The sequence below is a fragment of the Bombina bombina genome, chromosome 1, assembly GCF_027579735.1.
Source record: "Bombina bombina isolate aBomBom1 chromosome 1, aBomBom1.pri, whole genome shotgun sequence".
NCBI lineage: Eukaryota > Metazoa > Chordata > Amphibia > Anura > Bombinatoridae > Bombina > Bombina bombina.
This window is the reverse complement of record NC_069499.1, coordinates 1150025652-1150169830: the sequence shown is the minus strand read 5'-3', so window position 1 is coordinate 1150169830 and position 144179 is coordinate 1150025652. Positions and strand designations below refer to the sequence as shown.

The 144179-nt window shown below is 40.6% G+C and overlaps 1 protein-coding gene across 1 annotated transcript; it reads right to left on the bottom strand.

Moving 5' to 3' along the window:
* Nucleotides 1-31561: 31561 nt before the first annotated feature.
* On the bottom strand, nucleotides 31562-116365 carry PSME3 (proteasome activator subunit 3). Its single transcript, XM_053699503.1, has 11 exons — nucleotides 116235-116365; nucleotides 99118-99150; nucleotides 92349-92411; nucleotides 92136-92240; nucleotides 90476-90524; nucleotides 83560-83672; nucleotides 78569-78637; nucleotides 77540-77607; nucleotides 67663-67717; nucleotides 67457-67543; nucleotides 31562-34801 (listed from the first exon to the last, which is right to left on the bottom strand). The coding sequence occupies exons 1-11, from the start codon at nucleotides 116274-116276 to the stop codon at nucleotides 34721-34723; spliced, it is 765 nt and encodes a 254-aa protein (XP_053555478.1). The 5' UTR covers nucleotides 116277-116365; the 3' UTR covers nucleotides 31562-34720.
* Between the last annotated feature and the right edge of the window lie 27814 nt (nucleotides 116366-144179).

Genomic DNA, 144179 nt, shown 5'->3' with positions numbered 1-144179 from the left:
TTGAAGAAGAAGGTCCATCGCCAGCGGAAAACTATCACTGAGGGGAGGACGAATCTTCACCAGATCTGCGACCAATGCCTGCAAGGCCAAGATGGAGTGATTAGGGGCAGAGGGGTACGCACCTGAATGATGCAGTCGCTGACTCTGTGAAGGTTAAAAACGGAGGAAACATATGTTCAACTTAACTCCCCCGAATCTGGGCAGCTAGGAAATGAGGCAAGACATCATGAGGTCTATGTCTGGAACACCCTACCTGAAAGGCTAAAATGTGACAATTGAGAGACTCCACCCACTGAAGGATGCAAAAAACTGTTTATCGCTAGGGAACTTCTTGTCACTCCCAATGAGTGAAGAAAGCCACAGAAGTTATGTCTGATTGAAATCTAAGAACCTCAGATAAAGACACGCTACTAGAGTATAGAGCAGTGCTTTCCAAACTGTGTGTCGGGACACACTAGTGTGTCGGCGGCAATGTGTAGGTGTGTCCCAGCTTCAGGACAATTTTTTAAATTTTTTTATTTTTGGGTTTCTGACTTTCCGCCTGCCTGCTACGCATATCACATGGTTGACATGTGATTTATACCTAGGGGGACACAGATCATCTTAACCTATTGGCGCAGCTCAGTGGGAACTGAAACTATTTCCATTGGCGGCACATTGGCTCCTGACTGCACGTGTAGTCTCCTTAATTGGCTCGTGATTGCATGTGTACTCAGTGAGTGGGACAGCAGTGTGATTGCAGCGCGGGCAGTAGTCAGTCGGACTCAGAGCTCTGAGGGCGGCAGCTTAAATGCTGAGCTGAAGTCAGTGGGGGTTTTTTTTGCAGCTAGCTCCCAGTAGTGCATTGCTGCTCCTGCTCTTGATATATGGATAGTAAGTGGAAGTTTAAAAATGCTTGATGATGAAATGCGAGTGTATTTATCTAATATTCCATTAAATATTCAGAAACTGTGTTCAACCCATCAACCTCATACATCCCATTAAAATAGTAAGTAGCTATTGGTGTTATTAAACTTTTGTTTAATTCTTGCAGATACATACTGTTACTTGTAAATACATTTCATTATTATATAATTTATGTATGTGTCCGTATCTCTTAAAACAAGTTAGTTTAAACTCCTGTTTGCCAGTACAACTGAATTACTGTGTCGCGAAATTATGTAGGTCTAAAAAGTGTGTCACCAACATAACAAGTTTGGAAAGCTCTGGTATAGAGGATAGCTTTCAGCTCCAGAATACACAAGGTCTTAAGGGACCCCAAACAGCTACCCAGCTTGAGAGGCTGGTATCTGTAGACACAAACACCCACAATGGTGCCAAAACGCCTTGGGACAGATTATCCAGACAGAGGCACCAGGAGAGATTCTCTTGTGTGGTTGTCTAAGACGAATCGCTGAGAAACATCCACAGGATCACCGTTCCGTGACTGAGCAAACATAGTTGGAAAGGTCTTAGATGGAAGCGGTACAAGTAATGTCCAAGCAGGTCACCATGAGACCAATGCCTTCAACGCACGGCACCACTGAGGGGCGTGCTGAAGAGAGACAGTTAAAACAGCTTGCGAACACACATTCAAGGCAAGTAGCTTGTTTCAAACTGCAAACCTTTTGCTTGCTAGGCAGCTAAGCATCGGGCTACTACAGCTAGTTGGAAACTAGGTAACTTGTCCTTGCAAGTAAAAAAACTCTCTAAATAAGAGATTTATAAAAAAAAAAAAAAAACATACCTTGATATTAGTCTACACAAAAAAAAAATCATGCTGAGAAAAACAGGTCCAAGACCGAGAACTCATCAAAAAAGTATAATTACCCACTGGTAAATATGCACAAATTGTAAATAAGGATGAGCCCTCCTTGACCTAAAAATAGATAGAGCAAAGACCGACAGGGTGTTAAAAACATCAATGACCCCAGATGTCAGCAAGAACACATAGAACAGGAAACAAACCTGAACTATTCAGTGAAAATAAAAGTTCACAGCTCCAAATAATAATAATAATAATAATAATAATAATAATAATAATAATAATAGCAGAATAAAGGAACAATTATTAGTCCTAAGAAATAATAAGAAAAATATGATTCAAATATGAGAGCATGAAAATATTAAAGACTTAAAATCATTAAGAAAAATATTTTTTCTAGGACAAAAACATGATGCAATAGTCTTTAGCAGAAAAACTTCTAAATATTAGAAAGATTAACTTATTGAATATATCTAAAATATGTAAGCAATAAAACAAACATTAGTGTCCTAAGATCACTAAAAAAAATTTTTTTTTACATAGGACAATACCAGACATTGGCAGAAATCTCCTCCAATATAAGAAAGATTATTATTATTGTGTCCATATACATAAAATAATGTGAAACAAAAACATTAGTGTTTTAATATCGCTATTTCACATAGGACAATGCAACAGACATTAGCAGGAAATCTCTTCAACAAGAGGAAGATTATAGAATTGAGCTCATAAAATATATCAACATGAAAAAACAGGGACTAAAAATTCCCCAGAGAATTATACATGTTGCATAAAAAAATGCAATCCAGAAAATAAACACACTAGGGTCATAAAAATTATCCATAAATATATCTATATATATCTATCTATATATCTATCTATATATCTATATAGGGAATGAAAGTATCATATTGAAAACTCTTATGATTTCATTTAAATCCCCTAAAGAGAATAAACAATGACAATCCTAGAAAAGGAAAATCTTATCCAAATAAATATATGTAGTACACTAAATATGAGATAACTAGATAAAAAAAAAAAAATCCTTGATAAAAGAAAAAAAATATATGCAGTAGTGTAACTACATTGAATTGCCACTAGATGGCAGTGAATACCAAGAAATCCCTGTAATTTCGTAGAAGTCTCTTAAAAGCTCAAACTTTACGTAACAGAAATAAAGATTTAAAACTCCTAAAAGTGCATAATAATAGATAAGCACATCATTTGAGAGCCCCTCAAACATGAGTTTAAATAACAATCCCCAGATATATCCTCAGTAGATGGGAGGTTAACATCGCAAAAGAGAGCGTGCCAAAATTACATATATCAGTTAGAAGCGCAGACCACATTGAAAATAAAACAGAATACCATAGGTTCTGAGGAGATGCAATATGTATAACAATACGGTCATACACTTAAAAATAAAAGATTTACAAGACAGCCTTCCCCATCCTAAGTAAGGGACCAAAACTATGCTCTCATACAACTGCGGCGTGAAACATTCACCGCCGACCTAGGCATTAAAATCCCTGCATGGTTTAACATATGTAAAACAGTATCTCTACCTCTTAACTTTGAGCATAGAGTACTGTCCCGTATAAGATATTAGCCCCGAGAAGATTAAGAGAGGCGTAAGAGCAAGCTACATGGTGTCACAGTGCATTAGCACAGCAATAAAAGCACATGGTGCTATATACATTTATATTTAGTGTATTGGGTACTTACAGAAGCCCTCTCTACATCAATCGCAGCCCTAGTGCTTTGGTGAATGCTTCTGCCACCAGTCTCGCAATTTCTGCTTATGACTTATATGCAATTAGAGCTCCTCTAAATGAGCTACCAGCCCATGATAGGTATCGCCCCATAAGCTAGCCTGAGGGACATTAATTAAAATGTAGCAGTGAAGCTCCCCCTAATCACACAGGAGAAAAAACTAAATTTATGCTTACCTGATAAATTGGTTTCTTTTTAGACACAATGAGTCCACGGATCATCATCCTTACTTATGGGATATTCACCTCCTGGTCAGCAGGAGGCAAAGAGCACCACAGCAGAGCTGTTAAATAGCTCCTCCCTTCCGTCACACTCCAGTCATTCGACCGAAGTTAGGAAGAGCAAAGAAAAGCCAAGGTGCAGAGGTGTCTGAAGTTTATAATAAAAAACAACCTGTCTAAAAGAACAGGGCGGGCCGTGGATTCATTGTGTCTAAAAAGAAACAGATTTATCAGGTAAGCAGAAATTTTCCTTTCTTTTTAAAGACACGAGTCCACAGATCATCATCCTTACTTATGGGATACAATACCCAAGCTAGAGTACACGGATGATAAGGGAGGGACAAGACAGGGAACCTAATTGGAAGGCACCACTGCTTGAAGAACCTTTCTCCCAAAAGCTGCCTCAGCCAAGGCAAAAGTATCAAATTTACAAAAAGTGTGAAGAGAAGACCAAGTTGCAGGCTTGCAAAACTGTTCTAAAGAAGCTTCATTTTTGAATGCCCATGAGGAAGCAACAGCCCTAGTGGAATGAGCCGTAACTCTTTCAGGAGGCTGCTGTCCAGCAGTCTCATATGCAAAACGGATGATACTCTTCAGCCAAAAAGAAAGGTAGCCGTAGCTTTCTGACCCTTACGTTTTCCATGGAAAATTAAAAACAGAGAAGAAGACTGACGAAAGTCCTTAGTCGCTTGTAAGTAAAAAAATTTAAAGCACAGACTACATCCAAATTGTGCAGAAGACATTCCTTCTGAGAAGGAGGATTAGGACACAAGGAAGGAACAACAATCTCCTGATTAATGTTCCTGTCTGAAACAACCTTAGGAAGAAACCCTAGTTTAGTACGTAAAATAAGGTAAGGAAAATTGTATTGCAACGCCGAGAGCTCAGACACTCTTCGAGCTGAAGAAATAGCAACAAGAAATAAAACTTTCCAAGATAACTTAATATCTAAGGAATGCATAGGCTCAAACAGAGCCCCTTGAAGAACTTTAAGAACTAAATTCAGACTCCATGGAGGAGTAACTGGTTTGAACACAGGCCTGACCCTAACCAAGGCCTGACAAAAAGATTGTACATCTGGGACATCTGCCAGACGTTTGTGTAACAAAAAGTAAATTTATGCTTACCTTATAAATTAATTTCTTCTATGGTACGACGAGTCCACGGATTCATCCTTTACTTGTGGGATATTATCCTCCTGCTAACAGGAAGTGGCAAAGAGCACCACTGCAGAGCTGTCTATATAGCTCATCCCTTAGCTCCACCCCCCAGTCATTCGACCAAAGGTACAGGAAGAAAAAGGAGAAACTAAAAGGTGCAGAGGTGACTGAAGTTTAAAATAAAAAAATATAATCTGTCTTAAAATGCCAAACCGGGCCGTGGATTCGTCGTACCATAGAAGAAATTAATTTATCAGGTAAGCATAAATTTACTTTTCTTCTATAAGGTACGACGAGTCCACGGATTCATCCTTTACTTGTGGGATACAATACCAAAGCTACAGGACACGGATGAACGTGAGGGACAAGACAGATGGCTAAACAGAAGGCACCACTGCTTGAAGAACTTTTCTCCCAAAAATAGCCTCCAAAGAAGCAAAAGTATCAAATTTGTAAAATTTGGAAAAGGTATGAAGTGAAGACCAAGTCGCAGCCTTACAAATCTGTTCAACAGAAGCATCATTTTTAAAAGCCCATGTGGAAGCCACCGCACCAGTAGAGTTAGCTGTAATTCTTTCAGGAGGCTGCTGTCCAGCAGTCTCGTATGCCAAACGGATGATGCTTTTCAGCCAGAAAGAGGTAGCCGTAGCTTTTTGACCTCTACGTTTTCCAGAATAGACAACAAACAAAGAAGAGGTTTGACGGAAATCTTTGGTCGCTTGCAAGTAAAATTTTAAAGCACGAACCACATCCAGGTTGTGCAACAGACGCTCCTTCTTAGAGGAAGGATTAGGACACAGAGAAGGAACCACAATTTCCTGATTAATATTCTTATTGGTAACAACCTTAGGAAGGAATCCAGGTTTGGTACGCAAAACCACCTTATCAGCATGGAAAACAAGATAAGGCGAGTCGCATTGCAATGCAGATAGTTCAGAAACTCTTCGACCCGAAGAGATAGCAACTAAAAACAGAACTTTCCAAGATTGAACCTATGCATTCCATAGATATTAAGCTTCTAACGGAAGCCCTTGAAGAACTTTAAAAACTAAATTCAAACTCCATGGCGGAGCAACAAGTTTAAACACAGGCTTGATTCTAACCAAAGCCTGACAGAACGACTGAACGTCTGGAACATCTGCCAGACGCTTGTGTAGTAAAATTGATAAAGCAGATATTTGTCCCTTTAGGGAACTAGCTGATAGCCCCTTCTCCAATCCTTCTTGGAGAAAGGACAAAATCCTAGCAATCCTGATCTTACTCCATGAGTAGCCTTTGGATTCGCACCAATAAAGATATTTACGCCATATCTTATGATAAATTTTCCTAGTGACAGGCTTTCGAGCCTGAATCAAGGTATCTATGACCGACTCAGAGAATCCCCGCTTGGATAAAATCAAGCGTTCAATCTCCAGGCAGTCAGCCGCAGAGAAACTAGATTTGGATGCTGGAACGGACCTTGAATCAGAAGGTCCTGTCTCAGTGGCAGAGACCATGGTGGAAGAGATGACATGTCCACCAGGTCTGCATACCAAGTCTTGCGTGGCCACGCGGGTGCTATCAAAATCACTGACGCTCTCTCCTGTTTGATTCTGGCAATCAAACGAGGAAGGAGAGGAAATGGTGGAAACACATAAGCCAGGTTGAACGACCAGGGTACTGCTAGAGCATCTATCAGTACTGCTTAAGGATCCCTTGATCTGGACCTGTAACAAGGAAGTTTGGCGTTCTGACGAGACGCCATCAGATCCAATTCTGGTGTGCCACATTGATGAATCAATTGTGCAAACACCTCCGGATGGAGTCCCCACTCCCCCGGATGAAAAGTCTGAAGACTTAGAAAATCCGCTTCCCAGTTCTCCACTCCTGGGATATAGATTGCTGATAGATGGCAAGAGTGAGTCTCTGCCCATTGAATTATTTTATCACCTCTTTCACTTTACCCTTCCTAGTACTTAGAGTTGGCAAAGAGAATGACTGGGGGTGGAGCTATATAGACAGCTCTGCTGTGGTGCTCTTTGCCACTTCCTCTTAGCAGGAGGATAATATCCCACAAGTAAAGGATGAATCCGTGGACTTGTCGTACCTTATAGAAGAAATAGGTAAAGCAGAGATCTGACCTTTTAGGGAACTTGTTGATAAACCCTTCTCCAAACCTTCTTGGAGAAAAGACAAAATTCTTGGAATCCTAACTCTGCTCCATGAGTAGCCCCATGGATTCACACTAATAGATATTTATGCCATATCTTATGGTAAATCTTTCTAGTTAGTCTCCAAGGTGGCAGGGATGACATGTCCACCAGATCGGCATACCAAATCCTGCGAGGCCAAGCAGGGGCAATGAGGATCACCAATGCCTTCTCCTGTTTGATTCGTGCAATGACCCGAAGAAGAAGTGCAAACGGGGGAAATAGATATGCTAGGCTGAAGTACCAAGAAACTGCCAAAGCATCTATCAGTTCCGCCTGGGGATCCCTGGACCTCAACCCGTATCTCGGGAGCTTGGCATTCTGAGGAGATGCCATGAGATCCAACTCTGGCCGACCCCATTTGAGAATCAGGTTGGAGAATACTTCCGGATGAAGTTCCCACTCTCCCGTATGAAAAGTCTGCCTGCTCAGAAAGTCCGCATCACAGTTGTCCACCCCTGGGATGTGGATTGCTGACAGATGGCAAGAATGGGCCTCCGCCCACCGGATTATCTTGACTACCTCGGTCATCACTAAGGAACTCCTCGTTCCTCCCTGATGATTGATGTAAGCCACTGTCGTTATGTTGTCCGACTGGAATCTGATGAACTGGGCCGAAGCCAACAGAGGCCAGGCCAGAAGAGCATTGAAGATCGCTCTTAGTTCCAGGATGTTTATAGGAAGAACAGACTCTGCCTGAGTCCATACTCCCTGAGCCTTTAGGGAACCCGACAGCTCCCCATCCTAAAAGGCTGGCGTCTGTTGTCACAATCACCCAGGAAGGTCTGCGAAAACAGGTTCCTTGGTATAGATGATCCAGAGACAACCACCATTGGAGAGTCCCTCGTCTCCTGTTCCAGGGTTATTCGAGGAGACAAATATGCATAATCTCCATTCCACTTCCTGAGCATGTTTAACTGCAGAGGCCTGAGGTGAAACCGAGCAAACGGTATGATGTCCATTGCCGCCACCATCGGTCCGATTACTTCCATGCACTGAGCCACTGATAGCCGAGGATTGGACTAAAGGGCTTGACAGGTATCTAGAATCTTCGATTTTCTGACCTCGGTCACAAAAAATCCTCATAGATATAGAATCGATTAGAGTTTCCAAGAAAGTCACTCTTGTCTTTGGGATGAAGGAACTCTTTTCCAGATTTACCTTCCATCCCTGAGTTCTCAGGAAGGATAGCACAACGTCTGTATGGGACCTTGCTTGTTGACAAGATGGTGCCTGGATTACAATATCGTCCAGATAAGGCGCCACCGCAATACCCCGCGGTCTTAGAACCACCAGCAGTGACCCCAGAACCTTTGTGAAAATTCTGGGTGCCGTGGCCAGACCAAAATGAAGAGCCACAAACTGAAAGTGTTTGTCCAGAAAGGCAAGTCTTAGGAACTTGCGATCTCTGTGGATAGGAACATGAAGATATGCATCCTTTAAATCCACTGTCGTCATAAATAGACCCTCCTGGATCAATGGAAGAATGGTACGAATAGTTTCCATCTTGAATGAGGGAACTCTGAGAAACTTGTTTAGACCCTTGAGGTCTAGGATAGGTCTGAAAGTTCCCTCCTTTTTGGGAACTACAAACAGATTTGAATAAAAACCCTGCCCGTGTTTCCTGTACAGGAACAGGAAAAATTACTCCCAGGGAGGTCTCTTACACAATGTAAGAACACTTCTCTTTTTTATCTGGTCTGCAGATAATCTTGAAAGAAGTAATCTTCCTCGGGGAGGAAAATTTTTTAACTCCAGTTTGTATCCCTGAGACACTATTTCTATAGCCCAGGGATCCTAAACTTCCCGCACCCAGGCCTGAACGAAGAAAGTCTGCACCCTACCAGATCTGGTCCCGGATTGGAGGCAAGCCCTTCATGCTGACTTGGATTCAGCAGCAGGCTTCTTGGATTGTTTACCTGTGTTCGAAGACTGGATGGGTCTCCAAGTAGGCTTAGATTGTGAACACATTACTTCCTGTTTAGAGGAAGAGAAGGAATTGCCCTTGAAATTTCAAAAGGAACAAAAAATTACTTTGTTGTCCTTTTTGTTTACTTCTCTTATCTTGAGGAAGGAGATGACCCTTAACTCCCGTGATATCCGAGATAATTTCCTTCAGACCAGGTCCAAACAAGGTCTTTCCCTTGTAAGGAATTGCTAGAAGCTTAGATGATACGTCGGCAGACCAAGGTTTTAACCATAAGGAACTGCGGGCTTGGATAGAGAACACTGAACTCTTAGCTGCCAATTTAGTAATTTGCAGAGAAGCATCCGTAATAAAAGCATTGGCTAACTTCAGAGCTTTAATCCTATCTTGGATCTCTTCTAAAGAAGTCTCAGTCTTGAGACTCGGACAGAGCATCAATCCAATAAGCTGCCGCACTGGTGACAGTAGCAATGCACGCAGCTGGTTGCAACAGCAGACCTTGGTGAACATAAATCTTTTTAAGTAGACCCTCCAACTTCTTGTCCATGGGGTCTTTAAAAGCACAACTATCGTCAATAGGAATAGTAGTATGCTTGGCCAAGGTGGAAATTGCCCCTTCCATCTTAGGAACAGTTTGCCAAGCTTCCCTGACAGCGTCAGCTATAGGAAACATCTTTTTGAAAATAGGAGAAGGAGAGAAGGGAATACCTGGTCTCTCCCATTCCTTAGAAACAAACAATCTTTGAAGCTTGCTTCACTTTACCTCTTCCCATCACCAACGTAGGCAAAGAGAATGATAGGAGTGGGAGGGAAGGGAGGAGCTATTTAACAGCTCTGCTATGGTGCTCTTTGCCTCCTCGTGTGTTTAAAAAGCAACATCACAATGAACCTAGTTCCTTTACATAAAAGGCACTAGCCAGAATAAAGGGATCCGTCCTGTATAGTCTCAGGAAATTGAATGGCTAGAAAGCACGCAAAATTGCACTGCTAAAAAAAAAACAGCCAGGGAAAAGAGAAATATAATTAAAAATAAAAACCTGACCAAAATTCACACTAATATATATATATATATATATATATATATAAAATCAGGACTGACCTGGCCTATAACTAAATAGGACTGGGACATGGAAGCAGCGAGGTTCCGGGCTCTGGCTGAAGACCAGGAAGCCGCTCAGGCCGCAAGATATTCCAAACATGAGAATATATCTTAAATAAGCATACAGACCTCTCTGAGGGATAGCAGGCCCCACCAGGTCCCTGAATAAGCTTGCAGTCCTTGTCCAGTAAATAAAAAGGACTGCTGTGGAGCAGTCACAGCACTTTCATCCAGATTTCTGATAGGAACCTAGAGTAGAAAGGAAAGCAGAGTAACTAACCATGGTTGCCGGGAGGGGGTTAGCATAGATTGCTGGAGAACAGACTCCCCTGCAACCTCCAACAGCTATCAATACTCTTACTAAAGAGAATTACATGGACACAGCATTGCCCCAGTCCTACTTGAGGGGAAGCTACCCATTAAAGGACTTAGATTAATATTCATTCAGAGCACTATCTTCACTTCCTCCTTGTTAAAGAGGCAAAGAATGCCTGGGGGAGTATTGGTAGTGGGAGGATACTTAAGCTTTGCTGGGGTGTCTTTGCCTCCTCCTGGTAGCCAGGAGTTAAATTCCCAACAGTAATTTAATGGAATTGTGGACTCTCCATGCCATTGGAAAGAAATAGAATTCTACTATTTATGTGCTGATTATAGTGGTAGGTGGTTCTGTGGTCTGCTTTTATAAATTAAAAAGTCCTAAAGCTTGTTCACACGGGCCATTTTTCTTTCATGTAATTAGCAAGAGTCCATGAGCTAGTGACGTATGGGATATACATTCCTACCAGGAGGGGCAAAGTTTCCCAAACCTCAAAATGCCTATAAATACACCCCTCACCACACCCACAATTCAGTTTTACAAACTTTGCCTCCTATGGAGGTGGTGAAGTAAGTTTGTGCTAGATTCTATGTTGATATGCGCTCCGCAGCAGGTTGGAGCCCGGTTTTCCTCTCAGCGTGCAGTGAATGTCAGAGGGATGTGAGGAGAGTATTGCCTATTTTGAATGCAGTGATCTCCTTCTACGGGTTCTATTTCATAGGTTCTCTGTTATCGGTCGTAGAGATTCATCTCTTACCTCCCTTTTCAGATCGACGATATACTCTTATTTATATACCATTACCTCTGCTGATTTTCGTTTCAGTACTGGTTTGGCTTTCTACAAACATGTAGATGAGTGTCCTGGGGTAAGTAAGTCTTATTTTCTGTGACACTCTAAGCTATGGTTGGGCACTTTTATATAAAGTTCTAAATATATGTGTTCAAACATTTATTTGCCTTGACTCAGGATGTTCAACATTCCTTATTTTCAGACAGTCAGTTTCATATTTGGGATAATGCACTTGAATCAATTATTTTTTCTTACCTTAAAAATTTGACTTTTTTTTTCCCTGTGGGCTGTTAGGCTCGCGGGGGCTGAAAATGCTTCATTTTATTGCGTCATTCTTGGCGCAGACTTTTTTGGCGCAAAAAATCTTTTCTGTTTCCGGCGTCATACGTGTCGCCGGAAGTTGCGTCATTTTTGACGTTCTTTGCGCCAAAGATGTCGGCGTTCCGGATGTGGCGTCATTTTTGGCGCCAAAAAGCATTTAGGCGCCAAATAATGTGGGCGTCTTATTTGGCGCTAAAAAATATGGGCGTCGCTTTTGTCTCCACATTATTTCAGTCTCATTTTTTCTTTGCTTCTGGTTGCTAGAAGCTTGTTCATTGGCATTTTTTCCCATTCCTGAAACTGTCATTTAACCCCTTAATGACCGCAGCACTTTTCCATTTTCTGTCCGTTTGGGACCAAGGCTATTTTTACATTTCTGCGGTGTTTGTGTTTAGCTGTAATTTTCCTCTTACTCATTTACTGTACCCACACATATTATATACTGTTTTTCTCGCCATTAAATGGACTTTCTAAAGATACCATTATTTTCATCATATCTTATAATTTACTATAAAAAATTTTATAAAATATGAGGAAAAAATTGAAAAAAACACACTTTTTCTAACTTTGACCCTCAAAATCTCCTACACTTCAACAACTACCAAAAAACTCCCATGCTAAATAGTTTCTAAATTTTGTCCTGAGTTTAGAAATACTCAATGTTTACATGTTCTTTGCTTTTTTTGCAAGTTATAGGGCAATAAGTACAAGTAGCACTTTGCTATTTCCAAAAAAATTTAAAAAAAATTAGCGATAGTTACATTGGAACACTGATATCTGTCAGGAATCCCTGATTAACCCTTCACATATATATATATTTTTAAAAGAACACAACCTAAGGTATTAAACATGGGGTATTTTGACTCTTTCCATGCAACTATTTTACCACCAATCTATGCCAAAGTTTGAAAAAAAAAAAAAAGTGGTGATTTTTTGACAAAATAGCAATTCAAGAATACATTTACTGAGAACGTTAAGGGTTACTGCCAAATAACACCCCAATATGTCTTCAGCAGCATCTCCTGAGTACAGTGATACCACCCATGTATAGGTCTGTTGGGTTCTCTGGGGGCTAAAAGGCCTTATTTTTAGGGGGCGCATTCCAGTTTTTTAATTTGGAATTTTCACATCTGTCGTCATGCACCCATGTCCTATTTGGGACATTTCTGAAGCCGGACAATGCAAATTACCCCCATCAAACCATATATTTTTAAAAAGTAGACACCCTAGGGTATTTCAAATGCTGGTATTTTAACACTTTGCATGCACTAATTCAACCACCAGTCTTTGTCAAACTTTTGGGTAGTCATTTTGGTGTGTTATTTTTCACACGCATTGTACTTTAGGCATGGATTCTCAGTTCCTGTTATATGTTACTGACCAAAAACACCTCAATATGTGTTCAACAACAACTTCTGAGTACAGTGATACCACCCATGTATAGGTGTGTCGGGTTCTCTGGGGGCTAAAAGGCCTTAATTTTAGGGGGCGCATTCCAGTTTTTCAACTTGGAATTTTCACATCTGTCATCATGCACCCATGTCCTATTTGGGACATTTCTGAAGCCGGCCAATGTAAATTACCCCCATCAAACCATATATTTTTGAAAAGTAGACACCCTAGGGTATTTCAAATGCTGGTATTTTAACACTTTCCATGCACTAATTCAACCACTAGTCTTTGTCAAACTTTTAGGTAGTCATTTTTTTGCATTATTTTTCACACACATTGTACTTTAGGCATATATTCTCAGTCCCTGTTATGTGTTACTGCCAAAAAAAAACTCAATATGTATTCAACAACATCTCCTGAGTACAGTGATACCACCCATGTATAGGTGTGTCGGGTTCTCTGGGGGCTAAAAGGCCTTAATTTTAGGGGGCGCATTCCAGTTTTTCAACTTGGAATTTTCACATCTGTCATCATGCACCCATGTCCTATTTGGGACATTTCTGAAGCCGGCCAATGTAAATTACCCCCATCAAACCATATATTTTTGAAAAGTAGACACCCTAGGGTATTTCAAATGCTGGTATTTTAACACTTTCCATGCACTAATTCAACCACTAGTCTTTGTCAAACTTTTAGGTAGTCATTTTTTTGCATTATTTTTCACACACATTGTACTTTAGGCATATATTCTCAGTCCCTGTTATGTGTTACTGCCAAAAAAAACCTCAATATGTATTCAACAACATCTCCTGAGTACAGTGATACCACCCATGTATAGGTGTGTCGGGTTCTCTGGGGGCTAAAAGGCCTTAATTTTAGGGGGCGCATTCCAGTTTTTCAACTTGGAATTTTCACATCTGTCATCATGCACCCATGTCCTATTTGGGACATTTCTGAAGCCGGCCAATGTAAATTACCCCCATCAAACCATATATTTTTGAAAAGTAGACACCCTAGGGTATTTCAAATGCTGGTATTTTAACACTTTCCATGCACTAATTCAACCACTAGTCTTTGTCAAACTTTTAGGTAGTCATTTTTTTGCATTATTTTTCACACACATTGTACTTTAGGCATATATTCTCAGTCCCTGTTATGTGTTACTGCCAAAAAAAAACTTAATATGTATTCAACAACATCTCCTGAGTACAGTGATACCACCCATGTATAGGTGTGTCGGGTTCTCTGGGGGCTAAAAGGCCTTAATTTTAGGGGGCGCATTCCAGTTTTTCAACTTGGAATTTTCACATCTGTCATCATGCACCCATGTCCTATTTGGGACATTTCTGAAGCCGGCCAATGTAAATTACCCCCATCAAACCATATATTTTTGAAAAGTAGACACCCTAGGGTATTTCAAATGCTGGTATTTTAACACTTTCCATGCACTAATTCAACCACTAGTCTTTGTCAAACTTTTAGGTAGTCATTTTTTTGCATTATTTTTCACACACATTGTACTTTAGGCATATATTCTCAGTCCCTGTTATGTGTTACTGCCAAAAAAAAACTCAATATGTATTCAACAACATCTCCTGAGTACAGTGATACCACCCATGTATAGGTGTGTCGGGTTCTCTGGGGGCTAAAAGGCCTTAATTTTAGGGGGCGCATTCCAGTTTTTCAACTTGGAATTTTCACATCTGTCATCATGCACCCATGTCCTATTTGGGACATTTCTGAAGCCGGCCAATGTAAATTACCCCCATCAAACCATATATTTTTGAAAAGTAGACACCCTAGGGCAGGGATGTCCAAACTTTGCTCTCCAGAGGTTTTGGAACTACATTTCCGATGATGCTCAGCCAGCATTTTATCTAGCTGAGCATCATGGGAAATGTAGTTCCAAAACCTCTGGAGAGCAAAGTTTGGACACCCCTGCCCTAGGGTATTTCAAATGCTGGTATTTTAACACTTTCCATGCACTAATTCTTTGTCAAACTATTAGGCATTTTTTGTGTGTTATTTTTCACACACATTGTACTTTAGACATGAATTCTCAGCTCCTGTTATGTGTTACTGTCAAAGAAGACCCCAATATGTGTTCACCAACATCTCCTGAGTACAGTGATACCACCTATGCATAAGTTTCTTGGCTTGTTCGGGGGGTGTAATGCCAAATGTCCAACATGCGTTTCACATTTAACATATTTTCTTTGTCTATTGTCTTTTTGGGGGTATTTTAACATACCCCAATTTATTTGTTTCCATGAATGTGCATATTTTTGAAATGTTGACACTCCAAGGTATTGTATATGGTGTGCTTTGATGCATTTGAAGTAACTGTTTTAGCTAAAAAAATTGGAGAAAGTGTATGGTGGCATTTTTTCAATTTTCATTTTTACACACACATTGCTTTTTGACTATGATTTAGGAGAGACTGTTGTAAGTTAGTGCAAAAAAATACTTCAGGTTGTTTTCTGCTAGGCACCCTGAGTACACCTATGCCCCCCATGCATAGGTTTGCCAGGATTTTGGGAAGGTTATGTTACAATTTTATGACTTGTGATTTTAGTTATTAAGTGAGAGTATTTCTTCTGATAGGCCTATCTTTAGTTTGGGGCCTATTGTAAACCCCACTTTTATTTATTGCCATGAATGTGCATATTTTTGAAATGTTGACACCCCAAGGTATTGTATATTGTGTGCTTTGATGCATTTGAAGTAACTGTTTTAGCTAAAAAAATTGGAGAAAGTGTATGGTGGCATTTTTTCAATTTTCATTTTTACACACACATTGCATTTTGACTATGATTTAGGAGAGACTGTTGTAAGTTAGTGCAAAAAAATACTTCAGGTTGTTTTCTGCTAGGCACCCCGAGTACACCTATGCCCCCCATGCATAGGTTTGCCAGGATTTTGGGAAGGTTATGTTACAATTTTATGACTTGTGATTTTAGTTATTAAGTGAGAGTATTTCTTCTGATAGGCCTATCTTTAATTTGGGGCCTATTGTAAACCCCACTTTTATTTATTGCCATGAATGTGCATATTTTTGAAATGTTGACACCCCAAGGTATTGTATATGGTGTGCTTTGATGGCTTTTTAGCCAAAAAAATTGGAGAAAGTGTATGGTGGCAATTTTTCAATTTTAATTTTTACACACACATTGCTTTTTGACTATGATTTAGGAGAGACTGTTGTAAGTTAGTGCAAAAAAAATACTACAGGTTGTTTTCTGCAAGGCACCTTGAGAACACCTATGTCCCCCATGCATAGGTTTGACAGGGGTTTTTATAAAAAAAAAAAAAAAAAAAAAAAAAAAAAAAAAGAACAGCCCCATTTTAGAAAAAAAAATATATTAGTGAAATGTAAAAATCTGGCACATTAAAAGTAAAAAAATAACAACAAAAAAATTAACAGTAAACATAACAAAATTTTTTTTACAGCAAATGTATTTATTTTTTAAAAATTGACCATTGTATGGTACCGCTTGAAGCAGTCCCCAATGCAGAGTCCAGGCTGTCCAGGGCAATCAGGACAGTGATATACAGTGTCCCTTCTCTGCCCCCTCTTGGTACAGACTCTGCATTTTTTTTGTGGTCTCTGCTTTGCGGCACTAGGGGGGATTTTAAAAATAAAATGAGTAGCCCCAACTCTGCTCTCTCCCATCACCGCCCGGGGAGCAGGTGCATCATGGTACAAAATCCCCGAAATGATCTGGAGCTGAAATTGTAAAAAAGTCTGTTTCATTCCGGGGTTTGCTTTTTTGAACAACAAAAAAGCGTTGTGGGTTGCAATCTGCATTAGGTAAATTGCAACCTTTTTGTACCAGGCCCTTGTCTTCCGCATAATTAGGTAGGGCTGCAGCAGCTGATCTGCCAGATCAACCCCACCCATATGTCGGTTATAAGACTTGATGCACACTGGCTTCCTTATGATCTCAGCTCTGCCACGTACAGAGACCGCCACCGTCCTCTCTGTGTGGATGGTGGTAAGAAGGCATACATCCTTCTTGTCTCTGTACTTCAGTGCCAACAGCTCCTCTTGGCGCAGAGCAGAGGTCTCCCCCCTTCGTAGCCGGGTGCGTACAAGTTGTCCTGGGAAACCTTTGCGGTTCTTTTTAATAGTACCGCAAGCTACTGTATCAAAGCAATACAGTAGCTTGAACAAAAGGACACTTGTATAAAAATTGTCTAAGTAGAAGTGATACCCTTTGTTCATTAGGGGTAATATCAGGTCCCAGACAATCTTGCCAGTGGTTCCCATATGTTCTGGGCAACCTGGAGGGTCAAGGTGGCTATCCTTTCCCTCATACACCCGGAAGGCCTGAGTATACCCAGTCTCGCTCTCACAGAGCTTATACACCTTTACCCCATACCTGGAGCGCTTGGAAGGAATATACTGCTTGAATCCCAGCCTTCCCTTATACTTCATCAGGGATTCATCAACGCATATATTCCTTCCAGGTGTATAAGCCTCTGCAAACCTGGCAGAAAAGTGGGTAATCAGGGGGCGGATTTTATACAGCCTGTCAAATTGGGGATGCTCCCTAGGGGGGCACAGGCTGTTGTCGCTGAAGCGCATGAAATGAAGAATCATTTCATATCTCTGCCTCGACATACTCTGGGAGAAAATGGGGGTAGAGCAGATGGGGCTACTGCTCCAGTAGGAGCGAACGGAGGGTTTCTTTATGATGCCCATCAGCATAGTCAATGCCCAGAATTTTTTAAATTCTGGCACATTGATGGGGGCCCATTGCTGCTTTGCCAAATATGTTTCAGGCTTTGCAGCACGGTACTGATGGGCATATAAATTAGTTTGGGCGACAATGTTCCCCAATACATCATCACCCAGAAACACCTCCAGAAACTGTTGGGGGCTAAAACCTGCCACATCTATATTTATGCCAGCATTTGCTGTGAAGGGTGGGATATCTGGCCTCTGGAGATGAGGCGTTACCCACTCTTCAGCGGCAATGGCAGCAACACGCCTCCTTCTAGCAGGGGGGCTGGCAGGGGGGCTAGCAGGGGGGCTGGCAGCCACAGATATCAGTTGAGACTGCATCTAATGATGTATCTGAGCATATGGCAGGGTCAAAATTGGGGTCTGAGTCAGACATAGAGGCATCTGACTCTGACGCAAGGATGGCATATGCCTCCTCAGCACTATATGTTTTCTTTGACATTATTGTATCTGTCACAGAAAACCAAAATTAATTAATTAATTAAATGGCCTTTGGGTTTTTTTAAAAAAAAGTACAGCTATGCTAATGCCAGTGATTTATAGCGATCACTGGCAAGCTAGGGGTTAAATACTCTTTAAATTAAATTAACTAAATGGCCTTTGTTTTTTTTTTAAAAAAAGTACAGCTATGCTAATGCCAGTGATTTATAGCGATCACTGGCAAGCTAGGGGTTAAATACTCTTTAAATTAAATTAAATTAGCTAAATGGCTCTGAAAGGAGCCTTTGAGTTTTTAAAAAATTACAACAACAAAAATTAACCCCTAAAAAAATGCACAGACAGCAAAAAAGTACAGCTATGCTAATGCCAGTGATTTATAGCGATCACTGGCAAGCTAGGGGTTAAATACTCTTTAAATTAAATTAGCTAAATGGCTCTGAAAGGAGCCTTTGAGTTTTTAAAAAATTACAACAACAAAAATTAACCCCTAAAAAAATGCACAGACAGCAAAAAAGTACAGCTATGCTAATGCCAGTGATTTATAGCGATCACTGGCAAGCTAGGGGTTAAATACTATTTAAATTAAATTAGCTAAATGGCTCTGAAAGGAGCGTTTGGGTTTTTAAAAAATTACAACAAAAATTAACCCCTAAAAAATGCACAGACAGCAAAAAAGTACAGCTATGCTAATGCCAGTGATGTATAGCGATCACTGGCAAGCTAGGGGTTAAATAGTCTTTAAATTAAATTAGCTAAATGGCTCTGAAAGGAGCCTTTAAGTTTTTTAAAAAAAATACAACAAAAATTAACCCCTAAAAAAATGCACAGACAGCAAAAAAAAGTGCAGCTGTGCTACTGCCAGTGATTTATAGTGATCACTGGCAAGCTAGGGGTTAATGGCTCTGAAAAGAGCCTTTGGATTTTAAATTTTTAAACAAATAAAAGAAATAAATCTCTCTCTGCTAAAATACAGGTCTCTCTCTCTCTCCAACAAAATAGCAAGTGAGGAGAGGGAGGGAGATCCACACTGATCAGAGTCAATATTTACAAATATTGACCTGATCAGACAAATGGGAGATTTTATTATTATTTTTTTTTTTTCTAAGAAGGCTCAGATTGGGTGACCCTAGCTTGCCCCTATGGTGAGACAGGCTAGGGACACCCCCAGAGGCCCCATGATGCACTGGGCATCGCCATTTTGGAAGCCTCATGGGGGAGGGGGGGGGGCTATATGTGGGGGCTTTTTTATTTAATATTTTATTTTTTACCCCCAATTTTTATTCAAATTTATATACTAACTAAGTGCCTCGACCCACCGAGGCACTTAGCACACTAGCAGAGCATCGGAAGCGTGTCCGATCGCTTCCGATGCTCTGCTGCACTGCCGGGCTCCACGTGGAGCAAAACCGGAAGTGATCACTCAAGGGGGAGTGATCGCTCCGGTCCCGGCACTCCGTAACAGCACTGCAGGGATGCCCAGACATCGAGGCATCCCTGCAGTACTGTAATAGTGCCTGGAAGCGATCTTGATCGCTTCCAGCACTCACTTTAGCCGAGGACGTGCAGGGTACGTCGTCAGGCGTTAACTGCCTTTTTTTTTCAGACGTACCCTGCACGTCCTCGGTCACTAAGGGGTTAAGGAATTTGATCAATTTTGCTTTATATTTCTCTTACATATTGCAAGATGTCTCACGTTGCATCTGAGTCAGAAGATACTTCAGGAAAATCGCTGTCTAGTGCTGGAACTACCAAAGCTAAGTGTATCTGCTGTAAACTTTTGGTAGCTATTCCTCCAGCTGTTGTTTGTATTAATTGTCATGACAAACTTGTTCCATCAACATCTAAGGTTCAGAATGTTCCTGATAACATAAGAGATTTTGTTTCTGAATCCATCAAGAAGGCTATGTCTGTTATTCCTCCTTCTAGTAAACATAAAAAATCTTTTAAAACTTCTCTTTATACAGATGAATTTTTAAATGAACATCATTCTGATGACTCTTCTGGTTCAGAGGATTCTGTCTCAGAGATTGATGCTGATAAATCTTCATATTTATTTAAATTGGAATTTATTCGTTCTTTACTTAAAGAAGTACTAATTGCTTTAGAAATTGAGGATTCTGGTCCTCTTGATACTAATTCTAAATGTTTAGATAAGTTCTTTAAATCTCCTGTGGTTATTCCAGAAGTTTTTCCTGTTCCTAGTGCTATTTCTGAAGTAATTTCCAGAGAATGGGATAAATTGGGTAATTCATTTACTCCTTCTAAACGTTTTAAGCAATTATATCCTGTGCCGTCTGACAGATTAGAATTTTGGGACAAAATCCCTAGAGTTGATGGGGCTATTTCTACCCTTGCTAAACGTACTACTATTCCTACGTCAGATGGTACTTCGTTTAAGGATCCTTTAGATAGGAAAATTGAATCCTTTCTAAGAAAAGCTTATCTGTGTTCAGGTAATCTTCTTAGACCTGCTATATAATTGGCTGATGTTGCTGCAGCTTCAACTTTTTGGTTGGAAACTTTAGCGCAACAAGTAACAGATCATGATTCTCATAATATTATTCTTCTTCTTCAACATGCTAATAATTTTATCTGTGATGCCATTTTTGATATTATCAGAGTTGATGTCAGGTTTATGTCTCTAGCTATTTTAGCTAGAAGAGCTTTATGGCTTAAAACTTGGAATGCTGATATGGCTTCTAAATCAACTCTACTTTCCATTTCTTTCCAGGGTAACAAATTATTTGGTTCTCAGTTGGATTCTATTATCTCAACAGTTACTGGTGGGAAAGGAACTTTTTTACCACAGGATAAAAAAATCTAAGGGTAAACACAGGGCTAATAATCGTTTTCGTTCCTTTCGTTTCAACAAAGAACAAAAGCCTGATCCTTCATCCTCAGGAGCAGTTTCAGTTTGGAAACCATCTCCAGTCTGGAATAAATCCAAGCCTTCTAGAAAAACATAATTTATGTAAGAACTTACCTGATAAATTCATTTCTTTCATATTAGCAAGAGTCCATGAGCTAGTGACGTATGGGATATACATTCCTACCAGGAGGGGCAAAGTTTCCCAAACCTTAAAATGCCTATAAATACACCCCTCACCACACCCACAATTCAGTTTAACGAATAGCCAAGAAGTGGGGTGATAAGAAAAAAGTGCGAAAGCATATAAAATAAGGAATTGGAATAATTGTGCTTTATACAAAAAAATCATAACCACCACAAAAAAGGGCGGGCCTCATGGACTCTTGCTAATATGAAAGAAATGAATTTATCAGGTAAGTTCTTACATAAATTATGTTTTCTTTCATGTAATTAGCAAGAGTCCATGAGCTAGTGACGTATGGGATAATGACTACCCAAGATGTGGATCTTTCCACACAAGAGTCACTAGAGAGGGAGGGATAAAATAAAGACAGCCAATTCCTGCTGAAAATAATCCACACCCAAAATAAAGTTTAATGAAAAACATAAGCAGAAGATTCAAACTGAAACCGCTGCCTGAAGTACTTTTCTACCAAAAACTGCTTCAGAAGAAGAAAATACAACAAAATGGTAGAATTTGGTAAAAGTATGCAAAGAGGACCAAGTTGCCGCTTTGCAAATCTGATCAACCGAAGCTTCATTCCTAAACGCCCAGGAAGTAGAAACTGACCTAGTAGAATGAGCTGTAATCCTATGAGGCGGAGTCTTACCCGACTCAACATAGGCAAGATGAAATAAAGATTTCAACCAAGATGCCAAAGAAATGGCAGAAGTTTTCTGGCCTTTCTAAAACCGGAAAAGATAACAAATAAACTAGAAGTCTTTCGGAAAGACTTAGTAGCTTCAACATAATATTTCAAAGCTCTAATAACATCCAAAGAATGCAACGATTTCTCCTTAGAATTCTTAGGATTAGGACATAATGAAGGAACCACAATGTCTCTACTAATGTTGTTGGAATTCACAACTTAGGTAAAAATTCAAAAGAAGTTCGCAACACCGCCTTATCCTGATGAAAAATCAGAAAAGGAGACTCACAAGAAAGAGCAGATAATTCAGAAACTCTTCTGGCAGAAGAGATGGCCAAAAGGAACAAAACTTTCCAAGAAAGTAATTTAATATCCAATGAATGCATAGGTTCAAATGGAGGAGCTTGAAGAGCCCCCAGAACCAAATTCAAACTCCAAGGAGGAGAAATTGACTTAATGACAGGCTTTATACGAACCAAAGCTTGTACAAAACAATGAATATCAGGAAGAATAGCAATCTTCCTGTGAAAAAGAACAGAAAGAGCAGAGATTTGACCTTTCAAGGAACTTGCGGACAAACCCTTATCTAAACCATCCTGAAGAAACTGTAATATTCTCGGTATTCTAAAAGAATGCCAAGAAAAATGATGAGAAAGACACCAAGAAATATAAGTCTTCCAGACTCTATAATATATCTCTCTGGATACAGATTTACGAGCCTGTAACATAGTATTAATCACAGAGTCAGAGAAACCTCTTTGACCAAGAATCAAGCGTTCAATCTCCATACCTTTAAATTTAAGGATTTCAGATCCTGATGGAAAAAAGGACCTTGAGACAAAAGGTCTGGTCTTAACGGAAGAGTCCACGGTTGGCAAGAGGCCATCCGGACAAGATCCGCATACCAAAACCTGTGAGGCCATGCCGGAGCTACCAGCAGAACAAACGAGCATTCCTTCAGAATCTTGGAGATTACTCTTGGAAGAAGAACTAGAGGCGGAAAGATATAGGCAGGATGATACTTCCAAGGAAGTGATAATGCATCCACTGCCTCCGCCTGAGGATCCCGGGATCTGGACAGATACCTGGGAAGTTTCTTGTTTAGATGAGAAGCCATCAGATCTATTTCTGGAAGTTCCCACATTTGAATAATCTGAAGAAATACCTCTGGGTGAAGAGACCATTCGCCCGGATGCAACGTTTGGCGACTTAGATAATCCGCTTTCCAATTGTCCATACCTGGGATATGAACCGCAGAGATTAGACAGGAGCTGGATTCCGCCCAAACCAAAATTCGAGATACTTCTTTCATAGCCAGAGGACTGTGAGTCCCTCCTTGATGATTGATGTATGCCACAGTTGTGACATTGTCTATCTGAAAACAAATGAACAACTCTCTCTTGAGAAGAGGCCAAGACTGAAGAGCTCTGAAAATTGCACGGAGTTCCAAAATATTGATCGGAAATCTCACCTCCTGAGATTCCCAAACCCCTTGTGCCGTCAGATACCCCCACACAGCTCCCCAACCTGTAAGACTTGCATCTGTTGAGATTATAGTCCAGGTCGGAAGAACAAAGAAGCCCCCTGAACTAAACGATGGTGATCTGTCCACCATGTCAGAGAGTGTTGTAAAATCGGTTTAAAGATATTAATTGAGATATCTTTGAGTAATCCCTGCACCATTGGGTCAGCATTCAGAGCTGAAGAGGTCGCATGTGAAAACGAGCAAAGGAGATCGCATCTGATGCGGCAGTCCTAAGACCCAACATTTCCATGCATAAGGCTACCAAAGGGAATGATTGTGACTCAAGGTTTTGACAAGCTGATATCAATGTTAAACTTCTCTTGTCTGACAAGGACAGAGTCATAGACACTGAATTTATCTAGAAACCTAAAAAGGTTACCCTTGTCTGAGGAATCAATGAACTGAATGGTAAATTGATCCTCCAACCATGAAATTGAAGAAACAACACAAGTCGATTCGTATGAGATTCTTCGAAAATGAGAAGACTGAGCAAGTACCAAGATATCGTCCAAATAAGGAAATACCAAAACCCTATTCTCTGATTACAGAAAAAAGGGGCACCGAGAACCTTTGAAAAAAATTCTTGGAACTGAGGCTAGGCCAAACGGTAGAGCCACAAAACTGGTAATGCTTGTCTAAAAAGAGAATCTCAGACACTAAAAGTGATCTGGATGAATCGGAATATGCAGATACACATCCTGTAAATCTATTGTAGACATATAATGCCCTTGCTAAACAAAAGGCAGGATAGTCCTACAGTAACCCTCTTGAATGTTGGTATCCTAACATAACGATTCAATAATGACAGATCCGGAACTGGTCTGAAGGAATTGACCTTCTTTGGTACAAATGAAGAGATAAAATAAAACCCCAGCCCCTGTTCCAGAACTGGAACTGGCATAAATACTCCAGCCAACTCTAGATCTGAAACACATTACAGAAATGCTGAGCCTTTGCTGTGTTAACTGGGACACGGGAAAGAAAATAATCTCTTAGCAGGAGGCCTTAACTTGAAGCCAATTCTGTACCTTTCTGAAACAATGTTTCTGAAACCAGAGATTAAGAACGGAATTGATCCAAATTTCTTTGAAGAAAACGTAATCTGCCCCATACCAGCTGAGCTGGAATAAGGGCCGCACCTTCATAGGTACTTAGGAGCTGGCTATAGGTTTCTATAAGGCTTGGATATATTCCAAACTGGAAATAGTTTCCAAACTGATACCGCTCCTGAGGATGAAGGATCAGGCTTTTGTTCCTTGTAAGGAAAGGAACTAAAATGATTATTTACCCTGGAAAGAAAGGGAAAGCAAAGATGACTTAGAAGACATGTCAGCATTCCAAGTTTAATCCATAAAGCTTCTCTAGCTAAAATAGCTAGAGACATATACCTGACATCAACTCTAATGATATCAAAAGATGGTATCACCAATAAAATTATTAGCATGTTATAGAATAATAATAATGCTATAAAATTATGATCTGTTACTTGTTGCTCTAAAGCTTCTAATCAAAAAGTTGAAGCTGCAGCAACATCCGCTAAAAATATAGCAGGTCTAAGAAGATTACCTGAACATAAGTAAGCTTTTCTTAGAAAGGATTCAATTTTCCTATCTAAAGGATCCTTAAATGAAGTACTATCTGCCGTAGGAATAGTAGTACATTAGCAGGAGTAGAGATAGCCCCATAACCTTAGGGATTTTTGTCTCAAAAAACTCTAATCTGTCAGATGGCACAGGATATAATTTGCTTAAACGTCTAGAAGGAGTAAATAAATTACCCAAATTATTCCATTCCCTGGAAATTACTTCAGAAATAGCATCAGGGAGATAAAACACTTCTGGAATAACTACAGGAGATTTAAAAACCTTATTTAAACGTTTACATTTAGAATCAAGAGGACCAGAATCCTCTATTTCTAATGCAAATAACACTTCTTTAAGTAAAGAACGAATAAATTCCATCTTGAACAAATACAAAGATTTATCAGCATCAACCTCTGAGACAGAAACCTCTGAACCAGAAGAACCATTATCAGTATCAGAATGATGATGTTCATTTAAAAATTCATCTGAAAAAAGAGAAGTTTTAAAAGACTTTTATGTATACTAGAAGGAGAAATAACAGACATAGCCTTCTTAATGGATTTAAAAAATAAAATCTCTTATGTTATCAGGAACACTCTGAAAATTAGATGTTGACGGAACAGCAACAGGTAATGTAACAGTACTAAAGGAAATTTTATCTGCATTAATAAGTTTGACATGACATGCAATACAAATAACAGCTGGAGAAACAGATACCAAAAGTTTATAGCAGATACACTTAGCTTGGTAGCTCCAGCACTGTGCAGTGATTTTCCTGAAGTAACTTCTGACTCAGTTGCAACGTGGAACATCTTGCAATATGTAAAAGAAAAAAACAACATATAAAGCAAAATTGATCAAATTCCTTAAATGACAGTTTCAGGAATGGGAAAAAATGCCAAAGAACAAGCTTCTAGCAACCAGAAGCAATAAAAAATGAGACTTAAATAATGTGGAGACAAAAGTGACGCCCATATTTTTTCGCGCCAAATAAGACGCCCACATTATTTGGCGCCTAAATGCTTTTTGGCGCCAAAAATGACGCCACATCCGGAACGCCGACATTTTTGGCGCAAAATAACGTCAAAGAATGACGCAACTTCCGGCGACACGTATGACGCCGGAAACGGAAATAGAATTTTTGCGCCAAAAAAGTCCGCGCCAAGAATGACGCAATAAAATGAAGCATTTTCAGCCCCCGCGAGCCTAACAGCCCACAGGGAAAAAGTCAAATTTTAAGGTAAAAAATGTTAAATTAAAATGCATTATCCCAAATATGAAACTGACTGTCTGAAAAATAAGGAAAGTTGAACATTCTGAGTCAAGGCAAATAAATGTTTGAATACATATATTTAGAACTTTATAAACAAAGTGCCCAACCATAGCTAGGAGTGTCACAGAAAATAAGACTTACTTACCCCAGGACACTCATCTACATATAGCAGATAGCCAAACCAGTACTGAAACGAGAATCAGCAGAGGTAATGGTATATATAAGAGTATATCGTCGATCTGAAAAGGGAGGTAAGAGATGAATCTCTACGACCGATAACAGAGAACCTATGAAATAGACCCCTTAGAAGGAGATCACTGCATTCAAATAGGCAATACTCTCCTCACATCCCTCTGACATTCACTGCACGCTGAGAGGAAAACCGGGCTCCAACTTGCTGCGGAGCGCATATCAACGTAGAATCTAGCACAAACTTACTTCACCACCTCCATCGGAGGCAAAGTTTGTAAAACTGAATTGTGGGTGTGGTGAGGGGTGTATTTATAGGCATTTTAAGGTTTGGGAAACTTTGCCCCTCCTGGTAGGAATGTATATCCCATACGTCACTAGCTCATGGACTCTTGCTAATTACATGAAAGAAAGCAAAGCCAGCTTCTAAGTCCACATGAAGGTGCGGCCCTCATTCCAGCTCAGCTGGTAGGGGGCAGGTTACGTTTTTTCAAAGAAATTTGGATCAATTCTGTTCACAATCTTTGGATTCAGAACATTGTTTCAGAAGGGTACAGAATTGGTTTCAAGATGAGACCTCCTGCAAAGAGATTTTTTCTTTCCCGTGTCCCAGTAAATCCAGTGAAAGCTCAAGCATTTCTGAATTGTGTTTCAGATCTAGAGTTGGCTGGAGTAATTATGCCAGTTCCAGTTCTGGAACAGGGGATGGGGTTTTATTCAAATCTCTTCATTGTACCAAAGAAGGAGAATTCCTTCAGACCAGTTCTGGATCTAAAAATATTGAATCGTTATGTAAGGATACCAACGTTCAAAATGGTAACTGTAAGGACTATCTTGCCTTTTGTTCAGCAAGGGCATTATATGTCCACAATAGATTTACAGGATGCATATCTGCATATTCCGATTCATCCAGATCATTATCAGTTCCTGAGATTCTCTTTTCTGGACAAGCATTACCAGTTTGTGGCTCTGCCGTTTGGCCTAGCTACAGCTCCAAGAATTTTTACAAAGGTTCTCGGTGCCCTTCTGTCTGTAATCAGAGAACAGGGTATTGTGGTATTTCCTTATTTGGACGATATCTTGGTACTTGCTCAGTCTTTACATTTAGCAGAATCTCATACGAATCGACATGTGTTGTTTCTTCAAGATCATGGTTGGAGGATCAATTCACCAAAAAGTTCATTGATTCCTCAGACAAGGGTAACCTTTCTGGGTTTCCAGATAGATTCAGTGTCCATGACTCTGTCTTTGACAGACAAGAGACGTCTAAAATTGATTTCAGCTTGTCGAAACCTTCAGTCACAATCATTCCCTTCGGTAGCCTTATGCATGGAAATTCTAGGTCTTATGACTGCTGCATCGGACGCGATCCCCTTTGCTCGTTTTCACATGCAACCTCTTCAGCTCTGTATGCTGAATCAATGGTGCAGGGATTACACAAAGATATCTCAATTAATATCTTTAAAACCGATTGTACGACACTCTCTAACGTGGTGGACAGATCACCATCGTTTAATTCAGGGGGCTTCTTTTGTGCTTCCGACCTGGACTGTAATTTCAACAGATGCAAGTCTCACAGGTTGGGGAGCTGTGTGGGGATCTCTGACGGCACAAGGAGTTTGGGAATCTCAGGAGGTGAGATTACCGATCAATATTTTGGAACTCCGTGCAATTTTCAGAGCTCTTCAGTCTTGGCCTCTTCTGAAGAGAGAATCGTTCATTTGTTTTCAGACAGACAATGTCACAACTGTGGCATACATCAATCATCAAGGAGGGACTCACAGTCCTCTGGCTATGAAAGAAGTATCTCGAATTTTGGTTTGGGCGGAATCCAGCTCCTGTCTAATCTCTGCGGTTCATACCCCAGGTATAGACAATTGGAAAGCGGATTATCTCAGTTGCCAAACGTTGCATCCGGGCGAATGGTCTCTTCACCCAGAGGTATTTCTTCAGATTGTTCAAATGTGGGAGCTTCCAGAAATAGATCTGATGGCGTCTCATCTAAACAAGAAACTTCCCAGGTATCTGTCCAGATCCCGGGATCCTCAGGCGGAAGCAGTGGATGCATTATCACTTCCTTGGAAGTATCATCCTGCCTATATCTTTCCGCCTCTAGTTCTTCTTCCAAGAGTAATCTCCAAGATTCTGAAGGAATGCTCGTTTGTTCTGCTGGTAGCTCCGGCATGGCCTCTCAGGTTTTGGCATGCGGATCTTGTCCGGATGGCCTCTTGCCATCCGTGGACTCTTCCGCTAAGACCAGACCTTCTGTCGCAAGGTCCTTTTTTCCATCAGGATCTCAAATCCTTAAATTTAAAGGTATGGAGATTGAACGCTTGATTCTTGGTCAAAGAGGTTTCTCTGACTCTGTGATTAATACTATGTTACAGGCTCGTAAATCTGTATCCAGAGAGATATATTATAGAGTCTGGAAGACTTATATTTCTTGGTGTCTCTCATCATTTTTCTTGGCATTCTTTTAGAATTCCGAGAATTTTACAGTTTCTTCAGGATGGTTTAGATAAAGGTTTATCCGCAAGTTCTTTGAAAGGACAAATCTCTGCTCTTTCTGTTCTTTTTCACAGAAATATTGCTAATCTTCCTGATATTCATTGTTTTGTACAAGCTTTGGTTCGTATAAAACCTGTCATTAAGTCAATTTCTCCTCCTTGGAGTTTGAATTTGGTTCTGGGGGCTCTTCAAGCTCCTCCGTTTGAACCTATGCATTCATTGGACATTAAATTACTTTCTTGGAAAGTTTTGTTCCTTTTGGCGATCTCTTCTGCCAGAAGAGTCTCTGAATTATCTGCTCTTTCTTGTGAGTCTCCTTTTCTGATTTTTCATCAGGATAAGGCGGTGTTGCGAACTTCTTTTGAATTTTTACCTAAAGTTGTGAATTCCAACATTAGTAGAGAAATTGTGGTTCCTTCATTATGTCCTAATCCTAAGGAGAAATCATTGCATTCTTTGGATGTTGTTAGAGCTTTGAAATATTATGTTGAAGCTACTAAGTCTTTCCGAAAGACTTCTAGTCTATTTGTTATCTTTTCCGGTTCTAGAAAAGGCCAGAAAGCTTCTGCCATTTCTTTGGCATCTTGGTTGAAATCTTTAATTCATCATGCCTATGTCGAGTGGGGTAAAACTCCGCCTCAAAGGATTACAGCTCATTCTACTAGGTCAGTTTCTACTTCCTGGGCGTTTAGGAATGAAGCTTCGATTGATCAGATTTGCAAAGCAGCAACTTGGTCCTCTTTGCATACTTTTACTAAATTCTACCATTTTGATGTATTTTCTTCTTCTGAAGCAGTTTTTGGTAGAAAAGTACTTCAGGCAGCGGTTTCAGTTTTAATCTTCTGTTTATGTTTTTCATTAAACTTTATTTTGGGTGTGGATTATTTTCAGCAGGAATTGGCTGTCTTTATTTTATCCCTCCCTCTCTAGTGACTCTTGCGTGGAAAGATCCACATCTTGGGTAATCATTATCCCATACGTCACTAGCTCATGGACTCTTGCTAATTACATGAAAGAAAACATAATTTATGTAAGAACTTACCTGATAAATTCATTTCTTTCATATTAGCAAGAGTCCATGAGGCCCGCCCTTTTTGTGGTGGTTATGATTTTTTTGTATAAAGCACAATTATTCCAATTCCTTATTTTATATGCTTTCGCACTTTTTTCTTATCACCCCACTTCTTGGCTATTCGTTAAACTGAATTGTGGGTGTGGTGAGGGGTGTATTTATAGGCATTTTGAGGTTTGGGAAACTTTGCCCCTCCTGGTAGGAATGTATATCCCATACGTCACTAGCTCATGGACTCTTGCTAATATGAAAGAAATGAATTTATCAGGTAAGTTCTTACATAAATTATGTTTTTGCAGTACAGCGATCCTACCCCTTGCCCTCTCTCCAATAAAATGAGTAATGGTTTAAAAGAATTAACTATGTTATCATTAATGCATGTTCAAACATATAGAAAGGTAACACGGGAGGCCTCTGATTACTGTACTCACTATGCGCACATGAGCGAGGTACACCCTGTATTGGAAAGGGAGATCTAATGTAGATTAGTTAACACTGAGGTAACAGGAGGCATAAGACTGACATAAATGGAACAAAGGTCAGAGAAATCAATGAGCTGGCAGAATCCATCTAGTAGTAATGAAAGGGAGAAAGAGCAGAGCTACAAAAAGGAAAACAATTTTCTTGAAAAGAGTGAATTGGTAGGATTTCCGGTTTAATGTACGTATATGCCCATCTCTACATGTATGCCTTAAAAGGGACATTAAATTCAAAATTAAAATGCACATATGAAATTACATATTTCCATAGAAATATATTTGCAATATACATGTATTGGTAAAAATGCTTCTAATAAAAGTAATCACTGTTTTATTGTTAACATTGGTCTCTGCACGTGCATGTGAAGCATAGCCAAGATATTCTCAGTGCACCAGCATTTTAAATACTGCAGCAACTCAGAAAGTGGGGCTTGTATCATGTCAACAATAATTTGAGTAATTACCAGATGGTACCTTAGGATCTCCGAGCAAGTCCAGTTTTTAAAATGCTGGTACATACTTAAAACTCTTAAAACACCTATAGCTATTATTAGAAGCATCTTTGTTTGTATATTGCAAAAATGGTTTTATTCAAAAGTGAAATGCACCTGTGTGTGAATCCCAAGATTGGCTGGAATGTCCCTTTAATGCTAACACAATTACCTAGAATCCTCGCCTGCTTCATGTTCAGTACATGATGCTATTAAACATTCTTGCAAAAAGGAAAAAAAAATCGCAACTTTTTTTTTTTTTTTTTAAGGTTAATCCTTATGGATTCAATTGAATATAATGTCCTGGGTGTTATAAATAGTTGTTGGAAAGATTTAAACGTTTTTTGCCTTTAATAAGTATATTTAATTGATCAGTAGAAGGAACAATTTGGATATGACAGGGAGAGCTATTAAAACTGTTTAATGTGTGAGATGCTGTTATAAACTTGACAACAGTACTAAAATGTTACTGAATGAGGTTGACTGTCTTTTGGATAAACTTGGAGTAGTCAAGTGGTTTGCACATACCAAATTTCACAAATTAGTTTTTTTTTTTTTGAAATAAAATAAATACAAGACACCATTTACAAGACATTCAATTGACATTTTTAATGTGTTGACAATTTAAAAATTTTACATGTCATTTTGGCAGGGGAAAAAAAGATACATTTGTTTTACAATAAAGAAAAGCCAAAATGACAATGATAAAAAATAAAATATACAATTTAAGGCTGGGATACCACCAACTGGAAGGGAAGAGAAACATGTTCTTGGATGGAGATGTTGAACCTTGTAATATATTTCTGAAAACTGTGCTGTCAGCAGAAGACACAGAGCTTCCTCGTGCTTAAAGTCTACTTGAAAATGTAGATTGTTTAAAAAAAGATAATCCCTTTAGTACCCATTCCCCAGTTTTGCATAACCTACACTGGTATATTAATATACTTTTTACCTCTATGATTACCTGTATCTAAGCCTCTGCAGACTGCCCCTTATCTCAGTGCATTTTAGCAAATCAGTGCTGGTTCTTTCATAACCATTGTCATTCTCCATGGGAGTGAGCACAATGTTATCAATATGGCACACATGAACTAGCACTGTCTAGCTTGTGTGCACGATTTAAGATTTACTGAGACAAGGGGCGATCTGCTGGGGCTTAGAAACAGAGAAACTTAGAGGTTATAAAGTGTTATAATGTTAGTTATGCAAAGCTGGAGAATGGGTAGTAAAGGCATTATCTTTTTAAACAAAAAAAAATTAAAAAAATCAAGCAAACTGTCACTTTAAAATAAGGGTAAGATTTACTAATTTTTAAGAAGAGGGGATTCTAAATTTGTGTTGCGTTGGATATTTATTAACAAAAGTAGCATTGTACAATTTGTGCTTTTTGGTAAGTTTTCTGTACAGTTAAGGATCACTGGAATATGTTGAAAAGCATGTACAAATAGGAATAAATGCTAATCGTTTTCTCAGCAAGTAGTCTTGACATGAACTGGTGCCTTAGAAAAGAACTTAGCCTGCTAAATAGATAAAGGCAAAGCAGAGGGACGTGTTCTTAGTTGGTATGTGTGCGCCAAAAGCAGTGAGCACAACTAAAAAAAAAATGGAGCATTAATCTCACAGGAAGGATCAAAATATCATGTTGTGGCAAACTATATAACATTAATGATTAAGGCCCTGAAGGAATATTATAAAACTTGTGACAAACACAGTTTAATGTCTCCTCAATTTAAATGCAATGCCAAGCAACATATGCATTTAAGTGCTTTATAATCTGTTGTCAACGTCCCCACTCTGGTTCAGCCTGCTGTGACAACAGTTGATGGAAAGATTTGTGGTGTTTAAGAAACAGAAGAAATGACAACGTAAGAGAAGTTAAGCAGCACAGGCTGTAAACTAACAAAGATGAAGAGTAAAAAAAGAAGAAAACTGAACAGGCCTAAGTTAGAAACTAAAAAGTGATTTCATTGTTTATCTACTGGAATTTCGGCAAAACATTGATTACATTTCCAAAATGCCATCATTTGTGAAATTAAAACACTAAGTTCATTATCACTACAACGATGAACAGCTAGAAAATAGTGATACTGAGCTTTAAACCTTTTAGTAGTGTAAAGGTGTTAGAGACATGCTAAAGTCTGTTCCTCACACTGATATCCTCGGGTTATGCTGTAAACTTAATTAGAACTCAGCATCTCACCTTTGCTATTTTTGGGTGCTTAGTATGTGTTTGTGTTAAACTACCAGGAGAAAACACCAAAGTATATCCTGTAAACAAAAATGATTTGGTACCTTGCAAATGCTGCGTGTGAACAGTGATCAAGCTATATAAACAAGCAAGAGGTTTACCTCCTATGTTCCTAGCAGTTGAAAGGACAAGGAACGCACTCTTTCTTTCTAAATTGTGTACAAGTAACTACCTCTATCAAATTTACTTTGTTATATTGGTATCTTTTGCTGAAGAGCATTCCGAGGTAGGCTCAGGAGCACTATATGGCAGCAGTTTTGCTTTCACAAGATAATACAACACATTTATACAGCATTGAATAGATGAATTTGTTATGCTTACTCACCAGTACCATTAACTCGTAGTCTACATGGGGCCTACAGACTGCCATTTTTTTTATACTGATAAAGTAAATTAGATAAGGTGAACTGAATGGGAGTAAAATCCAGCAACAGAAAGGTCTCCTGCATGTAAAAAAAAAAAAAAAGCTGAAATGTTTGAAAATTAAATACAACCACTGCTTTGTTACAGGGATGGAGCCCCATAATACCCTTATCTGAAATACCCTGGTTTTAGTCTAACAGTTGAGCATGAAGTCATGATTGACCATGTGGTATCAGAAATACATTAATGGTACTTATGATAGTAAAAATTAAGAGCATCAAAATATGATACAATTAAACTTCTTTAAAAAAAAAAAACCTACACTTTAATACAAGTCTGACACAGATTAAAGGACATGGCTGTAAGCTTACTGCTGCTACAGTAGACATGTAACAGGTGTCCAAGTGTCAGACACAGGGTTAGAGAAATAGCTTTTGATAATAAAGTGCTTAAATGGAATAAACACCCTTAATGTACGGATGACCTGATTTCAACCTTGATTCTTAATCTCCACTATAAACACTTGGTCAAAAGTCCTGTAACTGATCATGAACACAAGATCCCAAAGGAAAGCAACAGTATAGGCTGATAACAGTAAACCCTTGCTGCGCAAACTGGACACCTTGTGGACTTGTGAGATGACTGGAATTTCAAACTTACTTTGAGACAAAATGAGCATTGCTGAAAAAGTTGGCTCTAGAGGAATAAAATTACAGGACAACCAACAATAAACATTTTAGAGTCCCTTGGCTGTTTGAACAAACATCTGTTCAATGATAAACAGCCTGTGAAACCCATGATATTTAAATATAATCAAAGTTTGTGAATAAACAAACTCTTGCCAGCTCCTGGTAGCTAATATTACCCAAGCTACAGGGTGGAAAGTCAACCGACTCTAAAAAAAGGTAAAAACATACAATTTAATCAACAAATCAAAAACAAAGAGGGAGGAAATTATATGTAAAACAAGGCATTCTTTGAATCTCCACCAGAGCATTTCCCCCCTTCTTGGTAGCGATGATGTTCAAACAAGGCAATGACGGTCTGTATTCAAACAAGTTCCTTTTTTCAGTTCGCAGAAGAAAAAACAAAATTTAAATGAGGGAAAAGGGTAACCTAGGAAATGCACAACTAATACAATGTTTCAGCGTTACTGCTTCTGGGCCTCTTGATCTTCTCAATGTTTTTAAGGATCATATCGTGCAATGTGACCTGGAATAAAGAGAACATATTAAGCTTTAACAAAATGAGTGTAGTGTAAAACTGATTTAGCAAAATTTGTAGGAAATTTATGGAAGTAATAGAGGCAAGCAGAGTAAATATACACACACAATTCAATACTAGAGTATGGAAATTTTCATTATGGGTGGCAGTTTCAATGCATCGGCGTATGTATCTATATACGTACGTAGATATCTACATACAGTACGTATCTATGTACATACCTATCTATTTATTATTTCTGCAATCACTCCCAATACAAGGGATAAATCTCTCTTCCTCAGACCAGTCTGAGGAAGGTTTATCCCTGAAATTACACTTAAATTTACTGTATTGAGTGCACTTTTCTGGATTTTATATATATATATATATATTATATATATATATTATATATATATTATATATATATATTATATATATATATTATATATATATATTATATATATATATATATATATATTATATATATATTATATATATATTATATATATATATTATATATATAATATATAATAAATATATATATATATATATATATATATATATATATATATATATATATATATATATATATATATATATATATATATATATATATATATATATATATATATATATATATATATATATAGTTCTTTTTTACAGTTTCATAAACTGCCCAATGTATTTACTGTAATAAATGTAAATGGTTTTCTATTTTTTGTAAAAAAAAAAAAAAAAAACACTATCAAATATTGTATTATACTTTAGCATAATCTGATGAAGCTTTCTTTCTATGGTGGCGAGTACACAAAATCCTTACTCTGGGAAAGTAAAAGACCTGGCCACCAGGAGGAGGCAAAGACAACTTATACCAGAGATATAGCCCTGGTATATCCCTCCCACTTCACCACCTTCCCCAGTGGTTCTTTGACTTGTCAGGGATTGGTGTTTTCTATAAATTTGAATGATCATGAAGATTTTAATTATACTTTAAAAACCCTCAGACAGTTCAGGAGAGTACTGCTGGTGCCATATAATGCTCCTTTATGGAGTTTTGCTCACAAGAAGGCCAGGTGTATGTACTCTCCCTACCAAATTCCACACTAAGTTACAGCACAGGACATTCTCACTGCATTTTAGCTGTCTTTATTATAGCAGAGCAGTGAAGTGGGACTTATGGCTGGTAAGTACCCAGGTTTTTATTTCCCACTGGGGTGTGCAAGAGTACTTAGTAAGTACTATTTAACCCCCTCACCACTTACTATGTCAGACACACTTTTAGGTGCTTTAACACAGGTAGACCGTTTGTGCACAAGGGATGAAACAGGGAGAATTTTAATTCAGAAGGGTCCATCTGTTCAACTATTGGGTCTAGCGTGGTGCTTTTTGCATACTTAAGATTTTTTTCCTCAGTGCCATATGAGGTGTCTAGCCCTTAAAATTCCCCTCTGCTATCAGGGACTCCAGTAACATACAGGCCATTCTGTTGCGCTGAGAAAACGGTGGTGCTTTTGGCTGGAGCGGGGACATAGCGCACTTGCACATCTTGAGGAAAGGAGGGAGTTAACTTATTTGCACCATAGGACAGCGCTTTAGCGTTTGGTAATGATATATGAGGCCCTGTAGTTGCATCTTTGTGGGGTCTGGAGGGTCTAGGTTTATATATCCCTCTGTAATAACAATTTGTTTAGGCGGCAAGACAAAAAATTTACAGTTTGGCAACTTTTTTGTCATTATGGAGGAGACCAGGACTGCTACTAGCTAGGTACATTGCGGTAATGTACCCTTGCAACTGTTTAAGGCTATATATAGTTAAGTGCATAGAATCATTGCATGGATTAGCTGCCATTTTTTCTCCTAACCATTTTACTGTAATCATTGCAATTTCTGTGTTGGCACTAATACAAGAGCATATTATAAATAAGTGCATGTATTTTTTTCAACTATTATGGCCCTTTAAAAAAAAAAACACAATTTATGCTTACCTGATAAATTTATTTCTCTTGTGGTGTATCCAGTCCACGGATCATCCATTACTTGTGGGATATTCTCATTCCCAACAGGAAGTTGCAAGAGGACACCCACAGCAGAGCTGTAATATAGCTCCTCCCCTAACTGTCATAGCCAGTCATTCGACCGAAAACAAGCCGAGAAAGGAGGAACCATAGGGTGCAGTGGTTACTGTAGTTTAAATTTAAAAATTACCTGCCTTAAAATGACAGGGCGGGCCGTGGACTGGATACACCACAAGAGAAATAAATTTATCAGGTAAGCATAAATTGTGTTTTCTCTTGTTAGGTGTATCCAGTCCACGGATCATCCATTACTTGTGGGATACCAATACCAAAGCTAAAGTACACGGATGAAGGGAGGGACAAGGCAGGAACTTAAATGGAAGGAACCACTGCCCGTAAAACCTTTCTCCCAAATATAGCCTCTGAAGAAGCAAAAGTATCAAATTTGTAAAATTTTGAAAAAATATGAAGCGAAGACCAAGTCGTCGCCTTGCAAATCTGATCAAAAGAAGACTCATTTTTAAAGGCCCAAGTGGAAGCCACAGCTCTAGTGGAATGAGCTGTAATCCTTTCAGGAGGTTGCTGTCCAGCAGTCTCATAGGCTAAGCGGATTAAGCTTCTTAGTCAAAAAGAAAGAGGTTGCCGAAGCCTTTTGACCTCTCCTCTGTCCAGAGTAGACAACAAACAAAGCAGATGTTTGACGAAAATCTTTAGTAGCTTGTAAGTAAAAAACGGACCACGTCCAAATTGTGTAACACAAGGATGGAACAACAATCTCTTGATTGATATTCTTGTTAGATACCACCTTAGGTAAGAACCCAGGTTTGGTACGCAGGACTACCTTATCCGTATGAAAAATCAGATAAGGAGAATCATATTGTAAGGCAGATAGCTCAGAGACTCTACGAGCCGAGGAAATAGCTACCAAAAAAAGAACTTTCCAAGATAAAAGCTTGATATCTATGGAATGAAGAGGTTCAAACGGAACTCCTTGAAGAACCTTAAGAACCAAGTTTAAGCTCCATGGTGGAGCAACAGGTTTAAACACAGGCTTGATTCTAACTAAAGCCTGACAAAATGCCTGAACGTCTGGAACATCTGCCAGACGCTTAACTAGCTGACAATCCTTTTTCCAAACCTTCTTGAAGAAAAGATAATATCCTAGCAATCCTGACCTTACTCCATGAGTAACCCTTGGATTCACACCAATAAAGATATCTACGCCATACCTTATGGTAAATTTTCCTGGTGACAGGCTTTCGTGCCTGTCTTAAGGTATCAATAACTGACTCGGAGAAGCCACGCTTTGATAAAATCAAGCGTTCAATCTCCAGGCAGTCAGCCTCAGAGAAATTAGATTTGGATGGTTGAAAGGACCCTGAAGTAGAAGGTCCTGTTTCAGAGGCAGAGACCATGGTGGAAAGGATGACATGTCCACTAGATCTGCATACCAGGTCCTGCGTGGCCACGAAGGTGCTATCAGAATCACTGATGCTCTCTCCTGCTTGATCTTGGCAATCAGTCGAGGGAGCAGAGGAAACGGTGGAAACACATAAGCCAGGTTGAAAGACCAGGGCGCTGCTAGAGCATCTATCAGTGTCGCCTTGGGATCCCTGGACCTGGATCCGTAACACGGAAGCTTGGCGTTCTGGCGAGACGCCATGAGATCCAGTTCTGGTTTGCCCCAACGATGAATCAGTTGTGCAAATGCCTCCGGATGGAGTTCCCACTCTCCCGGATGAAAAGTCTGACGACTTAGAAAATCCGCCTCCCAGTGCTCTACACTTGGGATATGGATAGCTGATAGGTGGCAAGAGTGAATCTCTGCCCAGCGAATTATTTTTTAAACTTCTAACATCTCTAGGGAACTTCTCGTTCCCCCTTGATGTTTGATGTAAGCTACAGTCGTGATGTTGTCCGACTGAAATCTGATGTACCTTAGAGTTTCTAACTGAGGCCAAGCCTGAAGAGCCTTGAATATCGCTCTTAGTTCCAGAATATTTAATGGAAGGAGAGACTCCTCCAGAGTCCACGATCCCTGAGCCTTCAGGGAGTTCCAGACTGCACCCCAACCTAGAAGGCTGGCATCTGTCGTAACAATTGTCCAATCTGGCCTGCGAAAGGTCATACCTTTGGACAGATGGACCGGAGATAGCCACCAGAGAAGAGAATCCCTGGTCTCTTGGTCCAGATTCAGTTGAGGGGACAAATCTGTGTAATACCCGCTCCACTGACTGAGCATGCATAGTTGCAGCGGTCTGAGATGTAAGCGTGCAAACGGCACTATGTCCATTGCCGCTACCATTAAGCCGATTACTTCCATACACTGAACCACCGAAGGGCGCAGAATGGAATGAAGAACCCGGCAGGAATTTAGAAGCTTTGATAACCTGGACTCCGTCAGGTGAATTTTCATTTCTACAGAATCTATCAGAGTCCCTAGAAAGGAAACTCTTGTGAGTGGGGATAGAGAACTCTTTTCCTCGTTCACTTTCCACCCATGCGACCACAGAAATGCCAGTACTACGTCCGTATGAGACTTGGCAATTTGGAAGTTTGACGCCTGTATCAGGATGTCGTCTAAATAAGGGGCTACTGCTATGCCCCGCGGCCTTAGGACCGCCATAAGTGACCCTAGAACCTTTGTAAAGATTCTTGGGGCTGTAGCTAATCCCAAGGGAAGAGCTACAACTGGTAATGCCTGTCTTAAAAGGCAAACCTGAGAAACCGATGATGATCTTTGTGTATCGGAATGTGAAGATAAGCATCCTTTAGATCCACTGTAGTCATATATTGACCCTCCTGGATCAGTGGTAGGATGGTACGAATAGTTTCCATCTTGAACGACGGAACTTTCAGGAATTTGTTTAAGATCTTTAGATCCAAAATTGGTCTGAAGGTTCCCTCTTTTTTGGGAACCACAAACAGATTTGAGTAAAAACCCTGTCCCTGTTCCTCCTTTGGAACTGGATGGATCACTCCCATAACTAGGAGGACTCGTACACAGTGTAAGAATGCCTCTCTCTTTATCTGGTGTGCAGATAATTGTGAAAGGTGAAATCTCCCTTTGGGGGGGAAGCTTTGAAGTCCAGAAGATATCCCTGGGATATAATTTCCAACGCCCAGGGATCCTGAACATCTCTTGCCCACGCCTGGGCAAAGAGTGAAAGTCTGCCCCCTACTAGATCCGTTCCCGGATAGGGGGCCGTTCCTTCATGCTGTCTTAGAGGCAGCAGCAGGCTTTTTTACCTGCTTACCTTTTTTCCATGTCAGGTTTGGTCTCCAGACCGTCTTGGATTGAGCAAAAGTTCCCTCTTGTTTATTAGGGGAAGTTGATGCCGCACCTGCCTTGAAGTTTTGAAAGGCACGAAAATTAGACTGTTTGGCCCTAGATTTGGACCTGTCCTGAGGAAGGGCATGACCTTTTCCTCCAGTGATATCAGCAATAATCTCCTTCAACCAGGCCCGAATAGGGTCTGCCCCTTGAAGGGAATGTTAAGTAGCTTAGATTTTGAAGTCACGTCAGCTGACCATGATCTAAGCCATAGCGCTCTGCGCGCCTGTATAGCAAAACCAGAATTCTTAGCCGTTAGTTTAGTCAAATGAACAATGGCATCAGAATAAAAGAATTGGCTAGCTTAAGTGCTCTAAGTTTGCCAAGTATGTCGTCCAATGGAGTCGCTACCTGTAAAGCCTCTTCCAGAGACTCAAACCAGTATGCCGCAGCAGCAGTGACAGGGGCAATGCATGCAAGGGGCTGTAGGATAAAACCTTGTTGAATAAATATTTTCTTAAGTAACCTCTAATTTTTTATCCATTGGATCTAAAAAAAAAGCACAACTGTCCTCGACAGGGATAGTAGTACGCTTTACTAGAGTAGAAACTGCTCCCTCCACCTTAGGGACTGTCTGCCATAAGTCCCATGTGGTGGCGTCTATTGGAAACATTTTTCTAAAAATAGGAGGGGAAGAGAACGGCACACCTGGTCTATCCCATTCCTTATTAATTTCTGTAAACCTTTTAGGTATTTGGAAAAACATCAGTACACACCGGCACTGCAAAGTATTTATCCAGTCTACACAATTTCTCTGGCACTGCAATGGTATCACAGTCATTCAGAGCAGCTAAAACCTCCCTAAGCAACACGCGGAGGTGTTCAAGCTTAAATTTAAATGTAGAAATATTAGAATCAGGTATCTTTCCTGAGTCATTAACATCACCCACTGACTGAAGCTCTCTTTCCTCAGCTTCTGCATATTGTGAGGCAGTATCAGACATGGTTCTTAAAGCGTCAGTATGCTCTGCATTTTGTCTCACCCCAGAGCTATCTCGCTTACCTCTAAGTTCAGGTAGTCTGGCTAATACCGCTGACAGTGTATTATCCATGACTGCCGCCATGTCTTGTAAAGTAAACGCTATGGGAGCCCTAGATGTACTTGGCGCCATTTGAGCGTGAGTCCCTTAAGCGGGAGTCAAAGGGTCTGACACGTGGGGAAAGTTAGTCGGCATAACTTCCCCCTCGTCAGATTCCTCTGGTGATACATTTTTTAAAGACAGAAAATGATCTTTATTGCATAAAATGAAATCAGTACATTTGGTACACATTCTAAGAGGGGGTTCCACCATGGCTTTTAAACATAATAAACAAGGAGTTTCTTCTATGTCAGACATGTTTATACAGAATAGCAATGAGACTAGCAAGCTTGGAAAACACTTTAAATCAAGTTAACAAGCAAATATAAAAAACTGTACTGTGCCTTTAAGAGAAACGAATTTTGTCAGAATTTGAAAAACAGTGAAAAAATGCAGTAAATGAAACGAAATTTTTACAGGCTAACAGAGCATTGCACCCACTTGCAAATGGATGATTAACCCCTTAGTTCAAAAAACGGATAAAAAAACCGAAAGACATTTTTTAACAGTCACAACCAACTGCCACAGCAAGCTGTGGCCCTACCTTCCCCAATAAACGACTTTGGAAAGCCTTTGGGCCCTTTAGAGATGTCCTATAGCATTCAGAGGGCCTTTGAGGGAAGCTGGATGTCACAGTTTGTAATTTTAACTGCACCAACTGTAACTTTTATACTACAACAGTGGAAATGGTTTCTAGTCAAAATTTAAGCCAGCCATGTGGAAAAAACTAGGCCCCAATAAAGTTTTATCACCAAAGCATACATAAAAACGAATAAACATGCCAGCAAACGTTTTATATTGTAAATATCATAAGGGTATTACCCCTGGGAGTAAGCATGATACCAGTCGTTATTAAATCACTGTATTCAGGCTTAACTTACATTAATCGGTTTTAAGCAGCATTTTCTAGTGTTTTCCATCTCTAGAAAAAATTATAACTGCACATACCTGATAGCAGAATAAACTGCACGCCATTCTCTCGCTGAAGTTACCTCATCTGTGTAATCCCCTCAGACATATGTGAGAATAGCAATGGATCTTAGTTACAACCTGCTAAGATCATAGAAACCTCAGGCAGATTCTTCTATTTACTGCCTGAGATAAAATAGCACAACTCCGGTACTATTTAAAAATAACAAACTTTTGGATTGAAGAAAATAAACTAGCTATATTTAACCACTCTCTCCTACAACGTCCTTGCTTGTTGAGAGTTGCAAGAGAATGACTGGCTATGACAGTTAGGGGAGGAGCTATATTACAGCTCTGCTGTGGGTGTCCTCTTGCAACTTCCTGTTGGGAATGAGAATATCCCACAAGTAATGGATGATCCGTGGACTGGATACACCTTACAAGAGAAAAGTTTGTCACAGCTGTAGATCCAAAGAGTTGAAAAAAAGCCCCAATTTCGTTTGAAAAATCCCTTTCAAATGAGGGGTCACTTATCCCTCTAGGGTGTGCTTCCCTAGGTGAAGGTACCGACAAGCCTTCCATTTGCTTTAGTACTTTATCCATGTCAGTTTTAGCCCCCCCCCCCCCAGTGCAATTCAAGCTATTAATGTTTATATGAAGATTTAATTCATTCAAAGTTTCTAAGGAAGGTGATATGTTTCAGAAAATGCATTGAGTTTTCTTATGGTTTAAGAGCTAAATTATAGTGAACATAATTTATGCTTTTCTTAATGTAATAAAGGGATGTCTATCTGATGAGGAACAATCTAGCCTCATGAAATGCATTACAGTATAAGCTGATCATATTTCAAAATAAGCTAATGTTTTGTTTTTTGAGGGGGGGTCACTCTGCTAATTGCTTTACCATAGATTAAGCTGCAAATAGCCTCCTACAACCCTACCTATATCATGCAGCAGGAACTGTAAAAACGTTATTTTAAAATGAATATTGTTTTTGGACAATTTGGAATGGCTGCCGAACTCCACCCACTGATGGCATCACGATCTGGGCTGCATCTAGGCACTATGCTGAAAAGCTTTGGCAGTCTGTTGAATCCAACTAATAAGCCTTTTGTGATTGGATGCCATATGCAGCCCAGATTGGGATGTATCAGTAGGCGGAGCTTGGCAGACATTTCAAAGTGGCCAGAAACATTAATTTTAAAATAATTGTTTTACAATTCCTGCTGCACAATATAGATATGGTGTGCTAAAAATATCATTAGAAGCTCATGATGGATAATGTTTAAAAGATGAATAAATGTATTAGAATCTACGTGTGGAGTATATATCAAACAATAAAAACATAATTTATGTAAGAACTTACCTGATAAATTCATTTCTTTCATATTGGCAAGAGTCCATGAGCTAGTGACATATGGATATACAATCCTACCAGGAGGGGCAAAGTTTCCCAAACCTCAAAATGCCTATAAATACACCCCTCACCACACCCACAATTCAGTTTAACGAATAGCCAAGCAGTGGGGTGATAAAGAATGGAGTAGAAAGCATCAACAAAGGAAATTTGGAGATAATTGTGCTTTATACAAAAAATCATAAACACCATAAAAAGGGTGGGCCTCATGGACTCTTGCCAATATGAAAGAAATGAATTTATTAGGCAAGTTCTTACATAAATTATGTTTTCTTTCATGTAATTGGCAAGAGTCCATGAGCTAGTGACATATGGGATATCAATACCCAAGATGTGGAGTCTTCCACTCAAGTCACTAGAGAGGGAGGGAATAAAATAAAAACAGCCATATTTCGCTGAAAAAATAATCCACAACCCAAAAAATAAGTTATTTTCCCTTTTGAAAGAAAAAAACTTAAATCAAAAAGCAGAAGAATCAAACTGAAACAGCTGCCTGAAGAACTTTTCTACCAAAAACTGCTTCAGAAGAAGCAAATACATCAAAATGGTAGAATTTAGTAAATGTATGCAAAGAGGACCAAGTTGCTGCTTTGCAAATCTGATCAACTGAAGCTTCATTCTTAAAAGCCCACGAAGTGGAGACTGATCTGGTAGAATGAGCTGTAATTCTCTGAGGCGGGGTTTGACCCGACTCCAAATAAGCTTGATGAATCAAAAGTTTCAACCAAGAAGCCAAGGAAATAGCAGAAGCTTTCTGACCTTTCCTAGGACCAGAAAATAAAACAAATAAACTGGAAGTCTTCCTGAAATTTTTAGTAGCTTCCACATAATATTTCAAAGCTCTTACCACATCCAAAGAATGTAAGGATCTCTCCAAAGAATTCTTAGGATTAGGACACAAGGAAGGAACAACAATTTCTCTATTAATGTTTTTAGAATTCACAACCTTAAGTAAAAATTGAAAAGAAGTCCGCAAAACTGCCTTATCCTGATGAAAAATCAGAAAAGGAGACTCACAAGAAAGAGCAGATAGCTCAGAAACTCTTCTAGCAGAAGAAATAGCCAAAAGGAACAACACTTTCAAGGAAAGTAGTTTAATGTCCAAAGAATGCATAGGCTCAAATGGAGGAGCCTGTAAAGCCTTCAGAACCAAATTTAGACTCCAAGGAGGAGAAATTGATTTAATGACAGGCTTAATACGAACTAAAGCCTGTACAAAACAGTGAATATCAGGAAGAATAGCAATCTTTCTGTGAAATAAAACAGAAAGAGCGAAGATTTGTCCTTTCAAGGAACTTGCAGACAAACCCTTATCCAAACCATCCTGAAGAAACTGTAAAATTCTAGGAATTCTAATAGAATGCCAGGAGAATTTATGAGAAGAACACCATGAAATAAAGGTCTTCCAAACTCTATAATAAATCTTTCTAGAAACAGATTTACGAGCTTGTAACATAGTATTAATCACTGAGTCAGAGAAACCTCTATGACTTAGAACTAAGCGTTCAATTTCCATACCTTCAAATTTAATGATTTGAGATCCTGATGGAAAAAAGGACCTTGAGATAGTAGGTCCGGCCGTAACGGAAGTGGCCAAGGCGGGCAACTGGACATCCGAACCAGATCCGCATACCTAAACCTGTGTGGCCATGCTTGAGCCACCAGCAACACAAAAGTTCCATGATGATTTTGGAGATCACTCTTGGAAGGAGAACTAGAGGCGGAAAGATGTAAGCAGGTTGATAACACCAAGGAAGTGTCAGCGCATCCACTGCTTCCGCCTGAACATCCCTGGACAGGTATCTGGGAAGTTTCTTGTTTAGATGAGAGGCCATGAGATCTATCTCAGGAAGCCACCACATCTGAACAATCTGAGAAAACACATCTGGATGGAGAGACCACTCCCCTGGATGTAAAGTCTGGAGGCTGAGATAATCCGCCTCCCAATTGTCTACGCCTGGGATATGCACCGCAGAGATTAGACAGGAGCTGGATTCCGCCCAGGAAAGTATCCGAGATACTTCTTTCATAGCTTGGGGACTGTGAGTCCCACCCTGATGATTGACATAAGCCACAGTTGTGATATTGTCTTTCTGAAAACAAATGAACGGTTCTCTCTTTAGTAGAGGCCAGAACTGAAGAGCCCTGAGAATTGCACGGAGTTCTAAAATATTTATTGGTAATCTCGCCTCTTGAGATTTCCAAACCCCTTGTGCTGTCAGAGACCCCCAAACAGCTCCCCAACCTGAAAGACTCGCATCTGTTGTGATCACAGTCCAGATTGGGCAAACAAAAGAAGCCCCTTGAACCAAACGATGGTGATCTATCCACCATGTCAGAGAGTGTCGTACATTGGGATTCAAGGATATTAATTGTGATATCTTTGTATAATCCATGCACCATTGATTCAGCATACAAAGCTGTAGAGGTCTCATGTGAAAACGAGCAGTCATGAGACCTAAAACTTCCATGCACATAGCCACTGAAGGGAATGACTGAGACTGAAGGTGCCGGCAGGCTGCAACCAATTTTAAACGTCTCTTGTCTGTTAGAGACAGTCATGGACACTGAATCTATCTGGAAGCCTAAAAAGGTGACCCTTGTCTGAGGAATCAAGAAACTTTTTGGTAAATTGATCCTGCAACCATGTTTCCGAAGAAACAACACTAGTTGATTTGTGTGAGATTCTGCAGTATGTAAAGACTGAGCTAGTACCAAGATATCGTCCAAATAAGGAAACACCGCAATACCCTGTTCTCTGATTACAGATAGTAGGGCACCCAGAAAATTTGAAAAGATTCTTGGAGCTGTTGCTAGGCCAAATGGAAGAGCAACAAATTGGTAGTGCTTGTCTAGAAAAGAGAATCTCAGAAACTGAAAGTGTTCTGGATGAATCGGAATATGAAGGTATGCATCCTGCAAGTCTATTGTGGACATATAATGTCCTTGCTGAACAAAAGGCAGAATAGTCCTTATAGTCACCATCTTGAAAGTTGGTACTCTTACATAACGATTCAAAATTTTCAGATCCAGAACTGGTCTGAACAAATTTTCTTTCTTTGGTACAATGAATAGGTTTGAATAAAACCCCAAACCATGTTCCTGAAGAGGAACTGGCATGATTACCCCTGAAGACTCCAGGTCTGAAACACACTTCAGAAAAGCCTGAGCTTTTACTGGATTTACAGGGATGTGTGAGAGAAAAAAATCTTCTCACAGGAGGTCTTACTTTGAATCCTATTCGATACCCTTGAGAGACAATGCTCTGAATCCAATGATTTTGGACAGATTTTATCCAACAATCCTTGAAAAACCTTAATCTGCCCCCTACCAGCTGAGCTGGAATGAGGGCCGCACCTTCATGCGGACTTAGGGGCAGACTTTGGTTTCCTAAATGGCTTGGATTTATTCCAATTTGAAGAAGGCTTCCAACTGGAAGCAGATTCCTTGGGAGGAGGATTGAGTTTTTGTTCCTTATTCTGACGAAAGGAACGAAAACGGTGAGAAGCCTTAGATTTACCCTTAGGTTTATTATCCTGAGGCACAAAAACTCCTTTTCCTCCAGTGATAGTTGAAATAATAGAATCCAACTGAGAACCAAATAAAATTATTACCTTGGAAAGAAAGAGATAGTAATCTAGATTTAGATGTCATATCAGCATTCCAAGATTTAAGCCACAAAGTTCTTCTAGCCAATACAGCTAAAGACATGGATCTAACATCAATTTTGATAATATCAAAAATTGCATCACAAATAAAATGATTAGCATGTTGCAGTAAGCGAACAATGCTAGATATGTCAGAATCCAATTCATGTTGCGCTAAATTTTCCAACCAGAAAGTTGATGCAGCCGCAACATCACCCAAAGAAATAGCAGGTCTGAGAAGATGACCAGAATATAAATAGGCCTTCCTTAGATAAGATTCAAGTTTCCTATCTAAAGGATCCCTAAAGGAAGTGCTATCTTCCATAGGAATAGTGGTACGTTTAGCAAGAGTAGAAATAGCCCCATCAACTTTGGGGACCTTTTCCCAAAACTCTATAGATTTTGCTGGTAAAGGATACAATCTCTTAAACCTTAAAGAAGGAATAAAGGAAGTACCTGGCTTATTCCATTCCCTAGAAATCATATCAGAAATAGCCTCAGGAATGGGGAAAAAACCTGGGGAAACCACAGGAGGTTTAAAAAACATAATTTATGTAAGAACTTACCTGATAAATTCATTTCTTTCATATTAGCAAGAGTCCATGAGCTAGTGACGTATGGGATATACATTCCTACCAGGAGGGGCAAAGTTTCCCAAACCTCAAAATGCCTATAAATACACCCCTCACCACACCCACAAATCAGTTTAACGAATAGCCAAGAAGTGGGGTGATAAGAAAAAAAGTGTGAAAGCATATAAAATAAGGAATTGGAATAATTGTGCTTTATACAAAAAAATCATAACCACCACAAAAAAGGGTGGGCCTCATGGACTCTTGCTAATATGAAAGAAATGAATTTATCAGGTAAGTTCTTACATAAATTATGTTTTCTTTCATGTAATTAGCAAGAGTCCATGAGCTAGTGACGTATGGGATAATGACTACCCAAGATGTGGATCTTTCCATGCAAGAGTCACTAGAGAGGGAGGGATAAAATAAAGACAGCCAATTCCTGCTGAAAATAATCCACACCCAAAATAAAGTTTAATGAAAACATAAGCAGAAGATTCAAACTGAAACCGCTGCCTGAAGTACTATTCTACCAAAAACTGCTTCAGAAGAAGAAAACACATCAAAATGGTAGAATTTAGTAAAAGTATGCAAAGAAGACCAAGTTGCTGCTTTGCAAATCTGATCAACCGAAGCTTCATTCCTAAACGCCCAGGAAGTAGAAACTGACCTAGTAGAATGAGCTGTAATCCTTTGAGGCGGAGTTTTACCCGACTCAACATAGGCATGATGAATTAAAGATTTCAACCAAAATGCCAAAGAAATGGCAGAAGCTTTCTGGCCTTTTCTAGAACCGGAAAAGATAACAAATAGACTAGAAGTCTTTCGGAAAGACTTAGTAGCTTCAACATAATATTTCAAAGCTCTAACAACATCCAAAGAATGCAACGATTTCTCCTTAGAATTCTTAGGATTAGGACATAATGAAGGAACCACAATTTCTCTACTAATTTTGTTGGAATTCACAACCTTAGGTAAAAATTCAAATGAAGTTCGCAACACCGCCTTATCCTGATGAAAAATCAGAAAAGGAGACTCACAAGAAAGAGCAGATAATTCAGAGACTCTTCTGGCAGAAGAGATCGCCAAAAGGAACAAAACTTTCCAAGAAAGTAATTTAATGTCCAATGAATGCATGGGTTCAAAAGGAGGAGCTTGAAGAGCCCCCAGAACCAAATTCAAACTCCAAGGAGGAGAAATTGACTTAATGACAGGTTTTATACGAACCAAAGCTTGTACAAAACAATGAATATCAGGAATATTAGCAATCTTTCTGTGAAAAAGAACAGAAAGAGCAGAGATTTGTCCTTTCAAGGAACTTGCGGACAAACCTTTATCTAAACCATCCTGAAGAAACTGTAAAATTCTCGGAATTCTAAAAGAATGCCAGGAAAAATGATGAGAAAGACACCAAGAAATATAAGTCTTCCAGACTCTATAATATATCTCTCTAGATACAGATTTACGAGCCTGTAACATAGTATTAATCACAGAGTCAGAGAAACCTCTTTGACCAAGAATCAAGCGTTCAATCTCCATACCTTTAAAATTTAAGGATTTGAGATCCTGATGGAAAAAAAAGGACCTTGCGACAGAAGGTCTGGTCTTAACGGAAGAGTCCACGGTTGGCAAGAGGCCATCCGGACAAGATCCACATACCAAAACCTGTGAGGCCATGCTGGAGCTACCAGCAGGACAAACAAGCATTCCTTCAGAATCTTGGAGATTACTCTTGGAAGAAGAACTAGAGGCGGAAAGATATAGGCAGGATGATACTTCCAAGGAAGTGATAATGCATCCACTGCCTCCGCCTGAGGATCCCGGGATCTGGACAGATACCTGGGAAGTTTCTTGTTTAGATGAGAAGCCATCAGATCTATTTCTGGAAGTTCCCACATTTGAACAAACTGAAGAAATACCTCTGGGTGAAGAGACCATTCGCCCGGATGCAACGTTTGGCGACTGAGATAATCCGCTTCCCAATTGTCTATACCTGGGATATGAACCGCAGAGATTAGACAGGAGCTGGATTCCGCCCAAACCAGAATTCGAGATACTTCTTTCATAGCCAGAGGACTGTGAGTCCCCCCCTGATGATTGATGTATGCCACAGTTGTGACATTGTCTTCTCTCTTCAGAAGAGGCCAAGACTGAAGAGCTCTGAAAATTGCACGGAGTTCCAAAATATTGATCGGTAATCTCACCTCCTGAGATTCCCAAACCCCTTGTGCCGTTAGAGACCCCCACACAGCTCCCCAACCTGTAAGACTTGCATCTGTTGAAATTACAGTCCAGGTCGGAAGAACAAAAGAAGCCCCCTGAACTAAACGATGGTGATCTGTCCACCACGTTAGAGTGTCGTACAATCGGTTTTAAAGAAATTGAGATATCTTTGTGTAATCCCTGCACCATTGGTTCAGCATACAGAGCTGAAGAGGTCGCATGTGAAAACGAGCAAAGGGGATCGCGTCCGATGCAGCAGTCATAAGACCTAAAATTTCCATGCAAAAGGCTACCGAAGGGAATGATTGTGACTGAAGGTTTCGACAAGCTGAAATCAATTTTAGACGTCTCTTGTCTGTCAAAGACAGAGTCATGGACACTGAATCTATCTGGAAACCTAAAAAGGTTACCCTTGTCTGAGGAATCAATGAACTTTTTAGTGAATTGATCCTCCAACCATGATCTTGAAGAAACAACACAAGTCGATTCGTATGAGATTCTGCTAAATGTGAAGACTGAGCAAGTACCAAGATATCGTCCAAATAAGGAAAAACCACAATACCCTGTTCTCTGATTACAGACAGAAGGGCACCGAGAACCTTTGTAAAAATTCTTGGAGCTGTTGCTAGGCCAAACGGCAGAGCCACAAACTGGTAATGCTTGTCCAGGAAAGAGAATCTCAGAAACTGATAGTGAGCTGGATGAATCGGAATATGCAGATATGCATCCTGTAAATCTATTGTAGACATAAAATGCCCTTGCTGAACAAAAGGCAGGATAGTCCTTATAGTTACCATTTTGAATGTTGGTATCCTTACATAACGATTCAATATTTTTAGATCCAGAACTGGTCTGAAGGAATTCTCCTTCTTTGGTACAATGAAGAGATTCGAATAAAACCCCAGCCCCTGTTCCAGAACTGGAACTGGCATAATTACTCCAGCCAACTCTAGATCTGAAACACATTTCAGAAATGCTTGAGCTTTCGCTGGGTTTACTGGGACACGGGAAAGAAAAAATCTCTTTGCAGGAGGTCTTATCTTGAAACCAATTCTGTACCCTTCTGAAACAATGTTCTGAATCCAAAGATTGTGAACAGAATCGATCCAAATTTCTTTGAAAAAACGTAATCTGCCCCCTACCAGCTGAGCTGGAATGAGGGCCGCACCTTCATGTGGACTTAGAAGCTGGCTTTGCTTTTCTAGAAGGCTTGGATTTATTCCAGACTGGAGATGGTTTCCAAACTGAAACTGCTCCTGAGGATGAAGGATCAGGCTTTTGTTCTTTGTTGAAACGAAAGGAACGAAAACGATTATTAGCCCTGTTTTTACCCTTAGATTTTTTATCCTGCGTTAAAAAAGTTCCTTTCCCACCAGTAACAGTTGAGATAATAGAATCCAACTGAGAACCAAATAATTTATTACCCTGGAAAGAAAAGGAAAGTAGAGTCGATTTAGAACACATCAGCATTCCAAGTTTTAAGCCATAAAGCTCTTCTAGCTAAAATAGCTAGAGACATAAACCTGACATCAACTCTGATAATATCAAAAATGGCATCACAGATAAAATTATTAACATGTTGAAGCAAAATAATAATGTTATGAGAATCATGATCTGTTACTTGTTGCGCTAAAGTTTCCAACCAAAAAGTTGAAGCTGCAGCAACATCCGCCAAAGATATAGCAGGTCTAAGAAGATTACCTGAACACAAATAAGCTTTTCTTAGAAAGGATTCAATTTTCCTATCTAGAGGATCGTTAAAGGAAGTACCATCTGCCGTAGGAATAGTAGTACGTTTAGCAAGGGTAGAAATAGCCCCATCAACTTTAGGGATTTTGTCCCAAAACTTTAATCTGTCGGACGGCACAGGATATAATTGCTTAAAACGTTTAGAAGGAGTAAATGAATTACCCAAATTATTCCATTCTCTGGAAATTACTTCAGAAATAGCACCTGGAAAAGGAAAAACTTCTGAAATAACTACAGGAGATTTAAAGACCTTGTCTAAACGTTTAGATTTAGTATCAAGAGGACCAGAATCCTCAATTTCTAATGCAATTAGGACTTCTTTAAGTAAAGAACGAATAAATTCCATTTTAAATAAATATGAAGATTTATCAGCATCAACCTCTGAGACAGAGTCCTCTGAACCAGAAGAATCATTAGAATCAGAATGATGATGTTCATTTAAAAATTCATCTGGGTAAAGAGAAGTTTTAAAAGATTTTTTATATTTACTAGAAGGAGGAATAACAGACATAGCCTTCTTAATGGATTCAGAAACAAAATCTCTTATGTTATCAGGAACACTCTGAACATTAGATGTTGAGGGAACTGCAACAGGTAATGGTACTTTACTAAAGGAAATATTTTCTGCATTAACAAGTTTGTCATGACATTTAATACAAACAACAGCTGGAGGAACAACTACCAAAAGTTTACAGCAGATACACTTAGCTTTGGTAGTTCCAGCACCAGGCAGCGATTTTCCTGAAGTTTCTTCTGACTCAGATGCAACGTGAGACATCTTGCAATATGTAAGAGAAAAAACAACATATAAAGCAAAATTGATCAAATTCCTTAAATGACAGTTTCAGGAATGGGAAAAAATGCCAAATAACAAGCTTCTAGCAACCAGAAGCAATGAAAAATGAGACTTAAATAATGTGGAGACAAAAGCGACGCCCAAATTTTTTTAGCGCCAAATAAGACGCCCACATTATTTGGCGCCTAAATGCTTTTGGCGCCAAAAATGATGCCACATCCGGAACGCCGACATTTTTGGCGCAAAAGAACGTCAAAAAATGACGCAACTTCCGGCGACACGTATGATGCCGGAAACGGAAAATATTTTTTGCGCCAAAAAAGTCAGCGCCAAGAATGACGCAATAAAATGAAGCATTTTCAGCCCCCGCGAGCCTAACAGCCCACAGGGAAAAAGTCAAATTTTAAGGTAAGAAAAAATGATTGATTCAAATGCATTATCCCTAATATGAAACTGACTGTCTGAAAAAAGGAATGTTGAACATCCTGAGTCAAGGCAAATAAATGTTTGAATACATATATTTAGAACTTTATAAAAAAGTGCCCAACCATAGCTTAGAGTGTCACAGAAAATAAGACTTACTTACCCCAGGACACTCATCTACATGTTTGTAGAAAGCCAAACCAGTACTGAAACGAAAATCAGCAGAGGTAATGGTAAATATATAAGAGTATATCGTCGATCTGAAAAGGGAGGTAAGAGATGAATTTCTACGACCGATAACAGAGAACCTATGAAATAGACCCCGTAGAAGGAGATCATTGAATTCAAACAGGCAATACTCTCTTCACATCCCTCTGACATTCACTGCACGCTGAGAGGAAAACCGGGCTCCAACCTGCTGCGGAGCGCATATCAACGTAGAATCTAGCACAAACTTACTTCACCACCTCCATAGGAGGCAAAGTTTGTAAAACTGATTTGTGGGTGTGGTGAGGGGTGTATTTATAGGCATTTTGAGGTTTGGGAAACTTTGCCCCTCCTGGTAGGAATGTATATCCCATACGTCACTAGCTCATGGACTCTTGCTAATTACATGAAAGAAACATCATTTAAACGTTAGACTGAACGTCAAGAGGACTGGTTACCTCAATATCCAAAGTAATTAACACTTCTTTTAATAAAGAACGCATATACTCTATTTTAAATAAATAAGTAGATTTGTCAGTGTCAATATCTGAGGAAGGATCTTCTGTTTAAGATAGATCCTCATCAGAAGAGGATGAATTATTATGTTGTTGGTCATTTGAAATTTAATCAGCTAAATGAGAAGTTTTAAAAGACCTTTAACGTTTATTAGAAGGTGGAAATGCAGACAAAGCCTTCATAATAGAATCAGAAACAAATTCTTTAAAATTTACAGGTATATCATGCACATTAGAAGTTGAAGGAACTGCAACTGGCAATGTACTATTACTGATAGAAACACTATCTGCATGTAAAAGTTTATCATGACAACTATTACAAATGACAATCGGTGGAATAATTTCTACTATTTTACAACAAATGCACTTAGCTTTGGTAGAGCCGATGTCAGGCAGCAATGTTCCAGCAGAAACTTCAGAGGCAGGATCAGATTGGGACATCTTGCTCAATGTAAAACATATAAAGCAAAATTATCTATTTCCTTAAATGACAGTTTCAGGAATGGGAAAAAAATGCAAAAGCATAGGCCTCTTGATAGAAAAGAAAACAGGAGGCAAACAACAATGGGGTATTGAAATAATGAAGAAAAATTGACCGGAAATGACACACTTGCGTCACTAATGACGCCGCCGTGTGAAAGGTCTCGGCGTCACGTATGACGCCGGAAAACATAATTTATGCTTACCTGATAAATTTATTTCTCTTGTAGTGTGTTCAGTCCACGGGTCATCCATTAATTATGAGATATATTCTCCTTCCCAACAGGAAGTTGCAAGAGGATCACCCAAGCAGAGCTGCCATATAGCGCCTCCCCTCACATGTCATATCCAGTCATTCGACCGAAACAAGACGAGAAAGGAGAAACTATAGGGTGCAGTGGTGACTGGAGTTATAATTTAAATTTTAGAACCTGCCTCAAAAAAGACAGGGCGGGCCGTGGACTGAACACACTACAAGAGAAATAAATTTATCAGGTAAGCATAAATTATGTTTTCTCTTGTTAAGTGTGTTCAGTCCACGGGTCATCCATTACTTATGGGATACCAATACCAAAGCTAAAGTACACGGATGATGGGAGGGACAAGGCAGGAACCACTGCCTGTAGAACCTTTCTCCCAAAAACAGCCTCCAAAGAAGCAAAAGTGTCAAATTTGTAAAATTTGGAAAAAGTGTGAAGTGAAGACCAAGTTGCAGCCTTGCAAATCTGTTCAGAGGCCTCATTCTTAAAGGCCCAGGTGGAAGCCACAGCTCTAGTTGAATGAGCGGTAATTCTTTCAGGAGGCTGCTGTCCAGCAGTCTCATAGGCTAAACGGATTATGCTACGAAGCCAAAAAGAGAGAGGTAGCCCAAGCCTTTTGACCTCTCCTTTGTCCAGCGTAAACGACAAACAGAGAAGAGGTTTGCCGAAAATCTTTAGTTGCCTGTAAGTAGAACTTCAGGGAACGGACTACGTCTAAATTATGCAAAAGACGTTCCTTCTTTGAAGAAGGATTAGGACATAATGATGGAACAACAATCTCTTGATTGATATTCCTGTTAGAAACAACCTTAGGTAAAAACCCAGGTTTAGTACGCAAGACCACCTTGTCTGAATGAAAGATCAGATAAGGAGAATCACAATGTAAGGCAGATAACTCAGAGACTCTTCGAGCCGAGGAAATAGCCATCAAAAACAGAACTTTCCAAGATAACAGCTTAATATCAATGGAATGAAGGGGTTCAAACTGAACACCCTGAAGAACTTTAAGAACCAAGTTTAAGCTCCACGGAGGAGCAACAGTCTTAAACACAGGCTTAATCCTGGCCAAAGCCTGACAAAAAGCCTGGACGTCTGGATTCTCTGCCAGACGCTTGTGTAAAAGAATAGACAGAGCAGAAATCTGTCCCTTTAGCGAACTAGCGGATAAACCCTTTTCTAAACCCTCTTGTAGAAAAGACAATATCCTAGGAATCTTAACCTTACTCCATGAGTAACTCTTAGATTCACACCAATATAAATATTTACGCCATATCTTATGGTAAATTTTTCTGGTCACAGGTTTCCGAGCCTGTATTAATGTATCAATAACCGACTCCGAGAAACCACGCTTCGATAGAATCAAGCGTTCAATCTCCACGCAGTCAGCCTCAGAGAAATTAGATTTGGATGATTGAAAGGATCCTGAATTAGAAGGTCCTGCCTCAGAGGCAGAGACCATGGTGGACAGGACGACATGTCCACTAGGTCTGCATACCAGGTCCTGCGTGGCCACGCAGGCGCTATCAGAATCACTGATGCTCTCTCTTGTTTGATCTTGGCAATAAGTCGAGGCAGTAACGGAAAAGGTGGAAACACATAAGCCATGTTGAAAACCCAAGGGGCTGCTAGAGCATCTATCAGCACCGCTCCCGGGTCCCTGGACCTGGATCCGTAGCACGGAAGCTTAGCATTCTGGCGAGATGCCATGAGATCCAGTTCCGGTTTGCCCCAACGAAGAATTAGTTGAGTAAATATCTCCGGATGAAGTTCCCACTCCCCCGGATGAAAGGTCTGGCGACTTAGAAAGTCCGCCTCCCAGTTCTCCACGCCTGGGATGTAGATCGCTGACAGGTGGCAAGAGTGAGACTCTGCCCAGCGAATTATCTTTGAGACTTCTAAGATCGCTAGGAAACTCCTGGTTCCTCCTTGATGATTGATGTAAGCTACAGTCGTGATGTTGTCCGACTGAAACCTGATGAACCTCAGTGTTGCTAACTGAGGCCAAGCTAGGAGAGCATTGAATATTGCTCTTAATTCCAGAATGTTTATTGGAAGGAGTTTCTCCTCCTGAGTCCACGATCCCTGAGCATTTAGGGAGTTCCAGACTGCGCCCCAGCCTAGTAAGCTGGCATCTGTTACAATCGTCCAATCTGGTCTGCGAAAGGTCATTCCTTTGGACAGATGAACCCGAGACAACCACCAGAGGAGAGAATCCCTGGTCTCCTGGTCCAGATACAGTAAAGGGGACAGATCTGAGTAATCCCCATTCCACTGACTTAGCATGCATAATTGCAGCGGTCTGAGATGCAGGCGCGCAAATGGCACTATGTCCATTGCCGCGACCATTAAGCCGATTACTTTCATGCACTGAGCTACTGATGGGCTTGGAATGGAATGAAGGACACGGCAAGCATTTAGAATTTTTGATAACCTGGACTCCGTCAGGTAAATCTTCATCTCTACAGAATCTATAAGAGTCCCTAGAAAGGGAACCCTTGTGAGTGGGAACAGAGAACTCTTTTCCATTTTCACTTTCCACCCATGCGACCTCAGAAATGCTAGAACTATCTCTGTATGAGACTTTGCATTTTGAAAACTTGACGCTTGTATCAGAATGTTGTCTAGGTATGGAGCCACCGCAATGCCCCGCGGTCTTAGTACCGCCAGAAGCAAACCCAGAATCTTTGTAAAAATTCTCGGAGCCGTAGCTAACCCGAAGGGAAGAGCTACAAACTGGTAATGCCTGTCTAGAAAGGCAAACCTTAGGTACCGATAATGATCTTTGTGAATCGGTATGTGAAGGTAGGCATCCTTTAAATCCACTGTGGTCATATATTGACCCTCTTGGATCATGGGTAGGATGGTCCGAATGGTTTCCATCTTGAACGATGGAACCCTTAGGAATTTGTTTAAGATTTTTAAGTCTAAGATTGGTCTGAAGGTTCCCTCTTTTTTGGGAACCACAAACAGATTTGAGTAAAACCCTTGCCCTTGTTCCGTTCGCGGAACAGGGTGGATCACTCCCATCACTAAGAGGTCTTGTACACATTGTAGAAATGCCTCTTTCTTTACTAGGTTTGTTGATAACCTTGACAGATGAAACCTCCCTTGTGGAGGAGAAGTTTTGAAATCCAGAAGGTATCCCTGAGATATAATCTCCAACGTCCAGGGATCCTGTACATCTCTTGCCCAAGCCTGGGCAAAGAGAGAAAGTCTGCCCCCCACTAGATCCGTCTCCGGAAAGGGGGCCCTGTCTTCATGCTGTCTTAGGGGCGGAAGTAGGCTTTCTGGCCTGCTTGCCCTTGTTCCATGACTGGTTGCCTTTCCAACCTTGTCTGTAACGAGCTGTAGTTCCTTCCTGTTTTGGAGCGGAGGAAGTTGATGCTGCTCCTGCCTTGAAATTACGAAAGGCATGAAAATTAGACTGTTTGGCCTTTGATTTGGCCCTGTCCTGAGGAAGGGAGTGGCCCTTACCTCCAGTAATGTCAGCAATAATCTCCTTCAAGCCGGGCCCGAATAAGGTCTGCCCTTTGAAAGGAATATTCAGTAGTTTAGATTTAGAAGTTACATCTGCTGACCAGGATTTAAGCCATAGCGCTCTGCGCGCCTGTATGGCGAATCCGGAATTCTTAGCCGTAAGTTTGGTTAAATGCACTACGGCATCCGAAACAAACGCATTAGCTAGCTTAAGCGTTCTAACCTTGCTCAAAGTCTCATCCAATGGTGCTGTGCGAATCGCCTCTTCCAGAGACTCAAACCAAAATGCAGCTGCAGCAGTGACAGGCGCAATGCATGCAAGAGGCTGTAATATAAAACCTTGTTGAACAAACATTTTCTTAAGGTAACCCTCTAATTTTTTATCCATTGGATCTGAGAAAGCACAACTATCCTCCACCGGGATAGTGGTACGCTTGGCTAAAGTAGAAACTGCTCCCTCCACCTTAGGGACCGTCTGCCATAAGTCTCGTGTGGCGGCATTTATAGGGAACATTTTCCTAAATATCAGAGGGGAAAAGGGCACACCAGGTCTATCCCACTCCTTGCTAATAATTTCTGTAAGCCTTTTTGGTATAGGAAACACGTCAGTACACACCGGTACCGCATAGTATTTATCCAGCCTACATAATTTCTCTGGGATTGCCACCGTGTCACAATCATTCAGAGCCGCTAACACCTCCCCTAGCAACACGCGGAGGTTCTCAAGCTTAAATTTAAAAACAGAATTTATGCTTACCTGATAAATTACTTTCTCCAACGGTGTGTCCGGTCCACGGCGTCATCCATTACTTGTGGGATATTCTCCTCCCCCACAGGGAAAGGCAAGGAGAGCACACAGCAAGAGCTGTCCATATAGTCCCTCCCAGGCTCCGCCCCCCCAGTCATTCGACCGACGGTTAGGAGAAAAAAGGGAGAAACTATAGGGTGCCGTGGTGACTGTAGTGTATAGAGAGAAATTTTTCAAACCTGATTAAAAAACCAGGGCGGGCCGTGGACCGGACACACCGTTGGAGAAAGTAATTTATCAGGTAAGCAAAAATTCTGTTTTCTCCAACATTGGTGTGTCCGGTCCACGGCCTCATCCATTACTTGTGGGAACCAATACCAAAGCTTTAGGACACGGATGAAGGGAGGGAGCAAATCAGGTTACCTAAACAGAAGGCACCACGGCTTGCAAAACCTCTCTCCCAAAAATAGCCTCCGAAGAAGCAAAAAGTATCAAATTTGTAGAATTTGGCAAAAGTGTGCAGAGAAGACCAAGTTGCTGCCTCACATATCTGATCAACAGAAGCCTCGTTCTTGAAGGCCCATGTGGAAGCCACAGCCCTAGTAGAGTGAGCTGTGATTCGTTCAGGAGGCTGCCGTCCGGCAGTCTCATAAGCCAATCGGATAATGCTTTTCAGCCAGAAAGAAAGAGAGGTAGCAGTAGCTTTTTGTCCTCTCCTCTTACCAGAATAAACGACAAACAAAAAATGAGTTTTGTCTGAAATCCTTTGTTGCTTCTAAATAGAACTTTAAAGCACGGACTACATCTAAATGGTGTAACAAATGTTCCTTCTTTGAAACTGGATTCGGTGGATCACACTGCAAAGCAGATAGTTCAGAAACTCTTCTAGCAGAAGAAATAGCAACCAAAAACAGAACTTTCCAAGATAGTAACTTGATATCTATGGAATGTAAGGGTTCAAATGGAACCCCTTGAAGAACTGAAAAAACTAAATTTAGACTCCAGGGAGGAGTCAAAAGTCTGTAAACAGGTTTGATTCTGACCAAAGCCTGTACAAAAGCTTGTACATCTGGCACAGCTGCCAGTCGTCTGTGTAACAAGACGGATAAAGCAGATCTCTGTCCTTTTAGAGAACTCGCTGACAATCCCTTATCCAAACCTTCTTGTTAGAAAGGAGAGGATCCTGGGAATATTAATCCATGAGAATCCCTTGGATTCACACCAACAGATATATCCTTTCCATATTTTATGGTAAATCCTTCCAGTCACAGGTTTTCTGGCTTGGACCAGAGTATCTATCATTGAATCTGAAAACCCGCGCTTGGATAAAATCAAGCGTTCAATTTCCAAGCAGTCAGCTGGAGAGAAACTAGATTTGGATGTTCGAATGGACCTTGCACTAGAAGATCCTGTCTCAAAGGTAGCTTCCATGGTGGAGCCGATGACATTCACCAGGTCTGCATACCAAGTCCTGCGTGGCCACGCAGGAGCTATCAGAATCACTGAGGCCTTCTCCTGTTTGATCCTGGCTACAAGCCTGGGAAGGAGAGGGAACGGTGGAAATGCATAAGCTAGGTTGAACGACCAAGGAGTCACTAATGCATCCACTAGAGTCGCCTTGCGATCCCTAGATCTGGACCCGTAGCAAGGAACCTTGAAGTTCTGACGGGACGCCATCAGATCCATATCTGGAATGCCCCATAGTTGCGTCAACTGGGCAAAAACCTCCGGGTGGAGTTCCCACTCCCCCGGATGGAAAGTCCGACGACTCAGATAATCCGCCTCCCAGTTGTCTACTCCTGGGATGTGAATTGCAGATAGATGGCAGGAGTGATCCTCCGCCCATTTGATGATCTTGGATACCTCTCTCATCGCCAAGGAACTCTTTGTTCCTCCCTGATGGTTGATGTAAGCTACAGTCGTCATGTTGTCTGACTGGAATCTTATGAATCCGGCCTTCGCTAGTTGAGGCCAAGCCCGGAGAGCATTGAATATCGCTCTCAGTTCCAGGATGTTTATCGGGAGAAGAGACTCTTCCCGAGACCATAGACCCTGAGCTTTCAGGGAATCCCAGACCACGCCCCAGCCTAATAGACTGGCGTCGGTCGTGACACTGACCCACTCTGGTCTGCGGAAACTCATTCCCTGAGACAGGTGATCCTGTGACAACCACCAACGGAGTGAGTCTCTGGTCATCTGGTCAACTTGAATCTTTGGAGACAAGTCTGTATAGTCCCCATTCCACTGCTTGAGCATGCACAGTTGTAATGGTCTTAGATGAATTTGAGCAAAAGGAACTATGTCCATTGCTGCAACCATCAACCCTACTACTACCATGCACTGAGTTATGGAAGGCTGCAGAATAGAGTGAAGAACTTGACAAGCTTTAGAAGCTTTGACTTTCTGACTTTTGTCAGGAAGATCTTCATTTTTAAAGAATCTATTATCGTTCCCAAGAAGGGAACTCTTGTCGACGGAGACAGGGAACTCTTTTCTACGTTCACCTTCCACCCGTGAGATATGAGAAAGGCTAGAACAATGTCTGTATGAGCCTTTGCTTTGGAAAGAGACGACGTTTGGATTAGAATGTCGTCCAGATAAGGTGCCACTGCAATACCCCTTGGTCTTAGAACCTCTAGAAGGGACCCTAGCACCTTTGTGAAAATCCTTGGATAATCTTTGTGGATAGGAATATGTAGATACGCATCCTTTAAATCCACGGTAGTCATAAATTGACCCTCCTGGATTGTAGATAAAATTGTTCGAATGGTTTCCATTTGAACGATGGAACTCTGAGAAATTTGTTTAGAATTTTTAAATCCAGAATTGGTCTGAAAATTCCCTCTTTTTTTGGGAACTACAAACAGATTTGAGTAAAACCCCCGACCTTGTTCCACAGTTGGAACTGGGTGTATCACTCCCATCTTTAACAGGTCTTCTACACAATGTAAGAATGCCTGTCTCTTTATTTGGTTTGAAGATAAGTTAGACATGTGGAACCTTCCCCTTGAGGGTAGTTCCTTGAACTCCAGAAGAAAAACCTGAGAGACTATTTCTAGTGTCCAGGGATCCTGAACATCTCTTGCCTAAGCCTGAGCAAAGAGAGAGAGTCTGCCCCTACTAGATCCGGTCCCGGATCGGGGGCTACCCCTTCATGCTGTTTTGGTAGCAGCAGCAGGCTTCTTGGCCTGTTTACCCTTGTTCCAGCCTTGCATTGATTTCCAAGCTGGTTTAGTCTGGGAAGCGTTACCCTCTTGTCTAGAGGCTGCCGAGTTGGAAGCCGGTCCGTTCCTGAAATTGCGAATGGAACGAAAATTGGACTTATTCTTAGCCTTGAAAGGTTTATCTTGTGGGAGGGCATGGCCCTTTCCCTCAGTGATGTCTGAAATAATCTCTTTCAATTCTGGCCCAAAAAGGGTCTTACCTTTGAAAGGGGTATTAAGCAATTTTGTCTTGGAAGATACATCCGCCGACCAAGACTTTAGCCAGAGCGCTCTACGCGCCCCTATTATAAGCCCTGAATTTTTCGCCGCTAACCTCGCTAACTGCAAAGCGGTGTCTAAAATAAAGGAATTAGCTAACTTAAGTGCGTGAATTCTGTCCATGACTTCCTCATACGGAGTCTCCCTACTGAGCGACTTTTCCAGTTCCTCGAACCAGAACCACGCCGCTGTAGTGACAGGAATAATGCACGAAATAGGTTAAAGGAGGTAACCTTGCTGTACAAAAATCTTTTTAAGCAAACCCTCCAATTTTTTATCCATAGGATCTTTGAAAGCACAATTGTCCTCAATAAGAATGGTCGTGCGCTTGGCTAGAGTAGAAACCGCCCCCTCGACCTTAGGGACTGTTTGCCATGTGTCCTTCCTGGGGTCAACCATAGGGAACAATTTCTTAAATATAGGAGGAGGGACAAAAGGTATGCCTGGCTTCTCCCACTCCTTATTCACTATGTCCTTCACCCGTTTAGGTATCGGAAAAGCATCAGGGTGCACCGGGACCTCAAGGAACTTGTCCATCTTGCACAATTTTTGTGGGTTGACCAGATTGTCACAATCATCCAGAGTAGATAGCACCTCCTTAAGTAATGCGCGGAGATGCTCTAATTTTGATTTAAATGTCACAACATCAGGTTCTGCCTGCTGAGAAATTCTTCCTGTATCAGAAATTTCCCCATCTGACAAACCCTCCCTCACTGCCACTTCAGATTGGTGTGAGGGTATGACAGAAAAATTATCATCAGCGCCCTCCTGCTCTACAGTGTTTAAAACAGAGCAATCGCGCTTTCTCTGAAATGCTGGCATTTTGGATAAAATATTAGCTATGGAGTTATCCATTACTGCCATCAATTGCTGCATAGTAACAAGCATTGGCGCGCTAGAAGTACTAGGGGTCGCCTGCGCGGGCATAACTGGTATAGACACAGAAGGAGATGATGTAGAACTATGTCTACTTCCTTCATCTGAGGAATCATCCTGGGCAACTTTACAATTTGTGACAGTACTGTCCTTACTTTGTTTGGACGCTATGGCACAATTATCACACATATTTGAAGGGGGAACCACATTGGCTACCATACATACAGAACATGATCTATCTGAAGGTACAGACATGTTAAACAGGCTTAAACTGGTTAATAAAGCACAAAAACCGTTTTAAAACAAAACCGTTACTGTCTCTTTAAATGTTAAACAGGGCACACTTTATTACTGAATATGTGAAAAACTATGAAGGAATTATCCAATCTTTACCACCACAGTGTCTTAATGCATTAAAAGTATTGCACCCCAATTTTCAAGCTGTTCACCCTTAAAATGTGGAAACCGGAGCAGTTTTTAATTTTAACCCCCTTACAGTCCCAGCTACAGCCTTTGCTGCGACTTCACCAATCCCAGGGGGGTATAGGATATCAAATGAAGCCTTCTAGGAACGTTTTTAGTGGATTCCAGACCCACACACATGCAGCTGCATGTACTGTACTCAAAAGTAACTGCACAGTAATGGCGCGAAAATGAGGCTCTGCCTACTACAGAGAAAGGCCCTTCCTGACTGGGAAGGTGTCTTAACAAGTGCCTGGTGCTAAAAAACGTTCCCCTATGTTATAAAAGTGTGAAATTCAACTTCAAACTGCATATAATACTTAAATAAAGCAATCGATTTAGCCCTTAAGAGTGTCTACCAGTGTATAGCCCATAATAAGCCCTTTATTCTGTTTGAGACTAAGAAAATGGCTTACCAATCCCCATGAGGGAAAATGACAGCCTTCCAGCATTACACAGTCTTGTTAGAAAAATGGCTAGTCATACCTTGAGCAGAAAAGTCTGCAAACTGTTCCCCCCAACTGAAGTTCTCTCATCTCAACAGTCCTGTGTGGGAACAGCAACTGATTTTAGTTACTGTCTGCTAAAATCATAATCCTCTTTTAAAAACAGAACTCTTCATCTCTTTCTGTTTCAGAGTAAATAGTACATACCAGCACTATTTTAAAATAACAAACTCTTGATAGAAGAATAAAAAACTACAACTAAACACCACAAACTCCTCACCATCCCCGAGGAGATGCTACTTGTTCAGAGCGGCAAGGAGAATGACTGGGGGGGCGGAGCCTGGGAGGGACTATATGGACAGCTCTTGCTGTGTGCTCTCCTTGCCTTTCCCTGTGGGGGAGGAGAATATCCCACAAGTAATGGATGACGCCGTGGACCGGACACACCAATGTTGGAGAAATTTGAAATTTCTGAATCCGGTCTTCCCGAATCAGAACCGTCACCCACAGAATGAAGCTCTCCGTCCTCATGTTCTGCAAATTGTGACGCAGTATCAGACATGGCTCTCGTGTCATCAGCGCGCTCTGTCCTTAACCCAGAGCTATCGCGCTTGCCTCTTAACTCGGGCATATTGTATAATACTTCTTTCATAACATTAGCCATATCATGTAAAGTGATTTGTAAGTGCCTTGATGTACTTGGCACCTCAATCTCACGCACCTCCCGAGCGGGAGACGAAGGTACTGACACGTGAGGAGAGTTAGACGGCATAACTTCCCCCTCGTTGTCTGGTGATAATTTCTTTATCGGTACAGATTGACTTTTATTCAAAGTAATATCAATACAATTGGTACACATATTTCTATTGGGCTCCACATCGGCTTTTGAACATAATGAACAAGCAGATTCCTCTGTATCAGACATGTTTAAACAGACCAGCAATGAAGCTAGCAAGCTTGGAAATTACTTTCAATAAGTTTACAAGCAATATAAAAAACGCTGCAGCGCTTTTAAAAAAAACAGTTGAATTAACCAAGAACTAATTCAGTTATAGTCAACAATTCTTAACGGTAAATGTATTAATTAGCAGAGGATTGCACCCATTAGCAAAAGGATGATTAACCCCTCAATACCCAAAAACGGATATCAAATTAAAATTTAACGCTTTTATCACAGTCAAGCACACTGTCACAGGTCTGCTGTGACTGATTACCTCCCTCAAAAACGAATTTTGAAGACCCCTGAGCTCTCTAGAGACGTCCTGGATCAAGGAGGAAGAAGCAGGAAGACTGCTAGAATTTTAACTGCGCAACAAGGCGCTAAAAAAAGGCCCCTCCCACTCATATTACAACAGTGGGAGACCTGATATAATGGTTTCTATGCAGAAAAATACATTAGCCATGTGGAAAAAAAATCATGCCCAAAAAGGATTTATCACCAAAGTACCTCACAAAACGAATAACATGCCAGTAAACGTTTTAAAAACAAACTTTTCAATGTCATGCAAAGTTATCACTAAGCCTGCTACCAGTCGCTTCTACTGCAGATAAGGCTTAAGCATTATTTCAGTATTAACAGTATTTTCTCAGTCAAATTCTAGTCCCTAGAAAATAACTCTACTGTGCATACATTTATCAGCCCGATACCAGTCGCTACTACTGCATTTAAGGCTGTACTTACATCATGTGGGTAACAGCAGTGTTTTCTTAGTCAATTCCATTCCCAGAAAATATTGTACTGCACATACCTCATTTGCGGGGGACCCCGCATGCTATTCCCATTCTCTGAAGTTACCCCACTCCTCAGAATGTCGAGAACAGCCAGTGGATCTTAGTTACGCCTGCTAAGATCATAGAGAACGCAGGCAGATTCTTCTTCCAAATACTGCCTGAGATAGAAAAACAGCACACTCCGGTGCCATTTAAAATAAACTTTTGATTGAAGAATAATTAAGTAAAAACTCCAACTCCTCTCGCGACCTCCTTCTTAGTTGAGCGTTGCAAGAGAATGACTGGGTATGACATGTGAGGGGAGGAGCTATATGGCAGCTCTGCTTGGGTGATCCTCTTGCAACTTCCTGTTGTGAAGGAGAATATATCCCATAAGTAATGGATGACCCGTGGACTGAACACACTTAACAAGAGAAATGACGAAGTTGCGTCAAAAACGTATTTTTCCGCGCCAAAAAAAGTTTGCTCCAAAAATGACGCAATAAAGTCTAACATTTGACGCACCCGCGTGCCTAATACCCGCAAATGCAAAAAGTAGTCATATTGAAAAAGACTAAACCCCAGGTAAGAAATAAATTTCTTAAAGTGTTTATATTCCCAAATATGAAACTGACAGTCTGCAGAAGGAAATACATGAACCTGACTCATGGCAAATATAAGTACAATACATATATTTAGAACTTTATATAATTGCATAAAGTGCCAAACCATAGCTGAGAGTGTCTTAAGTAAATGAAAACATACTTACCAAAAGACACCCATCCACATATAGCAGATAGCCAAACCAGTACTAAAACAGTTCTTAGTAGAGGTAATGGTAAATTTGAGAGTATATCGTCGATCTGAAAAGGGAGGTAGGAGATGAATCTCTACGACCGATAACAGAGAACCCATGAAAAAGACCCCCGTTAGAGAAATCATCGTATTCAATAAGCGATACTCCCTTCACGTCCCTCTGACATTCGCTGTACTCTGAGAGGAATCAGGCTTCAACAATGCTGAGAAGCGCATATCAACGTAGAAATCTTAGCACAAACTTACTTCACCACCTCCATAGGAGGCAAAGTTTGTAAAACTGAATTGTGGGTGTGGTGAGGGGTGTATTTATAGGCATTTTGAGGTTTGGGAAACTTTGCCCCTCCTGGTAGGATTGTATATCCCATATGTCACTAGCTCATGGACTCTTGCCAATTACATGAAAGAAATAATCTTAACTGTTATATAAAGGAAGTGACATTCTAAACAGAATGCTTGAGTAAGCAACAAGATATTATAAGCCTTAAAAGGAAATTAAAAACAAAAACATTACTTTCATCATTTAGATAGGACATACAATTTAAAACAACTAGCCAATTAACTTCTCTTATCACATTTGCTTCATTCTCCTGGTATCTCTTGTTGATAACGCAGCAATGCACTACCATGAGCTAGCTAAACATATCAGGAGAGCCAATGACACGGGGCAGTTGGAAAGGTGTTTAAATGGCATGTTCTAGTCTCAGGGTTTTCAACTCCAGTCCTCCCCAAGTAAGAGTTACAGGATTTCTAAAATTGGAGCAGAGGTGAAATAATCAGCTTAGTAAACATGGTTATTAACCTGCTCTCTCCCAAGGTCATCCTTACAATTTGGCAGGCTAGGGAGGCCTGAAGACTGGAATTGAAAACCACTGCTTTTTGAATCATGAAAGAAAAAAAGTTTGGGTTCTATGTCCCTTTAATGAATGACTAAAATAGGCTTTCAAGCAGAAAATAAGTATACAGAGTAGGTAACAGATTATAAAAGTATATAGGATTATAAATATAAAGCTGTCCTTACATATTGGTTTCTCAACTCTGATATAATTAAACGTAAGCTGATATACTCCTTTTCATCTATTTCTGTGACTGTGCGTCTATAATCTTCCTGCAGATCAAAAAAAAAAAAAAGTGTTAGATATGAACAAGATAATACTTTAAATCGTAACTGCAGTAACAGTAACCAAGCCCAAACTGCACAATGCAGTAAGATTTGACTTAACTCACCACATGGGGGTATTTAGCTATTTTAGATACCAGCTTTGCTCGAGTGATGTAATATCTAAAAGAAAAAGTTTTAGTAAATAAAAGCAAACATACAGAGAAATACAGTTACTGAGTATAGGTATCCTAAGGCTTTTCTTTTTTAATAAATTTAAAAAAAAAATGTCAATACAGTAATTTCTGAAACAAGTGGCTGCTATAAAAAAACATGGTAGTGAGAGAGAGGACAAGATGAGTTAAGCTCACATAGCCTGGAGGATGCATCTCCAAAGTGAGGGCAGACACAAGGAAAGAGCAAGAGAGAGACACAAAAAAAAAAAAAAACAAAAAAAAAAAAAAAAAAAACACAGAGACACAGACCAGGAAAAATAAGAATGAGAAGAGACTTCATGCACCAGCCTTCGGTCCATGGACTTAATTTGTATGGGTGGGCAGCACAGCCAAATGGACAATATACTACTGCATGTACCACTAAATATGGAGCAGAGTCCTACTCTCTCTGCTTCGGTTTTGTTTAATTGCAGTATCCACTATACCACCTACCCACATCAAGTGTATGGCCCCTTTCTTAAAAAAAAAAATAAAAAAAATCAACAGACAGGTGCATAGAGGCAAGAACGCAACCACAGGCTTGTTTAACTTTCATTATTATGTCATTTCTAAGTTCCCTTAGAGTCCAAAATGGTCTGTCTGTTACAATCATCGAAATACATTGCACTTGAATGCCTTACATGTGGCTACGAAATGTTGCAGCACTATACAAATAAATAAAAATTTAAAAATGTAATGCTTACCTGATAAACGTATTTCTTTCTTGACACTGAGTCCACGGATCATCAGTAATTACTTTTGGGAATATCACTCCTGGCCAGCAGGAGGCGGCAAAGAGCACCACAGCAAAGCTGTTAAGTAACATTTCCCTTCCCACAAACCCCAGTCATTTGACCGAAGGAAAAGGAGAGAAAGGAAGTAACACAAGGTGCAGAGGTGCCTGAGGTTTACATAAGAAAAAACTCTCTGGGGGGGGGGAAAAAAAAAAAACGGAGGGCCGTGGACTCACCGTGTCAAGAAATAAATAAATCAGGCAAGCATAAATTTTGTTTTCTTTCTAATGACAAGGTGAGTCCATGGATCATCAGTAATTACTGTTGGGAATCAATACCCAAGCTAGAGGACACAGATGATAAGGGAGGGACAAGACAGTTAACCTAAACAGAAGGAACCACTGCTTGAAGAACCTCTCTCCTAAAAGATGCCTCAGCCGAGGCAAAAGTATCAAATTTAGAAAAAGTGTGTAGAGTTGCAAATCTGTTCCAAAGAAGCTTAATTCTTGAAGGCCTAGGAAGAAGAAACAGCCCTCGTTGAGTGAGCTGTGATTTTTTTCAGGAGGCTGCTGTCCTCAACAATAGAAAAGTAGCAGTAGCTTTCTGACTCTTGTGTTTCCCAGAGAAAACGACAAAGTAGAAGACTGGAGAAAAATCTTAGTTGCCTGCAAATAGTATTTCAACGCACGCACCACATCTAGGTTGTGCAGTAAATGCTCCTTATGTGAAGGGTTAGGACACAAAGAAACGAACAACGATTTCTTGGTTAATATTCCTATCCGAAACCACCTTAGGAAGAAAACCTAACTTAGTACGCAGAACCACCTTATCCGAATGAAAGAGAAGGTAAGGGGATTCACACTGCAACGCCGAGAGTTCAGAGACTCTTCGAGCAGAAGAAATTGCAACCAGAAACAAAAAACTTTCCAAGATAACATCTTAATATCTAAGGCATGCATAGGCTCAAACTGAGCCTGCTGAAGAACTTTAAGAACAAGGTTAAGACTCAAAGGAGGAGTAACAGGTTTGAACACAGACCTGATTCTGACCAAGGCCTGACAGAAGGATTGCACATCTGCCAGACATTTATGCAATAATATAGACAAGGCAAATATTTGACCCTTCAAAGTACTCGCAGACAAACCCTTCTCCAGACCTTCCTGGAGAAAGGACAAAATCCTAGGAATCCTGACTTTAGTCCACAAGAACCCCTTGGATTCACACCAGTACAGATATTTGCGCCATATTTTATGGTAAATCTTTCTAGTCACAGGCTTACGAGCCTGGATCAAGGTCTCAATGACCAACTCCGAAAAACCTTGCTTAGATAAAATTAAGCGTTCAATCTCCAAACAGTCAGCTTAAGAGAAACGAGATTTGGATGAAGGAAGGGCCCTTGAAGTAGAAGGTCCTTCCTCAGTGGAAGTCTTCAAGGTGGAAGAGATGACATCTTCACTAGGTCTGCATGCCAGATCCTGCAAGGCCACACCTGTGCAACGAGGATCACCAATGCCCTCCGTTTGATTTGAGCAATGACCCGTGGAAGAAGAGCAAACGGAGGAAAAATGGTATGCTATAATGAAATTCCAAGGAACCACCAGAGCATCTATCAGTACAGCCTGATGATCCCTCGAACTCGACCCGTACCTTAGGAGCTTGGCATTTTGTTGAGATGCCATGAAATCCTGCTCCGGCTGTCCCCATTTGAGGATCAAGCTGGAAAACACCTCTGGATGGAGTTCCCACTCCCCCAGATGAAAAGTCTGTCTGCTCAGAAAATCCGCCTCCCAATTGTCCACTCCTAGACTGTGGATCGCAGATAGACAGCAATTGTGGGTCTCCGCCCACTGAATAATTTTGGCTACCTCTGTCATGGCCAAGGAACTCAAGAGTTCCTCCCTGATGGTTGATGTAAGCCACTGAAGTTATGTTGACCGACTGGAACCTGATAAACTGGGTTGAAGCTAAGTGAGGCCAGGCGAGTATTGAAGAATGCCCTCAGCTCTAGAAAGGTTTATGGGGAGAACCGACTCCTCCCGAGTCCATAGACCCTGAGCCTTTAACAAGCTCCAGACTGCTCCCCATCCCAGCAGACTGGCATCCGTGGTCACAATCACCCTGGAAGGTCTGAGGAAGCAGGTTCCCTGGGAGAGGTGTTTCTGAGACAACCACCACGGAAGAGAATCTCCCATAGCCTGATCCAGTTTTAATTGTGGAGACAGACCCGCATAATCTCCATTCAATTGCCTGAGCATGCATAACTGCAGAGGCCCAAGATGGAACCGAGCAAACTGAATGATGTCCATGGCAGCTATCAGACCAATTACCTCCATACATTGGACCCACTGATGGCCGAGGAGAGGACTGAAGGGCAAGACAAGAGATGAGGATCTTTGACTTTCTGACCTCTGTCAAATATATTTATCAATACGGAATCTCTTATGGTTCCCAAGAACACCACCCTTGTAGCTGGAATCAAGAACTTTTCCCCAAATTCACCTTCCAACCGTGGGACCGAAGAAAAGACAACAAGATCTCTGTATGAGAGTTTGCCTGTTGAAAAGACGCCTGAAGGAGAATGTCGTCCAGATATGGCGCCACTGCAACGCCCGTGATCGGAGCACCGCAAACAGGGACCCCAGGACCTATGAGAAGATTCTGGGAGCTGTGGCAAGGCCGAATGGAAGAGCCACAAACTAGAAGTGCTCGTCTAGAAACGCAAACCTCAGAAACTTGTGTTGATCCCTGTGAATGGGAACATGAAGGTACGCATCGTTTAAGTCTATGGTTGTCATGAACTGACCACCCTCTTGAACCAAGGGAAGAATGGAACGAATAGTTTCCATCTTGAAGGATGATACCCTGAGGAACTTTAGACTTTTGAGATCTAAAAATCGGTGTGAAAGTTCCCACTTTTTTGGGAACCACAAACAGATTGGAGTAGAATCCTAGACCCTGTTCCTGCATTGGAACAGGAACTATCACTCCCAGGGCGGAAAGATCCCGAACATAATGTAAGAACGCCTCCTTTTATCTGGTCTACAGATAATCTTGAGAGGAGAAACCTGCCGCAAAACACACCAAAAAGACTTAACACAACAGTGCCTGCAAGCTGCCCTTGTTAACCCTAACTAGGATTAATAAAATATCCCCTTTAAATTCAAAATCGAGCTAGCTGCTCAAGTGCCAGAATTTTTCTTACCCTGAAAGAAAAATAAAGCATGGCACTTACCTGAAATTCAGTCTGTCCGGCAGCAGGACAGCTCACCCGGTTTGAGAGCTTGATTCTCCTCACATGGATCTGTGAAAAAAGGAAAAGACTGAGTAAACTTACTCAGGCTTTCAGGTTGGGGAAGCAAAGAGGATTGAGAAAACGCAGCGAGGATTGTACCTCGCAAGTTCCTAATTACTTAAAAGCCACCACTGCCCTACTGAAGAGACTGATGTGGATCAGGCTAGACCCAAACCTACTCTGCTTTTAAAATAATAAAAGCTTGATTGTAGAAATTTCTATCAACACAGGCAAAGAGAATGACTGGGGGTTGTGGGAAGGAATGTGATACTTAACAGCTTTGCTGTGGTGCTCTTTGCCTCCTCCTGCTGGCCAGGAGTCATATTCCCAACATTAATTACGGATGATCCGTGGACTCACCGTGTCATTAGAAAGAAATTGCTTTTATTTGTATAGTTTTTTCACATAATATATTAATATTGTGATTTTGCTTAGCTAATCAATTTTTTTTTCTGAATATGCAAAAGGGGGGGGGGGGTGTCACTGGTGTGCAATGGTATCTTGTTTACAGCCATCAGAAAGTGCTATGTTATTCCTGAGTGTTTTCGATGGGGGTGGGATTATAAGAGTTATTTATGGTATATCTGGTAATGGTGTCATTTAAACTTCTACTTTTGTAGGAGAGAGGGTCTGGCTGTAGTTCCTTGATAAAGTTATATGTTGGAGCAGAAATATTGTGATTGTCAATACAGCTAGGCAAACTTAAAATACACGAAAAAACAAAATTATGCTTACCTGATCATTTTCTTTTCTTCAGATGGAAAGAGTCCACAGCAGCATGGGTGGGGAGCTGTGGACTCTTTCCATTGGAAGAAAAAAAAAAAAAAATGATCAGGTAAGTATAATTTATGTTTTTCTTCTTAAAGAGTCCACAGCTGCATTCATTACTTTTGGGAAAATACCTAAGTTATAGAGGACACAATGCCAAAACGGGAGGGTACAATAAGCGGCTCATTCTGAGGGCATCAGGCCTGAAACCACTACCCAACAAAAAAAAAACACTTCGTTCAAAGCCGAGAAAATCAAAAAGGGAAAAGGCCCCAAGGACACTGACCAGCAGATAGCCCAGAAGCCTAGCAAGAGACCACAACCTCAGACACAAATGAGCCAACAGTCCTCCGGGAGACACCACAACAGTCGATCCCCCACCACACACCCTTAACTAGAGAAGAGAACCCCTGCCGAAACTTCCAAAAGGAATAAGGCAAGGAAGAACCAAAAGGTTACCAAAAACTACATAAGGGGAAAAAAAAAAAAAATATCAGACCAAGCTCGCAAGACCTAAATGGGTCCTGACAAGAGGAGGCAACACCCCAATCTAAATAGAAACCACAAGGTTTAGAACCGGTAGCAGAACAGAGAAAAAGGTTCTGCCAAACATCCTGCAAGGGATGGAACAGCTAGCTAGCACTCGATCAAGGCGTAAACAGCTGTAGCTGGTTTCAAAGAGCAACCCTTCACCTGCCAGGCAGCAAATCAACCAGCGCCAAGGAACAACTTAAAACAGAGACCAAACATCATCCGAACTTGGAACCCCGAAACCGCCAGACCTACACATAGGTCTCAAAATAAAAAGGAGAGCCCAGAACCTCAACGAGGACCAAAGCGTCCCCAAGATCCGAGAAACAGATCTCAGGGCCTACCTCCAGCCGGGTCAGCCCAAGCATCGGCAGGTCTTAAACCAGGGGAACCAGAAAAACCCCAGGCTCAACAACGAGCGGAAAAAAAATGGCACAGCAATTACAAGAGAGCTTGGGTGCCAACCCGAAATACCACATGGAAACAGTCGACAAGTCCGTAGACCTAGAGCTCTAGCTAAAGGCCCAATATAGACCCAAAGCAGAGCCAGCAACTTTCCAAATAGACAGAACAACCCAGAGAGCGTACCTCTCTCCGAAATAGGTAACCCGTCTGTCCTAACATCCTGAAGCCAGGAGAAGCCCTAAGATAGGGACCATACTTCCAAAGGAAGGAAATAAGCCCCCACCCCCGGAGGGATAGAGCACCTGCCCCCAGGACACAGCCATAGGCTAAACCGAGAGAACAATTTTCCAACGCCCTGACCTGGAAGGAATCCCCTGCAAAACTGAACTGGCTAGCCCACAGATCAAGGTGCCATAGCTGCAGTGGTTCCACAGCGAACCACTTTGCTTGCAGAGCAGCAAAGCCATCACACTCTTTCAGTAAGCCGACCAAGGAAAAAGGCAAGACCAGGGGGCATCGGCACCAAGAAAACCTGGTCAACTGAAGCAGTTCAACTAGCCCAAGTTCAAGGAAACCGCCCAAGTTTCCTGGAACTGGGAAACCTCAGACCAGCTCTAGATCCTAACAGTCCGGTACAACCCGCAATGGGATCCACAAAGGAAACGCTGGGAAAAATCTCAGCCACCAGAGGAACCAGAGCGAGGAGAGGTCCGAGCCCCCAAATAAGCAAGAACCCGGAAACTGAAATCCCCCATCTGATAAAAAAAACAAAAAACATACAATGCCCAAAGTAAATGAACGAGAAAAACTTGCAAGTCCCGACCAGAAGACAAGACCACCCCTTGCCCGAGTCTAATGCACCAAGGAGCTAAGGAAGCAAAGACCGAAACAAGGTCACTAGAGCCCTAGACGCAATAGCCACACTACCAAGAACAACGGGATACCTCGAGGACAAAGTCACTCGAACAAAGACTAGCCTCCACATCACCCCCCCAAAAAAAAAAAAAAATCAGAGGAGAAGATGAAAGAAGGATGCAGAGCATCCCCCAGCTCCGGGGAAGAAACCCTAAACAGAGCTCAAGTAGACCACACTGTCCCATCTCCCTACAAAAGGAACGGATGTAGTCTTAAAGGTCTCAAGAATAGAACCACTGCAGGAACAAGTCCAACGACAATTCCAGAGCATTAAAAATGCAAAACCGCTCAAAACTGCGGTAAGGAGGCGCTAAGCCCCCAAACCTCCCAAGAGAGGAAGGAAACTCTAGTCCCCAAGGAAATCTGAGCCAAGAGAGTGACGCAGTGGAGCCCCACTGACTCGGTCAACAGATTGAATGTTGAATAAGGACTGACAATCTTTCCAGCCATACGGATACAGAGTGTTTAGCTGAACTTGTAAAGAAAAACAAGAAAACACACAAATAATAATGTTAGCACTCAGCGCCCCACCGGACCAGCCAGGCAGAATAGGCGCCACGTGTCTGAATAAGTCACAGGACAGAATATCTGAATCCCAGCAGGATCAGCTGCAGCTGGGGTCATAACTGTCAAGTTGGCAAAATCCTCCCTCAAAGCAGAAAGTAAAAAACAGACAAACCTAGGACTAACGTGTCCCTTAAACTTCCGAAGAAGCAAACAGAGAATCGATCCCAGAAGTTCCTGAAGGAAACAAACTAAATTAAAACATCCTAACCGGATAAAAGAAAATATAAGGCAACCCATAGGTTAACGCCCAGGAAGAAAGCAGGCATACCCGCAGGACCAGCCAAACTGACCCCGATCTTTCAACAAAAACCTGGGAAGGATCTCAATAATCAGACAGACACTTTGGAAATGATGTCATCCCCCTCATGTCTAATGAGGTGAGCCATTCGAAGTAGAAGACTGCGGATTCCTGTATCCGTTAAGGATAGGATCCTCTAATAACTCAAAAATGCGTCTGAGTAAAAAACGCGAAGATGCGCTATTCTGTAACAAAAGGCACAACACTCATGGACAGCTAGACCCGCAGGGAACGGTAAAGGCCCACCCAAGGCTGGTATACCCGGGATGATAGGGCACGAGCACAAACGCAGATAAACGTCTGGACTTTGCAGACGCATAATCGCCAAAAATATGTGAAAGCAAAAACGAGCTGCAACCTCCAGGGGGGGGGGGGGGGAGAGGAACAAGCCGCCCTGTAAGGAGGGATAAACATAATGTGGGTTACCCGCATGTGTAGTAGTAGGGAGCAGTAGGGAAACTCGCCTCTTTGAGGACAGACCCCTGATTCCCCGAGCCTCAACAGGGTGCTCTAATAAGGCATATCGAATACAACTGATTGACCTGTGTCAACGGGGCCAATTCAAATTCTTCACAAGTCGAAGAATCTGAATTTTGACCAGTCTCAGCATCAGAATCCTCCATAACGAGAGAGAGAGAGAATATAATAATATGGACTAAGGAAAAAAAACTTAAACGGCACCTGACACCCACAACAGCTGGGGCACTCACCACCTCCTAGAAGCACACACAAGCAAACTCCTAGTTTTCAGTCGCCACACGGTCAGGAATGCGGAAACGGAAGACCTGGATGTAGACATGTCGTCACAAGGTGAACCGTACAGTCCAAAAAAAGCACGCCCAACCATAAGGTTGCGTCACTTCCAAAGGCTTTTATGTTCTAGCCGAGAGCCCAGTTAACACTACACATAAGCAGATTGAAACACATAACATGATTAACCCCCCCCCCCCCGTTTCCAAGATCCAAAAGGAGCCCTATAAATATACTTAAGTCCCACAAGATAGTTCCTTACGGGAAAACACCAAGTTACAGTACATTCTGATTAAGTAAAATGAAATGATCTTACCGTAATCTACGCTGTGGAACTGGAACATGGCCCCTCAAGTGTGACGAATAGTAGCAGCGCCTCCGCTATGGACTTGAGAGAAGAAAGCAGGCAGCGAAGTTAGACAACGCTGATTGCTTGTGGAGCTGTTAATATGAGTCAGGATGGATTCGCAGAAAGACTCACCCTGCATCTCCGGACTAATTTTCACCCAGGCCCTCACTGAGAGACTGATAGGATTACTTCAAACTCCCGTCCCATGTCAAAGAGTACTACCCTCCATAAGAGACAAAACAAACTTCTGACACTTCTCTGCCAACCTCCTGGGATGAAAGGCAAAGAATGACTGGGGGATGAGGGACGTGGGAGGAGTATTTAAGCTTTTAGCTGGGGTGTTTTTGCCTCCTCCTGGTGGCCAGGTTCTTATTTCCCAAAAGTAATGAATGTAGCTGTGGACTTTTACCATTTAGGAAGAAAAGATGTTCAGTGTGTTTTATTATCTCCCGAGTTCTATTCCTGAGTCATAAATTAAAGTACAGTGGCCTAGACAGAGATGTGCATGACTGCTTAAATACAGTAAGTGGTAGTTAATATACAGTGTATCAAACCTTTCTTTAGCCATTTTATACATAGCTCAGTAAAACTACTCTGACATGTACTATGTCTTTCTGTCAACAGAAAAGTAAACAGCTACTGGTCTGGAATGGGTCTTAAAGTGATGGTAAATCATTTACCATCACAAAAAAAAAAAAACACCTTCATACATCAATTAAAAAAAAAAAAAAAAAAAAAAAACAAGTTGCCTTTATTTTGCCCGGGCTTCACCGCTAAGCGGTTCTGGCGCCCCACGGCACTATTCATTTTTTCATTGAGTTGACATTTGCACCTCTGTCAATAGCTGTGCGTGCCTACAGCATAATGCCTATTTGGCCCGCACGGCTATAGGCTAAGAGATGCAAACATCACCTCAATGAAAAATATTTTCAGGGCCGTCAGAGCCACTTAGCTAAGCAGTGAGGCCACAGCAAAATAAGGGAACCTTTTTCATCAGTTTTTTTTTTTTTTTTTTAAATTGATGAATGAAGGTGGCCTTTATTTTTAGTGATGGTAAATTCTAGCATTTAAAAAAAAAAAAAAAAAAAAAATTTTTTTTTTTTTTAACATTGGCTACATCTAAACATTTATTCCTGTTGGTTTTCAGCAGACTTTAAAAGCAAGTGGTTTTAAATACTAACCTGGAAATTTGGTCGAGGTAGGAGGCCGCTTCACTTTCTACTGTCCTTAACTCTGCAACAGTCTCTTCCTAAAAAAAGATTGTACATATTAAATCTTTGTTGTTAAAATAGGTTTAGACTTAACTGCTGCACAGATTTGTCTCTTGAAAGTAGTCCTACAAAATCAGAAGCAGTTGCTATGTATTTGCAGCATCATCTTTGAAATGGAAAAGCAAAAAATGAAAAACTTCAGTAACATGACAAATTGAAAACATCCAAAATGTGTAACCATTCAGGCTATTCTAAGTATAAAGGAGAACAGCTAAAGGAATACAAAAATGGAGGATGTGGTGTTAATTTAAAAAAAAAAAAAAATTACTTTTAGGTTTTAAAGAGGTGTAACCCTTTTTTGTTTCACTTTGGTTTTGTTCCCCACCTGACACCAAGGTATCTGGCTATTAGCTAGGAAAGTGGGGGGCACCTCAGTGTTGACGGCAAAAGTATATTTTTCTGGCTAGCAAGACTTTATAAAATAGGGTTACTGTATTAGTAGTGAGGGACCTCAGAGCATATATAACAGATTCATAGTATCAACTCATTTTATTGGATGCAATAAAGGTTACAATTTTAAAGTTTCATGCATCAAATCTTCACTTCCCTCATTTGTGCAGTTTTTAATTCCCCTCAGGAGAAGGATATTAGCAATGTCACAACTTTGTTAAAAGGATGTACAGCTATATCTAATCTGCAGTCATAAGTTTCAAATACATATCAATTTCAATTAGGATTAGAAGTAATTTCTGCCTTGCCAAAATCGGATCACGAGCCATGTTAACCAATATATTGTAAATGGCCGAGGGACTCCCTTGGCCATAGAATAACAATTGTAAAAGTATGTGGGACAAAATTTTCAATTGCTTGTATAAAAATGATTAACAAATATTGGAAGTAACGCACAGAATTAGTTAGGTTTTGAAGATGTAAAAAGAAAATATTCTAACTTTCCATAAAACTAGACACTTTGATTTTATTCCAAAATAAACAAGTTACCTGGATGGATACTCCAAAGTTGTTACCGTCCTCTATCCTAGGGATAAGAAGCTGAACCCACATTTTTACCTACACATAAAAGGGAGTAGTAAGTTTCATATTTTTATTTAAATTACAAAGTATCAGTTTAGCCATAATCCATAAATGCAAAACATAGAATACATTTAAAACCAAATCGAACTAGCTTGTGTGTTGGTCACTATATACAAAAACACACCATTACCCACACTAGGATATTCACTAGTGCAAGTAGTATATAAAATGAACTTAACAACCTCACGGTCCCACATATCACTTCTAAAATACATACACCAGTAGAGCAGGGCTTGATAAATTTAAATTAAAAAATTAAAATAAAAAAAATAAAAACACATTTAAAAAAAAAAAGGGACATGAAACCCAGAAATGTTCTTTGTTTAGATAGAGAATATACCATTTTAAATAACTTTCTAATTTACTTCTATTATCAATTTTGTTTAATGCTCCTGGTATCATTTGTTGAAGCAGCAGCAATAAACTACTGGTTTCTATCTGAACATATGGGTGAGCAATCGGTACTCCTGAGCTTACCTAAACCTTTCAGCAAAGGATAACAAGAGAAGGAAGCAAATTAAATAATAGAAGTAAATGAAATAATAAAATGACATTTTTTTGTTTTATGTCCCTTTAAGTATCCAAATAATCCACAGCACCAAGGTAGTCTTTACAATATTATACTTTTATTTTCATGACAATGCGACGTTTTGGCCCCTTTGGCCTTAATCATGCATACAAAATAGTGGGGCCCATATGCACATTATATAGGCCTATCAATTAATACTTAATTACATACAGATTTGTCAAGAAGTGTTTCATGCATGATAGTTGCTCCACCTAGTGGTTCACATACATTACTACATCTATCATTTTTAACATTTAATACATTTAAACGAAATAGTATAGGTAACAACCTAACTAGTGAAGTATATTAAGCAGAGGGGCCGAAACGTTGCATTGTGTCATGAAAATAAAAAAAAAGGTATAATATTGTAAAGACTACCTTGGTTCTGTGAATTATTTGGATACTTTGATGGACTTGGGTTATGCAGTAACCCCTTACCACGTGCGCCATTACTAAAAATTGGAGAAAAGTTTTTTGAGTGCTGAGATCTTTGATCAGCATATTTTTTTTTTCTTTCAATAGATACAAATAGAATACATTAGTTTAAAATACTAGAAGTGGTTCCCTGGCTCACAGAATTGGTCAAGCTCAGCAAGAGAAAACAGCTACCTTGCACCCTTTGGCCAACAGTTAAAGTAATGTGGGTTATAATGCTAACTTGTTGACCAACCTAAAATTATGCTAATCCTCACTGTCCACATTGATTTTAAATATATATACGGTATATGAAAGACAAAAGGTAAATTCTAAGAGGTCCTTTTTACAGTTAGCCTATTGGGACACATACATAGAAGCCTAATAACAAATTATGCTTACCTGAATTTTTTTTTCTTCTGACGGGGAGAGCGCACAGCTGCATTAATTACTTTTGGGAAATACAGAACCTGGCCACCAGGAGGAGGCAAACACACCCCAGCCAAAGGCTTAAATACCTCCCCCACTTGCTTTATCCCCCAGACATTCTGTCGAAGGAACAAGGAACAATAGGAAAAATATCAGGGTGAAAAATGACAGAAGAATAAAAAACGAAATTGACGGCTGCCCCAAAGAAAAAACACGGGCGGGGAGCTGTGGAATCGCCCCGTCTGAAGAAAAGAAAATGATCAGGTAAGCATAATTTAAGTTTTTCTCCTTAAAAACGGGGAGTCCACAGCTGCATTCATTACTTTTGGGAAAACAATACGAAAGCTATAGAGAACACTGAATGCAAAACAGGCGGGAACAAGAGGCGAACCGTTGTAAAGGTACAACAACAACAACAACAATGGAAAGTACCAAGTAACAGCCCATCAGTTAAGACCAATAAGGCCCTTGCTAACGACCGCTCAGATCACTAGACTCAACCAAAGCACAAAAGCCTCTGAGGAGACAAAGTCCCACAGGCTCCAAGCCCACACAAACTCAGAGTCCGAAAGGACCACCAGACAAACAACTAGGGTAAAAAGGAACCCCAAGTATACCTCCAAGAGCGCAAAGGTTGCAACAGGAGAAAGCACCCTACTGACCCGGCAGAGTGAAGGGAGGAAAAATCCAAGATCCCCAACTGCATGGAGTCCAAGGGACTAATGAAAACTCCCCAACCCGGGCCATCTAGGAGACACAAAAGGTAGACCCCCTCCCTTACAGAGTGCAAACCCGCACTCAGGATGGAGTGAGAGAGTCCGGGAGCCGCTAAAAAACAGCACCATAACATATTATGCTCCCGAGGAAACCACAGGCTTCCCTCAAAAAGGACTATGAGAACGCAAGCCGCCAACACTAGCTAATCAAAGGCTAGTATACTGCACCAGGACTCAGAGAGAAAACTCCAAAGTAGTGCAGAGCAAATCCTTCCCAGAAACAAAAAACGGGGAAAGGACAGACAGAACCCAAAAGCCAGCAGAGGAAAGCTACCTGCTGAGGTAAGGAAACACGGCGAAGCCTCCCCCCCAAGGGAGGCCCACAAAAAAGAAAGCGAACTCTTCATCAGAGTAAGCAACTAAGCACCCCAACCGGGCCAGCCAGTTACAACAGGCACCACGTGGTAGATACGGACCTAAAGAAACAGAAAAACACGACCAGGACCAACCTGATATATAGGGCACCCTAGAACTTGTCCAAGGCCACAGAAAAGTCGAAGCCCTAGTAGGGAAAAGACAAAATAAATGACATAACAATGTCCTAACATTTAACTTCAGCGACCACAAAAATCGCTAGTATCAAATCCCAGAGAAGAAAAAAAAAAAAAAAAAAAAAAAAAAAAAAAAGGAGGAGGAGAAGTTTTCCAAAAGGCGAGCTTTTTCAAAAGAAAAGAAAATACATCCTAACCGTATCAAAGTAAATGAGGAATGAACACACTAAAAGGACCCAAGTTTTCTTAAAGGACCAGTCAACACAGATTTGCATAATCAACAAATGCAAGATAACAAGACAATGCAATAGCATTTAGTCTGAACTTCGAATGAGTAGATTTTTTTCTGACAATTTTAAGTTATGTCTTTTTCCACTCCCACTGTACCATGTGACAGCTATCAGCCAATCACAAATGCAGACACGTACCATGTGACAGCAATCAGCCATTCACAAATGCATACACGCTTATTCTTGCACATGCTCAGGAGCTGGTGACTCAAAAAGTTAAAATATAAAAAGACTGTGCACATTTAGTTAATGGAAGTAAATTGGAAAGTTGTTTAAAATTGCATGCTCTATCTGAATAAGGAAAGTTTAATTTTGATTGAGTGTCCCTTTAAGCTCTGAACTGGAATAAGATACCTTAAAAAGAGAAAAAATGGAAACGACAAGGAGATTGACTTCATCCCCCTTCGTCTAACCCTGCTTGCCATCTAGAATGGAAGACAGAGGATCCATCGACCAATTAGGACTGGGATCCTTCAGCACTGCCAAAACATGCCTCAGCAGGACACGAAGGCACGCCAGTCTATAACGAAAGGCAAGACTTACCTCAGTCGGGGCAACTGATGACCCTGGCCTCGAGGGTTGGACCCCTGAAGCCTCAGAGGAAACCGCTTCCCCAGAGGGCCCCAAGCCCGACTAGCCCTGGTTAACGGAACACGGCGCATTTACATCTTCCAGGTGGATACTGTCCAACGCCATAAATATGGTCATGCAGAACCGTGCCGTAACCTCTGGAGGAAACAAGCCACCTTCCGGAGAAGGGGTAATGGCATTTGGGACACCTCCATGCGTAGCAAGAAAAGGTTCTATGGCGCACGCCTCGCGGGATATGGGATCCTAAGGGGTGGATAGCTCGGCGGACTCTAAGTTCCCTGAATCGGGAGACAAGAGCACTCTAAAGCGGCATTTGGAACATAACCGATGGGCATGGATTACCCAGGCCATTTTATACTCTTCGCAAGAAGAAGAATCTCAGAGACATCCGTCTCCACAAAATCAGAATCCTCCATAACTTATTTACAAGTTATTTATAAACAGCACCTTACATCCGCCAATGCCTGGGGCACTGACCACCTCCTATGAACCAGACAACTAGCAAAACAGACTCTCTCCTTCGCCACCCGGTCAGGAATATGGAAATGGAGAACAGTAAACGTGACCACGCCCAGTCACAAGGTGTACCGTACAGGCCCAAGAAATGCGAGCCAGTCCACAAGGACCACGCGGCTTGACAAAAAGGCTGTTATCTTCCGAAATAGCCTCGAGCCCAAGCATCACTACACATTAGCAGACAGAATTACATAAACATGATTAAAGTCCCCCCTGTTCAATAACCCCCCTCAGGAGATATTAACCCTTGATTCCATAAAGATAAAAGGAGTCCCACTGAGACCCTCTCTTCTTTTACATTACATTCTTATATTGAAAGTAAAATGAAACAATCTTACCGGAATCTACACCGTGGAACAGAAACACGGCCCTTCAAGTGTGACAGATAGTAGCATCGCTTCTGACATGGACTTGAGGCAGCAAAACTTAACGCCGATTGCCTACGGAGCTGTTAATATGAGTCGGGATGGATTCGCAGAAAGACTCTTCCTGCATCTCCGGACTCTAACTTTCATCCAAGCTCTCACTGAGAGGCTGACAGGACTACTTAAAACTCCAGTCCCATGCCGAAGAGTACTACCCTCCATAAGAGACTATTGAATCTGATACTTCTTTGCCAACCTCCTGTGACGAAAGGCAAAGAATGACTGGGGGATGAGGAAAGTGGGGGAGGTATTTAAGCCTTTGGCTGGGGTGTCTTTGCCTCCTCCTGGTGGCCAGGTTCTGTATTTCCCAAAAGTAATGAATGCAGCTGTGGACTCTCCCAGTTTAAGAAAAGAAGGAATCCATCCATAAAAAAAAAAAAAAAAAAAAAAGGACTCACTGTGTTACATTTCTCAATGAGCAGCCGTATCTCTGGCTTCACTTTCTCTATTATTTCCACCAATTGTGCGTTGCTTTTGAGCATCCCATTGGGCATCACAAAGACTTTGGTGCCTAGAGAGGTACAAAGAATACCAACATGAATATACCAAAATGAAAACAAATTCACAACATTATCATTGAGCCAAACCCACTGGATGATCATAAGATCACTGTTGCAGTACCTCCTTATTGTACAGTCTTTATCAGTTATTTAACCACAATTATTCTTTATAATGACTCAAAAAGAAGAAGTAGAGCTGGTGCTAAATTGGGGATCTCCACCCAAGTGTTAGTTGCTGTGTCCTCCATAGAAAATATTGCCAGCTGGGTGGAATTATGAAGTAGCTGGGTGGTGGCAGTGTAATACTTTGCATTATTAAAAAAAAAAAAAACAAACAACTAATGTGTAACCACAATTAAACTTTCATTATTCAGATAGAGCAGCAATTTTAAACAACTTTCCAATTTACTTCCATTAACAAAACGTGCACAGTCTTTTTATATTAACACTTTGTGAGTCACTAGCTCCTGCTGAGCATGTGCAAGAATTGACAGAATATACATATATGCATTTGTGATTGGCTGACATTATACAGGAGGAGTGGAAAAAGACATAACTGATATTTGTCAGAAGAAAAAAAAAAAAAAAAAAAAATCTACTAATTTGAAGTTCAGACTAAGTGCTATTGCATGGTCTTTTTATCATGCATTTGTTGATTGTGCAAATCTATTGTATTTGCTGGTCATTTAAAGGGACAGTCAACTGCAAAAATATCGTTTAAAACCAGATAATCCTTTTATTGCCCATTCCCCAGTTTTGCATAACCAACACGGTTATAGTAATACACTTTTAACCTCCGATTACCTTGTATCCAAGATTTTGTTAACAGCCCCCTGATCACATGGCATGGCATCTATTGACTTGCATTTTAGCAAAGTGCAGTGTCATCCACTTTAATGTTTAAATGTTATTAAGTATATAAATATAACAATGTTGGTTGTGCAAAGCTGGGGAATGAATTGAAACATATAATATTAGCTAAATTATAGACAATTTGTTTTTTTTAGCTGTGTGGCCAATAAAATCAACTGAGTGGTATGCTCACTTAATAGGGGGCTTCATTTTTGAATGCCCAGGAAGAGGAAACAGCCCTCGTAGAATGAGCCGTAACTCTCTCAGGAGGCTGCTGTCCAGCAGTTTCATAAGCCAAACGAATGATACTCTTCAGCCACAAAGAAACAGAAGTAGCCGTAGCTTTCTGCCCCTTACGTTTTCCAGAGAAAACTACAAACAGAGCAGAAGACTGACGAAAATCCTTAGTCGCCTGTAAATAGAATTTCAATGCACGCACCACATCTAGATTGTGCAGCAGATGTTCCTTCTGAGAAGGGTTAGAACACAAGGAAGGAACAACAATCTCCTGATTAATGTTCCGATCTGAAACCACTTTAGGGAGAAACCGTAACTTAGTACGCAAAACTACCTTATCCGAATTAAAAATAAGGTAAGGAGACTCCTACTGCAATGCCGAGAGAACTGAAACTCTATGAGCAGATGAAATAGCAACCAGAAAGAAAACCTTCCAAGATAATAACTTAATATCTAAGGAATGCATAGGCTCAAACGGAGCCTGTTGAAGAACTTTAAGAACGAGATTAAGACTCCAGGGAGGAGTAACCGGCTTAAACACAGGCCTGATTCTGACCAAGGCCTGACAGAACGATTGCACGTCTGGTACATCAGCCAGACGTTTATGTAACAAAATAGACAAGTAGATATTTGACCCTTTAGGGAGCTTGCCGATAAACTCTTCACCAAGCCTTCTTGAAGAAAAGACAAAATTCTAGGAATCCAAACTCTACTCCAAGAGTAGCCTTTGGATTCACACCAATGCAGATATTTACGCCATATCTTATGATAAATCTTTCTAGTCACAGGCTTACGCGCCTGAATCATAGTCTCAATGACCGACTCTGAAAATCCACGCTTAGATAAAATTAAGCGTTCAATCTCCGAGCAGTCAGCTTCAGAGAAACTAGATTTGGATGAAGGAAGGGCCCCTGAAGTAGAAGGTCCTTTCTCAATGGAGGTCTCCAAGGTGGACAAAACGACATCTCCACCAGGTCTGCATATCAGATCCTGTGAAGCCACGCCAGTGCTATGAGGATCACCGACACCCTCTCCTGTTTGATACGAGCAATGACTCGAGGGAGGAGTGTGAACGGGGAAATAGGTATGCAAGACAAATTCCAAGGTACCGCAAAAGCGTCTATCAGTACCGCCCGAGGATCCCTTGACCTCAACCCATACTTTGGAAGCTTGGTATTCTGCCGAAATGCCATGAGATCCAGCTACGGCTGTCCCCATTTGAGAATTAAGATGGAAAACACTTCCGGGTGGAGTTCTCACTCCCCCGGGTGAAAGGTCTGTCTGCTCAGAAAATCCACCTCCCAGTTGTCCACTCCTGGGATGTGGATCGCTGACAGGCAGCAGTTGTGGGACTCCACCCACTGAATTATCTTTGTTACCACTGTCATGGCCAAGGAACTCAGAGTTCCCCCTTGATAGTTGATGTAAGCCACTGAAGTTATGTTGTCCGACAGGAAACTGATAAACCGTTGTCGAAGCTAACTGAGGCCAAGCCAGAAGAGCATTGAAGATTGCTCTCAGCTCCAGAATGTTTATGGGTAAAACAGACTCCGACCGAGTCCATGTCCCCTGAGCCTTTAGAGAGCCCCAGACTGCTCCCCATCCCAGTAGGCTGGCATCCGTTGTCACAATCACCCAGGTGGGTCTGTGGAAGCAGGTTCCCTGGGAGAGATGTTCCTGAGACAACCACCAAAGGAGAGAATCCCTTGTCTCCTGCTCCAGATGTACGCGTGGAGACAGATCCCCATAATCTCCGTTTCACTGCCTGAGCATGCACAACTGCAGAGGCCTGAGGTGGAAACGGGCAAACGGGATGATGTCCATGGCTGCTCCCATCAGACCAATAACCTCCATGCATTGAGCAACTGATGGCAGAGGAGAGGACTGAAGCGCTAGACAGGAATTGAAAATCTTTGATTTCCGGACTTCTGTCAGAAAAATCTTCATTGATAAGGAATCTATTATAGTTCCCAAGAAAACTACCCTTGTAGTTGAAACTAAGGAACTCTTTTCCAAATTCACCTTCCATCCGTGAGATCGCAGGAAGGATAACAACATTTCTGTGTGGGATCTTGCTTGTTGAAAGAATTGCGCTTGAACCAGAATGTCGTCCAGATAAGGCACCACAAACTGGAATTGTTCGTCTAGAAATGCAAACCTCAGAAACTTGTGATGGTCCCTGTGGATGGGAACATGCAGGTACGCGTCCTTTAAATCTACCGTTGTCATAAATTGACCCTCTTTAACCAAGGGAAGAATGGAAAGAATAGTTTCCATCTTGAAGGACGGTACTCCGAGGAAGTTGTTTAGACTTTTGAGATCTAAAATTGGTCCGAACGTTCCCTCTTTTTTGGGACCACAAACAGATTGGAGTAAAATCCCAGACCCTGATCCTGCATTGGAACAGGAACTATCACTCCCAGGTCGGAAAGATCTTGAACACAGTGTAAGAACGCCTCTCTTTATCTGGTCTACAGATAATCTTGAGAAGAAACCTGCCCCTGGGAGGAAGTTTTGAACCCCTTGAAGTTTCGAAAGGAACAAAAATTACTCTGACGTCCCTTCTGCTTATTCCTCTTATCCTGAGAGACTAAATGACCTTTTTCTCCCGTAATGTCAGAAATGATCTCAACTAGATCAGGCCCAAACAAGGTCTTTCCCTTGTAAGGGATCGCCAAAATCTTAGACGACACATCCACAGACGAGGATTTCAACCATAAGGCTCTGTGAGCCAATACGGCAAAACCAGAAATTTTTGCTTCTAGTTTAATAACCTGTAGGGAGGCATCCGTAATAAAAGAATTGGCCAACTTAAGGGCCTTAATCCTATCCTGGGATCTCTGCGAGGGGAGTGTCTGTCCGAATAGAATCAGACAACATATCAAACCAGTATGCTGTAAACCAGTATGCTGTCGCACTAGTGACGGTAGCAATACACACCGCAGGTTGCCATTGTAAACCCTGGTGTACATACATTTTCTTGAGCAACCCCTCTAATTTCTTGTCCACATGATCCTTAAAGGAACAACTATCTTCTATGGGATTAGTGGTCCTCTTAGCTAGTGTGGAAATTGCTCCTTCCACCTTGGGTACCGTCTGCCAAGACTCCTTGATAGAGTCTGTTATAGGGAACATCTTCTTAAAAATAGGGGATGGAGAAAAAGGGATACCCAGTCTCTCCCATTCCCTAGCAATAATCTCTGTAACTCGATCTAGTTCCGTGAAAAACCTCCACCATGGAAGGAATATCAAAATACTTGTTTCGTTTACTAGACGTCTTAGGATTGACTATGACAGTAGTGTTGGGAGTCATCCAGGGTAGCTAAAACCTCCTTAAGTAACAAACTGAGGCTTAAACCTGAAAGAAACAACTTCAGTATCAGCCAAAGGAATTACACTGTCTGAGATTTCACCCTCAGATGCTACCGAAGTATCCTCCTCAGATTTTTGGGAAGGGACATTCGGAATAGCCACTACTGTGTCAGCAGCCTTATTCACCGATTGTTTACATTTCCTCTTGCGCTTTCCCTGCAGCATGGGAAAAGCAGACAACGCATCAGATACCGCTGAGGACATTATTGAAGCGATGACTTACAAGGTAACTCCAGGTGGCACCAGCTGTATGGACGCTAAGTTTTGGGACGCTTGAGGAAAAAGCTGCGGCATATCTTGAACATTGTCAGAAGACTCCTGAACAGCATCTGCCTTAGACAATGTTGGCTCAGGAAAAAGTCTATCCCTGAAATGTAAAGTTCTCTCAATACATGAGGAACAGAAAGGGATTGGTAGTTCCACATTAGCATTAAAACAAAGTACATGTAACATCTTGTCTTGTAGAGGGAGAGGAAGGCTTGCACCTCTGAGCCATTTCTCCTCGTCCCCAGTGCCTGCTAATGCTGCCAATAAAATGATCCCCCAAACATAGGTAAATGTCTCTTGTGCCACAATTATAATGTAAAGTGAAATCCTTTTATTTTCTGCATGTGTCCCAGAAAAAATAAAGTTAGCACTTACCTTTAGACTTCTGCCAGGCAGCACGGCAGCTCACTAGGTTTGTTAAGGCCAGTTCCCTCACATGGAGCTGTGGATAAAAACAAAGACTGAGTAATCTTACTCAAGCTTGCACGATTAGGGCAGCATTAAATACATGGGAGGCGCAGTGAGGATTGTACCCCACAAGTTCCCATTGCTCTAAAGCCACCACTGCTCTACTGAAGAGACTGATATGGACTACGGCTACACCCTAGGACAAAGCAGTACAATCTTGCACTGCTACAAAATAATAAAATCTTGATTGAAGAATCTTCTAACACCTAAACTTTACCACTTTCTTGCTCTAACGTAGGCAAAGAGAATGACTGGGGTTGGAGGGAAGGGAGGTGATATTAAACAGCTTTGCTGTGGTGCCCTTTGCCACCTCCTGCTGGGCAGGAGTAATATTCCCAATAGTAATTAGATGATCCGTGGACTCACTGTGTCATTAGAAAGAAAAGTCAATTGGAAAGTTGTTTACAATTGCATGCCCTATCTGAATCATGAAATTAAATTTTGTCTAGACTGTCCCTTTAATACTGCTACTCTACTTGTTTCCGCATGTCTGTCAGCACATTTTTTTTTTTGTTTTTTTTTTAAAAAGGTGTACATTAGTTACATTTTTGAATTTGTACCATTTTTTTGGAAATAACTAACTATCCCTTCTAAAACATGGCATAAAAAAAGATTTATGACAGACTTATTAGCAGTCCCAAGAAGTAGAACACGTTTTTGTTTGCCAGTTTTAACTAATCTGCAGTATATACAGAAAACTGAAGCAGCTGGTATTAATTATAACACATTAACCCTTTAATGTAAATTATACAAAACGCTCCCTTGGGACAACATTTCAGCCCAAATGTTTTAAAGCGATATGGAAGTTACTTTAATGATTCAAATGCACAATGAGTTTTAAAAAGACTAAAAGTAACAGTCTACACCAGAATTTGTATTGTTAAATATATTTATATATATATATATATATATATATATATATATATATATATATATATATATATATATATATATATATATATATATAAAATCAGTTTATTACCAAGTTTTGCATTACCAACACTTATATATCAATACACGTTTTGCCTGGTGATTACCTTGTATCTAACTCTCTGCAGATTGCCCAATTTAACATCTTTTGACAGACTTGCATTTTAGACAATCTGTGCTCAAATAACTCCACAGGAGTGAGCACAATGTTATCTATGGCAAACATGAACTAGCACCGTCTAGCTGTGAAAAACTGTCAAAATGCAAAATAAGAGGTAGAAATCAGTGGCTTAGAAATTACCATATGGGCCTACCTAGGTTTAGCTTTAATCAAAGAATACCAAGAGAACAAAGCAAAATTGATAAAAGTAAATTGTAACGTTGTTTAAAATTACATGCCCTATCCAAATCATGAAAGTTTAATCTTGACTAGACTGACACACACTCATAAGCTAACCTAGCTGTGGTCAACTGCCTGTTCTGAATCAGAAACCTTTAAATAAAAGTTGTGGGGGGGGGGGGGGTTATTCTCTAGAACCTCAAGCAGAAACAGAAGCTTAGAGAATTTGGAATGACCAAAGTCAGTAAAAAAAAATTATAGCCTGCCATGGTCTTTTTTCCCTAACAATATTTCTTTATATTTCAGTTAATAGTGAAATGGTTAATACTTTAGGTTAAAAGACATTACCTGGAAAAGTATCATCCCCATCGTCCAATTTCCTCTTCTTTAGAGTTTGCTGCAACATAAAAGTAAAGAATTATCTGCAAAATAGGACCACCCTGGACTTGATATGAATCATTTACTCCAAGATGTCTTAAGAATTGGACTGGAAGCAGCATATCCAACACAAAATTCAGCAATATGTGAAATGTTAAAGAACATAGGTTCCCTTATAATAAAAAATAAAATAAAAATCAGTGGCAAAGATAAGTGAGTAAATAGAGTAATAAAACAAATAGTTATACAGAAAATAGCAAGAGATTGTGAAGTCTGGAGTTTGTCCTAATTTTAACAGAAACTAGAGTTAAAGGGATGGTAAACTTCAATATAACTTTTTAAAAAATTAAAGTTCATGCCATAATTTTTCTAAAAACCTCTTTTTTTTATTAATACTTCTATTAGCTTATAGATTATGCTCCCCTGCCAGCCTCGCTCCTATGTTTAATTTTTTTCTGCCCAATCAAAAGCTCAGCCATCTGGTCCTTTCAATCATGCATAGTAACCACAGTCTGTCAGTGCTTATTACTTTTCTACACAAGCAGCACAAAAAAAAAAAAAAAAAAAAAAAAAAAAAGAAAAAAAAAAAAAAAGGATTCCTAACCTTTACCTCAACTGATTGATGCTTATCAAAAATTCTAATTTTTGTAAATGCTCTTTTTTATTTCCAAAAGCTCTTTTTTTCATTCTACTTTTATTTATTTTAGACAAGCTGATTGGAGGGATGCGCTATTATGATAGAAAGCGCACACGATTGTAGGATGAGAAGCATTTTTTTTAGCTGTGCTGTGAACGCTTTACCCAGAAAAGTGATGTGTACAGCGGGCGGGACTGCTGTACACGTCAACCTGCTTGTAAAGCAATACGTTTGGAGGGGAGGTGGCTAAAAGAAAAAAAAAGAAAAAATTAGAAAGCGTTCATTTGTTGTAAACACATGGCTCTACTCCTAGTGATGTGTACAGCGGGCGGGACTGCTGTACACGTCACTTTACTTTTGAGGCAACGTTTTCTGAGGGAAAGAGATAATAAAAATAAATTGATTGCCTTCGCCTAATTGATTTTCATTGATGCAAATCACTCTGATCATAGTGATGTGTATAGCAGACGGGACTGCTGTACTAGTCAATTTACTTTGAAAGTAACATTTTCTGAGGGACCAGGGTAATAAAATTATGGGAATAGCTCTACTAGTGATGTGCACAGCAGGGGGACTGCTGTTCATGAGGTGCTGAGAAGCTACATTGGTGGGCAGAGTCAAAGTAGTGATTGACAGGAATTATAGGATACAAAAATATATAATAATGTAAGATTTTATATAAAAAATAAATACAATTTGTTTATAAAACATTTGGCAACTTTCATTAATACAAATTTACCATCCCTTTAAATTAGAGGAAAAGTGGACAAATACAGTGCATTTTTTTTACTATACTAAAACATTTAATATTACACTGCTTATGAAGAGCAAATACAAAATGCTGTATTTACTAAAAAAAAAAAAATCTTGTAAGATCAAAAGCTTACTAAAAAACCAGCCGTTAATTGTGCAGGTCCCTGTAAAGGGTAGAAAGCCCACCTGCTAGAAATATACAAGTAGAAATAAAAACCAATAAGGAAGCAGTTAACTTACTGAATCTAATCCATCGTGGCTATTGGTAAGGATAATAGGGTCTGGAACTGGCAAGTTCATTTCAGAATGGATCAGGGTGAGATCCTGAACATTAAGCATTGGTTCCTTTTGAGACAAAGGAGTATATTTATTTATAATAAAAAAATTAAAAAAAAACAACATCACAACTGAACACTAAAACAAACATCATTCTAACTCCAATGCCATTGTTACCTTAAGAAATCCATCTAGTTCTAATAATTTCTTTGGGAAGAAACTTGCAACAAGATCTTCAGCCTTTAAAAATAAAAAGTGAAAGTTTTAAAACATAAAAAAATCAAACATGTTATTTGAGATAAAAAAAAAAAAATTATATTTCAAGAAGTGTTTGAGGACCTCTTTAATACAAATGCATTTTTCTGGCGTTTCAAAATTCCTGTGTACACACAACATAGCCATGTAAAAGTAGAAGTTCAAAAATTCTTATCCAATTTGGCCAAATAATAATGAGCTCTGGCTATAGGTTAGGACCTAAGTAAGTTACAAACATGCAAGGTCTCAGCCACACTGAGAACTAGTGTTGGTTTAAACCTAGCAAATGTTTTATTTAAAATAAAATCCAAAAATAAAAATACATCAAAAATAATGTGCCAGATAAAAAGAGAATATGACTCAACGTCATGATATAAAAGTTACCGGTAGGCCCCCAATAAGCAGGATTGTATCTCATTTCGACCACAACCACACTGCAGTTGTATCAAAGTCGCTGTGTTCAGCGTAGAACCTGTAGGTGTGCATCTGCTTATGTCACAAGATGGAGAGTGAGGCCAAACAGTCTGTGACACAATGCACACAGTATACAGTGGCATCTTGCACTTAGGCAGACTTTACATGCAAAAGTTTGCCCCTTCATAAAAAAGTTCAAATAAAGAGGATTTCCCAAAGTGTGTTATTTGCTTAGGGGCGTTATTTCCTAAATAACAGAATTTATGTTTACCTGATAAATTACTTTCTCCAACGGTGTGTCCGGTCCACGGCGTCATCCTTACTTGTGGGATATTCTCTTCCCCAACAGGAAATGGCAAAGAGCCCAGCAAAGCTGGTCACATGATCCCTCCCAGGCTCCGCCTACCCCAGTCATTCGACCGACGTTAAGGAGGAATATTTGCATAGGAGAAACCATATGGTACCGTGGTGACTGTAGTTAAAGAAAATAAATTATCAGACCTGATTAAAAAAACCAGGGCGGGCCGTGGACCGGACACACCGTTGGAGAAAGTAATTTATCAGGTAAACATAAATTCTGTTTTCTCCAACATAGGTGTGTCCGGTCCACGGCGTCATCCTTACTTGTGGGAACCAATACCAAAGCTTTAGGACACGGATGAAGGGAGGGAGCAAATCAGGTCACCTAAATGGAAGGCACCACGGCTTGCAAAACCTTTCTCCCAAAAATAGCCTCAGAAGAAGCAAAAGTATCAAACTTGTAAAATTTGGTAAAAGTGTGCAGTGAAGACCAAGTCGCTGCCCTACATATCTGATCAACAGAAGCCTCGTTCTTGAAGGCCCAAGTGGAAGCCACAGCCCTAGTGGAATGAGCTGTGATTCTTTCGGGAGGCTGCCGTCCGGCAGTCTCGTAAGCCAATCTGATGATGCTTTTAATCCAAAAAGAGAGAGAGGTAGAAGTTGCTTTTTGACCTCTCCTTTTACCGGAATAAACAACAAACAAGGAAGATGTTTGTCTAAAATCCTTTGTAGCATCCAAATAGAATTTTAGAGCGCGAACAACATCCAAATTGTGCAACAAACGTTCCTTCTTTGAAACTGGTTTCGGACACAGAGAAGGTACGATAATCTCCTGGTTAATGTTTTTGTTAGAAACAACTTTTGGAAGAAAACCAGGTTTAGTACGTAAAACCACCTTATCTGCATGGAACACCAGATAAGGAGGAGAACACTGCAGAGCAGATAATTCTGAAACTCTTCTGGCAGAAGAAATTGCAACTAAAAACAAAACTTTCCAAGATAATAACTTAATATCAACGGAATGCAAGGGTTCAAACGGAACCCCCTGAAGAACTGAAAGAACTAAATTGAGACTCCAAGGAGGAGTCAAAGGTTTGTAAACAGGCTTAATTCTAACCAGAGCCTGAACAAAGGCTTGAACATCTGGCACAGCAGCCAGTTTTTTGTGAAGTAACACCGACAAGGCAGAAATCTGTCCCTTCAGGGAACTTGCAGATAATCCCTTTTCCAATCCTTCTTGAAGGAAGGATAGAATCCTAGGAATCTTAACCTTGTCCCAAGGAAATCCTTTAGATTCACACCAACAGATATATTTTTTCCAAATGTTGTGGTAAATCTTTCTAGTTACAGGCTTTCTGGCCTGAACAAGAGTATCGATAACAGAATCTGAGAACCCTCGCTTCGATAAAATCAAGCGTTCAATCTCCAAGCAGTCAGCTGGAGTGAAACCAGATTCGGATGTTCGAACGGACCCTGAACAAGAAGGTCTCGTCTCAAAGGTAGCTTCCAAGGTGGAGCCGATAACATATTCACCAGATCTGCATACCAAGTCCTGCGTGGCCACGCAGGAGCTATCAAGATCACCGACGCCCTCTCCTGATTGATCCTGGCTACCAGCCTGGGGATGAGAGGAAACGGCGGGAACACATAAGCTAGTTTGAAGGTCCAAGGTGCTACTAGTGCATCCACTAGAGCCGCCTTGGGATCCCTGGATCTGGACCCGTAGCAAGGAACTTTGAAGTTCTGACGAGAGGCCATCAGATCCATGTCTGGAATGCCCCACAGCTGAGTGACTTGGGCAAAGATTTCCGGATGGAGTTCCCACTCCCCCGGATGCAATGTCTGACGACTCAGAAAATCCGCTTCCCAATTTTCCACTCCTGGGATGTGGATAGCAGACAGGTGGCAGGAGTGAGACTCCGCCCATAGAATGATTTTGGTCACTTCTTCCATCGCTAGGGAACTCCTTGTTCCCCCCTGATGGTTGATGTACGCAACAGTTGTCATGTTGTCTGATTGAAACCGTATGAACTTGGCCCTCGCTAGCTGAGGCCAAGCCTTGAGAGCATTGAATATCGCTCTCAGTTCCAGAATATTTATCGGTAGAAGAGATTCTTCCCGAGACCAAAGACCCTGAGCTTTCAGGGATCCCCAGACCGCGCCCCAGCCCATCAGACTGGCGTCGGTCGTGACAATGACCCACTCTGGTCTGCGGAATGTCATCCCTTGTGACAGGTTGTCCAGGGACAGCCACCAACGGAGTGAGTCTCTGGTCCTCTGATTTACTTGTATCTTCGGAGACAAGTCTGTATAGTCCCCATTCCACTGACTGAGCATGCACAGTTGTAATGGTCTTAGATGAATGCGCGCAAAAGGAACTATGTCCATTGCCGCTACCATCAACCCGATCACTTCCATGCACTGAGCTATGGAAGTAAGAGGAACGGAATGAAGAATCCGACAAGAGTCTAGAAGTTTTGTTTTTCTGGCCTCTGTCAGAAAAATCCTCATTTCTAAGGAGTCTATTATTGTTCCCAAGAAGGGAACCCTTGTTGACGGGGATAGAGAACTCTTTTCCACGTTCACTTTCCATCCGTGAGATCTGAGAAAGGCCAGGACAATGTCCGTGTGAGCCTTTGCTTGAGGAAGGGACGACGCTTGAATCAGAATGTCGTCCAAGTAAGGTACTACAGCAATGCCCCTTGGTCTTAGCACAGCTAGAAGGGACCCTAGTACTTTTGTGAAAATCCTTGGAGCAGTGGCTAATCCGAAAGGAAGCGCCACGAACTGGTAATGTTTGTCCAGGAATGCGAACCTTAGGAACCGATGATGTTCCTTGTGGATAGGAATATGTAGATACGCATCCTTTAAATCCACCGTGGTCATGAATTGACCTTCCTGGATGGAAGGAAGAATAGTTCGAATGGTTTCCATCTTGAACGATGGAACCTTGAGAAACTTGTTTAAGATCTTGAGATCTAAGATTGGTCTGAACGTTCCCTCTTTTTTGGGAACTATGAACAGATTGGAGTAGAACCCCATCCCTTGTTCTCTTAATGGAACAGGATGAATCACTCCCATTTTTAACAGGTCTTCTACACAATGTAAGAATGCCTGTCTTTTTATGTGGTCTGAAGACAACTGAGACCTGTGGAACCTCCCCCTTGGGGGAAGTCCCTTGAATTCCAGAAGATAACCTTGGGAGACTATTTCTAGCGCCCAAGGATCCAGAACATCTCTTGCCCAAGCCTGAGCGAAGAGAGAGAGTCTGCCCCCCACCAGATCCGGTCCCGGATCGGGGGCCAACATTTCATGCTGTCTTGGTAGCAGTGGCAGGTTTCTTGGCCTGCTTTCCCTTGTTCCAGCCTTGCATTGGTCTCCAAGCTGGCTTGGCTTGAGAAGTATTACCCTCTTGCTTAGAGGACGTAGCACCTTGGGCTGGTCCGTTTCTACGAAAGGGACGAAAATTAGGTTTATTTTTTGCCTTGAAAGGCCGATCCTGAGGAAGGGCGTGGCCCTTACCCCCAGTGATATCAGAGATAATCTCTTTCAAGTCAGGGCCAAACAGCGTTTTCCCCTTGAAAGGAATGTTAAGTAGCTTGTTCTTGGAAGACGCATCAGCCGACCAAGATTTCAACCAAAGCGCTCTGCGCGCCACAATAGCAAACCCAGAATTCTTAGCCGCTAACCTAGCCAATTGCAAAGTGGCGTCTAGGGTGAAAGAATTAGCCAATTTGAGAGCATTGATTCTGTCCATAATCTCCTCAAAAGGAGGAGACTCACTATCGACCGCCTTTATCAGATCATCGAACCAGAAACATGCGGCTGTAGCGACAGGGACAATGCATGAAATTGGTTGTAGAAGGTAACCTTGCTGAACAAACATCTTTTTAAGCAAACCTAATTTTTTATCCATAGGATCTTTGAAAGCACAACTATCCTCTATGGGTATAGTGGTGCGTTTGTTTAAAGTGGAAACCGCTCCCTCGACCTTGGGGACTGTCTGCCATAAGTCCTTTCTGGGGTCGACCATAGGAAACAATTTTTTAAATATGGGGGGAGGGACGAAAGGAATACCGGGCCTTTCCCATTCCTTGTTAACAATGTCCGCCACCCGCTTGGGTATAGGAAAAGCTTCTGGGAGCCCCGGCACCTCTAGGAACTTGTCCATTTTACATAGTTTCTCTGGGATGACCAACTTGTCACAATCATCCAGAGTGGATAATACCTCCTTAAGCAGAATGCGGAGATGTTCCAACTTAAATTTAAATGCAATCACATCAGGTTCAGCCTGTTGAGAAATGTTCCCTGAATCAGTAATTTCTCCCTCAGACAAAACCTCCCTGGCCCCATCAGACTGGGTTAGGGGCCCTTCGGAAATATTATTATCAGCGTCGTCATGCTCTTCAGTATCTAAAACAGAGCAGCCGCGCTTACGCTGGTAAGTGTTCATTTTGGCTAAAATGTTTTTGACAGAATTATCCATTACAGCCGTTAATTGTTGCATAGTAAGGAGTATTGGCGCGCTAGATGTACTAGGGGCCTCCTGAGTGGGCAAGACTCGTGTAGACGAAGGAGGGAATGATGCAGTACCATGCTTACTCCCCTCACTTGAGGAATCATCTTGGGCATCATTGTCATTATCACATAAATCACATTTATTTAAATGAATAGGAATTCTGGCTTCCCCACGTTCAGAACACAGTCTATCTGGTAGTTCAGACATGTTAAACAGGCATAAACTTGATAACAAAGTACAAAAAACGTTTTAAAATAAAACCGTTACTGTCACTTTAAATTTTAAACTGAACACACTTTATTACTGCAATTGCGAAAAAACATGAAGGAATTGTTCAAAATTCACCAAATTTTCACCACAGTGTCTTAAAGCCTTAAAAGTATTGCACACCAAATTTGGAAGCTTTAACCCTTAAAATAACGGAACCGGAGCCGTTTTGAACTTTAACCCCTTTACAGTCCCTGGTATCTGCTTTGCTGAGACCCAACCAAGCCCAAAGGGGAATACGATACCAAATGACGCCTTCAGAAAGTCTTTTCTAAGTATCAGAGCTCCTCTCACATGCGACTGCATGCCATGCCTCTCAAAAACAAGTGCGCAACACCGGCGCGAAAATGAGGCTCTGCTTATGCTTTGGGAAAGCCCCTAAAGAATAAGGTGTCTAATACAGTGCCTGCCGATATTATTATATCAAAATACCCAGATAAAATGATTCCTCAAGGCTAAATATGTGTTAATAATGAATCGATTTAGCCCAGAAAAAGTCTACAGTCTTAATAAGCCCTTGTGAAGCCCTTATTTACTTGCTGAATAAACATGGCTTACCGGATCCCATAGGGAAAATGACAGCTTCCAGCATTACATCGTCTTGTTAGAATGTGTCATACCTCAAGCAGCAAGAGACTGCACACTGTTCCCCCAACTGAAGTTAATTGCTCTCAACAGTCCTGTGTGGAACAGCCATGGATTTTAGTGACGGTTGCTAAAATCATTTTCCTCATACAAACAGAAATCTTCATCTCTTTTCTGTTTCTGAGTAAATAGTACATACCAGCACTATTTCAAAATAACAAACTCTTGATTGAATAATAAAAACTACAGTTAAACACTAAAAAACTCTAAGCCATCTCCGTGGAGATGTTGCCTGTACAACGGCAAAGAGAATGACTGAGGTAGGCGGAGCCTGGGAGGGATCATGTGACCAGCTTTGCTGGGCTCTTTGCCATTTCCTGTTGGGGAAGAGAATATCCCACAAGTAAGGATGACGCCGTGGACCGGACACACCTATGTTGGAGAAATTAAATCTTTTGAACACAAATGAATAGCCAAAAACATATCATAAAATAGTTACAGGTGTAAGGATTGCAGACATAAAAATGCGAAGTAGTAGATTTCTGGGTTATTATAAGATAATATAATACGTGTACTTAATAAAGATGGTTTTAGAAAGATACTTACTTCACTTGTGATTCTTTCCCGGAAACAATCAACCTAGGAATTAAAATATGCAATAGTTAGGAGGATACATTGTATGTTGATGTGAATATATATTTATGGAATTTATAAAAAAAAAAAAAAAAAAAAAAAAAAGGGATACGAAAACAAACAAATATGGATTAGAAAAAGATATGGTTAAGCCCAATGAATATACATGTCACAGATATGCAGCCAGTAAAACTTTTATTTAGTACTATAATCCTATTGCCAGGTTGGGCACAGGGGAAGGATTGTGTCGATGCCAAAACTTGCGTACACCAAATTTCCTGATGTTTTTCTGGCACAATCCAAACCCTTTCCCTCCATACGCAACTGAAATAAACTGCAGTGTTTTTCCCCCAGGAACTTTTTAACCCCTTAAAGGACCACAGCACTTTTCCCTTTTCTGACTGTTTGGGACCAAGGCTATTTTCATATTTTATAAAAAAAAAAATTATGGTAACACACTTTTTCTAACTTTAACCTCCAATATCTGTTACATCTACAACCACCAAAAAACACCCATGTTAAATAGTTTCTAAATTTTGTTTAAAAATACCCAATATTTACATGTTCATAGCTTTTTTTGCACTTTGCTATTTCCAAACCATTTTTGTTCAAAATTAGTGAGTTACATTGGAGCACTGATATCTCTTGACATGTATATATTTTTTTTTTAGTAGACAACACAAAGTATTGATCTAGGCCCATTTTAGTATATTTCATGCCACCATTTCACCGCCAAATGTGATCAAATTAAAAATAAAATTAAAAAAAAAAAAATCACTTTTCCCACAAACTTTAGGTTTCTCACTGAAATTATTTACAAACAACTAGTGCAATTATTGCACAAATGGTTGTAAATGCTTCTCTGGGATCCCCTTTGTTCAGAAATAGCAGACATTTATGGCTGTGGCATTACTTTTTGGTAATTAGAAGGCTGCTAAGCACCACACTTTTATTATGCCCAGCAGTGACAGGGTTAATTAGGTAGCATGAAGGGTTAATTTTAGTGTAGAGATCAGCCTCCCACCTGACATCCCACCCCCTGATCCCTCCCAAACAGCTCTCTCCCCAACCCCCCACAATTGTCCCCACCAAAATAATTTAAAAAAAAAAAAGCATTTTATTTTAGTACTGGCAGACGTTCTGCCAGTTCTTAAGATGGCGGGGACAAATGTGGCTTTTTTAAAATAAAACCTACTTTTTCTGTAGTGTAGCTGCCCCCCCTCCATACCTTACCCCCTCCCTTTTGAAAATTTTCCCCCCTCCTCTGCCACCCAACACAACATTTTTTGAATCAGAATAGATTGCGGGCGTGGGCGTGCACGCGTACACACACACACACACACACACACCTCCCGCGCGCACCCGACAACCATTTCCCCACTGCTGGACGGAAATTTGCCAGTGATGGGCCGCCCACCCGACTCCGTGCACTGGCTCCCACCCACCAACGCTGGCCGTATTGTTATTGGTATTGTTTGGTATGGTTTGTTGAAAGCTAAACTTAGGTAAGGCTCAAATACTAAATTCTAAGCCCTTGAATGCTGCTTCTCATCTCTGTGCATTTGACAGTTTTTTACTGCTAGAAAGCGCTAGTTCAAGTGTGCCATATAGATAACATTGAACTCACTCCCGCGGAGTTACTTATGAGTCAGCACTGATTGGTTAAAGTGCAAGTCTGTCAAAAGAACTGAAATAAGGGGGCTTAGATACAAGGTAATCACAGTAGTAAAAAGTATATTGATATAAGTGTTGGTTGTGAAAAACTGGGAAATGGGTAATAAAAAGGGATTATCTATCTTTTTAAACAACAAAAATTCTGGAGTAGACAGACTGTCCATTGAAAGCACAGACACCAGTGGACAATTAACATGTCTTGCAGGCCAGTAAGTTACTTGCTTGGCAGGAAAGTGGATATTTTTGGTAATGCCCTGCTAGGTAAGGAGCATTTGTGATTTTATGCAGTCTATATTAAAAAAAAACTCAACCCATAATCTAGCCCTGTAACCGTCCAGAACACAAACAACACTAACTTAACCTTAAATCATATGGAACACACCCAAACAATCACTAGGTTAAACTAAAATAATTTCCATTTTACATGGTACCTGCATGTAATACACTCTGGGGTATGCTGAAGGGGAGAGAGGAGGAAGACAGTTTGCAGTGCAGAGAAAACGCAGCCAGGTGGAAGTGCCAGGCAGCACTGAACAGATTTGGCTGTAAGCCTTGTACTTCACCGCAGGTATGCCAAGATATAAAAGTGCAAAGGCCCACTTCTAGGGGCCATAACACTTAAAGGGACATGAAACAATTTATTTCTTTCACGATTTAGGTAGAATATACCATTTTAAACAACATTCCAGTATACTTCTATTATCACATTTGTTTCATTCTCTTGGTATCATTTGTTGAAGGAGCAGCAATGCACTACTGGTTTCTAACTGAACACATGGGTGAGCCAATGACAAGCGGCATTATATATATGCAGCCACCAATCAGCAGCTAGATCCTAGGTTCTTTGCTGCTCCAGAGCTTTCCTACATATATCTTTCAGCAAAGGATAAAATGAGAAGGAAGCAAATTAAACAGAAGTAAATAGGAAAGTTGTTTAAAATAATTTACTTTACTGTACCTTTATTATTCATTAAAAAGGGACATGAAACCTAAAAATGTTCTTTCACGATTCAGATAGAGAATACAATTTTAAACAATTTTCCAATTTAAATAAAAAACATAATTTATGTAAGAACTTACCTGATAAATTCATTTCTTTCATATTAGCAAGAGTCCATGAGCTAGTGACGTAACCTCAAAATGCCTATAAATACACCCCTCACCACACCCACAAATCAGTTTAACGTATAGCCAAGAAGTGGGGTGATAAGAAAAAAAGTGCGAAAGCATAAAAAATAAGGAATTGGAATAATTGTGCTTTATACAAAAAAATCATAACCACCACAAAAAAGGGTGGGCCTCATGGACTCTTGCTAATATGAAAGAAATGAATTTATCAGGTAAGTTCTTACATAAATTATGTTTTTTTCATGTAATTAGCAAGAGTCCATGAGCTAGTGACGTATGGGATAATGACTACCCAAGATGTGGATATTCCACGCAAGAGTCACTAGAGAGGGAGGGATAAAAAAAAAAAAAAAAGACAGCCAATTCCGCTGAAAAAAAATCCACACCCAAAACAAAGATTAAATCTTATAATGAAAAAAACTGAAATTATAAGCAGAAGAATCAAACTGAAACAGCTGCCTGAAGTACTTTGCTACCAAAAACTGCTTCAGAAGAAGAAAAACACATCAAAATGGTAGAATTTAGTAAAAGTATGCAAAGAAGACCAAGTTGCTGCTTTGCAAATCTGATCAACCGAAGCTTCATTCCTAAACGCCCAGGAAGTAGAAACTGACCTAGTAGAATGAGCTGTAATCCTTTGAGGCGGAGTTTTACCCGACTCGACATAAGCAAGATGAATCAAAGACTTTAACCAAGACGCTAAAGAAATGGCAGAGGCCTTCTGACCTTTCCTAGAACCGGAAAAGATAACAAATAGACTAGAAGTCTTTCGGAAATTCTTAGTAGCTTCAACATAATATTTCCAAGCTCTAACTACATCCAAAGAATGCAACGATCTTTCCTTAGAATTCTTAGGATTAGGACACAATGAAGGAACCACAATTTCTCTACTAAAGTTGTTAGAATTCACAACCTTAGGTAAAAATTCAAAAGAAGTTCGCAACACCACCTTATCCTGATGAAGAATCAGAAAAGGAGACTCACAAGAAAGAGCAGATAATTCAGAAACTCTTCTAGCAGAAGAGATGGCCAAAAGAAACAAAAACTTTCCAAGAAAGTAATTTAATGTCCAGCGAATGCATAGGTTCAAACGGAGGAGCTTGAAGAGCCCCAAGAACCAAATTCAAACTCCAAGGAGGAGAGATTGACTTGAATATCAGGAAGACTAGCAATCTTTCTGTGAAAAAGAACAGAAAGAGCAGAGATTTGTCCTTTCAAGGAACTTGCAGACAAACCTTTATCCAAACCATCCTGAAGAAAATGTAAAATTCTAGGAATTCTAAAAGAATGCCAAGAAAAATGATGAGAAAAACACCAAGAAATGTAAATCTTCCAGACTCGATAATATATCTTCCTAGATACAGATTTACGAGCCTGTAACATAGTATTAATCACAGAGTCAGAGAAACCTCTATGACTGAGAATCAAGCGTTCAATCTCCATACCTTCAAATTTAAGGATTTGAGATCCTGATGGAAAAAAGGACCTTGCGATAGAAGGTCTGGTCTTAATGGAAGAGTCCACGGTTGGCAAGTGGCCATCCGGACAAGATCCGCATACCAAAACCTGAGAGGCCATGCTGGAGCCACCAGCAGAACAAACGAGCACTCCTTTAGAATCTTGGAAATCACTCTTGGAAGAAGAGCTAGAGGCGGAAAGATATAGGCAGGATGATACTTCCAAGGAAGTGACAATGCATCCACTGCCTCCGCCTGAGGATCCCTGGATCTGGACAGATACCTGGGAAGCTTCTTGTTTAGATGAGAAGCCATCAGATCTATTTCTGGAAGTCCCCACATTTGAACAAACTGAAGAAATACCTCTGGGTGAAGAGACCATTCGTCCGGATGCAACGTTTGGCGACTGAGATAATCCGCTTCCCAATTGTCTATACCTGGGATATGAACCGCAGAAATTAGACAGGAACTGGATTCCGCCCATACCAGTATTCGAGATACTTCTTTCATAGCCAGAGGACTGTGAGTCCCTCCTCAATGATTGACATATGCCACGGTTGTGACATTGTCCGTCTGAAAACAAATGAACGACTCTCTCTTTAGAAGAGGCCATGACTGAAGAGCTCTGAAAATTGCACGGAGTTCCAAAATGTTGATTGGTAATCTCACCTCCTGAGATTCCCAAACCCCTTGTGCCGTCAGAGACCCCCAAACAGCTCCCCAACCTGTCAGACTTGCATCTGTTGAAATCACAGTCCAGGTCGGAAGAACAAAAGAAGCCCCCTGAACTAAACGATGGTGGTCTGTCCACCACGTCAGAGAGTGTCGTACAATCGGTTTTAAAGATATTAATTGAGATATCTTTGTATAATCCCTGCACCACTGGTTCAGCATACAGAGCTGAAGAGGTCGCATGTGAAAACGAGCAAAGGGGATCGCGTCCGATGCAGCAGTCATAAGACCTAGAATTTCCATGCATAAGGCTACCGAAGGGAATGATTGAGACTGAAGGTTTCGACAAGCTGAAACCAATTTTAGACGTCTCTTGTCTGTCAGAGACATGGACACTGAATCTATCTGGAAACCTAAAAAGGTTACCCTTGTCTGATGAATCAATGAACTTTTTGGTAAATTGATCCTCCAACCATGTTCTCGAAGAAACAATACAAGTCGATTCGTATGAGATTCTGCTAAATGTGAAGACTGAGCAAGTACCAAGATATCGTCCAAATAAGGAAATACCACAATACCCTGTTCTCTGATTACAGACAGAAGGGTACCGAGAACCTTTGTAAAAATCCTTGGAGCTGTTGCTAGGCCAAACGGCAGAGCCACAAACTGGTAATGCTTGTCTAGGAAAGAGAATCTCAGAAACTGATAGTGATCTGGATGAATCGGAATATGCATCCTGTAAATCTATTGTGGACATATAATGCCCTTGCTGAACAAAAGGCAGAATAGTCCTTATAGTTACCATTTTGAATGTTGGTATTCTTACATAATGATTCAATATTTTCAAATCCAGAAACGGTCTGAAGGAATTCTCCTTCTTTGGTACAATGAAGAGATTTGAGTAAAACCCCAGCCCCTGTTCCAGAACTGGCACTGGCATAATTACTCCAGCCAACTCTAGATCTGTAACACATTTCAGAAATGCTTGAGCCTTCACTGGATTTACTGGGATACGGGAAAGAAAAAAAAATCTTCTTGCAGGAGGCCTTATCTTGAAGCCTATTCTGTACCCTTGTGAAACAATGTTCTGAATCCAAAGATTGTGAATCGAATTGATCCAAATTTCTTTGAAAAATCGTAATCTGCCCCCTACCAGCTGGGCTGGAATGAGGGCCGCACCTTCATGTTGACTTGGGAGCTGGCTTTGGCTTTCTAAAAGGCTTGGATTTATTCCAGACTGGAGATGGTTTCCAAACTGATACTGCTCCTGTAGGGGAAGGATCAGGCTTTTGTTCCTTATTGTGACGAAAGGAACGAAAACGATTAGTAGACCTAAATTTACCTTTAGAGTTTTTATCCTGTGGTAAAAAAGTTCCTTTCCCTCCAGTAACAGTTGAAATAATAGAATCCAACTGTGAACCAAATAATTTATTACCCTGGAAAGAAAGGGAAAGCAAAGTTGACTTAGAAGACATATCAGCATTCCAAGTCTTAAGCCATAAAGCTCTTCTAGCTAAAATAGCTAGAGACATATACCTGACATCAACCCTAATGATATCAAAGATGGCATCACAAATAAAATTATTAGCATGTTGAAGAAGATTAACAATGCTATGAGAATTATGATCTGTTACTTGTTGCGCTAAAGCTTCCAACCAAAAAGTTGAAGCTGCAGCAACATCCGCTAAAGATATAGCAGGTCTAAGAAGATTACCTGAACATAAGTAAGCTTTTCTTAGAAAGGATTCAATTTTCCTATCTAAAGGATCCTTAAAGGAAGTACTATCTGCCGTAGGAATAGTAGTACGTTTAGCAAGAGTAGAGATAGCCCCATCAACCTTAGGGATTTTGTCCCAAAACTCTAATCTGTCAGATGGCACAGGATATAATTGCTTAAAACGTTTAAAAGGAGTAAATGAATTACCCAAATTATTCCATTCCCTGGAAATTACTTCAGAAATAGCATCAGGGACAGGAAAAACTTCTGGAATAACTACAGGAGATTTAAAAACCTTATTTAAACGTTTAGATTTAGTATCAAGAGGACCAGATTCCTCTATTTCTAATGCAATTAAGACTTCTTTAAGTAAAGAACGAATAAACTCCATCTTGAATAAATATGAAGATTTATCAGCATCAACCTCTGAAACAGAATCCTCTGAACCAGATGAATCATTATCAGAGTGATGATGTTCATTTAAAAATTCATCTGAAAAATGAGAAGTTTTAAAAGACCTTTTACGTTTACTAGAAGGAGGAATAACAGACATAGCCTTCTTAATGGATTTAGAAACAAAATCTCTTATGTTAACAGGAACACTCTGAGTATTAGATGTTGATGGAACAGCAACAGGTAATGTAGTATTACTAAAGGAAATATTATCTGCATTAACAAGTTTGTCATGACATTCAATACAAACAACAGCTGGAGGAACAGATACCACAAGTTTACAGCAAATACACTTATCTTTGGTAGATCGAGCATCAGGCAGCGATTTTCCAGAAGTATCTTCTGATTCAGGGTCAATCTGGGACATCTTGCAATATGTAATAGAAAAAAACAACATATAAAGCAAAATTGATCAAATTCCTTAAATGACAGTTTCAGGAATGGGAAAAAATGTCAGCGAACAAGCTTCTAGCAACCAGAAGCAAATAAACAATGAGACAAATAATGTGGAGACAATAATGACGCCCATATTTTTTAGCGCCAAAAAAAGACGCCCACATTATTTGGCGCCTAAATGCTTTTAGCGCCAAAAAAATGACGCCACATCCGGTAACGCCGACACTTTTGGCGCAAAAACGTCAAACAATGACGCAACTTCCGCTGACAAGTATGACGCCGGAAATAACAAAGATTTTTTTGCGCCAAAAAAAGTCTGCGCCAAGAATGACGCAATAAAATGAAGCATTTTCAGCCCCCGCGAGCCTAACAGCCCACAGGGAAAAAAGTCAAATTTTAAGGTAAGAGAAAAATTGATTATTCAAATGCATTATCCTAAATAATGAAACTGACTGTCTGAAATAAGGAATATTGAACATCCTGAATCAAGGCAAATAAATGTTTAAACACAAATATTTAGAACTTTATATAAAAGTGCCCAACCATAGCTTAGAGTGTCACAAAAATAAGACTTACTTACCCCAGGACACTCATCTACATGTTTGTAGAAAGCCAAACCAGTACTGAAACGAGAATCAGCAGAGGTAATGGTATATATAAGAGTATATCGTCGATCTGAAAAGGGAGCTAAGAGATGAATCTCTACGACCGATAACAGAGAACCTATGAAATAGACCCTGTAGAAGGAGATCATTGAATTCAAATAGGCAATACTCTCTTCACATGCCTCTGACATTCACTGCAAGCTGAGAGGAAAACCGGGCTCCAACCTGCTGCGGAGCGCATATCAACGTAGAATCTAGCACAAACTTACTTCACCACCTCCACAGGAGGCAAAGTTTGTAAAACTGATTTGTGGGTGTGGTGAGGGGTGTATTTATAGGCATTTTGAGGTTTGGGAAACTTTGCCCCTCCTGGTAGGAATGTATATCCCATACGTCAATAGCTCATGGACTCTTGCTAATTACATGAAAGAAATATACATTATAAAAAAATGTTATATATTAAATATATCTATCTCAATGTGTAAAAATGTAGTAGGGTTGGGCTTCTGAATTTGGCCTATGCACTTCTCCAGATGCAGAACTGTTTTCACTTTCTACAATGAGATTTTTTTTAGTGTGCATCAGTAGTTCCTTTGATCATGTCCACAACAGTATAAAATGTGTAGAATACCCACATTTAGTAGCAGCACCACTCAATTGTGCTTTTTGAGACAAGCTGAAGGTTTGCAGTGCTTCAGCTCACTGTTCTCAGGCTAGCAGGAACTCCTGTGTGCGGTCCAATGAAGACGGTAGCAAAAATGGGGACAAACCAGATTAATAAAAGCACAAAGTGGATTATAAAAAACAAAAGATAAAATGGTCATATAGACCAACAAGTGCAGGGGGCATTGCTTCGCATTAAACCACCAAGTGAATTAAAAGGGATATTAAACCCAAATTTTGTTTTCATGATTTAGATAGGAGTAAATTAGGAAGTTGTTTAAAATTGCTCCATTAATTTTTCTCAGTTCTCTTGGTATCTTTATTTGTAAAGCAGGAATGTAAGCTTAGGAGCCGGACTATTTTTGGTTCAGCACCTTGGGTTGTGCTTGATGATTGGCTACATGTAATAATAGAGCATGTATTTTTAAGCAAGTTTTAAATTTACTCCTATCTGAATCATTAAAGAAAAATAAAATGTGGGTTTCATATCCCTTTAACCCCTTAATGACAACTGACGTACCAGGTACGTCATGCATTAACAAGCAGTTAATGACAATGGACGTACCTGGTACGTCAGTTGTCTAACAGAGTGCTGGAAGTGATCACAATCACTTCCAGCAGCTCTGAGGGTATTGCAGTGATGCCTCGATATGGAGGCATCCTGCAATACCCCTTTACAAGACTCCGATGCAGAGAGCCACTCTGTGGCCCTCTCTGCACCGGTAGTGATGGTGCCGATGGTGCCTTTGTCCGGTGGGAGGAGGGAGCGTGTGCGCGCGCGTGCACGATGCGCGCGCACACGTGTGTGCACATGGACGCGCATGCACATGCGCACATTAGCCACACTGACACCAATGAAAAAGGAAGGGGAATTTTTTTTTTATTTTTTTTTTACATTTAAAAGGATCTGGGAGGGGGTGGGGGTATTGTGGGGGGGCTGCTACACTACAGAAATAATTAAACATACAAATAAAAGTTAAAAATAAAATAGTTTGGTTTGTGGGGCCAAACTGGGTACTGGCAGACAGCTGCCAGTACCCAAGATGGCGGTAATTAGGTAGGGGAGAGGGTTAGAGAGCTGGAGGGGGGGGGGGATCAGGGAGGTTGGTGCTAAGGCAGGGGTCCATCACAACTAAAATATTTTATAATTTTTATTTAAAAAAAAAAAAAAAAAAAAAAAAAAAAAAAAAAAAAAAAAAAAAAAAAAACCTCTTATTTAGTACTGGCAGACTTTCTGCCAGTACTTAAGATGGCGGTAACAATTGTGGGGTGGGGGAGGGAAGAGAGCTGTTTGGGAGGGATCAGGGGGTGGGATGTGTCAGGTGGGAGGCTGATCTCTAAAATTAACCCTGCAAGCTCACTACAAGTTACCTAATTTAACCCCTTCACTGCTGGGCATAATTCACGTGTGGTGCGCGGCAGCATTTAGCGGCCTTCTAATTACCAAAAAGCAACGCCAAAGCCATATAAATCTGCTATTACTGAACAAAGGGGATCCCAGAGAAGCTTTTACAACAATTTCTGCCATAATAGCACAAGCTGTTTGTAAATAATTTCAGTGAGAAACCAAAAATTGTGAAAAATGTAAAGTTTTTTTTTTTTATTTGCTCGCATTTGGCGGTGAAATGGTGGCATAAAATATACCAAAATGGGCCTAGATCAATACTTGGGGTTGTCTACTACACTACACTAAAGCTAAAATTAACCCTACAAGCTCCCTAATTAACCCCTTCACTCCTGGGCATAAAACATGTGTGGTGCGCAGCTGCATTTAGCGGCCTTCTAATTACCAAAAAGCAACCACAAAGCCATATAAGTCTGTTATTTCTGAAAAAGGGGATCCCAGAGAAGCATTTACAACCATTTGTGCCATAATTGCAGAAGCTGTTTGTAAATAATTTCAGTGGGAAACCTAAAGTTTGTGACAAAATTTGTGAAAGAGTGAACTTTTTTTTTTTTTTTTATCGCATTTGGCGGTGAAATGGTGGCATGAAATATACCAAAATGGGCCTAGATCAATACTTTGGGATGTCTTCTAAAACAAAATATATACATGTCAAGGGATATTCAGGTATTCCTGACAGATATCAGGGTTCCAAAGTAACTAGCGCTAATTTTGAAAAAAAGTTGTTTGGAAATAGCAAAGTGCTACTTGTATTTATTGCCCCATAAATTGCAAAAAAAGCAAAGAACATGTAAACATTGGGTATTTCTAAACTCAGGACAAAATGTATAAGCTATTTAGCATGGGTGTTTTTTGGTGATTGTAGATGTGTAACAGATTTTGGGGGTCAAAGTTAGAAAAAGTGTGTTTTTTTCCATTTTTTCCTCATATTTTATCTTTTTTTTTTTTAGTAAATTATAAGATATGATGAAAATAATGGTATCTTTAGAAAGTCCATTTAATGACGAGAAAAACGGTATATATGTGTGGGTACAGTAAACGAGTAAGAGGAAAATTACAGCTAAACGCAAACACTGCAGAAATGTAAAAATAGCCATTGTCATTAAGGGTAAGAAAATTGAAAAATGGTCCGGTCATTAAGGGGTTAAAAAAAAAATTATTTTTTTGTAAAAAAGTAGTCAATTGAAAAGTTGTTTAAAATTGTATGCTCTATCTGAATCATGAAAGAAAAACACAGCAATTCTTAACCACAGTGCAAGGACACCCATGGGGGTATCCGCCATTAACTGAGGGAGTCAAACAGAATTGGAGCAGATGGAGAAAGTCTTAATACTGAAAGGATTTAATTTTTGAAATCAAGATACATACATAGAACAAGATCTGATACCTTTTATATGCCCTTCCATGATTTAAGATAAATGTAAGTTGTATAAACAAAAATATTTCAATACAGTGTACTTTGATATTAAAATTACACATTTGCTGCTTCAATAGTAATATAACAACAACAGTAGAGGTGAATGAGGAAAAATATTTGAGGAGACCCAGTGAATGGCTCAAACAATAGCATAATATAGCTTGTTCTGCAGCTAGTTAACACCCCAGGAGCAGCCGCTTTTTGTCCCAAGTGTGCTTTTCACAGAGAATTTTCAAGATGTATATCAATCTTTTCTAGCATTATTTTGCAATTTAGTTGTCTCTACTTCACATCCAGAACTCCACATAGAGAGATAAACTCAAGAAAAAAAAATGCCTTTTTAAAGTCTTTGAGGGACCTTGTAGTACCGCGAGACGTATTAGATTATCCTAAGTACCAGAGAGAAAGAACACATTTCCATTAAATAAAACAACTCCAGACTTCTAAAGCACTTTAGCTTGCTGAAGTGCTTTAGCAGTGTTTAGGTGCCCCATGATCCTGTTTTATTAAAGTGTCTATTTCATAAGAAGACAATTTTAATAAAATGGGATGGGCACACCCAGCTGGCTGTCAAGCTGACACAACCAGGAGGGTTTCCTCTCTCAGTACAAGAGAACAGTAGTTCTCTCTCAGACAGTTTTCTTATCCCTATGAGAAGAAGCTGATTGGGCGACCGATTTTAAAAGGTGTCATCCTATCTATAAATGAAGGTATCATGTATTTTTGGAGGCAGTTGTTTGCAACACTTTCTTACTTGAAGATGATGCTGCTGGTGGAGAAGCCCTCTGTGATAATGCAGATGTTACAGAAGGAGCAAAAAGAATATTTCTGGAATGGGAACATTGGAGGAAAAAAATGTTTCTGCGCTTTTATTGCTGTGGCCCTCCTCATTTAATTCCATTAAAGTGACGGTAAATTTTGGTGAATGAAAGCCCGTTTTGTTTTTTTTTTTTAAAAAAATTCTATTAAAACAGGGGCACTTTCATTCATCAAAGTTTTGTTAAAAAAAAAAAACAAAAACAAAAAAAAAACCTTCCCCCCCACCTTTTCACAGCTAGAGCAGCTTCCCCACGTCAGCAATGACTAATCTGGCTTCCTCCAATCACAGCATGGCCTCAGGCAATGACTACCGTGGGGGGAAAGCTGTGATTGGAGGAAGCAGGATTAGTCATTGCTGACGTGTGAATAGAGGATCTCTAGGTGGGGGAAGCTGCTCCGGCTGTGAAAAGGTAATTTTTTTAACAAAACGGCTGCTTTGTAAACTTTGATGAATGAAAGTGCCCCTGTTTTTAATAGTATATAAAAAAAAAAAATAAAAAAAAAACCCACAGGCTTTCATTCACCAAAGTTTACCTTCACTTTAAGCATTTTTAAATGTCTTTAGGACACCTCTGTGGAGGATGTGTTTGTCATCCTAGTAGCATTTAGAAAAGCAAATTTCTTTTGACAGTATTTGCAAATTGCAGTTTTTATTTCTCAGAATAAATTACACTGGAAATGGTTCAAAATGCTAGATGTTGGTCACACTATTAATTACTGAGAGGACAAAAAATAACAACGTACTGGCCAGTTTACAGGTAAACATTATGTTGTGATGGGGGAGGGGTTGCATCAAAAGCAGAACATTACTAGGAAACAAATCATCATTTAGATAAAGGGTATTAATATAAACTAATGCAGTTAAAGTGATAGTAAAGTCAAAATTAAAAAACTTCCATGATTCAGATAGAGCATGTCATTAAGACATTTAAATTCACTTCTATTTTCAAATGTTTCATTCTTGTAAATGAATACGCACATATCCTACACTAGTTGGAGCTAGCTGCTGATTGGTTCCTGCACACATTTGTCACTTGTGATTGGCTAACTAGATGTGTCCAGCTAGATTCCTTCAGCAAAAGATAAGAGAATAAAGCATATTTGATAATAGAAGTAAATAGGAAAGTTGTTTAAAATTGTAGTTCTATCCAACTCATGAAGAAAAATGTTTGGGCTTCCTGTCCCTGAATACAGTTCAATAAGAGCATAACATTGGACAGAAACAATTCAATCAACTATTCCAAGATAGAAACAAGCAAAATAAACATGTTACCCTGCAGTAAGCCTTTCTAATCCTTTGCTTTAGAAAGCTGGCGCTAATGTTATATAATTCGGCACTATGCGCAGAATTATATAACTTTGCTAGGTTTACTGCCCCTTTAAGATAAGGCTTGACATTTTAAACAACTAATTTACTTGTATAATTAAAATTTTCCTTGTCCTCTTGGTATCTTAATTAAAATAAGGGGTGTAAGCTCAGGAGCATGCTTATGTTTGAAGCACTATATGGCAACACTTTGTTGCCATGTACTGCTCCAGAAACCTACCGAGGAGGCTCTCTCTGCATCGGTGGGTTAACAAAAAAAAAAAAAAAAAAAAAAGTATTGCAGTGATGCCTCAATATCGAGGCATCACTGCAATACCTAGAAAGCCATCACGGTCGCTTCCACCACTTGAAACCCCTGAGGACGCACAGGGTACGTCCTTGGTCATTAAAGTGAAGGTAAAGTTACCTTGATATCGATCCACTATATAATTATTTCCTCCAAATAAATATGACTTTCATTCATCAATTTGCTTGTAAATCTAGTTCTTAGCGTTTTAAATCACCTTTTTTTTCTGTTTTGATCACTTTTCTGTGATCCAATTGAAAATCTGGACGTTAGGCAGCCGTCACTTCACGTCATCCACCTCCTTCCTCATATGTGCATGCGGTAGTCTGTTTATCTGAATCTAGGAATCCATGCTCACTCACGCTTCGCGCATGCGTATTGGTATTATTTAGGAATTCTAACAACGTCATCGGCTTATTATGGACGGCTCCGATACGTACAAGCGAATCACTTGACTTCTCAAACTGTTCACTAGAAGTACTGCCATCCTTCAAAATCGGAATTTTAAAGCTTACAATTTTCAATATAATAGCTGATTTACATACTTTGTAAAAATACAAATCACATATAAATTATGTTATTACAGTTTAAAAGTGAATGATTATTATTATCAAATTGTATAATAACTGAAATCGCTGATTAGCGCATGCGCACTTCAACAGAGCATTGTGAACACACTTTTGGAGTCATCATTGGAACTGTGGGTATTTTTATCTATACATATTTAGAAAAATTGAAAATAGAGAAAAATACTTAGCAATTTGCTTCTGGTAAAATTAGTAATTGCATTGATGTCTTCAAATTACAAAAACTTTACCTTCACTTTAAAGGGACAGTCTACACCAAAAGTTTTCTTATTTAAAAAGATAGATAATCCCTTTATTACCCATTCCCCGTTTTTGCATAACCAACACAGTTATATTGATATGCTTTTTACCTCTGTGATTACCTTTTATCTAAGCCTCTGCAGACAGCCTCCTTATCTAAGTGCTTTTGACAGACATGCAGTGTAGTCAATCAGTGAAGATTCCTAAATAACTTCACGGGAGTGAGCACAATGTTATCTATATGACACACATGAACTAACACGGTCTAACTGTGAAAAACTTTCAAAATGCTCTGAGCTAAGAGGCGGTTTTCAACGGTTTAGAAATCAGTTTGAGCCTAGCTAGGTTTAGCTTTTCAAAATTACCACCAAGGGAACAAAGCAAATTTGATGAATAAAGTAAATTGGAAAGTTGTTTAAAATTGCATGCCCTATCTAAATCATGAAAGTTTAGTTTTGACTTTACTGTCCCTTTAAGTGACAGTTTTTGTAGGACGTACCCTGTACTCTCTCATTTACTCCTATAATCAAATTTTATTTATTTGCTTGGTATCTATTTGAAAAAGCAGGAATGTAAGCTTACAAGCCAGCCCATCTTTGGTTCAGCACCTGGTTAGCGCTTGCTGATTGGTGGCTAACTGTAGTCACAAATCAGCAAGCACTATCCAGGGTACTGAACCAAAAATGGTCTGGCTCCTATGTTTACATTCCTGCTTTATCAAATAAAGATACTCTACCTGAATCGTGAAAGAAAAAAATTGGGCTCAATATCCCTTTAAAGGAACACTGTACCCAATTTTTTTCTTTTGTAATTCAGAAAGAGCATGCAATTTTAAGCAACTTTCTAATTTACTCCTATTATCAATTTTTCTTCGTTCTCTTGTTATCATTTTTTTTTTTTTAAAAAAGAAGGCATCTAAGCTTTTTTTTGGTTTCAGTACTCTGGACAGCACTTTTTTATTGGTGGATGAATTTATCCACCAATCAGCAAGGACAACCCAGGTTGTTAACCAAAAATGGGCCGGCATCTAAACTTACATTCTTGCATTTCAAATAAAGATACCAGGAGAATGAAGAAAATTTGGATAATAGGAGTAAATTAGAAAGTTGCTTAAAATTTCATGCTCAATCTGAATCACGAAGGAAAAATTTTGGGTACAGTGTCCCTTTAAGTGTTTTGCCAGGAGTTGAAAATGTATGTGCCAAAGAAAATCCAATATTAGCAGCCAGAGGACTGTTAAAATAGATGGCATATTTGTGGTAGAAAGTTAATTTAAAAGTCTAAGCATTAAAAGGTCATTAAACACTTTTTTCCCCATGATTCAGATAGAGGATACAATTTTAAACATTCCAATTTACTTCTATTAGCTTCATTCTTTAGATATCCTTTGTTGAAGAAATAGCAATGCACATGAGTGAGACAATCACACAAGGCATCTATGTGCAGCTATCAATCAGCAGCTACTGATCCTATCTATATATGATTTTCAGAAAAGGATACCAGAGAAGGAAGCAAATTAGATAACAGAAGTAAATTGGAAAGTTGTTTAAAATTGTATGTTCTATCTGAATTATGAAAGAAAAATGTTGGCTGTAATCTTTTTAACTACAACCATTATGAATAAACCGAAAGGGATTGGCCACCGAGAACTGTATATTTTGTTTCACCACATACAACATATACACTTTAAGTTTTCAGATACTGTTTCATTCATACTTCACAGAGACACTGAGTGTACAGAATAGTTAAAAGAACCTGAAGTTATAGTCTACTTAGAAAAAAAGCAACATTAATTTATAACACCCAATGTCTTGCCAGCTCATGTTTTTAAAAACAAGTTCAGTAATAAAACAAAATCATACACAATATTTATATAAGTATTTAAAATACAAGGTCTATATAACATGTTAATTTCAGATGGAGAAAAAAATCGTGAGTCTCGTTGAAATTAAACCATGACGTTTTATTATCTGAAATAGAATCCGCAATATGTCATGCTAGTCATTAAGGCTCGTTTATCCCAAAGGTGTTAAAATGTCCCTACCACAATAAAATAAAAAAACAGCTCAATTTATAATTTTCACAAATGTGTCGGGTCCCCAGTCCTCATTTACAAAACATGTGGTAATATACAACTCACAACGCGTGGCTATAACAACCAAGAGAGAATACAGCTTTTAATTGTACACTCCATACTTCCCCTTTCCTCCCTCACACTTGTCACAAAGCTTTCTGCCCATTCACCTTCTTTTTGAGCTCCTGGTCCACTTTGAGCAAAGATGACATGGCGGGTCCGCAACAATTGATACTGTCTAACAGATCTTTTTCTTCTTTTTCACCGGCCTGCGTGCTCTCACAGTACCGGAAGTGACGTCTAAAACACCGCGAGGTGTGTAGAGACGAATCAGTAGGGGCGTGCCCGAATGAAGCCAATGAGAACCAAAGCGACCAGAGGCGGAGACCAATGGAAAGCCGGTTCCGGAATCAAGCGTGGGGTCACGTGGGAGGTTGTGTAGCGTGCTCTACGCGTGGATGAAATAGATAATAATGTGTCAGAAGTAGATAATAGATATAGAAGAGCGCATTAATTATTGTTACGTGTACTCTTATTTACATGTACTCTTCAGTGGTTATTTTTTTTGTATCGTAAAAAATAGCCTTTTTTAAGGCTGGTCCCATTGAAGTGTATTTGTTTTTACAACTGTATTTTATATGAGTTTTGAAGGGATAGTACATTTTAAATGGACATTAAACACCAAAAATGTTATTGTTATGCAAATATATTTGCACTATAAAAAAAATGCTTCTAGTAAAATTATCACTGTTTTAGTAAAAAATGTTCTCTACTTGTGCTTGTGCAGCATAGCTAAAAAGTCTCAGTGCACCAGCATTTTAAATACTGCAGCTGCTCAGAGCACCAATGGGGTTTGTATCATGTCAGCAATTAACAAATTGAATCCTTATCAGATGGTACAAGCACCTTAGGCTATCTTAGCAAGTGCTGTGTTTTAAATGCTGGTGTACAGTGCATAATTAAATACATTTTTGAAACGGCTATAGCTTTTATTAGAAGCATTTTTGCTAATACCTGTATATTACAAAAATGCTTCTATTCATAAATGAAATGCATCCATGTGGTTTCCAGTTTTGGCTGGAATGTTGCTTTTAAATAACCACAGGAGTGAACACAATGTTATCTATTTGGCAAACATGAACTAGCAGTATATGTTATTAGCTATTCACAGCCAGACTGTGAGATAAGAGGTGGACTGCTGAGTGTTATAAATCAGCCTATAAGCCTACCTAGGTTAAGCCTTTAACAAAAAAAAAGAGAAAAAAAAAAATCAATTTTGATTATAAAAGTAAATCTGAATCATGAAAGTTTAAAGGGACAGTGAACACCAGAATTTTTGTTGTTTTAAAAGATAGATAATACCTTAATTACCAATTCCCCAGTTTTGCATAACCAACACAGTTATAATTATACACATTTTACCTCTGTTATTACCTTATATCTAAGACTCTGCAGACTGCCCCCTTATTTCAGTTCTGTTGACAGACTTGCATTTTAGCCAATCAGAGCTGTCTCCATGGTAAATTCACGTGCATGAGCTCAATGTTATCTATATGAAACACGTGAACTAATGCCCTCTAGTGGTGAAAAACTATCAAAATGCATTTAGATTAGAGGCGGCCTTCAAGGTCTAAGAAATTAGCATATGAACCTCCTAGGTTTAGCTTTCAACTAAGAATACCAAGAGAACAAAGCAAAATTGGTGATAAAAGTAAATTGGAAAGTTGTTTAAAATTACATGCACTATTTGAAACATGAGGTTTTTTTGGACTTGACTGTCCCTTTAATTTGGACCTTACTGCCCCTTTAAATATTTTAAACATATTTAGCATGTGGGACTCTACGAGGGAAAACACAGCGCAACCCGATTCAAAGTAAAAACTTAATTTAATAGACAAAGACACGTACAAATACACTTACTAGATAAAAGGCATATCATCAAATCTCTCAGCCCTCGTTAAATCCGGATCGGCGACTTCGTGTTCACTTAATGAACATGTATAAGTCCTCTAAGGGGTACATGTAAAAATCTTGCTACTCATACCTCCTATCTCCAAGATCTTGACAGAAATAAAATTATACAGAGAAGCGTAGTAAACACATTTACGCGTTTCGTCTGCCGTTACTGCAAACTTTCTCAAGAGGTACTACTTCCTGTGTGGATGATCCATTACAAAATGTAAACACTCTATGGCCCACCCGCTCATTGGTGTATACATTTGTCATTGGTCAGGTATACCGGTATCCAGCCCACACTATACATACTTAGTCACTGCAGGCAGACTATTTCAGCTACTCCTATTTGCAATGTGGGAATACACTGATCACTCCCCCAGTATATTGCCTTATATTAAATCTATGATTAAGGGCATTAATGTATATAATATTTAAAGAACCAGAGATCAGAGGGATTATGAAACTCACATTCTGTAAATTTTTTATTTTTTTTTGTTAAATAATTTTTTATTGAGGTAATATGGCAAACAAAAATACAATCGCAAAAAGAAACATCATGGCAACATGCCCATTTGACATACATCAGGATTTACATGGTGAATTAAACAAGCATGTCTTCATATCTGTAAAATCTAAGTATATCCTAACCCAAAGGTACATTTTCTAGCCATGTAGATTACCTCATTTTATCTAAGTGCATATTCAAAAGGACAAATAACACAGAGTAAAACATCCAACTTAGTATAAGCCTAATTTCAATGATCAATTCGCAACATATGCAGGCTTGTACTTGTCCGTGATATATTCAACAGAACTTATAATACATGCAGTTGAATTTGGGCAACAGAAGATGTGTTAGCAAAAAAAAGGAAAAAAAAAGAATATATAGATGATGGGTAAAGAATGGAAGAAATGTTAACAGGGCCACTCTGTGACCCAATGCTAAAATAATGTTTTCTCTACCTTAAAAAGTTTGAGGGGGGAATCATTAAATAGCACCTGATATACATTGGACCCTTACTTTTAAAATTATGCCAACAGAATGCTCTAAGAGTTCAGCACATTATAGTGAACAACATGTCTAGTACAGCCTAAACTTTGGATATAGCTCAACAATATATACATGCAACTACATGCATTCAAGCACACAGGTCTTCACAATTGAATAACCTAGCATACAAAGCAACACATTTCTACCCTACTATAATAATATATGCATTTTGCCACAGAGCCCCCCTAAAATATGCTAAACTAGGGATGAAGCCCACTTCAACTGACAAGTAGTGGGCAATCTTAGCCCATGAGTATTACTAGTAAACGATAGGCGAATGTGGGGGGTTATAGCTATAGGTGCCCCTTTTTAGATAAAGGGGTATACTTTATTTTACTATATGCAAAACCTGCGAGTACTATTTTTCTTACAGGCATACTTTATCATATGAAGTCATATGGGGTCTAAGATATTATTAGGGAGCCCCTACCTCCATTAGCTAACACTTAATAAAAATATAATTCCTATATTAAAGCTATAATAACATGATACCCCATGGATTTGGGCCTAGTATATGGGCCAGCATAAGCCCTCATTCAGGGATATTCTAAGCTAAATAAACTTCTATTCTAAGATAAGATAAAGAAAATACAGCATATTATTTATATAATGTCCCTGTATCAGTTAACCATGTACTGCCTTACTCAGGGAACAGCAATGGTATCTCATACTTCCAATATAGCAGTACATAGCATTCCTAAATATGGCATCATATAGTACACTAGTGAGCAGTCTCTGATACATAGTACAGCAAACTTTAAGGAGCACATCAGACCAAAGGTCGTCCTTAGTCCAAAAAAGAGAGTCCCAATAACTCAGAGATGTAGCTCTTATTTAGGGCCAAACAGGGTGTCTAAAGTTAACCGATGCCAGACCGGACCTCCATACTCACATCCCCAGCATATGCGCCAGTATCTGAGAGTTCAATTGATCCTGAAGAGACAGGGCTGCCGAAATTAGAGGAAAGATTTCCCACCGACCAGCTCATACCATCCAGCTGTTTGCATACGTCCCGGTTTGTGACTCCTAGTCCCTTAAAGATACCTATGCTGGGAGGCCCCATCTTCCCTCCAGGAGAGCCAGCTGTATCTCTCCACGTAGTCGACTGGGCCCACAGCACAGCAGCTAGATCCTGCGTGTCACACACACCTGCACGCTTTTGGGGAGCCTTGATGGGACTACGATCAGTCCGAAAATGCTCCAAACACTCTGGGCTGCGAACATCTAGGGTCTGGGGGGAGGAATCCGCATTAGGTAAGCTCTGCGGTATCATCCCGCTCTCTTGGAATCCGGCGTTCTATGAGATTAGATCGCTGTGAGGAAGGCAGCCGCCATTCAGACTGCGGTATTTCCTGCTGCGTGGCTGCGTTATATGCCAAAGGCGATGTAGTCAGGAATGTAAGAATTCGGTCCACTCTTTTACAGATTTGCGCCTCCCGCTCTTCCATAAGGGTCTTGATTTTGAAGTATAGCCTCTCCATGATAGGGTAGTAGACTCGTTCTGCAATAGAGGCATCAATATTGCCCGATCCGGCTCATTATCCCCTGTTCAGCACAACTAAGAGTTAGGCTGGGTGAGTTCAATATAGAAGGAGATTTAGAAAATATCTCCACATACCCCGGTTACCCGGGGGGGGGGGTTGCTGAGAAATTCCCTCCGCGAGGGCCGCCAAGAATAAGCTACAGCGATCCGGTCCGAGAGATCCAGAGGTTACTCAGTAAAGGTATCGCCTAAACCAGCAATCCATTCCCTTTCAGACAGTTTAAAATTCTATGCTGGATGGCATCAAAATATATGAATTACATGGTGGCATGTAATTTAATCTGCCAGAGCTCTCAGTTTTGCGGCCATCTTCAGCCTAAGCCAGGACACGCCCCCTTCTGTAAATTTTAATAAGGAAGATCTCAATACTATTAAAAGTTCTAGAAGAATTCGATTCTGATAAGAATTCAAATCCATGCATTGATGTTGAGATAGAATAATTACTAAATGTAAGTATCCATGAGTCAGAGGTTGTTATTCAACCATGCAGCCTTAAAAGAAAGTTCCGATTATCCTAATTCTTTGAAGGTATAATCTAGATTTTATTAAAGACACAGAGACGAGTATTTTTGCATAATCTTTCTTTACTACTCAAATGCAGCCTTTTAAAGAACAATAACAATATAACATAAACAAAACATAACATAAAAAGCTAAAAGAAGCTTATTATAATGACCAGAAAAAAACAGCCAATAAGAACAGAGAGTAGACTATAAATTGAGTACACATCTGTCAATCTTCCTCTTTCTTAAATTATGGTCAAAAGGAACAAAATATTAAGCATCATAATAAGTCCAAAAAGTCCAAAACAACAAAGGATAACAAATGACAGCTTTCTGCAGAGTTGATAGAAGATATTCCAGAAAATGTCGAGTTTGATTGAAGTTAGACTAGATATCCAGGATTCAATTGATGGACGATGGAACTCCTGAGTTGAAGGAAAGAATCCAGAAGATATAAATGGATTGGACTTATATGGAAACTGTTGAGAGAAAACATATATATAATAATATACAATAAGAAAAGCAGGGTGGGAAAAAATCACATTTTTTTTTTTTTGAGGAGGGAAAATACTCGTCTCTGTGTCTTTAATAAAATCTAGATTATACCTTCAAAGAATTAGGATAATCGGAATTTTATTACAAGACCAGAGACTCCTATTTTTGCAAGTTTAAAGCATATTAAGAAAATAAGTTAAGAGAGGCATGTTGAATGGGTCTGAAATAAAATTGCTTAAAAATGGAATCAGAAGACCAATCTGCCACATTCAAAATTTGTTGTAGAGGGGCCGCCTTTAAAAAGGCTTTTGAGGCAGCAGAACCTCTAACGGAATGGGCAGTGAAATAAATATTAATTGCAGCTTCTTTCATGACCCATTTAACCCACCTAGCAATAGAAGTAGAAGTGATAGGAGCGTGAGGGGGAACAAAGGAGATTAGAAGTTGATTAAAAGTAGATTTTCTAAAAATCAAGGTTCTAGACTCATACGACTTTAGGCATTCAACCACACAGAGAGAAGGTTCGGCAGGAAGATAAGGATAGAAAATAGAGGTAGACAGAGTTTTAGTTCTGCGAGAAAGAAAAAAGGTAACACCTTCAGGAGAGAAACGTTTAGAGTTCCAATCTAAAGCTTTCACATCAGATACTCGTCTGAAAGAAATTAGACAGAGGAGAGTAGCAAATTTAGCAGAAAGTTGTTTTAGGGATAGCAAACTATTATCAGGCCAAGATTTAAAAAGGGAGAAAATTAAATCCACATCCCAGAAAAATTCGTGTTTAGGAACCGGAGGACGTTTTAATCTTATGGCTTTGAGCACTCTACAAATCAAAGGATGTTTGCCGACAGGGAGATTGTTAATTAAGTTGTGTCTAGCTGAAATAGCTGAACGATGAACATTAATGGTTCTGTAAGCAAGACCTGAATCAAAAAGATGAGACAGGTTTTTAATAATTTCTGCTAAATCAGAAGAAACGGGATCCAAGTCTTTCCGCAGGCACCAGCCAGACCATTTTGACCATGCGGCAAAATAACATCTGTGGGTACCTGGGGCCCAGGAATCCTGAATGAGGGACCTAGCTCCCTCCGAAAGGCCTCGGAGGGACCAGGGTCCCCTGAGATTGTCCATGCTATCAGGAGAAGAGATCCTTGGAGAACTAAACTGTGATAATCGCCCTCTGGACTGACCAGCAGGTTAGGAAGTGGAGGAAAAAGAATTGGGAGATTGATGGACATCTCTAGAAGGGAAGGGTACCAAGATTGGGTTGGCCAAAAGGGGGTCACCATAGTTAGGCATAAAAGATCCCTGCGGATCGTTGAAATTGTCCTCGGGATCATGGAGAACGGAGGAAAAGCATAAGCTTTCTGAGGAGGCCATGGATGAAGAAAAGCATCTATGGCCGCTGCCTCCGGATCTGGGCGCCAACTGAAGTACGGGCGAATTTGGTAATTGGTCCTGGACGCAAAAAGGTCCAAACAAAAGGGACCTCTGAGAGATTGAAGGGAAAGAAAAATGTTCCTGTCCAATCTCCAGTCGCTGGAATCTGTCAAATGACGAGATCCCCAGTCCGCAGCTGAGTTTGATTGTCCTGGAATATATTCCGCTTTGACAGAAATATTCCTGTCTAAACAAAGATTAATAAACTCTTTGGTTATATTGGACAAGTCTCGCGACTTGGTGCCTCCCAAACGATTGAAGTACTGCACCGCCGAAAAATATTGTTCATACGCAGGAGAATAGAAACTGGAGAAGAAAATTTGGCAAAACTTTTGACTGCAAACGAGCCAGCCAATAATTCCAAACAATTGATGTGGAAACGTTTCTCCTCCAATGTCCATTTGCCACCTGTGATGGAAGGACCGCAATGCGCACCCCAGCCTGAAAGACTGGCATCGGATTCTATAACAAAATCAGGAGTCCGGCCAAAATGGCCCTCCCATTCCAGGCTTCCAAATGAGAAAGCCACCAGGAAAGTTCTTCTTTGGCTTCTGCAGACAAAGGAATCAAATGAGAATAAGAAAAACCATTTCTCAAATGAAGAATTTTTAATCTCTGAAGTTCTCGGTAATGTAGAGGAGCGGGGAAAATAGCCTGAATAGAGGATGATAGTAAACCTACTATTCTGGCTATAGTTCTGATGGGGACTGAATCTTTGGATAAGGTTTTGGAAATGTCTTTCTTGATGTTCTTCACCTTGTCTGGAGGAAGACTCAAGGTGGATAGAAAATTAAAGATCTTGTAGGATATAGGACCGATTTCTGCTTGTTCACAATAAAGCCTAAAGATTCCAGTAAGGAAATTGTAGAAGTAAGATGATTCTGAAGAGAGAGAAAATCTTGGTCCATTATTAATATGTCGTCTAAATAAATTATCAGACGAACACCTCGAAGTCTCAACCAAGCCACTACAGGTTTGAGTAGCTTGGTGAAAATCCAAGGGACGGAAGACAAACCGAAAGGAAGACAAGTGAAGTTCCAAAATTGGTCTTCCCAACGGAATGTCAAATATTTCCAATGTTCTTGAGCCATTGGAACGGTTAGATAGGCGTCCATAAGATCTAGACGAACTAACCAATCGTTTTCTCTTAAACATTCTCTTAATAAGTGAATTCCCTCCATTTTGAAATGATGGTATACAACATAAGCATTTATTGACTTTAGATTTATGACTGGTCTGAACTGGTTGTTTTTCTTTTTTACTAAAAATAGGTTGCTTAGTTAAAAATTTTGGGGTTGAAAAACAGGAAGAATTGCTCTTTTGGAAAAGAGAGTTGAAATTTCTCTTTTGACCAAAAGAGTGTCCTCCTGAGAAAAGTGAATGGGATGAGGGAGACTGATTTGAATTGGGAGAGAAATGAATTCTATGAGAATACCTGACACTGCCTGTAAGACCCAAGGATCCGAAGTAATTGCAGCCCAATTTTGGGCAAACAGGGCGAGTCTGCCACCAATTTTTTCTGGGAAAAAAGAAACAGGGGGAGGAAATAATAAATTTACCTGGAGCTTGTCTAGCTCTGGCTCTGCTCCTAAAACCTCTTTGAGTCCAGGGCCGTCCTCTTGTCGGGAAGAAGGTAGAGGCAGATGGGTCTGGATAACTTCTTTGAAATTGAGTTTGGAATTGGGAATGGTATTGGGATTGATGGGGGAAATAGTGAGACCTGGAAAAATAAGCTTGGCGGCCGGGAAAGCGGCCTCTGCCTCTCCCGGCCCTGTCAGAAAAACTCTGGTTAGGGTAAAATATTTTCTTTACTGACGTTTTGACTTTGTTTAGATTGGAGAAGGTGTTTACATATTGGTTTAAGTCTTTTAGATATGAATCTCCAAATAATAGCCCATTATTATCAGAAGCGATGTTATTAGAGGAGAAATCTGAAATTTTTGGGTCAATTTTTCTTAAAATGTTACACCGTCTTTCGCAGGACATGGCGCAGTTGATGTTTCCCACAAAACAAAGTAATCTTTGGACCCACTCTCTGACTATATACGGGTCTAGAGGGCAGTTTTCTGCTACACCTTGCTCCGACAGTTCAAATAACTTGGTCAGGGGACCTACAGAATCCAAAAGTTTGTCCTGACAGATTTTCCAAGATCTGTCTACTCCTTTCTTTAATTTGTAACCTGGAGTGCCGATAAATTTTAGAATTTCGGGATCGACCTCAGGGGTAATAGAAGCATTTTTTGGTAAAAGGGGGCGAGGGCATTCTGCTTTCATTTTATTACGAGTTTGTTTTTTCAGGGGTTTTCGGGGTTGGTAATCAATGAATTTGGCTAATTCAATGGGGGGGACACCATTCGGCAGACCGGGGATGGTGTAATTCGTCAGGCTTGAATCTAGGATTGCCCAAACAGTCAATAAAATCCTCATCATCCTCAATGTAATCATTACATTTTTTAGATTTCTTTTTCTGTTTTTTAGCTACTGGAGAGCCATCAGAATTATCAGATTCATTAAAATTATCAGAGTTGACATCAGTATAATCATCTCCATCTGAAACATCAGATTCTGAAGATGGATCTTTGTCATTATCTTTAGAATTAAATTTTAATTTTTGGAATACATAGGTATCCCCCATTTGAGTACACTTGGGGTGCAGGGTCCTACTTACAGCGGTTTTGCTTCCATTGCTGTGAGGAAAGTTAGGATCAGACAAAAGCTGACGTGATTTTGTAATTAGTTTTTTACTTGCTTTACAGGCAAGAGATGGGTTTTTCCTTTTTAAAGGTATCTTTTTCTCTTTAACACCCATCAATGAGGACATTTTATTAAATAGGTTATTCATTGAAGAATCTATCATAGATTGGACTGTTTGCATAGTTACGGGAGAAGTATCTGTTGGATTCTCAGACATTATTTTAAATTATGTCTGACAAATAAATTAATATATGAATGAATGAATAAATAAATAATATATTACTAAATATAAATAAAAATATAAACTCCCTTATAAGTTAATACATTAATGCAGGAGTACTTAAAAACAATATACAATAAATTTCTCCTTGCACATAAAAAACGTTATGAGGAAAAAATAGCTAAACTAAATAACTTGTTATATAAATTTATGAACTGTTAAATAACATTAGCCAGTAGATGGCAATACAGGATTATTTTACAAAACGAGGAGACAAATAATCCAGAGCAACACCGAGCGTAACAACAGCAACAATGTTACAAAACTCGGTAAGATGGAGGCTGTACTGAGGAGAATTGAGACAGGACGTCACGTGAGTGGGCGGGAAGAAGGCGGCCAGCCCACAAAATGGCGCGGGTAGGAGCGCACAGTGCAGGGAGGGAGAGGAGACGTAACAAAACAAACAAAGGCAAGGGAAAACACACACACTGCACATAAAATGAAATGAAAACGGCAGAAATGAAAACCGGAAGACATATAAAGGTGAAAGAAGGGAAAAAAGGTAAAAGAAATTTGTTAAAGAAATATATATGAAAAACGAGGGTTTGAATAAAATAATAAAATAATGGAAAAACACATGAAAAAACGAAACTAGCAACTTATTAAAACATAATAAAAAAAAAAGGCTACAAAAGAAATAACTTTTATTAAACCAAAATATCTAAGTAGTCTGTATCTGTAGTTTGAGCAGCAAAAGAAAGAGGAAGATTGACAGATGTGTACTCAATTTATAGTCTACTCTCTGTTCTTATTGGCTGTTTTTTCTGGTCATTATAATAAGCTTCTTTTAGCTTTTTATGTTATGTTTTGTTTATGTTATATTGTTATTGTTCTTTAAAAGGCTGCATTTGAGTAGTAAAGAAAGATTATGCAAAAATAGGAGTCTCTGGTCTTGTAATAAAATAATTTTTTTTCCCTTTACATTCTCAAATCGACCTGTAGTTTATCAATTAGTAACTGACAAACTCCAGGCATTTTTGATAATGAAGTAGGTCTGAATACCTTTAGAAATAAAGACAACTTAACAGCCAATGAGAGAATATCTCTAAGGGCATTAAAAGAGGACCAAAGTATCTTCATAAGACAGGCCGATAAGGGGGAGGGATCGTCATACAAGATAGAGGAAACTATCTCAAGGAGGCATACCGTTTGTTGGGGGCCCAAGACACGTATATCAAACTTACTAAAAATCACATTATTGTGTATAATAAAATTCTGTACAATTTAGCAAATAGAGCCAAAGAAAATGGGGTCCTTAATAAGGATAAGTTTGGTTTTATTTGTACCACACAGCCTAAAATACCTATTTTCTATCACATTCCAAGGACCAAATAAACCCCCAAGGTAGACCTATAATATTAGGTACAGACTCTATTACTAGCAATCTCTCCTGTTATGTTGATTGACATTTACACACAATGGTTTTAATTAGGTCTTATTTGAAGGACGCACTACATGTGATTAACATCTTTGAGGGGTGCGAATGGGAAGCTTTTTTAAACTATTGTTTTTTAGTTGGGATTTGCCAGACATTCAAGTACAATTTATTGCGGAAGGGATTACATTTATATTGGAGCAATATTATTTTTGTTTTGAGAACCAGTTTTATCTCCAAATACAGCGTACTGTCATGGGCACCACTATGGCATTCTCGTATGCCAACATATATATGGAAATAGAAGACAAGAGGGGCACCTCATGTGTGTCACGGATACCAGGCTGCAAGGGTTAAACCCCTACCCCCTATAACCTCACCCCTGTTGTTTCTCAGTGGTTTTGGGCTCCTCAGAGCAACCACAATCCCTGGAAGCTTTGGTTTGCTTGTCTTGTGAAAAACTGGTGTATGACCAGGAAAACCCTCCTAGGCTGGCCGGGCCCCTGGAACTCCCGGTCGGCCGCCTCACCACGGACACCGCCTAACCCCTCTCAGGCTGCATGGGCTCCTGGAACTCCCGGTCTGCCACAGGACAGCAGGGCACCCGCTAACTTTACCCCTGGTCGCTCCAGCAACCATGTGCCCCAGAGCGCCGCTCTTTTGGGGATTAGTAGCCCCTAGGGAGGACAAGAGGTGGGGGAATTACCGGAGGGGAGCTGCTTTGGGAACCATGGGTTTTGGACACCCCTACCCCCATAACTTCAACGAGCTGTATCTCCGGTCCCCAATAACGAATCACGCCGCTTTTTGGACTGCAGCATCTGGGGACCAAGAGCTTTCCGCCGCTCTCTCTGGGATCACCCCAAAACCATAACCACTGTGTCCTGGTATTCTGTGGGACTATGGTTGCTATGGAGGTGCCGGTCAGTTTGGAGGGGCGGGAATGGCGGGAAAACTGTGGCATTGCCTCCCTGTTTTATAAAGATGTGTGTACAAAAGATGTGTGTTTGTCCCAATAAAGTCAGTCCTATTTTCACCTGAATGCTAGTCTGTCTAGTCATTTAGGTGGGCTCCTGCTAGAATTGCTTTCCTGGGCTACATAGCCACTTGTTCCAGGCAACGGAAGTACCCCTTTGGCGGAGCTACCCAGTCGGGGTAACCGGGATCCGTCACATTGGTTGGCAGCGGTGGGATGCTTCCGTCTACCTGGAACGTCCAAACCACCAACTGAAGATCTTGCCGGATGGAGCAGTACCATGGGCTCCAGAAGGAAGAATTGAGAACGTTGCTGCAGGCTAGAGGGAAAGTCGCTGGCAACAAGTCAAAGGCAGTACTCGTAGCCGAACTGATGGAGGACGATCGGGCTAGCGAACAGGCTGATGGGTCGGACAGCGACCAAAGCGGAGGACGGCCAAGTACAGCCTCCACTCAAGGGACTACAGTGTCCGACATGCAGCGGCAAGTACAGTGGCAACTGGCTCTCTATGGACCTAGCCCCCCCGAGAAAAACATTACTCGGATAGTGACTGACGCCACCGAGGTACATATGTTGGAGCTTCAGAAGTCTATGGGGGGGGTCATGCCGGATCCCCTGGACTCCCCTTCCCGGCCCAAGAAACTACCTCGTGGGGCTTTCCGAACATTCCAAGATGATGAGAGCGAGGATATCGACCGCTATCTACAGCTGTTTGAGACCCAGTGCCGGATGCATGGGGTCACTGATGCCGACAGGGTTACTATTCTCATTGGGAAACTGTCCGGTAGGGCCCTGGAGGCTTTCCACACTGTCCCTTCCAAGGACCAAGACAACTATGACCGGGTGAAGGAGCGTATCCTTGCCCAGTATGGACTCACACTGGAGGCTCACCGGCTAAGATTCCAGGGGCTACAAAGACAAGAGGAGCAGCCGTATACCGAGTTTGCCCACCGCTTAGCTCGGTCCTTGAACTCCTGGGTTACTGGGTGCCACATCACCACCCTAGACGAAGCTGTTCAACTCCTCCTCCTAGAGCAATTCTACAACCACACCCCAGCAGAGATAAGGGACTGGGTAAAGGACAAGGGACCCAGAACAGCTGACCAAGCCACCGCCCTGGCCAATCAGTATGTGGATGCCCGGCGCCAGGCGGGCACAGACCTCCGGCCAGCAACCCGCTCCGCTCCAGCCCCAGCTCGACCACCAACAGTTTTTAGGCAGCCCCAGAACCGACCGCTCTCTGTGTACCCGGCCAGAGGCAGCAATTCCCGGGGGTGTTATGGGTGTGGACACCCCGGCCATGTTGTTCGGAAATGCCCAACAAGACAAAGAAACCCCCCCAGCCCAGCCGCCAAGGAACCCTGCACCAACTCTGTGGGGGACTCCTCCAGCCTGCACCTACCAGGCCGCTGCCCATTGTGCGTATACAGCAAGCTCCGAACCCTATGCTGAGTGGACAGGAGAAGAAGTGGGTGTCTTGCAGGGATTTGCCAGACATTCAAGTACAATTTATTGCGGAAGGGATTACATTTATATTGGAGCAATATTATTTTTGTTTTGAGAACCAGTTTTATCTCCAAATACAGGGTACTGTCATGGGCACCACTATGGCATTCTCGTATGCCAACATATATATGGAAATAGAAGACAAGAGGGGCACCTCATGTGTGTCACGGATACCAGGCTGCAAGGGTTAAACCCCTACCCCCTATAACCTCACCCCTGTTGTTTCTCAGTGGTTTTGGGCTCCTCAGAGCAACCACAATCCCTGGAAGCTTTGGTTTGCTTGTCTTGTGAAAAACTGGTGTATGACCAGGAAAACCCTCCTAGGCTGGCCGGGCCCCTGGAACTCCCGGTCGGCCGCCTCACCACGGACACCGCCTAACCCCTCTCAGGCTGCATGGGCTCCTGGAACTCCCGGTCTGCCACAGGACAGCAGGGCACCCGCTAACTTTACCCCTGGTCGCTCCAGCAACCATGTGCCCCAGAGCGCCGCTCTTTTGGGGATTAGTAGCCCCTAGGGAGGACAAGAGGTGGGGGAATTACCGGAGGGGAGCTGCTTTGGGAACCATGGGTTTTGGACACCCCTACCCCCATAACTTCAACGAGCTGTATCTCCGGTCCCCAATAACGAATCACGCCGCTTTTTGGACTGCAGCATCTGGGGACCAAGAGCTTTCCGCCGCTCTCTCTGGGATCACCCCAAAACCATAACCACTGTGTCCTGGTATTCTGTGGGACTATGGTTGCTATGGAGGTGCCGGTCAGTTTGGAGGGGCGGGAATGGCGGGAAAACTGTGGCATTGCCTCCCTGTTTTATAAAGATGTGTGTACAAAAGATGTGTGTTTGTCCCAATAAAGTCAGTCCTATTTTCACCTGAATGCTAGTCTGTCTAGTCATTTAGGTGGGCTCCTGCTAGAATTGCTTTCCTGGGCTACATAGCCACTTGTTCCAGGCAACGGAAGTACCCCTTTGGCGGAGCTACCCAGTCGGGGTAACCGGGATCCGTCACATTGGTTGGCAGCGGTGGGATGCTTCCGTCTACCTGGAACGTCCAAACCACCAACTGAAGATCTTGCCGGATGGAGCAGTACCATGGGCTCCAGAAGGAAGAATTGAGAACGTTGCTGCAGGCTAGAGGGAAAGTCGCTGGCAACAAGTCAAAGGCAGTACTCGTAGCCGAACTGATGGAGGACGATCGGGCTAGCGAACAGGCTGATGGGTCGGACAGCGACCAAAGCGGAGGACGGCCAAGTACAGCCTCCACTCAAGGGACTACAGTGTCCGACATGCAGCGGCAAGTACAGTGGCAACTGGCTCTCTATGGACCTAGCCCCCCCGAGAAAAACATTACTCGGATAGTGACTGACGCCACCGAGGTACATATGTTGGAGCTTCAGAAGTCTATGGGGGGGGTCATGCCGGATCCCCTGGACTCCCCTTCCCGGCCCAAGAAACTACCTCGTGGGGCTTTCCGAACATTCCAAGATGATGAGAGCGAGGATATCGACCGCTATCTACAGCTGTTTGAGACCCAGTGCCGGATGCATGGGGTCACTGATGCCGACAGGGTTACTATTCTCATTGGGAAACTGTCCGGTAGGGCCCTGGAGGCTTTCCACACTGTCCCTTCCAAGGACCAAGACAACTATGACCGGGTGAAGGAGCGTATCCTTGCCCAGTATGGACTCACACTGGAGGCTCACCGGCTAAGATTCCAGGGGCTACAAAGACAAGAGGAGCAGCCGTATACCGAGTTTGCCCACCGCTTAGCTCGGTCCTTGAACTCCTGGGTTACTGGGTGCCACATCACCACCCTAGACGAAGCTGTTCAACTCCTCCTCCTAGAGCAATTCTACAACCACACCCCAGCAGAGATAAGGGACTGGGTAAAGGACAAGGGACCCAGAACAGCTGACCAAGCCACCGCCCTGGCCAATCAGTATGTGGATGCCCGGCGCCAGGCGGGCACAGACCTCCGGCCAGCAACCCGCTCCGCTCCAGCCCCAGCTCGACCACCAACAGTTTTTAGGCAGCCCCAGAACCGACCGCTCTCTGTGTACCCGGCCAGAGGCAGCAATTCCCGGGGGTGTTATGGGTGTGGACACCCCGGCCATGTTGTTCGGAAATGCCCAACAAGACAAAGAAACCCCCCCAGCCCAGCCGCCAAGGAACCCTGCACCAACTCTGTGGGGGACTCCTCCAGCCTGCACCTACCAGGCCGCTGCCCATTGTGCGTATACAGCAAGCTCCGAACCCTATGCTGAGTGGACAGGAGAAGAAGTGGGTGTCTTGCACCACGTCAGCTCAGTGGGCCAAGACAACCGACACCAACATCGGCAAGATGTCTGGGTCAACGGGCAGGCGGCTCAAGGAATGAGAGATACGGGGGCCACCATCTCTTTGATTCAGCCTCACCTTGTTCCCCCCTCTGGCTGCACTGGACGGACCATCGCTGTAGGGGTAGCGGGAGGTGATGTTCTGATGGTTCCTACAGCCTGGATCCATTTGGACTGGAAAACCGACGCCTGCAATGTAGAAGTGGGGTTTTTGCAAAACATCCCTGCCGAGGTCCTGTTGGGAAATGACCTCGGCCACCTTGTCTCTGCCTTTTTGGGGAATACCTCTCCGGACACCTGCCCTGTGACTACCCACCAGCAGGCCAGATGCCAGGCCACCTTACCAACTCCGGGGACCCAGGTAAGACCTACTCCCCCGACTCCTACCTTACCCTGACTGACCATCCCCACTAAACCTGAACTTGCTGACACCCCCTCCTGGCTAACCCCTTCTAACTTCGCCAAAGAGACCTTGAGCGACCCGACCCCAGCCCCTTACCGAGATCGAGTAGGTGCTGATGCCCAGGGCCCTGGAGATGAATGGTTCCAGTGGGAGGGCGAGCTCCTGTACCGGATCTCCAAGAGGAGAAAAGGACCAGTGCCCAAACGCCAGCTGGTCGTACCGAAGAAGTTTCAGTCCAACCTGCTGAAAATAGGGCATGACATTCCCTTAGCTGGCCACTTAGGAAAGCAAAGGACCCACCACCGCTTGACTCAAACCTTCTTCTGGCCAGGCATAACAGCCGATATTAAGGAATACTGTAAATCCTGTGAGGTTTGCTAGAAGGTAGGAAAGACGGGAGATCATATGAAAGCCCCCCTCCATCCCCTGCCCATTGTTGATGAACCCTTTAGCCGAGTAGCAGTAGACATTGTGGGGCCATTAGCTTGGCCCAGCCCCTCAAGGAAGAAATACATCCTTACGGTGGTGGACTATGCCACCCGATACCCAAAGGCAATCCCCTTGGCCAATATCCAGGCGGAGACCATAGCAGATGCGATGCTCCGGATATTCACCAGGGTAGGCTTCCCCAGGGAAGTGATTTCCGATCAGGGAACACAGTTCACTGTAGACATGTGCGCGGTCGAAAAATTAGTTTCGATACGTTTCGTTTTGTTTTTTTTCGGTTCGGTACGGTAGAATTAATTCGGTATGCGTACTTTATTCGTTTCGGTAACGTTCGTAATTTAGTTAATTCGTTCTTTCGGATTCATTCGAAACCGCCATTCGAATTTCGGACCGATTCGTAATTTTGGACCGATACGTAATTTCGGACCGATACGTAATTTCAGTCCGAATTTAATTTTGGTCCGAATAGTAATTTATGACGGTTTTTTAATTTCGTATACGATTTGGTTCGATTATTTCGGATACATTCGATTTGTTTTTTCTAATCAATTAGATATTATTTAATCATATCAAATATTATTCATAAATTAAATGTATTGTATTCCACTTTTAAATGACTGTAATATATTAATAATAAATAAATGTAATATGTCATTTAAACACTTATCTTTATAATTATTTAGACTGTGCAGTGTGTGTGCACTGTGCAGCCAATCAGGCAGCCTGGTTGACAGTTATGCTTGCATCACTCCTGCACACTTTAGCCACACCCATGTAACTAATATCTGATTCTTATAATTTTTGTGAGTTGAAGAGAGCAGTTTGATTGATATTGGAGAGAGAAGAATGTCTTTTACTAGAGAAATTGGTATTGTTCATGGAAGTGATAGGGACAGTAGAGATAGGGACAGTGTAGCTAGGGAGAGTATTAGAGGTAGTGATAGTGGACGTAGGGATAGGGACCGTGGAGCTAGGGAGAGTACTAGTAATAATAATAGGGATAGTGATAGAGGTAGGGATAGGCATAGGAGGATTCATCATAGGCAGTGGCACCCTGTACATAGGGATATGGACCTTGGTACTAGGGAGAGGGTAGGTAGGGACAAGGAGAGGCATGGTAAGCACACCAGTGCCAAAAAACAATGTAAGAGGAGGAGGCCACTTACAACCTCTGAGGAGTCTGACTCTAGTGCTGCTGAACAGCGTGCCACATCACCAAGGCATAGAGGGCCAATGTTTACGCCAGAGGAAAATTTGTCCCTTGTGTCTGCTGTGCTGAAAGTCCGGCACATCTTGTTTTCGTCCAGTGTTTCCTCCTCGGCAAAGCAAGCTGCATGGAACACTGTTCGTGATGCTGTCTTTGCAGTCGGAGCAGTGGAGCGGACAGCCGCCTGTGTCAAGCACCGGTAAGTTTTCAAAAACAATTTTCTTTTATAGTAAAAAACTAACTCTAGTTAGCCTGTGTGTACATACTACCCAGGCCAAAATGTGTAAACTAAATAAATAAATTCAATTAATATTATTTTTCATTGTCATGGCATCTTTATTTGAAAAAGCAGGAATGTAAGTCAAGCTTAAAGGGATAGTAAACTCTGAAAATGTATTTCATGATTCTGCTAGAGCATTTATTTTTTAATCAACTTTCTAAATTACTCCTATTTTATTATTAATTTGTCTTTTTTCTCTTGTTATCTTTATTTGAAATTGTAGTTTGATAAGTTAAGGACAGGACAGAGCCTGGCCATTTTTTGTTTTAGTACCCTGGCGAGATTTTGAGATTGGTGGCAACATTTAACAAACCAATAAGCAAGTGCAACCCAGGTTCTGCACCTAAAAAATGCTCATTCCTGCTTTCAAATAAAGATTCCATGTGAATGAAGAAATAATGACTTACTATTAAATAATATAATTGTTTAAATTTTCATCTCTATTTTGAAATAAAATGTTAGTGTTTACTGTTTATTATCCATTTAAGGCCTTTTTTATAATATTTACAGAATTAAAGATGTAAACTTTGCCCAACCAAGACCAAATATATTCATTTTTTGGATTATATATATTTGTCTTCTCATGCTTTATAAATAAAGGCAAGGGATAAACTTTAATCAACTTTATGGGGCACAAAGTCAGATTCAAACGTAAAGGGACACTTAACCCAAATTATTTCTTTCATGATTCCGATAGAGCATCAATGTTTTTTTTTATCAACTTTCTAATTTACTTCTATTATCAAATTTTCTGTGTTCTCTTGGGGGTCAATGTATTAATGTGCGAGGGGAAATAATACGATGTAGCGTATCATGTCCGCCGCACATCGATAAATGACGACAGCTGCTTCATAACTTTTCCGGCGAGCCTCAGGGGCATGAAGCCCCGTATCGAGCTTGATAAATTAACCCCTTGGTAACTATCTTTATTTGAAAAAGAATGAATGTAAGCCTATGAGCCAGCCCATCCTTGGGTCAGTACCTGGGTAGTGCTTGATGATTGTTGGCTAAATGTTGCCACCAATTAGCAATCGCTATCCAAGATGCTGAACCAAAAATTGTTCCATTTCTTAAGCTTTACAATTACATTCCTTCTTTTTCAAATCAAGCTCCAAGGAGACTGACTGAAGAAAAAAAATAATAGTATTAAATTTTAAATTTTATTAAAATTCCATGCTCTACCTGAATCGTGAAAGAAAAAATGTGGTTTCAGTGTGCCTTTAAATATTCATTTATAAAAAAAATTATACTTTTCAATTTATTATCAAATTCACTTTGAGCAGCGCCGTCCTCATGCTTTTCTCGCGCAGTTTCTTCTACTCTCCACTGCACATTCAGCGTTGGTTGTAATATTTTTTAAGTCCAGGTATGTTTTTCTCATGCTGCAGTCTCACTCTCTCTAGTATGTGCATGACAGCATCAGCCAAACATACCTGTCCTTATAATATAAATATCTTATTGTTAAAGGACCGCTCATGCTGTTTAATAAATAACATAATTAAGAAGTAGCTATAGCTAATAAAAATACAATGCAATTCTACACTTCATTAAAATGTATATAATTATTTTTATACCAATTATTTGTTTATGGTCACCTGTATATGTGACAGATATCATCCAATCACAGACTATGGGGCATATGTTGTATCAAGCTCCGAATGGAGCTTGATGCCCCGTGTTTCTGGCGAGCCTGCAGGGGGCGGCGTTGCACCAGCGGCTCTTGTGAGCTGCTGGTGCAATGCTGAATAGGTCGAGCGTATTGCTCGCCGTATTTAGCGAGGTCTGTTGGACCTGATCCGCACTGTCGGATCAGGTCCTCCAGACCTTGATAAATATGCCCTATATGTATACCCTGTGAGCTTCTGCACATGCTCAGGAAGTTATTACATAAAAAGACTGTACATTTATACCTGTATAAATGAATTAAATTATTAAATGTATATACTTAAAAGGACATGAACCAATGTTTCTTCCACGATTCATATAGATAATTCAATTTTAATTAAATAACTTTCAAAATAACTTATATTATTTAATTATCTTCCTTCTCTTGTTATCATTTGTTGAAATGTTTTTCTAGGCAAGCTTTGGAGCAGCAGAGAAGCTATTTTCTCGCTGTTGATTGGTGGCTGCATATACATATATTTAAATTTTGATTGGCTCACCCAGGTGTTTTGTTAGAAATTATTCGTGCATTGCTGCTCCTTCAATAAATGATACCAAGAGATTGAAATAAATTAGAAAATCGAAGTAAATGCGAATTTTTTTGAAAATGATATCCTCTATCTGAATCATGCAAAATATTTGGTTTTCTTTTCATGTCCCTTTAACTTTACAATTATCTGATCTAGCTGATTCATAAAACTTTATTTTGACTTTATAGTCCATTTCAATGTATACCAGATAAGCAAACACTGTACTAACTTTAAAAAAAAAACATATTTATTTGTTACATAACTAAATTTTACATGCATATAAAACAACAATAACCTGTGAATTTATATATATATATATATATATATATATATATATATATATATATATATATATATATATATATATATAATCCCATCCAGTATACAGTGTTACCCTCCAATAGTCATCTGCCTGGGTGCACACATGCAATGAATATTCCTGAAAAATAGTCGCACTCTCAGGTCTTTTAGTGAAAAAAAGTAAATCTTTTAATGAAACGTTTTCGGGGTATTCCTCCCCATCATCAGCATAAGCATAAACTGCATCATACAAGCTTATATAGTGACTATAACTCGTCAAATTAATTTCAAATACCTGTGTAAAAAAGTGTGTCCTCTCAGTGTAGTGGCGCCAAACAGTGTGTGGAACGCACATTCTGTGTTCCACTGTGTGAACCGGAAGTGCTCAGTGTGATGCTCTTTCCGGTTGTATCAATAATGTGAAAAACTTTCCGTAAATAAACTTGTGATATTGAAATATCTTAACTATAAGTATATAAGTGTCCAAGTGTACCAACATTGTTCATATGTGTCTTGTTATCAGTGCACAACACTCCTGTGGATTGCTCATATTACGTGAATCTATTCTATATGTGCAATATTCCTCATACAGACGATCCTATGTGTGCTCATATGTGTTATTGTGTCTATTGTCATATTATTATTGCCTATTATATTTTCCGGCTTCCCCCTGTTTGTTACCTTACATGTGTCTCTCTCGTTCATCTATGTGTATCTTTCAGCCGGACCCGCTGTCATGGCTTGGTTGGCATGGGAACCGTTTGTTATGCCGGTTCTACTATGGCGGATGGATCTATTGTTCGCCCTTTGTTTTATGTGAATTTGTTATGTCATAGTACAGTGCTGGTTAATTGAGTAACACCTGTATGTTTTAAAGCACACCTATTTGGGGTATATATAGGGGTTAAAGGGTACTATTTAGCTCCAGTTATGTGTACTATCTATGTGTACTATCTATGTAACATCTTCATTTTATTTACATTGATTCTAAGGTATCTGTATGGACTATGTGTTTAATCCACACAGATAGATCTATAGTAAACTGGAGAGATAACACTAAAATATATGACATAAATGAAAATAATGAAATAATTAAAAAAACCAGTTAAATAAAAACTTTAAGGCAACTCTGCTATTGTTGCTCCAATGTACACTTAGCATCAGTAATGTATAATTGGTTTTGATATTATTCTAGATTATATCTGTCCCTCTTGTAGTTATATATACTTTATATTCATTTAGCTTTCTTAATATATATTTAGGTGAGTTGTAATTTCCATATTAGTCCATATAGTTGTTTTATGGCTCATTGCTATGTAATAACCTCCTTCCGTGGTTCAGTCTTTAGGTTCACTGTAGTGTGTTTGTCCTAATGCAATGACCTTATATAGTATATATTATATATTTGCACAACCTGACTTTGGAATATAGTTTCCTCAACTCGGGGATTATTTGCATCCCTTAGTTGTTGTATGTCCATATTTCATAATTCTATGGCTCTGCGGTGTTCCTGTTGGTTACATTCTTGTGTCTTACTTGTTGCAATCATCTTTTGAACTTAGTGTAGATGAATAGTGTCCTTCGGGCTGCTGTGTGTTTTAAGGAAGCTCAGTATTTTAAGTTTTCACGAGAACTTACGGGCAATAGACGATGAAAGGCCGAGTACTGTTAAATTGGAGGGGATCATTTCCATGTCCCCCCCCAAAACAGTGGGTGCCCTCAGCACTAAAGAGTCTACCCCCCTAGGGGCCTGACTTCCAGTGCATGGTCACATACTACTCCAGGTCTATTCGCCATGCCCCAGTGTGTATCTCTGCTTAAATGAGCGCCTTAAAATCTGGCGGAGAGTTTAGCCCTCCTGGGGCTATTGTGCCCATTCTATACATCCACTCTGCCTCTCTTCTTAGCAGGGCCTTATTTCTATCACCTCCCCTGTCCAGGGGGGGGATGTGGTCAATCAAGATGTATCTGATGGTGGACACCTGATGTCCCATTCTGGCACAGTGTCTGGCCACTGGTTGGTCCGAATCTCCTTGTTCCAACGCCAGCCGTATGGCCCGTCTGTGGTTTGCCATCCTTTCGCGGAGTGTTCCGCTCGTTTTGCCCACGTAGAACCGGGCACATGGACAAAATAACAAGTAGACTACAAATGCAGTGGTGCAGGATATTGAGTGCTTGATCTTAAACACTTTATTAGTGTGTGGGTGGTGAAAGTTCTTAGTTGCCATGAGGCCATTGCATGTTGTGCACCCTAGGCATCGGTATGAGCCTTTGATGTTTATGTGGGTTGTGTCTATATAGCTTGATTTGGGGTCCGTGCATACCAAGCTGTCCTTAAGATTGGTTCCCCTCCGGTATGCTATCATTGGTGTCAGGTTGTGCTTAAAGGTCAGTTTAGGATCAGACTGTACTATTGGCCAGTGTTCTCTCAATATTTTCCCAGCCTGTGTTGTGCTAGGTGAAAATGTTGTTGCCATTATCAATTTCTTCGGTTTTTCTGTCAGATTGTCCTTATATATCAGACTGTCCTGGGTGTATGGGAGGACCTCTTTGAAGGTACTGTCGACTATCTGTTGCTTGTACCCTCGTTGTAAGAATTTGTCCCTCATGAGCTGCAGCTGTGAGACCCCTGTAGCGGTATTAGAATTATTGCGCACGACCCTGGTCAGCTGGGACTTGACTATACCTTTTAATAGGGCTGGAGGATGACAGCTGGTTGCACTTAAAATGGAGTTCCTATCAGTGGGCTTACTGTAGAGTGTGGTTCCTAGGACACTACCTTCTATATAGATATTGAGGTCTAGGAATTGTATCTCCTTGTGATGGTGTGTAATCTTGAACCTCACTGGTGTAGGGGTATTGTTCCAATCCCTAAACCACTCTAACAGTGCCTCCTGTCCCCCACGCCACACCATGAACACATCGTCGATATATCTTACATAGAAGACTACCGGTGATGTGTCAGTGCTCCACAGGTATTGGTTTTTCAAAATGAGACATATAAATGTTGGCATACGATGGGGCCATATTTGACCCCATCGCAGTGCCCGTTAGTTGCAGATAAAAGGATGTCTCAAAGCGGAAATAGTTCCTAGTGAGGCAGTATTCCATTAGTGTCAAAAAATAGTCAATGGGGGGTCCCTCGTAGTGTGTGCTGTCTATGAGGTGTTGTTTAGTTGCCATCAGTCCTATGTCATGTGGGATGATGGTGTAGAGACTGTTGACATCCAGGGTAACCAGGATGTCCCCAGTCTCCACACGAACATCGCTCATCTTCCTGATTAAGTCATTGGTGTCTGAAATGTATGATCTGACTGTCTTGACAATGGGTTGAAGAAAGATGTCTATTACTTGTGCCACAGGCTGTGTGAGTGACTGTACAGCGGAGACTATCGGCCGCCCTAGCGGGTGGTTTAGGGTTTTGTGTATTTTCGGAGTGGTGTACAAAATTGGGATTCTCGGATGTGTTGTGGTGCAGTACTCAAAAATTTGTTCCGTTAGATGTCCTTGTTCAAATCCTAATTTAAGGATACCATCCAACTCCTTTTTATATTTGACCGTAGGGTCACCTGGTAGCTCTCTATAGGTGTTACTGTCAGTCAACTGCATAAGTATATCTTCTCTATAGTCCTCATAATCCATGAGGACCACTGCTCCGCCTTTATCGGCGGGGCGAATGACCAAAGCATGATCATTTTGTAAGGTTTTAATAGCAGCCCTTTCTATGTGTGTGAGGTTGTGTCTCCATTTGTTAGACTTCCTATGTGTTTCCATGTCTTGTGTTACTAGCCTTATAAAGGTCTTAGTGCTAGCACTACTATTTGTTGGCTCAAACGTGTTAGGCTTTTTGCATTTATATATAGGGCTAGTTACTTCAGGTTTTATTGGGGCATTCTGGAAATATTCTTTAATTTTCATTGTTCGATTTAGTTTATGTAAGTCTAACTTAAGGTCCATTTCAGTAGTGTTGTGACTAGGTATAAACGATAGACCTTTATTCAACACAGAGTTTTCTGCTGCTGTAAGGGCCTGTTGACTGAGATTGACCACTATATTCTCCGTCTGTTGCGGCGTGTGGGTCTGAACCTGCCCCCTTGCCCTCCTGATGTGTGGTCTAAAGTTCCTCCCCCTCCTCTGCGTGACCTCGTGGTAACCCCTAAAAAATGGTCTGGGGTGGATTGTCCCCTGTGTGTGTATGGGGGGTGATACGGGGATTGAGTCTGGTATGTGTTTGGTGATGTAGGTGTGTGTCGTGTAACGCTAGTGTCTGTTTCTGACGACTCAGCACCACTAGTGTCAACTGTTGTAAATTGTACTCTCCTAGGTCGATAGGGTCTCCTAGCTCTACCTTCCAGTGAATTGGTCAGCCACTTGTATACTCTACCATTAGTGTAATCTGCTTTCACTGACTCAAGCTTCCTGTTTTTAAATACTAGTAGTTCAGTTTTGTATTTATCCACTTGTTGTTGTAATTTGGTAAGCCAATTCTCCTGTTGGTCTGTTACAAGTATCTCATTGTTTGTTTGTTCAAATATCACTATCTCATTTTTGACCCTATTGAGTACTATAGTGACTTCCTCTATTACTGGTAGAATCAAATCTAAGGAGCACTTATTCAATATGTGACACCATTTCCTTCTGAATCGTGAAAATTTAAAATACTGAGCTTCCTTAAAACACACAGCAGCCCGAAGGACACTATTCATCTACACTAAGTTCAAAAGATGATTGCAACAAGTAAGACACAAGAATGTAACCAACAGGAACACCGCAGAGCCATAGAATTAAGGGATGCAAATAATCCCCGAGTTGAGGAAACTATATTCCAAAGTCAGGTTGTGCAAATATATAATATATACTATATAAGGTCATTGCATTAGGACAAACACACTACAGTGAACCTAAAGACTGAACCACGGAAGGAGGTTATTACATAGCAATGAGCCATAAAACAACTATATGGACTAATATGGAAATTACAACTCACCTAAATATATATTAAGAAAGCTAAATGAATATAAAGTATATATAACTACAAGAGGGACAGATATAATCTAGAATAATATCAAAACCAATTATACATTACTGATGCTAAGTGTACATTGGAGCAACAATAGCAGAGTTGCCTTAAAGTTTTTATTTAACTGGTTTTTTTAATTATTTCATTATTTTCATTTATGTCATATATTTTAGTGTTATCTCTCCAGTTTACTATAGATCTATCTGTGTGGATTAAACACATAGTCCATACAGATACCTTAGAATCAATGTAAATAAAATGAAGATGTTACATAGATAGTACACATAGATAGTACACATAACTGGAGCTAAATAGTACCCTTTAACCCCTATATATACCCCAAATAGGTGTGCTTTAAAACATACAGGTGTTACTCAATTAACCAGCACTGTACTATGACATAACAAATTCACATAAAACAAAGGGCGAACAATAGATCCATCCGCCATAGTAGAACCGGCATAACAAACGGTTCCCATGCCAACCAAGCCATGACAGCGGGTCCGGCTGAAAGATACACATAGATGAACGAGAGAGACACATGTAAGGTAACAAACAGGGGGAAGCCGGAAAATATAATAGGCAATAATAATATGACAATAGACACAATAACACATATGAGCACACATAGGATCGTCTGTATGAGGAATATTGCACATATAGAATAGATTCACGTAATATGAGCAATCCACAGGAGTGTTGTGCACTGATAACAAGACACATATGAACAATGTTGGTACACTTGGACACATATACTTATAGTTAAGATATTTCAATATCACAAGTTTATTTACGGAAAGTTTTTCACATTATTGATACAACCGGAAAGAGCATCACACTGAGCACTTCCGGTTCACACAGTGGAACACAGAATGTGCGTTCCACACACTGTTTGGCGCCACTACACTGAGAGGACACACTTTTTTACACAGGTATTTGAAATTAATTTGACGAGTTATAGTCACTATATAAGCTTGTATGATGCAGTTTATGTTTATGCTGATGATGGGGAGGAATACCCCGAAAACGTTTCATTAAAAGATTTACTTTTTTTCACTAAAAGACCTGAGAGTGCGACTATTTTTCAGGAATATATATATATATATATATTTCTATTAATCTATCCATCTCTATAATATAACTTTTTAAAACGCTAAAAATCCGTGGTAAAGGTCAGGCACTGTCAGTCATTTCCAATAGCTCCGCTGGTATTCTTTGGATGTATCAAAATGTAAGAAATCGGGGGGGCGGAGCTGGCCACTAAAGAAACCAGACGTGTTTATGTGAAGCTCTGAGCTTTTGGACACAAAATCTAGGGCAAATTTATATTTAAAAAGCCTGAACATCTTTTAATGTCTAACAAACCAGGAACACTAACTGGACTACGCTAAAAGAGATGAAAGAAAAGTTTTATTGAGATTGTCTCATTGTTATACTCTGATCAGATACGCCACGTGGAGTCCCTGTACTACGCCCGCAGTAGCGCAACTATCATGGAGGCCCTGCAGGCATGGGAGCAACGCACCCAACAAATGTCGGAGAGGCATTTTGTGAGCCTGGCCGAGGACATAGCATCGATACTCGACCACTTCTCTTTACCGCCAAAACAAAAGCCCAGGAGAGCGGACCGGCTACTGAAGAAAGGCCGCTCGCGGGGAGACAGGAGATCCGGAAGGGTTCACTTCCTCTACCGTTAATGGGCAACGACAAGCATCTACCGGTGGCACTTCAGCCCTCTGTTCCTGTCGGCTCCGTGGACACCCCGAGGAGCTTAGGGGCACATACTACAATGAAAGATCCGGCCGCCCAGAAGGATATGCAGGCGACTCCTAGCCCGCTCCATTCTACGAATAAGCCGATAGCGCTGACGCTGGGAGACAGCGTTACTTGCTCTAGTGAGAGAGGGTCCGTTACTTTACTGGGGACCCTGGTGTCCTGCTCCAAGGCAGATGACTTTCCTCTTCCTGCAGGCCGTACAGTATTTGTCTTCACCGGGAGACTATCTCTCGCCTCTCAGAGCAAGTTAGACAAATGTGGCGTGGGATAGCTGGAATCTCCCTTGCTACACCATTGAGGTCAGCTCAAATCCTCTCAGATCTGATGTACTCATAAT

Coding starts and splice junctions, on each gene's coding strand:
- PSME3 (XM_053699503.1), bottom strand. CDS start 116,276: ATGTCATCTTTGCTCAAAGTGGACCAGGAGCTCAAAAAGAAG. Junction 92,412..99,117: donor GGGAAAGAATCACAAGTGAA/GTAAGTATCTTT, acceptor TTATTTTTAAAG/GCTGAAGATCTTGTTGCAAG. Junction 34,802..67,456: donor CAGAGTTGAGAAACCAATAT/GTAAGGACAGCT, acceptor TCTTTATTCCAG/GTCACATTGCACGATATGAT.